The sequence below is a fragment of the Peromyscus eremicus genome, chromosome 7 (genome assembly GCF_949786415.1).
Source record: "Peromyscus eremicus chromosome 7, PerEre_H2_v1, whole genome shotgun sequence".
Lineage (NCBI taxonomy): Eukaryota > Metazoa > Chordata > Mammalia > Rodentia > Cricetidae > Peromyscus > Peromyscus eremicus.
Window position 1 is genome coordinate 103978913 of NC_081422.1, and position 134479 is coordinate 104113391.

General features: G+C 45.7%; 3 protein-coding genes across 3 annotated transcripts; 2 read left to right on the top strand and 1 right to left on the bottom strand.

The window, feature by feature from the left end:
- Positions 1 to 8359: 8359 nt before the first annotated feature.
- Positions 8360 to 87985, top strand: Scap (SREBF chaperone). Its single transcript, XM_059268744.1, has 23 exons — positions 8360 to 8468; positions 43038 to 43263; positions 56253 to 56382; positions 67120 to 67277; positions 67927 to 68147; positions 68341 to 68446; positions 68932 to 69104; positions 69417 to 69543; positions 78665 to 78777; positions 79947 to 80041; positions 80796 to 80894; positions 81051 to 81269; positions 81966 to 82342; positions 82734 to 82922; positions 83004 to 83205; positions 83282 to 83397; positions 83520 to 84033; positions 84109 to 84194; positions 86596 to 86678; positions 86781 to 86947; positions 87088 to 87168; positions 87300 to 87506; positions 87585 to 87985. Exons 2-23 carry the CDS (start codon positions 43142 to 43144, stop codon positions 87828 to 87830), a joined length of 3831 nt encoding a protein of 1276 aa, XP_059124727.1. The 5' UTR covers positions 8360 to 8468; positions 43038 to 43141; the 3' UTR covers positions 87831 to 87985.
- Positions 87986 to 88239: 254 nt separating this feature from the next.
- Positions 88240 to 115416, bottom strand: Ptpn23 (protein tyrosine phosphatase non-receptor type 23). Its single transcript, XM_059268745.1, has 25 exons — positions 115242 to 115416; positions 101079 to 101153; positions 96791 to 96918; positions 96478 to 96554; positions 95873 to 95922; positions 95612 to 95743; positions 95096 to 95176; positions 94891 to 95022; positions 94758 to 94805; positions 94296 to 94352; positions 94128 to 94186; positions 93889 to 93968; positions 93661 to 93775; positions 93500 to 93565; positions 93091 to 93236; positions 92499 to 92816; positions 92267 to 92421; positions 92018 to 92169; positions 91746 to 91925; positions 89872 to 91657; positions 89596 to 89780; positions 89385 to 89489; positions 89164 to 89302; positions 88965 to 89078; positions 88240 to 88884 (listed from the first exon to the last, which is right to left on the bottom strand). The coding sequence occupies exons 1-25, from the start codon at positions 115323 to 115325 to the stop codon at positions 88405 to 88407; spliced, it is 4944 nt and encodes a 1647-aa protein (XP_059124728.1). The 5' UTR covers positions 115326 to 115416; the 3' UTR covers positions 88240 to 88404.
- A 12262-nt stretch (positions 115417 to 127678) lies between these two features.
- On the top strand, positions 127679 to 130158 carry LOC131915688 (neutrophilic granule protein-like). The gene is made up of 3 exons (XM_059269091.1): positions 127679 to 127900; positions 128554 to 128655; positions 130012 to 130158. The coding sequence occupies exons 1-3, from the start codon at positions 127724 to 127726 to the stop codon at positions 130156 to 130158; spliced, it is 426 nt and encodes a 141-aa protein (XP_059125074.1). The 5' UTR covers positions 127679 to 127723.
- The last annotated feature ends 4321 nt before the right edge of the window (positions 130159 to 134479 follow it).

A 134479-nucleotide genomic window follows, 5' to 3' on the forward strand; every position in this document is an offset into this window, starting at 1 on the left:
GCAGGTGTTTGTTGAAGCCATCCCATCCCCCAGAGCTGGAGTTACAGTGGTGAGCAGCCTGGTATGGGTCTTCTGAATGAAACTCAGGTCCTCTGCACGAGCAGTGTGAGCTCTTACTGGTGAGGCATCTTCTACCCCTGATTCCATCTATTTGAAATCTCCAGAAAGAGCAGATCTGTAGAGACAGACTATGGATTAGTAGTTGTTGGGGAGTGGGGATGTGGGAGTGGGAAGTCATTTAACCTCTCTGGACCTCAGTTTCATCATTTAAAAAGTGGGAAGATGGGGCTGGAGAGATGGCTCAGTAAGAGCACTGTCTGCTCTTCCTGAGGACCTGGGTTCAATTCCTAGCACCCACGTGACAGCTCACAACTGTCTGTAACTCTAGTTCCAGGGGATCTGACACCCTCACACAGATATACAGGTAGGCAAAACACTAATGCACATAAAATAAAAATACATTTTAAAAAAGTGGCAAGATAATAGTTCTTATTGCATGGTTTTATTTTTATTAAAAATTTTTATTACATTGTTATTATTTATTTTGTATGTGTATGTTTGTGGGTTTGTATGTGCCACAGCACACATGCGGAGTTCAGATGACCTCCTGTGGGAGTTGGTTCTCCCCTTCTGTGCACCCCAGGAATCTAACTCAGGTCTTCAGGCTTGACAGCAAGTACTCTACCTGCTGAGCTGTCTCAGTGGCCCAGTATTTTTTAAATTTTTCCTATTTTATGTGTATAGATATTTTGCCTGCACATATGTCTATATACCATGTGTGTGCTTGATGCCTGCAGAGGCCAGAAGAGGGCATTGGGTCCCTTGGAACTGGAGTTACTGGATGGTTGTGTGTAGCAAGTCTTTCTCCAACCCACCTGCCAGCTCCCAAATAACCACACAGACTTATTAATTATGAAAGCTTAGCTTAGGCTTGTTTCCAGCTATCTCTTACAGCTTAAATTAGCCCGTATCTTTTAATCTTTCACATGGCTTGGTTACCTTTACTCCTTAAGCTGCTCCCTCTCCATTTGGCTGGTGACAATGACTTTCTTCTTCTCAGAGCTCTCTCTGTCCAGAAGTCCCAACTATACCTCCTGGCTATATATTGGCCATTTAGCTTTTTATTAAACCAGTCACAGTGACACATGTTCACACAGTGTAAAGGAATATTCCACAACAGTTGTGAGTTACCACGTGGGTGCTAGGGAACCTGGGTTTTCTGGAAGAGCAGTGTTCTTAAATACTGAGCCATCTCTCTAGTTCAACCCACCCCACCCCAGTATTGTTATTTATTTTTGCAGTAGTGGGGACTGAACCTAGGGCTTCACACATGCTAGGCAGAACTCTATCAAGGAGCTATATCCCCAGACCGTATTTTTCTGTTTCCTTGAGAAAGGCTCTAGCTAGTCTAGTCTGAATGGCCTTGAACTTACACTGATCCCCCTGCCTCTACTGACTGAGTGCTGGAATTATAGGCTGGAAATTGTCTTGTTGTATCCTTGGTATACAACAGATGGTGAAATCCTGCTAGGAAATACAGACGCTGAATGAACATCAATGCAGCATTGAGAGTTTGAATATTTTTAAGTGACTGTGTAACAGTAATTACAGTGACTGCCACTTACCGGAATCAAGGCATTGTTGCATTCATGTTCTGTTTCAATTTCTTTCAAAAGCCTCAGAGGGTGGTGTTCTTGATAATGTCCTGGGCCTTGGCTTGTTGATTAGTTTCCTTAGGTTAAATAGATTCTCTCAGCCACAGAGCTGTGGCTTCCAACTGAACTGGATTTGAAACCTAGGAGCCTTGTCCTGAAGCAGCCATTTTTGCTCATTTATGTTGCCAATTGCTATCACCTTTTTGTTGTTGTTGTTGTGGCGGCAGCAGCGGTGCGGGGTGTGTGTGGGGGTGTGTGTGGGGGGTGGGGGGGTTAGTGCTTTTCAAGACAGGATTTCTGTGTAGCCCTGGCTGTCCTGGAACTCGCTGTGTAGTCCAGGCTGGCCTTGAAATCACAGATCTGTCAGCCTCTGCCTTCTGAGTGCTGGGATCATAGGTGTGCATCATAGGTGTGCATCCTCATGCCCAGCAAATGTTCTCTTTAGATCTGTGGTTCTCAATCTTCCTAATGCTGTGACCCTTTAATATAGTTCCTCATGTTGTGTTGATCCCTAACCATAAAATTATTTTGTTGCTACTTTATAACTGTAATTTCCTACTGTTATGAATTGTTATGTAAATATCTGATCTGTAGGGTATCTGATATGCCGCCCCCAAAGGGGTTGTGACCCACTGCACTAGAGGTAGGTTTCTAGATAGACTCCTCCTCTGTACATGAAGATTGTTCTAAGGATTGAGATCAAATGTAACACTAGGCACAGGATGGAAATGTAACTACTGGGAATTAGTAAGTGTTTGGTGACTTCCTGTTCCATTTAGTTTGTTTGTTTGGATTTGGTTTTGGTTTTTCAAGACAAGGCTTCTCTCTATAGTCCTCGCTGTCCTGGAACTCACTCTGTGGACTAGGATGACTTTGAACTCAGAAATTCACCTGCCTCTGCCTCCCAAGTGCTGGGATTATAGATGTGCACCACCACTGCTGGGAAAATTTTTTTTTTTTTTTCTTGAGACAGGGTTTCTCTCTGTTGCCCTGGCCATTCTGGAACTTGCTCTATAGACCAGTCTGGCCTTGAACTCAGAGACCCTAGTGCTGGAATTGAATGTATGTGCCACCACCGCCTGGCTTCCATTTAATTTTTAAAAACTTGAATTTGTTTCTCATGGAGACCAACCTGAAGTCAGGTTGAACTTTGCTTGAATTGTTATATGCATAAATTAAAATCAGATTATCTGTAATTTATTGGATATGCATAAGCAATAAAATGGATTGCCAAGAGCCGGGCGGTGCGGTGGTGGCACATGCCTTTAACCCCAGCACTCCGGAGGCAGAGCCAGGTGGATCTCTGTGAGTTTGAGGCCAGTCTGGTCTACAGAGCGAGATCCAGGACAGGCTCCAAAGCTACATAGAGAAACCCTGTCTGGGGGTGTAGGGGTGGGAAGATGGGTTGCCAAGCAAGGTGATCCATGCCTAAAATTCCAGCACAAGAAGACTGCTGCGAGTTCAAGGCCAACCAGGGTTAGATCTTCCTCAATCAACCAACCAATCATTCAACTAATCAACTAGATAAGCAAACAAAACAAATCCGGTTTTTAAAAAAACAACTACTGCAGGGCGGTGGTGGCGCTCACCTTTAATCCCAGCACTCGGGAGGCAGGGCCAGGTGGATCTCTGTGAGTTCGAGGCCAGCCTGGGCTACCAAGTGAGTTTCAGGAAAGGCGCAAAGCTACACAGAGAAACCCTGTCTCAAAAAACAAAACAAAACAAAACAAAACAAAAACAATTACTAATCTACTGTCTGTCCCTGTAGATCTGCTTTCAAATCAATGGACTGGGGCCGGAGGATGCCTCAGCAGCTGAGAGCTTGTGCTGCCTTTGCAGAGGTCTTGAGTTGGGTTCACAACACTCATAGCTGGCTGCTCATAACTGACTGTAACTCCAGCTCCAGGGAATGAGATAGAGAACTTCTTCAGGCCTCAGCAGGCACCTGCATTCATCATACCCTCATACAGACACATACGCATGCAGATAAAAGTAAAATCTGTTTTTTTAAAAAATTTGTTTTTTAAAATTACACCTTTTTTTTTTTTTTTTTTCTTTTTACAGAGGCTGGTCTGGAGCTCACTATGTAGACCAGGCAGACCTCCAACTCATAGAGATCTGCCTGCCTTACCTTGGAAGTGCTGGGATTAAAGGTGTATGACCCTACACCTGGCTAACAAAATCTTTTAAAAATAACAAAAGGGACTAGAGAGGTGGCTTAGTGGAAACAGCAAGTGCTCTTAAAAATATGATTTTTAGGGCTGGAGAGATGGCTCAGAGGTTAAGAGCACTGGCTGCTCTTCCAGAGCTCCTGAGTTCAATTCCCAACAACCACATGATGGCTTACAACCATCTATGAGATATGGTGCCCTCTTCTGGCATGCGGGTATACATGCAGGCAGAACTCTGTATACATACTAAATAAATCTTAAAATATATATATGTATAATTTTTTCGAGACAGGGTTTCTCCGAGTAGTTTTGGTGCCTGTCCTGGATCTTGCTCTGTAGACCAGGCTGGCCTCGAACTCACAGAGATCCACCTGGCTCTGCCTCCTGAGTGCTGGGATTAAAGGCGTGCGCTACACCGCCTGACTATATGTCTAATTTTTAATAAAAACTTTAAAAAAACTGAGCCGGGCGGTGGTGGCGCACACCTTTAATCCCAGCACTTGGGAGGCAGAGCCAGGTGGATCTCTTGTGAGTTAAAAAACAAAACAAAACAAAACTGAGCAGTGGTGGTGCACACCTTTGATCCCAGCACTCAGGAGGCAGAGGCAGGCAGATCTTTTGAGTTTAAGGCTAGCCTGGTCTACAGAGTAAGTTCCAGGACAACCAGGCCTACACAGAGAAATCCTGTTTCAAAAAACCATGAGAGAAGCTGGGCAGTGGTGGCACACACCTTTAATCCCAGCTCTCGGGAGGCAGAGCCAGGTGGATTTCTGTGAGTTTGAGGCCAGCCTGGTCTACAGAGTGAGATCCAGGACAGGTACAAAAAAAAAAAAAAAACAAAAAAAAACGACACAGAGAAACCCCTGTCTCGAAACCCGCCCCCCCAATAAAAAAATATTATGTAAAGGAAATTAAAAAAATGGGGAAGGAATTGTCTGTTTCAGATCAACACATTCAATGAATACGTGTGTGTGTCTGTGTGTGTGTGTGTGTGTGTTGTGAAAATAAAACTTTTACCAGGTGGAGGGGATTAAAAGATTTTAATAATTTTCTTTTCTTTTTTTGAGACAGGGTTTCTCTGTAGCCCTGGCTGTCCTGGAACATGCTCTGTAGACCAGGCTGGCCTTGAACTCACAGAGATCTGCCTGGCTCTGCCTTCTGAGTGCTGGGATTAAAGATGTTTGCCACCACCACCTGGCTAAGATTTTAATTTTCTACATAAAAGTTTTACAGTGTAGGGGAGGGGGAGATTTATGGAATATTGGCCCTTGGAGGGCAAGCTACCTTTGATAAAAACGAAAACAAACGAACAAGCTGTTTCTCACAGTTGAGGCCCTGGCTTAGATTCTCAGACCTGCAAACAAACAAACACAAACAGGTGCTCAGTCATAGATCCTATCAGATGACTTGGGCTCAAGTCCAAGTCCAAGCACTCAAAACAAAACAACACCCAACAAATCAAAGCAGAAAGATTTTACATAAACTAACAGGACAGAGACAGTGGTGAGAGCAGAAGAAAGCGTGGCATAGAAGTGAGGTCCTTCACCCCCAGGGCTTCTGAGAGGGCAGACGTGGTATCTGAAGGGAAAAGCCGTGGAAGGAGTGAACTAAGCATGGGGCAGGCCTGAAGATAAGGCCTCCTACCATGCTTTCTACTCATTTCTGTTGCTTCTAATTTAAAAACAAATAAAATAAAAAGAAAATATTTTTTTCCTTTGGTTTTTAAGACAAGGTAGTCTTTGAACTATATAGCTCTGGAACTCATGATAAACTTGCAACACAAATTGCTAATGGTTTTTGTATAAAAAACCTGGAGCCTGATATTGGGGTAAATGCTGAAAGATCAGAGAAGCAGAGCAGCTAGCCACTAGAGTTCTTACCAAATTCTCAGCCTGAAAGACTTCAGCTGATAGGCCTCTAGCTGAATGAGCTTCCTCAGCCGAAAATCTGTTCCTGTCTCCTCACGCCTTATATACTTTTCTCTGCCCACCATATCACTTCCGGTTTTTTTTTAGTGCTGGGATTAAAGGTGTGTGCCACCACTGCCGGGCTCTGTTTCTCTCCTAGACTGAGTCAATCTCATGTAGTCCAGAACTCACAGAGATCCAGAAGGATCTCTGCCTCCCAAGTGCTAGGACTAAAGGCATGTGCCAGCACTGCCTGGCCTCTATGTTTAACCTAGTGGCTTGTTCTGTCCTCTGACTCAGGCACATTTTATTAGGGTACACAATAAATCACCACATGAACTCACATCAGTTTGGCCTCAAACTCTTCAATGCTAGGATTACAGGCACTTGCCCCCAGTCCTGGTGTTTCAGTTCGCCTCTGTTGCTATGATAAAGCACTAACCCAAGGTAACTGGGGATGGGGGTTGGGGTTGGAGAGATGGCTCAGTGGTTAAAAGCACTTGTCGCTCTTACAGGGGACCTGGGTTCTATTTCCAGCAACTACATGGTGACTCACAACCATCTCTAACTCCAGTTCCAGGGTGAGCTGAAGCCCTCCTTTGGGCCAGGCACACATGTGACGCAAATAAATACCAGTGGGCAAAACGCTCATACACATTAAACAATAAGTCTTTTACAAAATCAACTTGGGGAGCAAAGGATTTCTTTGGCTTACATTTCCATGTCGCAATCCATCACTAAGGGAAGTCAGGGCAAGCACAACAGATAACTTTTTTTTTCTCAGTATTGAAGTTGGAGCTCAAGGCAAGTGCCCTATCACTGAGCTGCATGGTGGGGGAGTGGGGAATGACAGTGTTCCAAGTGTTCGAGATTGGCCTTGAACTTCTGTTCCTCCTGCCTGCACCTCCTCAGGGCTGAGATTATAGATGTGAGCTACCACCCCCAGTTTATTTGGTGCAGGGGATCAAACCCAGGGCTTTGTGCTTGCCAGGCAAGGAGTCTATCAACTCAGCTACATCTCTACTGAAAACCTGCTTTCTAGAACAATGCTAATCTTACTCCAAAGTCTAACCCGATACAAGCTAGAATCCCAAAGGTCACTTGGGGCCATAGACATTGGATTTTGAGACAGGGTCTCACTGTGTAGCCCTGGCTGCCCTGGAACCTACTGTGTGAACCAGGCTGGCCTTGAACTCACAGAGATCCATTTGCTTCCTTCTCTTGAGTGCTGGGCTAAGACCTTTGTTCTTGATACTGTTTTATTGTCACAATTGAACAGGAAGGGAGGCCAGTCTGACACTTGGAAAGAAAAATTCATTTTGGGGGGTTGGGGATTTAGCTCAGTGGTAGAGCGCTTGCCTAACAAGCACAAGGCTCTGGGTTCGGTCCTCAGCTCCAGAAAAAGAGAAAAGAAAAAAAAAAAAAAAGAAAGAAAGAAAAGAAAAGAAAATTCATTTTGGCGTAAAGGGGCTGAGAGACACCCCCCCCCACACACACATACACACACCCCACTTTTGAAGAAGGTCTAGCAGGATCATTGGGGCTGAAGTGGCCAGAAGGCCATCCCTGGTTTCTGCCTTGCATGGTGACTCTAATTGTATTTCTGTGGTGCCCGTGAGTGAAGGAACAGCGTCTGTTTTACCTAGGTAGGCCTTGGCAGGGCAGTGAGTGAGAGTGAAGTGAGTGACAGAAGAATGTTTAGGACAGCAGGTTGGGGTTGGGGGTGGGGGGTTCTGACCTTTGACACTCAGAGAGCCAAGAGCTAGGCATTGGGAGTGTGGTCAAGATCTCTCCACAGGTGGACGTGAGGACAGATGGAAACCTAGCAACCAGGGTTAGGGCTATTGCTGGGTGCCTGAGACCCGCCTCACCTCCTCCTTCTGTGTCATTCACCTCTATTTTCAAGGTCAAATGAGAGAGCACATGCTTAATTCAACACTTGACCAGGTAATCACTCAGCATAACTGTTGCAAGTCGACAGACAGCAAGTCAGCAGGTGGAAGAGACTCATAATCCACCTAGGAATAAACACCACGCATCACAATCACCTTCCACAGAGCCCATACATTGTATTTTTAACAAAAGTGGACACATACTCAGCTTGTTTTTGAGTCACCTTTCATTCTCAGTAAATGCTCATTAAACATCCTGGATGTGGGAGGCTCCTGTACTTAGTTCATTAACTACATGCATTTCCTACTTAACTCAGTTGCTTCTAATGCCGTTTTTTCTTTTTGATGATGCGGTGGCTCAAACCCAGGGCCCCAGGGTCCAAGGCAATTGCTCTACCATTGAGCCACACGTACAGCCCCGCTTCTAATTCTCCGGCATTCTAAAGCATGGAACATGAGCCTCTTGTGCATTTACTTGGTGACTTTCTGGGAATGCGCTGTCAAAATTCTGAAGGGATGCTTGCCACCCTTTTCCATTTTCAGGCCACAGGCAGCTGCAGTTCTTCCTCCCGCGGTTCTGTGGCAGGGGACCGCTAGGGGGCGAACCCGAGCCGCTGGCAAGGCCAGATCACGCATGCGCACGCCGCTGGGAGCACGTGTGGAGGGCGGCGGAGCGGGAGGGGAAAGGTAGGAGTTGAGAGGTGAAGGGGCGGGGAGCTGCGCGGGCGCCGGGCGGCCGGGAGGGAGAGGGCGGGCTGCAAACACCGGACCGCGGGCCAGGAGCCCGCAGGCCGCCCTCCGCCGCTCTGCCGCCGCTGCCCTGGAGCTGCCTCGCTGCCACAGGTACCTCAGCGCGCGTCTCCGCGGCGCGGCAGGGCCCCGGCTCCGGCCTCGCGCCGCTCGTGCCCGGGAGTTCCGGGATGGGGGCGAGCCCGGGCAGGGACGCGCGGGCGTGGGCGCTGTCCAGCAGCCCGAGGGCGGCTCCGGAGACCGCAGGCTGGCTTGGGGGCCGGACGGTCGCACGTCCCCTTCCCGACCGCGCTCCCGCCCAGGCCGAGCTACCGGGGTCGCATTGGGTCTCAGGAGCCTGCCTTGGGGTTGTCTAGGGTTTCCGGAGTGCGGGCTAGACCCTGTGACTCAGTCCTGCGACTCAGTCCTGCCTCTTCCAAGATCCGATAGCGAGGCAACATGTAGATTCTTTGCTGGGCGTGCTCGGTTTCTGGGTTTCTGCATTGCTTAAACCTCAACTTTGCTCTCATGTTGCTAGTGTTTTCTTCCAGGTGGGTTTGTTGCATCAGGGTTGTAATGCGTTAGCGACGGCTGCAGGGAGCCCCGGGTCCACACTGCATCACAGAAAGTTGTGCAGAGGAAGGCATTGAAGAGGGCAGTGAGCCTCTGGCGTGGGGTGGAGGGGTGGAGGGGGGCGGTTCTGGCAGGAATCTTCCCTACTTCTGCTAATAACTTCATCTCTTCTGGTGATGGAGCTGATGCTTAAACTCTCTTGGCGATCTTGCAATAATTTTTGTGAAGACGTAGAAACAGCCTTTAATGTTATCTTTGTGTGCATTTGTAGAGTTCTCTTATGCAGTGTGCTGCCCTCACAGGGTGTTGTGCTGCGGATTCAAGCTTTTTAAAATTTTTTTAATTTTAATTATTTTTTTTCCTGGAGCTGAGGACCGAACCCAGGGCCTTGTCTTGCTAGGCAAGCGCCCTACCTCTGAGGTAATCCCCAACCCCATGAAGCTTTTGTTATAGAGTCAGGATCAAGTGTGTCTCCTTAGTACTGAATGCATTTTAGGTGTATGCCGAGTGATGCTTAATTGAAGATTGTATCTTTTTAAGTCTGTGTTAATGTATTTCAGATCTAAAGTGTTTTATATATATTTGCAATGTTTCTGCTTGGCACATGGTCTTTAAAAACAACCAACAGTATATACAAGTATAAACATTATTTCTATAGTTATTATTTCATTTTTTGGGGATGTGGGACTAGGGCATTGGTTTACCACTGAGCAACAGCTGTGGCTCTTTATTTTGAGTTGGGCTTCATTGCCCAGGCTGACGGAAAAGTTTCGTCGTCCTGCCTCAGTTTCCTGAATATGTGGGATAACAGATTGTGTGCCACTACTCCTACTTATCACTCATTCTGTTGATCATAAATTGAAATGGAAGAGCTATATTTACTTGGAATTCATTTGTTGTTGAATATTCTCTTTTGCTACTGTGGCAAAAGAGTAGCAAAGAAAAAAGAAACAGAGAGAGAGAAAAAGTATGTCTCCAGAAGTTTCCATGTGCTTTAGAGTCACTGGCTTGGGTACCCCCTCCCCAATTTTAGATTACTGTCCTGAGGTGGGTAAAAAACTTTATCCTTAGCCAGGTGGTGGTGGCACACACCTTTTATCCCAGCACTCCGGGGGCAGAGGCAAGTGGATCTCTATGAATTCAAGGTCAGCCTGGTTTACAAAGCAAGTTGTAAGACAGCAGAACTGTTACACGAAGAAACTCTGTCTTGAAAAACCAAACCAAACAATTTTATTCTTGCCAGGTGGTGGTGGTGCATACCTTTAATACCAGCACTTGGGAGGCAGAGGCAGGTGGATCTCTGTGAGTTCCAGGCCAGCCTGGTCTATAGAGAGAGTTCCAGGACAGCCAGGACTGTTAGAGAATCCTTGTCTCGGAACCGCACCCCCCCCAAAAAAAATCACAAACCAAAAGAAAAAAAAACAAAACACTTTATTCTTAGTTTTTAGCTAGAACACAGAGCCATAAAAATTGTGATTTTCCTGTCATGTGTAAGCTGCTTAACTGTCCTGATGGTAAAGGAACCATGCCTGCTGTACATATGTATTTGTTAACGTAGGTAAACTTTAGGGTGTCCATAGTTCAGGATCTCTTCAGATGAATGTGTCTCAGGGAGCGTAGGAGACTCTTAGGTAGGATCATGTGCTGTTTGCTTACTCTGACTACAGGCATCCATTGGTTGGCTGTGACAAGTACTGTGAGTGTGGTTTTTGTTCTCTCTCCCATTGAACCAGTTTCCAGCTTGTACGTGGAGGATCAGGCCTTCAAACCACGGCTTCCAGCCTTTGCCACACGAGCTCCTGCCCCCTGTAACTTAACTACCATCTGGAGTTTGCTAAAGAAACAAGATCAGGTGACTTTTGCCACCTAACACAATAGTCTGGGTACTCTGTATGGAGTTTTTTGAGTGCTTGTGCAGTTGGGCACTGTACTCGGGGCTCCAGTGTTTGCTACTCAAGTCCCATAGTGAACAGATGGGACAGCAGTGTTAACTCTTTTATGGGTGAGTCTCAGGCAGGTTTTCTCACTGGCCACAGTGTGTCACCAGCCAGTTAGGGACTGAGCCTGTGTGCAAACTTGTTTACCTGACAACAGTCTGTGTTTCCTGTCGGTGTGCCCACTGACTTCACAGTCTCCCTGTTGTCCTGTTGGCAGATGGGAGGTGGTAGGAGTGGAGGTAAGCAGCCTGTGTCATGGAGTTGAATCTGAGATGGCAAGTTTCAGTAAGACAGGCCTCTCTCATCTCATCCGTCTTCCCCACTCTACTTGTTACACTTTCCTAATTATCTTTTTATTTTTAATTTGTGGAAAATAACACATAACATAAAATTTACAATTTTAATGATTAAATGTAGTAGTCAGGGATATTAAATGAACTCACAATATTGTATAGCCGGAATTGCTATCAATTTCCAGAACTTTTAAATTATTCTACACAGAAACTGTCTCTATTAAATAATCCCACATTTTCCTATCTTCCAGTCTTGGCAACCTCAGTTCCATTTTCTGTTTCTATGAGCTTGCTTATGATAAATTCTCTCATCTAAGGGGAATTGTATACTTTTTAGATTTTTTTTTAAAATTTTATGTGCATGAGTATTTTAGTTGCGTGTATGTATGTGTACCATATGTATGCCTGGTGCCCACAGAGATCAGAAGAGTGTGTTAGAGCCCCTGGAACTGGAGCTAGGGATGGCTGTGAACAACCATGTGGGTGCTGGAAACCAAACCCTGATCCTCTGCAGGAACAATTGCCTTTAACTGCTGAGCCATCTCTTCAGCCCCGTGTGTTTCTTTTGTGTTGGCTCCTTTCACCTTGTTTTCAAGGTTCATGCATGTGTTGTTTATTATATTTCATTCATTTTTCAGATTGAGTTATAGTATTTTGATTTATATCCACTTTTTTTTTTTTTTTCAAGACAGCATTTCTCCGCATAGCCTGGGCTGTTCTGGAACTCATAGACCAGCCTGGATTTGAATTCAGAGATCCACCTGCCTCTGCTTCCTGAGTGCAGTGATTAAAGACAATGCTATAAACCCACATTTTAAAAGAACTCTATTCATCTTTCAGTGAACATTGGAGCTATTTCTACCTTTTGGTTATTGGGAATGATGATGTTAGAAACATGAGTGTACGGTTAATCATAGTCAAAAGACTGAGAATATATAGTAATACCAGTATACAGATATACCTTTGAAATTTTGTCTTTAGTTCATTGTATATTTTCTGCATGTTCATTTGGATATACAGTTGTCCCTCAGTATCCATGGAGGATTGATTCCAGGATCCTCTTTAGGCACTACAATCTATGATTTTGACAGTTTTTCTATAACATAGCATAAAATTCATATATGACCTGCCTGAATCCTTTCTTATACTTTAAACAATCTGTAGGTTATTTGTCACACTTACCATAAACGATATTTAAGTTCTTTGTACATTTTTAGATTTATTAAGTTTATTTATTTTTATGTATATGGGTGCTTTGCCTGTATGGATGTCTGTGCACCGCATACATGCAGTGCCGAAGGAGACAGAGGGGTTACAGATCCTTTGAATTGGAGTTACAGATGGCTGTGAGTTGCCATGTGAGTGCTGGAAACAAATCCAGATCCTCTGGAAGAGTAGCCCCTGCTTTTTTTTTTTTTTTTTTTTTTTTTGAGACAGGGTTTCTCTGTGTAGTTTTGGTGCCTGTCCTGGAACTCACTCTGTAGCCCAGTCTGGCCTCGAACTCACAGAGATCCTCCTGGCTCTGCCTCCTAAGTGCTGGGATTAAAGGCATGCGCCACCCCCGCCCGGCCTAGTCAGTGCTCTTAACTGCTGAACCATGTCTCCATATTATTTCTGATTACATGTAGGTATGTGGGTATGTTCTCATGAGCGCAGAGGCTTAAGGAGACTAAAAGCTGGAGTTGGAGTTATAGGCGTTTGTAAGTGTCCAGTGTGAGTCCTGGGAACTCAGCTCAGATCCTCTGCAATAGCAGTACACACTCCTAACTATTGAGATCACTTTCCAGCCCTCTTTGTGTGTTTTTGAATTGTGTTGAGTTCTCTTGTTGGGTTATAAAAGTTCTTTATATACTCTAGATGTTAATCCTTTGTTAGATAAATGATTTGTAGATATTTTCTCCCATTTTTCTGCCTGTCCTGTGTTCTTGCAGAGCACCTGAGTTTGGTTCTAGCACTCACATAGTGGCTCATAACTGCCTATAACTCCAGCTCCAGGGGATCCAGTGCCCTCTTCCAGATTCCACAGGTTCATGTGTACTCTCCCTTATATATTTATATATTCACAATTAAAATGAAAAACAATTTTTGTTTTGTTTTGTTTTTCCAGACAGGATTTCTCTGTGTAGTTTTGGTGCCTGTCCTGGATCTTGCTCCGTAGACCAGGCTGGCCTCGAACTCACAGAGATCCTCCTGGCTCTGCCTCCTGAGTGCTGGGATTAAAGGCGTGCACCACCACTGCCTGGCATTGTTTTGTTTTTTGATACAGGCTTTCTCTGTGTATCCCTGGCTGTCCTGGAATTCGTTCTGTAGGCCAGGCTGGTCTTGAATTCAGGGATCTGCCTGTCTCTGCCTCCTGAGATCTGGGATTAAAGACATGTGCCACCATACTCAGCTTAAAAACAAACAAACAAACAAACAAAAAAACCCAAATCTTAAAAAAAATAAATGAAATGAAGGGGCTAGAAGAGGGCTCAGAGAATAAAAGTATTTGCCCCACAAATCTGGTGACCTGAGTTTGACCCCAGAATCCACCTCAAAGTAAAGTGAGATAATTGACTCCACAAAGTTGTTCTCTGACCTCCACATGGGTGCCATTACATGCACATACACACACACACCCCAATGTACATCTTGTACATATACAGTAATAGCACATTAAAAAAAAAGTAAGCTAGGTGTTGGTGCATGGCATGGTTATGTCATGTGGAATAGAGATAATTTTACTTTTGCCTTTTGAATTCAGATGCTTAAGGAGAAGGCTAGATGAGATGAGGGAGAAGAATTTTGCCTAATGGTTTTGTGTAGTTGTTTTTTTTACTCTTTGTTTTTTTGGGGTTCACCACCCAGCTCCCAAATAAGTACACAGAGACTTTTTTCCTTCTTACTCTGTGGCTGGTTGTGTGGCTGGCCCCTGGTGTCCTCTCCTTTTTTTTTTTTTGTCCTTCTCCTTGCTCTACCACTTCCTGTCAGCTAATTGCTAACTCAGCCTCCTGACCCCAGGTTAATTTTATTTAATCAAGCAAATGTAACATGTCTTTGTATCATTAACAAAAGCAGCAGAAACAAATGTAACACACCTTTACACAGTTAAAATGATATTCCATAACAGTTTTGACTAGCACCTTCAATATGATATAAAATAAAAGTGGCAGAAATGGATATCTTTGTTTTGATTTTAGGAAAAGGTTCAAGTAAAGACTGTTCTGTTCACCTGCTGAATATGACGTGTTTTTTGTTTGGTTCGTTTTTTGTTTTGTTTTTTCTTCGAGACAGGGTCTCACTATGTATGTCCTGGAACTCACTGTGTAGACTAGGCTGGCCTTGAACTCACAGATCTGCCTGCTTCTACTTCCTGAGTGCTGGGATTAAAGATGTGAGCCACCAGGCCGGGCAGCTGTGCATTTTTCCTGTGTAGCTTTTATGTGTGTGTTGAAGCTTCCTTCTGTTTAGTTTTTAATCAAGAGAATATTGATTTTTGACACTTTTTTTTATACTAGTTGAGATGATCATTGTGATTTTTATTTGTTTATTCTTTGGTGACTTCATACATGCATACAATGAATTTAGATCGTATCTACCCTCACCCCCTCCAACTTCTCCTAGACTTCCCCCCATATCATCCTCCCAACTTCATGTTCTCCTCCTCCTCTTTATGTAACCATCTAAGTCAGGTTGACTGTGCCTCTGTGCTCATGTGTGGGGCATCCATGGGTCACACCCTTAAAGAAAACCGACTCTTACCGCAGCAGCCGTCACCTGTCAGTAGCTCCCTAGCTAGTGCTGGGGCCTCCTGAGCCCTTTCCTGTCCCTGCTGAGCACTGACCGGCTTGATCTTGTCCAGGTCCTGTGCAGCCCTTTCCTGTCCGTGCTGAGCGCTGACCGGCTTGATCTTGTCCAGGTCCTGTGCAGCCCTTTCCTGTCCGTGCTGAGCGCTGACCGGCTTGATCTTGTCCAGGTCTTGTGCAGCCCTTTCCTGTCCGTGCTGAGCGCTGACCGGCTCGATCTTGTCCAGGTCTTGTGCAGCCCTTTCCTGTCCGTGCTGAGCGCTGACCGGCTCGATCTTGTCCAGGTCCTATGCAGCCTGCTGCAGCTGCGGTGAGGTCATGCGTGCTGTGGTCATGCCACGTCCAACAGACCCGTTTTACCACAGTCTTCCTCAGCCTCTGGCTCTTAAAGTCTTCCCAGTCGTTCTTCCTGATGTTCTCTGAGCGTGGGGTAGGGTGTTGTGGAGGTGCCAGTTTAGGACATTGCACTTCACAGTCACTTATTGTTTGTACTTAGTTAATTTTGTTTGTTTGTTTGGTTTTTGAGACAGGGTTTCCCTGTGTAGCCCTGGCTGTCCTGGAACCTGCTCTGTAGACTAGTCACTGCCCATAATTTTTTTCTTAATCTTATTTTTGTTTTGAGACAGAGTCACAGGATAGTCTTGAACTTGCTGTATAATTGAGGGTGACCTTGAACGTATGATCTTCCTACCTTTACCTCCCAAGCACTGACATCACAGGTGCTTGTTGACACATGTGATTTTATGTGAAGGTGGTGGTTTTTGGATTGAGGGTTTCATACATACTAGGCAGGCACTATTCTGAGTTATATCCCAGCTCTTTTCTGTTAATGTGGTATATTAATTATATTACATTAATTATATTGTTTGTTGAACCAACCTTATATTCTGAGAATAAATCCTAGTTGGGTAATGGAGACAAATATTTTTTGTTTTTGTTTTTCGAGACAGGGTTTCTCTGTGTACCCTTGCCTGTCTTGGAACTCACTGTGTAGACCAGGCTGACCTCAAACTCAGAGAACCACTTGCCTCTGCCTTCCAAGTGCTGGCGCCACTACTGCCTGGCTGAGACAAATTTTTATTTTTATTGTTTATTTGATTTATGTGTAAGTGTGGGCTTGTGTGTGGTATATGCATTGTTCTTTTGCTGTGAGTATGGAGGCCTTAGGTTGATGTCAGTTATCTTTCTTTCTCATTCTTTATCTTCTTACTATTTTTTAAAGATTTATTTATTGGGCTAGAAAGATGGATCAGTGGTTAAGATCACGTGTTCTTGCGGAGGACCCAGGTTCAATTCTCAGCACTCACATGGTGGCTCACAACCATCTATAACTCCAGTTCTAGGGGATCCAATATGGTTTTCTGACCTCTGAGGGCACCAGACATGCTTGTGATGCACAGACATACATTTGAGCAGAACACTCACACACATACAATAATTCTAATTTAAAAAAACTTTAGCTGGGCGGTCGTGGCGCACGCCTTTAATCCCAGCACTTGGGAGGCAGAGCCAGGCGGATCTCTGTGAGTTCGAGGCCAGCCTGGACTACCAAGTGAGTTCCAGGAAAGGCACAAAGCTATACAGAGAAACCCTGTCTCGAAAAACCGAAGGAAAAAAAAAAAACAAAAAAAAAAACCCAAAAAACCTTTAAAAATTTATTTATTATTTTATGTGTTTGTACCTAGGTATATGTATCTCTGCAATCCCATTAGAGTTATTAATATTACTTAAAAACAAATTTGCCAGGTGGTGGCAGTGTGCACCTTTAATTCTAGCACTGGGAGGCAGAGGCAGGTGGGTCTCCAAGTTCAAGGCCAACCTGGTCTACAGAGTTCCAGGACAGCCAGGGCTACTCAGAGAAACCCTGTCTTGAAAAAAAAAAAAAATGAAAACAGACAAACAAAAAACAAATTCAGAGGCTGGAGAGAGAGAGTGGTTAAGAGTGCTTGCTGCTCTGTCATGAGAACCAGAATTTGAAATTCAACTCTACATTGTAGGGGCTTACAAACTTATATAACTGCAGCTCCAAGGATTCAATGCCCTCTTCCAATATCTGTGGGCACCCCACCCACCCACATGCTCACACCTTCACATAGACACCCATGAGATACCGACATACACACAAAGAATAAAAGTAAAAGTAAATCTTTAAAAAGAAATTTACACCGGGCGGTGGTGACACATGCCTTTAATCCCAGCACTCGGGAGGCAGAGCCAGCCTGGTCTACAGGGCAAGATCCTGGACAGGCACCAAAACTACACAGAGAAACCCTGTCTCGAAAAAAAAAAAAAATTACAAGCCAGGTGATGTTTATGTGTTGGGGGAATGGAGACTAGAAAATAACAAATTATAGATGTATTTGCATTTGGGGATATGTCTTCATAGTTAGCCCACCAACACACCACTCTTTACTTCCTAGTGTATAGAAGAAGGGGTGGGAGACACAGCTCAGCAGTTAAGATATGGCCACCGAATGTAATTCCAGCCTTGGAATAGCCCTGTTGGCAAGCTCTCAGTTTGATTAAAGGACCCTGATTCAGTGAATAAGGTGGAAAATTTTGAGGATGATGGGCAACTGTAGGGATTTTGGAGCCTGATTTGGACTTAGTGACTAGGATGGGAAACATGGGGCAGATAGGAAAGAAAGAGTTGTAGGGATGGAGAGTCTCCTCTGATAGAATTTATTGGGAGGGGCCACTGTACTCTGCAGCTGTTGTGTTGAGAACATTGAGGGTTCCCAGACTCTGGCCCCTAGAAAAAGGACCCCAGGTGAGCTGCTTCTTCATGGCTTGCTTCTGTGTTACTCCACTCAGAGACTCATCGTGGGTGGAATGGAACTGTCTACCATACAGCGTTTATAGTAAGGAGTCTTGAAGTGGTAGTGATAGAGCAAAGACTCATCATCTATTAGTTCTGTTTTGGGAATTAGGTCATATAAATTGTCTAGAGTCTTGGTGTCTTCCATCAGAGCACATTACCAGCAGGACATCAGGCAAGAGTGTGTCCTGACTGTCACACTGTCTGGCTAGTGTGACCTGATGGTGCTGGTATGTGGCTAGCAGCAGGAGTGCATGTTCTGGCCTTGCTTCTGCACCTGCTGAGGCTGAGAGCACCTTCCTGGGTCAAGGGCTTTATCTGTTGTAATGAAGCCCCTCCAGCTGGGCTGGGTGATTTTAGTTCAAGGGCAGCCTGGCTTGCAGCACTAGTTCCAGAACAGCCAAGGCTGTTACATTGAGAAACCTTGTCTCGAAAAAAAAACAAAACAAAAAAACCCAAACAAAATAGATTCTTTGGGAGCTGGAGAGATAGTTCAGTGCTTAAGAGTATTTGCTGCTCTTGTAGAGGACCTGGGTTCGGTTCTCAGCATCCACATGAGACAGTTTACAGCTACCTGTGACTCCATTTAAGGGTGCTGGACACCCTGCCTCCTCCTTTGCTCCTTGGGCACCTGAATACGTGTCCTCATACACATGTGCAGATGCACATATACATTTAAGTAAACATTTTAAAAATGAAATTAAAATAGGTTCTTTCCTCATATTAGCAGTGATGAGTCAGTTTAGTCATTTTACTAGTAATTCCTGACTAGGTCACAAAGGAGTAAAAATAGACCCTTTATTTGTTTATTCTTGATTGTGAAGATCATGTAGATGGCTCTGACAGCCAGCCATCCCAGTGAGTACAATTAGGTCTTCCTTGAATGGAGGTGTCGCTGTGCCATCCCAGCGATGACTAAGATGTGTCAAAAGTTGTCCTTGTTAGTGCTTGTGCTTCAGAGTCTCTGAAAGCCACTCATTCATTTTCTGTTTTCAGTACAGTTAGCTTGGTCTGCTGAAAATTCCTCCAGTTGATTTGGCTACTTTTGATGCTGAGAGAAGCTAAGTTTCCTGCCCTGAGCATTACTGCTTTGCAAAACAACAAAGAAGCAACTTTCTTTCCCCATATGATGAATTGTTTTCACTGGTGGATTAGTTTAACTCAGTGGACCGAACTGCAGTGACTTTCCCACCTGGTCCACGTGAGGCACCAGGTGCACCCAGGGAACACAAGGTAACTCAGCCATGACCTCCTCCCTCGAGGGATTGCAGTCAGTGAAGGGTGCTGAGAGGATCCAAATGAACACAGAGCCAGAAATACAGCCCCAGAGGCCAGAAGGAGGCTGCTGCAGCTACAGGAAGGCGTCCTTCGTTGTTTGGGGATTTTTGCCTTTTTTTTTTTTTTTTTTAAGATTTATTTACTTCTATGTGCTTTGGTGTTTTGCTTGCATGTATACCTGTGTGAGGGTGCCACATCCTTTAGTACTGGAGGTACAGACAGTTGGGAACTGCCATGTAGGTGCTGGGAACTGAACCTGGGTTCTCTGGAAGAACAGACATGGCTCTTAACTACTGAGTCATCTCACCAGCCCTGAATTTTAGCTTTTAAAATGCAAAAATTAATTAACAGAGAACAAAACTCAAAAGTGGTAACCGTGTACACAGGAAACTGTCCCTTCTATCCTGCTCTTGTTACAGATCTTCTCCCTAGTGACAGAATGTCCTTGTGTGTCCATTCAGGGTTTTTTTTATGCATATACAGTCAAATACAGAGAACTCTTTCTTTTTTCTTTTTTGGAGACAGATCTCTTTGTGTAGCCCTGGTTGGACTGGAACTCACTATATAGACCAGGCTGGCCTCAAACTCACAGAAATCACCTTCCTCTGCCTCCCAGCTGCTGGAATTAAAGTTGTGTGCCACCATGGCCTGGCTTCCTTCTATCTTTTTTCTTTTTTCTTTTTTTTTTTTTTTTTTTTGGTTTTTTGAGACGGGTTTTTCTGTGTAGCTTTGGAGCCTGTCCTGGATCTCGCTCTGTAGACCAGGCTGGCCTCGAACTCACAAAGATCTGCCGGGCTCTGCCTCCCGAGTGCTGGGATTAAAGTCCTGCACCACCACCGCCTGGCTCCTTCTGTCTTAAAGGTGTGTCCTGGGATCAAACTCTGGTCATCAGGCATGTGCAGCAAGTACCTTTACCTGCTGAGCCATCTTGCTGACCTATCTTGTAATTTTATCCTTAAATTTATATTAAAATTATCTTACGTATGTTACATGTTTTTACCGTTACGTCTGTTATGCATTCAGGGTTTATTTTAGTGTGAAATACAGTTTGAACTTAATTCTTTCCAGTGTGTAACTATTTATGGAATACCTGTTGTTGAATAAGTCATTTTTCTCTCAATTGTTTAAAATTTCTCTTTATTTTTTAATATTTGAAGGCCTTTTAAAAAATTTATTTATTTTTATGTGCGTTGGTATTTTGCCTGCACATATGTTTGTTTGAGGGTGTCAGATGTTGGAGTTACAGACAGTTGTGAGCCACCATGTGGTTGCTGGGAATTGAACTCAGATCCTCTGGAAGAGCAGCCAGTGCTCTTAACCACTGAGCCATCTCTCCAGCCCTCCTTGTTTTCTATATGTGGTATACTTTGCCATATGTACTTGTGGGTCTGTTGATGGAGTTTTTATTTTGTTATGTTTAACTACTTTATAGTATGTTTGGGTATTGGTAAATATAGTTGCACATACATACATGCAGACAAAGCACTCACATAAAATTGAGTGAATCTTTTTTTTTTTCCCTTTGGTTTTTTGAGACAGGGTTTCTCTGTGTAGTTTTAGAGCCTGTCCTGGAACTTGCTCTGTAGACCAGGCTGGCCTCAAACTCACAGAGACCCACCTGTCTCTGCCTCCTGAGTGCTAGGACTAAAGGTGAGCACCACCACCCGACTTGAGTGATTCTTAAAAAATGTTTTAAAAATTTAGTCCTATATTTTTTTGTTTTGTTTTGTTTTGAGACATGGTTTCGCTCTGTAGCCCTGGCTGGCCTGGAACTCACTCTGTAGACCAGGCTGACTTTGAAATGAGAGATCCACCTGCCTCTGCCGCCTGTGGGTATGTGCCACCATTGCCAGGCTAAGTCCTGTATGTTTTTATTAGGACTGTGCTATAGTTTTAGATTAATGTACGAAGAATGACTTCTTCTGAGATTGTTTTTAACTCTGAAGTGCAGGCTGGCTGGAACTCTGTGTAGACTAGGGTGGCCTCCATCCCACTCATCGGTCTGCTGAACTGGGACTAAAAGTGTGCACCACTACACCCAGTATATGATATTCTTGTGATACTAATCCTTACTGAGAACAGGTGATGACTTTTCTCTTTATTCAAATTGTTTGTGTTTCTTAGAGTTTGAAAGAACTTTTACGTATTTCTCAGATCTTTGTTTTGCTTTTTTAGTATTTTGAATTATTTACATCTTCTACTTATTCATGATAGACATGAAGGCATTGATTCCTTTTTAAAATTTGCTGATTTTTCTTATGTGTGCGCACTTACATATGCTACCATTGCTGTATGTAGGTCAGAGGACCATTTATCTCTTTCCATCTGGTGAGTCCTGGATGCCAACTCAGGTCATCTGGCTTGGTGGCAAGCTCCCTTACCTGCTGAACCATCCTGCCATCCCTGGCGTGGATTTCCTACATGACTGTTTTCACTGACTTATGTGATTCTTTTATCAACTGTAAAAGATTTTCAGTTGATTTTATTGAATTTTCTAGAGATATAATAATATCTGCAAAAGTTAATTTCACTTTTCCTTTTCAGTTACATAATTAGGTATGGGTTAATTTTGTTAATTTGATTGGAGTGAGGCAGGTATCTAGATTAATGACACACCTCTGTCTGTGTCTGTGAAGCTTATTTCCAGAGAGGATTAACATGGGACCACCCTGCTTAGGTAGCTCCATCGAATAGAAAGCTCCCATACTGAGTAAAAGGAGGAAAAAGAGAATGCTTGCTACTGCTCTGCTTCCTGGTCACCATGATGAAGCTACATTGTTCCACCATTCCCTCTCTGCCATGCCAGACTAAACCTCTGAAACTCAGCCAGAATAAATAATTACTTTATGTTATTTTTGTCAGTATTTTAGCGCAGCAACAATGTCTAAGTAACGTGGAAAATTGGTCCCAGAGAAATGAGGTTGTTGCTGTGGCTACCACACCTTCTGGTTTGGAAGCCTTGGGAACTGGCATGCAGGAGCTGTAAAGAGTTTGGAGAGCTAGAAGTGGTGGTGCATGCCTTTGGTCCTGCAGGTGGATCTCTGAGTTTGAGGCCAGACTGGTCTACATAGTGAGTTCCAGGACAGCCAGGGCTATGTAGAGAGACTGTCTCAAAAACAAAACAGTTTAGAGCTGTGGGCTAGGGAAGCCTCTACAGAACTTAGGTGATTCAGGTAGGAGTGCAGATGAGGATGCTGATAAAATATGGGTGGTAAGGACTGTGCTGAGAGGCTTTGGGTGGGAACAAGGACTCTGTTGAAGTTAGATGGAAGTCATTCATGCTGCATTCTAGCAGGAAAATTGTCTACATTTGGCCAGGCTTGGTGGAGGTTTATAATCCCACCTCCTAAGGAGGTGGAGGCAGAAGGATGGCAAGATCATTGCCTCTAACTAGGTAACGTACTGAGACCATCTCAGATTTTTTAAAAAGTAAAAAGAGGACTAGGGATTGACTTAGTGGTCTAGTGCTGTAAGCTCAGGTTCCACCCTGAGTAACAGAAGAAAAAATAAATTGTCTGTGTTTTGTCTGGGTCTGAGATTTTGTGTGAGGCTAAGCTAAGGATGATAGATTAGTGGTGGGAGATGTAACTAAACTTGTAGCATGCTTGTCTAGCATGCACAAAGTCCTGTCTACCTTTTGCCTCTGGACTTTTACCTTTTTCTACTCTATATACCTTCCTTTCTTCTTACTCCATGGCTGACTGGATGGCTGAGTGGCTGGGCCCTGGCATCCTCCTCTCCTCCTTTTCTAGATTCTTTCCTTTCTCACTCCTATTTATTCTCTCTACTTGCCAGCCCCGTCTATTTCTCTCTCCTGCCTAGCTCTTTATTAGACCAGTCAAGTGTTTTAGGCAGGCAAAGTAGCACAGCTTTACAGAGTTAAACAAATGCTACGTAAAAGAATGCAACATATCTTTGCATCATTGAACAAATATTCCACAGCATAAACAAGTGTAACACATCTTAAACTAATATTCCACAACAACAAAGCTTAGCTCATGATAAGCTGGTGGCTCAAGCCCACAGGCTGCACCGGGAGATGCGTCTTTGTACCAGGACCTGCATGGGAGACTGTGGGACTGGTAAGCCGTGTTTGGCTCCATTTTTGTGTGTTTGGAACCTTTTTTTTTTTTTTAAGCTTTTTCAGGTCTTATGTGGAAATATGTGCCTGGATGTGCAGTGCCATATGTAGGCAGATTTTCTGTCCTGCCATCCAGCTCCCAAATCATGACACAGAGACTTATTGTTAAGACTTATTGAAAGCTGAGCCAGTAGCTTAGGCTTATTTCAAACTAGCTCTTATAACTTAAATTAACCCCTATCTTTTAATCTATATTCTTTTTTTTTAAAGATTTATTTATTTATTATGTACATAGAAGAGGGTGGCAGATTTCATTACAGATGGTTGTGAGCCACCATGTGGGTGCTGGGAATTGAACTCAGGACCTCTGGAAGAGCAGTCGGTGCTCTTAACCTCTGAGCCATCTCTCCAGCCCTAATTTGTATTCTTTTAAGTGGCTCAGTTTTCTTTACTTTGTAATGCCCATAGTGTATATTCTGTGTCCCTGGTGTCTCTTCTTTGCTCTTTTTCTTGCCAGTGTCCTCTCTGTCATGAAAATTCTGCCTAGCTATTTGCCATTCAGCTTTTTATTAAACCAATCACAGTGACATATCTTTACAGTGTAATCAAATATCTCACAACAGGTAGGTTTGTGGTGACCAGTGTATTGTTAATCAGTATTTGATTGATTAATTTGATTTACCTATTTACTTATGCTTATCCAGAAAGTTTTTAAGGCTTTGTTTTGTTTGAGACATTGTCTTATGTAACCCACCAGACTGGCCTGGAACTATATAGCTGAGACTGACCTTGAACTCCTGATCCTCCTGCTCCAACCTCCCAGGTGCTAGGATTTATAGGTCTTCATCACTCTGTCACACTTTTTTGGGGGAGGGAGTTGTTTGTTTTGCTTTTTTTTTTTTTTTTTGCTGTGGATTAATCCTGTACACTGTGAATATGTATTACTCTCATTGGTTAATAAAAAGCTGACAGGCTGGTAGCTGGGCAGGAAGTTAGGCAAGAAAGCCAAGCTGAGAATGATGGGAAGAAGGAGGGCAGAGTCAGGGAGAGACACCAGCCAGCCACCCAGGAAGCAAGACATGCTAGAGGACATGTAAAGCCACAAGCCACATGGCAATACATAGATTACTAGACATGGGTTAATTTAAATGTAAGAGTTAGCTAGTAACAAGCCTGAGCTATTGGTTGAGCATTTGTAATTAATAAAGTCTCTGAGTGATAATTTGGAAGCAGCTACTGGAACAGGGAGCAGGCAGTCAGGACAAGAAAATTTCCGACTACACTTTTTTGTTTTTGTTTTTTGAGGCAGAGTTTCTTCATGTAGCCTTGGCTGTCCTGGAACTTGCTCTGTAGACCAAGCTGGCTTGGAACTCAGAGAGATCCACCTGCCTCTGCCTCCGAAGCATTGGGATCAAAGACATGCGCCACAACTCCCCTACTTTTTTTTTTTTAAGACAGGTTCCCATATAGCTCAAGGCTGACTTTAAACTCAGCCTGTAACTGAGGCTGGCTTTGAATTTAGGCCTTGAACTTCTGATCTTCTTTCTACCCCCAAAATGCTGGGATTATGGGTGTGTACCACTTAGGACTCTAAGGTTTTATTGTACCAGACTCTAAGGTTTTATTGTACCAAGACCTGTTCTAGGCATTGGTGTACAGTCATGGACAAGGAATTTGTTTATAGTCTTGTCAGGGCACAGACCACTCATAATCACAGTTTTAAATGCTCTGAAAGAGCATAGGCTCTGTGAGAGCAGTAGAGGGAACTACTAGAGAACATATGGTCAGGTGAGCTCTTTCTGTATAATGACCTGAGACCTGATAGATGCAAAAGAGCCAGCCTATAAAGAGACAGAGCTGCTGAGAGAACAGGATGTGCCAGGGCCTTGATGGGAACGAGGCTGGCACCTGGATCGGAAGAGGACAGAATTAGGGAGGGGATAGGAGGTGAGGTTGGGGAGGACCAGGACGGGCTGTGCAGAGCTCTTGCAGACAGGGACAGACATCTGGATTTTGTTTTAAGTGTAGAAGGGATCTGCCAATGGTTAAGATATAATCTAGGCTCTTTGACTACCGAGAGAAGTAGATCAGAAGACAAGAAAGGTAGCAAAGGGAACAGCTCAGCTGAGAATTGTGTGGGCTTGGAGAAGGGAAAGAGAGCTGAGAAAAACTACCAAATTTCTGTCTTGGGGGCTGTGCAGATGTGAAAACGGGATGAGGAGTGAGATTAGAAAGTGTGTTTGTAGTCTGTGAGAAAGAGAGGAGAGTGAAATTCAGATAAGAGATCCAAATGATGCATCACATCTGTTGGTAAACTCATGATTTGTCCAAAGTGAATTAGCTCAGTTACAGTTGTAAACTGAGGAACAGTTTCAGTGACATGGTGATTGGTAACCAGCTGTCTCATGAGTTGTAGCAATATATAGAGAGGGTTTTTTTTTTAGTAGAAATTCATCATTTTTCTTTTTCTTTAATTTTATAATGAATTTAATTTTACATATCAGCCACGGATTCCCCTGTCCTACCCCCAGTCCACCCCCCAATCCCACTCTATGGAAGGAAATTTCTCCAGTACAAGGAATAGTAAATGTAGTGACACTGTCCAGATCAGGGCTCTTAGGAAGCTGAGTAGGTGGAGATCCATATCTGTTTGTCTCTGTCTGTCTCTGTCTCTCTCTCTCTTTTTATTTTATTTTTTTTAATTAATTTATTTTTGAGGCAAGGTTTCTCTATGTAGCCCTGGTTGTCCTAGAACTCACTATGTAGACTAGACTGGCCTCAAATCAAGAGATCCACCTGCTTCTGCCTCTCAAGTGCTGCGATTAAAGGTGTGTGCCATCACTGCCTGGCTCTCTCTCCCTTCTACATTTTTACTTTATTTGATTTGTGTTTGTGCATGACAAGTGTGCATGTGGAAGTCAGAGGACAACTTCCATAGTTGGCCGTCTCCCTCCACCTGGAGTCACCATGCTTACAGCAAGCACTTACACCTGTTGAGCCATGCCTTGCGTCCCAATCACATTTTCCCCTGGTAAGTGTGTTAGTGAGCTTTCTGTCGCTATAACAAAATACCTTAAATAGCTTGTTTTATAAAGACCCAAGTGTTTCTCCGCTCTCCTTTTTCTTCTGGTTCAGCCTCTTTGAGTACTGGGGTTACAGTCAGCAGCCACCCCTACCCCCCATTTTACATGTCCCATTCCACAGCTGAATTGCTTTGGGGCCAGTAGAGAGATAGCATATCATAGTGGAAGCCAATGGAAGAGCACACCTGTTTCCTTTATTACCAGGAAGCAGACGGAAACAGGGAGGCCAGGGTCCCACATGCCTTCCAGAGCCTGCCCCAGTGACTGTTATTTTTGATGCTTAATTTTGCAGCATGTAAATTTTTCTCAGGAATGTGTGCGGTTACATAACTGAAATGCTGTAGGTAGTGAAATAAATGGTATTCAAACTAGTGGAGGGGACTAAGAAGATGGGTCAGTTGGTAAAGTACTTGTGTAAGCAAGTACTAGAGACCTGAGTTTGGTCTCTAGCCCCCGTGTAAAAAGCTGAGCATGTAGTTGTGGTTATAGTCCCACCACTGGGGAAACAGGGTCAGGTGGATCTCTGGGGCTTAACCCCATCTTGGTTCTGTTTTGACCTAGTTTATGGGATGAAACAAGAGCACTAGTGTGTGGAAAGTGCTTATGATTGCATTTGGTACAAGATAATAACCAAATAAACAGTGATGGCCCTAGAACTGCAGCTATTGTTTTTATTTATTTATTTTTATATCCCAACCTCAGTTTCCCCTCCCTCCTCTCCTCCCAGCCCCTCTCCCCCACCTCCTACCTGCCTCCCTCATCCAGTCCTCCTCCTGTTCTATTCAGAAAAGGGCAGGCCTCCCATGCATGGATAGCAATAAAACATGGCATACCAAGCTACAGTAAGACTAAGCACCTCTCCTGTATTAAGCTATTATTATTTTGACTTTACTACTTACTGTTACTATGCTACTTTTGCTACTTTGTATTAAGTTACTTTGGGAGAAAATATGGACACAAAAGCAAAATAAAAATTACTCATAATTCCACTACCCAGGAATAAATTCCATAGTTTGATAAAGTTTTTTTAGTAATATTGTGAACATACATTTATACATTTAAATAATGTTCTCCTCCCTCCCTTCCTTCCTTCCCTCCCACTATTTTTCATCTTATGTCGACGAGGCTGGCCTCCAAATCAGTGTGCAGCTAGAATGACCTTGGCCTCACCTCCTGACATCATCTTCCCGAGTGCTAGGGCTATAGGCATGAGCCATCACGCTCAACAATATTTTCTAAAATATTGAACGGGTGTGCGTGTGCATGTCCAAGCACTTTGTCAGGCCTGGGCAAGTACTTTGCCCTCTGAGCCATCTTGTCAGCTCTTTTATAATAATAAGATTATTTTAAAATATTTTTTTATTATGGAAGATTTCATATTGAGAACTATATAAAAATCCCAAGTATCTGTCGCCCAGTCTTGACAATTACTACAGCTGTGGTCAAGGCTTCTTTTATTCATCTCATATTTTATTCATAAATATTTCTAGAGGTATGGTCACTTTAATATTCTGAGGTTTATGTATTTTTCCCATTAATCTATGGCATATAACTGTTTATTCAGTTTTCAGTTTTTGATTTTTTTCTTTTGAGATAGACTATTGCTGTTGTGCCCTAGCTGGCCTGTAACTTGCGATGTAGATCAGGCTGGCCTCAAACTTGCTGTGATCTTGGCCATTTGTTTTTTTCTGTTAATTTTATTCTTTTTCCATTTCTGTTTCCTTATTTGTTGTTTGAGACAGGGTCTCTCTGTGTAGACCAGGCTTGCCTGGAACTATTTAGACCAGGCTGGCCTCAAGCTCACAGAGATATACCTGCCTCTGCCTTCTGAGTGCTAGGATTAAAGGCTTGTACTGTAAAACCTGATCATAATTATATATAAATTTTTATTCTTTGAGAATTTCATACAGGTATACATATATTATGATCATATTCACCACTACTTATTCAACTCTTTCAATAATCCCCCCATGGCCTCTCTCAACTTTGTATTTTTATTTACTTATTGATTTTTTGTTCTTTCTTTTAGTAACTCACTGAGTTTGACTAGTGCCGCTCATGTGTGTATTGGTTGGGCCATCTGTTGGGCCATCCACTGGAGCATGGTCAAACCCCCAAAGATAACTAACTCTTCCTCCCTTAACAGCCAACAGCTGTCCTCAGTAGATCCTCAGATGGGGTGGGGGCTCATGTGCCCCTCCCTCATCCATGCTGGAATGTTGGCTGGCTTGATCTTACGCAGATCTTGTGCAGTCAGCCATTTCTGTTTTAAGTTCCTAAGTGCAATGGTCCTGTAATGTTCAGAAGACACTCTTTCATCCTAGATCTTCCTGACTTCTGGCTCTTAGAATCTTTCTGCTCCTACTTCCAAGATGTTCCCTGAGCCTTGGGGGGTGTGGGGGTCAGGGTATGTGATGCAGATATCCCATTTATGGCTGAGCACCTTGACCAGTTGTGAGTCTCTGTATTAACCACTATTCACTGTACAAAGAAGCTTCTCTGATGAGGACTGAGAGTTGCACTAACTTGTGGGATAGCAGTACTCACTTGAAGGTAATGTGACACTATCCATTTAGCACAATAACGCTTGTAGGTTCTCCTGTAGGGCAGTTCCCCTGCCACAGGTTCTTAACCAGATTTATAATTTTATAATATCAGGTGTGAATTCCCTCCCTGTGGAGTAGGCCTTAAATCAGCCAGAACATGGTGGATTACCCCCATAATATTCATCCTGTTTGCACCCACAGGCGTATCTTGCTAGGTCACTGTTATTGCAGCTCACAGGGTCACAGCTGTCTGGAACTGTTGATGACCCCCACTCCCCAGCAGCCTACAAAGTACCTTCTGCTACTATAAAAGTTGGCTGCCAGGGAGGAAGCTCCCACGTCAGTACCAGCTTGATTTCTCCATGTCCTGTGACCCAAATATGTGATGGCTTCCACAGGAGGGTTTGACATCAAGTTCTGATGAGCAGCCAAGAGCAATGGCAGTAGCCTGTGTTGTTTTGGGGTCTCTGGCACAAGGGGAATCATTCCATACCTAGGACTGAGCTTTGTAAAATTTTTATTTATTTTTTTTTTTGTTTTTTGAGAAGGAATATAATAATACCTGAGAAAATGGGAAATGCATGCAAGCAATTTTAGAAAATCTTGTGAGAATAGACAGACAGCTGGCAGCCTGGACAGTCACCTAAAGTTTCTCAGCACTGTTGGGGCATCCAAGTTGTCTACAGGCCTAGAATATCTGACAGACCATTTTCAGAAGCAGGAATTTTGAAAGACCATCTTGTTTTGGCAGAGTTCAGTAGTCACTTTTCCTAGTGTCCTGCTCTTCTAGAAAGGACAGCATTCGTACTGTCAGCAGTAGAGGCAAGGGTAGTTCTTTGCCCAGCAGGCCATTTTGCACCAAGAAGAAAACAAACTTCCAAACGGAGTCTTAGAAGCCCAGCATTCGCTCGGGATCAGATGGGTGCTGCCAGGATCAATCATGTCTCACGTCAACAGAATTCTAAGTTATTTAAATGCCATATTCTCTACTTCTATGAAGTGTTTGAAGATTACTTATCCATCTGACCTATGTATCTGTAAATCTGGACAACCTAACATTATTATAGAAATGACAAGCATAGGTAACTATAAATCTGTAAGTCTTATCTACCTAAATAACCTAAGGACTAAGGCTTCACAAAAACAGTCTGTAAACAAATGTACAGTAAAAGGACAATGACCTCAAACTTGTGACAATGCACAAAATATTTTAAACAGAGGTAGAACATACATAAAGTATGACAAATACAATTTTACATTTGTATCAATATACAAGAATCCATGCAGGGTGATGGTGGTGCATGCCTTTAATCTCAGCACTTGGGAGGCAGAGCCAGGTAGATCTCTGTGTCTCTGTGAGTTCAAGGCCAGCCTGGGCTATAGAGTGAGTTCCAGGACAGGCTCCAAAGCTACACAGAGAAACCCTGTCTCAAAAAACCAAAAAAAAAAAAAAAAAAAAAAAAGAATCCATAACAGTACAAATTATCTAAGGCTGATATTTTCCTAAATTAGTTTATTAGTATATACAATAATCTAATATCCTATACCTATCCATTCCCCTTTTTCTTTTCTTAAGGAGAGTACTGAGTCTAATTTTTATTGTTCTGTCTCTAACCCTATAACCATTACCTATAACCCAACGAAAAATGAAACCTTTGGGAGAGGGGGAGCATCATTTTCTTAGAATTGCTTCGTGCTGTTTAGGGAGTGACAGTATCTCTGTGGGGTCCTATAAGAAAGCTCAGATAGTTAGGTCTCAATAGGACTAGCTGCAGCCAGTCTCAGAGTAATGGGTAGAGTTGTCTGAGATTATGCCTAGAAGGTAGTATGATGGACCATCTCATCTTGGAACTGTCCTGTAGTTTTCAGTCTAAAGTTGATCATTGAGTAATGTTCATGGGTACCATGGCATCATTCTGGACTGGGTAGAGTTGTTGTTGTGGGGCCCATCTTCCTTAAGGAGACTTCAGAGATTGCTGTTGGAAAGACTTATTTTTTACTGTAGAAAATTTGTTGAACATTATTAATATCAAAGTGGAAAGTTTGGATTTATTTTGGATAGAGAAAGGATTCTCCAAAAGCAAGGACAAGCATAGAAAGAAATAGAATCTTGACAACAGTGGTCCCTAGATTATTGGTTTTCTTTTGTCTCACACCAGTTGGCTCTTCCGATATGAGACGGAATCCCCTAATTTTTCTTTTAGCAATACGCTTGGGTTTAGAGAAGGAAAGAGCCACATTCCAACTCCAGAGCTAGCTTGATTTATAATTGAATTGGGACCACAACTATTCTAGAGTTAAAGAGATAATGATGTTAGTCAGTGAGATATTACCCTATAGTGTATATTGGTACCAGTAGGTCTTTTTTTCTGCTGTAGACGTCTAGGTATCCAAGGTCTTATGGTTTCCAGAAGATGGGTATTTCTATTATCCTGTAAAGACAAAATTCTGTATTATTAGGAATAAATTCAGCAGTTTCAATATGTAAAACAACTCTCCCTGCATATTGAGAGTCAGTGACTATATTGAGGGGTTCTGTGAAGTCCATCAGTACCATAAGAATGGCATACAGTTCTACCTTTTGTACAGAATTGTAGGGGCTTTGAACCACTTTGCTTAAGTCTCCTGATTTATATCCTGCCTTTCCTGATTTATTTGCATCAGTATAGAATGCGGGGACTCCAGAGATTGGCTTTTGCCGTACAATGTGAGGAAGGACCCATTCAGTTCTGAACTCTATTCTCTTGCTTTTGGCATAACAATTGTTAATCTCTCCCAAAAAGTTAATGCAGACTCTTGGCCAGTATTCATTATCTTTCCATAGAGAGGAAATCTCATTAGTTAAAAGCACTACAGTTTCTGCTGAGTCCATTCCTGTCAATTGAGGAAGTCTTAATTTTCCTTTTAGAATCAAATCAGAGATCCTTTCCACATAAGTTTTTTAATTTCTTACTTAGTTCACATGGTAGAAATATCCATTCCAATATAATATCTTCCCTCTGCATCAAAATTCCTGTGGGGGATTGTCTAGAAGGGAATATGACTAGAATACAGTTAAGTTCTGGATTCACATGATCCACATGTGCTTCTCGTATTTTCTTTTCTACTAGTGCCAATTCCTTCTCAGCTTTATCTGATAACTCTCTTGGACTATTTAAGTCCTTGTCCCCTTTTAGGGTATTGGCCAAATTTACTAGTCCATCTTTAAGTATTCTTTGTTACTTATCATCACGGAGGCTGGCAGCGTCTCCTCGACCCAGCCTTCCTTTTTTTTTTTTTTTTTGGTTTTTTGAGACAGGGTTTCTCTGTGTAGCTTTGCGCCTTTCCTGGAACTCACTTGGTAGTCCAGGCTGGCCTCGAACTCACAGAGATCCGCCTGGCTCTGCCTCCCGAGTGCTGGGACTAAAGGCGTGCGCCACCACCGCCCGGCCATCTTTTAAGTATTCTAATGATGGCCTGTAAGTTGGAAATGCTTCCTAACAGTTTTTGAAAATCATTGAGAGTCTGTAATCAATCTCTCTTGAGTTGTACCTTTTGGGCTCTAATTTTTTGGAGATCTGTCTTATATCCTAAGTAATTAATAGAATTTCCTCTTTGTATCTTTTCAGAAACAATTTGTAGTCCCCAGTGAGGCAAAACTTTTACTTCTTCATGCATACTTTCTAAGGTACCTAACTTTGGATCAGCTAATAAGATATCATCCATATAATGATAAATTATGGATTGTGGAAATTTCTTTTTTAAAAAAATATTTATTTATTTATTTGTTTGTGCATTGGTGTTTGTTTTGCCTGTGGAAGGGTGTTGGGTCCCCTGGAACTGTAGTTACAGACAGTTGTGAGCCGCCATGTGGGTGCTGGGAATTGAACCTGGGTCCTCTGCCAGAGCAGTCAGTGCTCTTAACCGTTTAAGCCATCTCCCTAGTCCCAGATTGTGGAAATTTCACATGAATTATTTCCAATGGTTTTTGCACAAAATATTGGCACAGGATGGGGCTATTTAGCATTCCCTGTGGGAGGACCTTCCATTGATATCTCTTGGCTGGCTGGGAATTATTATAATTAGGTACTGTGAAGGCAAATTTTTCTCTATCCTTTTCTTGTAAAGGTATGATAAAGAATCAGTCTTTTAAGTCAATAACTATAATAGGCCATTCTTTGGATAACAGAGAGGACAAGGGCATCCCATTCTGTAGGGAGCCCATAGGCTGAATTACTTTATTAATGGCTCTTAGATCTGTCAGCATTCTACATTTACCAGATTTCTTTTTAATAACAAATACAGAAGAATTCCAAGGGATGGTAGATTCTTCAATGTGTTGAGCATTTAACTGCTCCTGAACCAGCTGTTCTAAAGCTTGTAGTTTCTCTTGTGTCATAGGCCATTGTCCAACCCAGACAGGTTTATCAGGGCTGTTGGTACTTGTGAGAGTTTAATGGCAGTTGTACTCTGTTTATGTACAGCCTGAATGGTTGATGGCTATTTTTTATAGTATCTTATGATATTATTCTCAGAAACATGAATTGGTCTGTATTCCACTTCTGAGATTGTAGGAATTTTAATCTGAGTATTCCACTGTTGTAACAGATCTCAGCCCCAAAGATTTAATGCTACATTTGCCACATATGGCTTCAGCCTTCCTCTCTGTCCTTCTGCCCTATGCATTCAACCCATATTGAACTTTGTTTCACTTGAGAGAGGGTTCCAATCCCTAGAAATTGGGCATCTACCCCTTGAAGAGGCCAATTTGAATGCCGTGATTTTGGTGTAATTAGAGTCACATTTGCACCTATGTTTACCAGGCCTTCCAGAACAACACTTCATACTCTAAGCTTTGATCTTTGTTCATTTATGGACGTCTGCCAAAATTCGTTTTATGGTTTTTTTTTGGAATTTTTGATTCATCTATCAGAGCTGTTCTATCATCCAGTGCAGTATTGTTCTTTACATTAGATACTGGTTTATTTAATTGTCCTGGAGAGGAATTTCCTCCACAGTGGCTGGAAATGTTTGGACTATGTTCTATTTGGGGGCCTGTGAGAGCCCCCCCAGGTGTTTCCCGCCAGTAAATAACATATATCTATTGTTGATCTGCATTCATTGATCCAGTGTTGGCCTTTGCCACATCTTCTGCATAATCCAGAGGTTTAGGGTCTCCCATTTGGGTTATTTCTATAAGAAGCATTGCTTCTAGGAGCACCCTTTGTACAATTTCTTCTCATCTGACCTGGTGTACCACAGTTAAAACATTTGATACCTTGAGGCCTCCTCCTACCTCTGGAAATTGCCTCTCCTATCCAAGCCTCATTACCATGGTTAAGAGACTCAACGCCATTTATATATTGAATCCATTCCTCCAAAGGTGCTGACCTGACCTTTAAAGGTGTAAGTATTCTTTTGCATTCTGTATTAGCATTAACAAAAGCTAAGGATTGAGTTAATACTTGTGTTAATCCTTGGTCTGATATGGCATTGTTTACAGCCGTGGTCAGCTTTTGTAAAAAAAAAAAAAATCAGTAAACGTTTTTTTTTTGGCCTTTGGAAAACCTTCATATATAGCTCAGTTGGTTTCCCTGGTTCTGGAATTTTTTCCCAAGCATTTAAAGCTGCTGTATGGCATAGGGGTACTGTATGCTCATCAAAGGTAGCTTGTACGTTTGTATCAGTGAAATGACACAAAGAATTTGATCTTGGGAGATCTCGAAACCTCTGATCTTACCTTGTTGTTCAAGGATTTTAGCTTCTTCTCTCAACCAGCTTTTCCATTGTAACTGCTGACTGTATTCTAAGACAGCTGAGATTAATGGATTATAGGCATTTGGTATGATTCTGTTTGTAGAAGACCACGTATTTAACATCTGTTTTACATACGTTGAATGTATAACATAGGTGACCATCGCTTCCTTAATGTTTTTTAAATCTCTCATATGAATAGGTTGCCAGATATAGTGCACGATGCCTCAGTATGTTTATCATCTGCTGGCTTCTCATGGATGGTGACAGGAGAAGCCATTGTATAAGAGCCACCTGGCGATGTTATGACTTGTATGGCCATGCCCTTCTGCTTATTACTTTCTTTGTTGTCTTTACTGAGAGATTCTTCCAGAGCTTGAAATTGATTAACTACCACCTTTTGCAGCGTTTGAACCTCCTCTGTTATAAAGGATTCTAGAGATTTCATGGAATCATACAATTTTTATGTTCACCTGAAACATATGATTCCATAGACTTTATTCTATCGATTAGTGATGACCTTTCTTCTTTATAAATTATCTGAATGGCATTAACGTTGCTCTGAAGAGTTATTGTTTTACCCATTAATATTCATATTTATTATCAATAGAATTAAATCTGATTGTCCACTTATTAATGGACTGAAGTTCTTGTGGTAAATTAGCAGATTCCATAGGAAAAAAATCTGTTTTCTTTTTTTTTTTTTTTAAAGATTTTATTTATTTATCATGTATACAGTGAGTGTTCAGCCTGCAGGCCAGAAGAGGGCACCATATCTCATTGTAGATGGTTGTGAGCCACCATGTGGTTGCTGGGAATTGAACTCAGGACCTCTGTAAGAACAGCCAGTGCTCTTAACCTCTGAGCCATCTCTCCAGCCCTGTTTTCTTAAATCCTCATTAGTACTCTGCAAAGCCTGAAGTTCTTGTGGTAAATTAGTATATTCCATAGAAAGAATCCTTCTATTTAAGTGCTCATTGCCAGTATGAAAAGCCTGAAGTTCTTGTGGCAAATTAGCAGATTCCATACAAAGAATCCTTCTCACTAAGTCCTCATTACCAGTTTGTAAAGCCTGAAATGTCTCATTTTTGCTGTTATTATTAAGCCAATTTTTCACTGATACAATGTGAATCACTATGCTAATTGCCATTATAGTGAACATCATATATGTCCCAGGAAGGTTGTATATGTCCTGTAAAATTTCATTCATAGTGCAAACAAAAAAGTTTTTAAATTCCTGAGATGTGATATTGTCTGCTATTTTTTAGAAATATTCAAAATTTGTAAAGAAAAATTTATTTCTTAATCAGTTTAAGTTGTAAATTTATTGAGTAATTTTACCTTAGATGAAATCCTTGAGAGCTGGTGTCCCTGTTCTTGCGATGTCTTTTGGGTATAGTAGTGATGTTCGGCCAGCAGGCGATGCAGGTGTAGTGCTAAAGCAGGTCCTGAAGTGTGTTCTGAAGACCTTGACCTGTATTGAACTTAACCAGCTACCAAACAAGTTTTAACAAAGAAGTAGCTGCCTTTGGTGGCGGTGCTATGGGGCCAGCTGTGTGCATATGATGCATGTGAAATGGCAGGGGCATGCGGCAGTGAAAGCTGCCGGCGGGGCGGTGGCAGCCATGGGTGGGTGGGTGGGCAGTCACCTACAGTGCGGCTGGTAAGGCTGCATGGTGAAAAAGGGGGCAGACCTGAGGTGCTGCCCAAGGGGGTAGGTCTGCCGTGGAGGTGCACTCACTCACTGTCACACTCACATGCACTAGACATAAGCAGTGGCACCATTCAGGTGCTCTGTGGCATGTATAGGACCTAGCAGGGGAGGATCTGAAAGCAGGGATCTATGGGGGGTGGGGTTGGGGTGGGGGGGAGTGGGGGTTGGTGGCGCAAGCCTTTAATCTCAGCACTTGGGAGGCAGAGCCAGGTGGATCTCTGTGAGTTAGAGGCCAGCCTGGTCTACAGGACAGGCTCCAAAGCTACACAGAGAATACACAGAGAATCAATAAAAAAGAAAAGAAAAGAAAGCAGGGATCTGAGCTACAGCTAGTTCTTGGCAGATCACATGGGCTGCTCACAGCATCTGTGGGCAGGGATCCCTGGAAGCTATCTGTGTGGGTAAAAGGCTGCGGATTGTAGTAACCAACAACAGATCACTGAAAAAAGTAGAGATTCCATAAGTAGATGACTAGCCAATTTTGGGGGTGGTATGGCATATTGCTATGTTGCTCAGGCTGGTCTTGAACTTACAAACTCAAGAAATCTTGCATCCCAAAAACTGCGATTCCAGATCTGTGCTTATGCACCCAACTAACCAATTGCTTTTTTAAAATCAGAGGTGCCAAGTCAATTCAATGAAAGAAGGAAGTCTAACATATGGTACTAAAGCAAATTGCTGTCCATGGTGGTGGGGAGGTCAAAGAGGTAGGGGAGAGAGAAAATGAATGAATGAACCTAGACTTAAACTGTACATTTTATCCAAAATGAACTCAGATGGACCACAGATTTAATGTAAAACAGTACAAATTTTAGGAGAAAATTACATTATAACCAAGTAGTGCCACTTCTAAAAATTAATATACCCAAAAGAATTAAATTCAGTTTTTAAAAAGCATATAAGAACTGGGCAGTGATGACGTACACCTTTAATCCCAGCATTCTGGCAGGTAGGGGCAGGCAGATCTCTGTGTGTTTGAGGCCGGCCTGGTCTACAAAGCAAGTCCCAGAACAGCCAGGGCTGTTACACAGAGAAGCCTGGTCTTGAAAAACCAAAAAAAAAAAAAGGGTACAAGAATGTTTATTAGTAGTACTATTCACATACCTGGGGGTGGTGGGGGCAGACACTATCCAATATTTGTCAAGTGATGAATGAATAAGCAAAATGTGACATAATGCATTTAGTGATTCAACTGTAAAACTGAAATACTGATAACTTAATACCATCCGTGAGCCTTGAAAACACCATGGAAGAAGCCATTCACAAAGAGGCATTGTATGTTTCCATTGTATGAAATGTCCAGAATAACAAATCCGTGGAGACCAGAAGTGGATTGGTGGGTGTCAGGATGGAAGTGTGAACGCAACAGGGAATGATAGTAAATGGGCATATAGTTTTTCTGAGGAGTGATGGAATGTTCTGGACATAGATAGTGGTAATGGTTGGCAGGTAGGCCAACAAAGTTTATTTCTGTGAGCACTTTAAATGGTGAGTGATTTTTTTATGGTGTATGAATTTATTTTATTTTTTTTTTAGGGGGGGGAGGTTCTTGATGTATAGCCCTAGTTGCCTGGAACTTGATGTATGGACCAAGCTAATCTTGAATTTTTAGCAGTCCTCTTGCCTCTTCTCAAGTTCTGGGGTTACAGATCTGAGTCATTGTGCCTGACTTAATATTTTATTTTTTTAAAAAAGTACTCAACAATTTAAAATTAATATGGTTAGGAAATGAGACATTTCTGGCTGGAGAGACACTCAGCAGTTAAGCGCACCCACTGCTCTTGCAGAGGCTCCAGCCTCAGCCCCCAGCACTCACATGGCAGCTCATGAGTGCTTGGAACTTCAGATCCAGGGAATCTGAAGCCTCTGGCCTCACGTGTGCATACCCTCAGACACATATATGCACATGATTAAAAATAAGTCTTTACCTTCCCCTAAAAATAGAAAAAGAAAAAAATAGAAGAAAATGGACCTTTCCTAGAAGTGGGGAGTTAAATGCGTGAAGAATTGGTCAGTGTTGCCTAAGATGTGCTGTACATCTGTAATTGTAGTTTGGAAAATATTTTGGCCATTTCTTCTATTTTTTTGGGCTGGGGCTTGAGACAAGGTCTCAGTCTTGGTCTTGAGCTTGCTGTGTAACCAAGGCTAGTCTTGAAGTCCTGATCCTGCTGCCTCTGCTCCTGTGCCGCCATGTCTGGTTTACTGTCCCTCTTTTGGCAGTCCTGGTGATAGAGCCTACAGCATCATGCGTAGGAGGTGAGTGCTCTACCACAGAGCTACAGTCCTAGTCCTCCTTTGGCCGTGTCTCCCCCCCTCCCCCCCAGAGCTGAGGACCGAACCCAGGGCCTTGTGCTTGCTAGGCAAGCGCTCTACCACTGAGCTAAATCCCCAACCCTGGCAGTTTCTTAGAAATCTCATACTATACATCTGAGCATTCTTTTTTTTTTTTTTTTTAAAGATTTATTTATTTATTATGTCTACAGTGTTCTGTCTGCACATATCCCTGCAAGCCAGAAGAGGGCACCAGATCTCATTACAGATGGTTGTGAGCCACCATGTGGTTGCTGGGAATTGAACTCAGGACCTTTGGAAGAACAAGCAGTGCTCTTAACCTCTGAGCCATCTCTCCAGCCCCCGCATCTGAGCATTCTTATTTCTAGGCATTTATTCCAGAAAATGGTCAAAGGAAATGAGACATTCTAGAAGAGGATAGCAAGTGAACTGCTTACTATGTTAGTAGACTATGTATGAATTTCCCCCAAACTTCTATATTTGCAGTCTCATTTGGAATGAGTTAAGGTCATGGACATCTAAACTATAGTATTCCTGTCTCTCCCCTCTGCTCACACACTTGTTCCTTTCCTTAATGCCTTTTATCTTATGAGCTCTCTGGTGTGACTTGGTCTGGGCTCATGCTCTCCCAGCCTCCTGAGCAGTTCTCTTGTGCTAGCAGTGTTTTTCTTTGCATGTAAAACTCTAATTTGGGCTTCGAATAGCAGCCTCCTTTGTTTTTGTTTGTATATATAGTCTTCCCCAAAGGGCATAATTCTGCAGGGCAGAATTGCTTATGTTTTTTTGCTGCTGTGTTGTTTTGTTTTCAAAACAGGGTTTCTCTGTGTAACCCTGGCCTTTCTGGAGCTTGCTCTGTAGACCAGGCTGGCCCATCTGCCTCCGCCTCCTGAGTGCTGGGACTAAAGGCTTGTGCCATCATGCCCAGCTTTTTTTTTTTTTGTGGTTATATTTTTATGTAATAGGTCTACTTGGGCCTCCAGGGCAAGACTGTCTCTTTAAATACAGGGAGAAGGGCTGTAGATTTTGATCTGAAGCAACCTGTAACTCTGGGGCAATGTAGGAAAAACAGGTTATTGGTTCAGGTTGGGTAAATTTTGCTTTGGAATAGCTTTGCATTAAAATTTCTACTGTGTAGTAGAGATGTGTAGTGTCTCCTCTTCCTAGGATCAGGTAGGTGAACTGTGTCATGAGCTAAAATTTGAACTTGTTTCAGATGCTCTGCAGATGAACAGTTAGTGTAAGTGATATCAGTGAAAGTTGAGAGAGTTGTGTTGGCTACAGAATGGAAGTGAATGCTAGCTTTGGTGTTCACCTCGTGTTATTCTAAATGAAAGAGCTGGACTGCAGAGATGGGTCCCTTTCCTGTGTAGCTGATCTGTATACGAGAGAGGCCAGGAAAGGAGATAAGGATTAGAAATATAATTTTCTGGAGGGTTTGGCCTTGGAAAACATTTAAGGGAAGATTTTTAGGCAGCTAGTTCCGGTAGCCCGTCTCCAGGGAACCTCTTGCTATTGTGTCTCTGGCAGGAGGACTTTATGTTGCTTTGCCTTGGGGGCAGGAGGGAGGGGTAGGGGGATGCTGGAGCAAGAAGTTGCTTCCTTGGGGTCTCTGTATATGCCCTACTGTTGAACAGGTCCTCTTCTGGAGACTTCGTTGACAGTCTTTTGAGGATGAGCACTTGAAAAGTGGAGCTGTTGTGAGCCTTTTGCTCCCTGTATCAGCAGCAGTCACCTGCTGCCTCTGTTCACTACCTAGGAAAGAGACCCAGGGACACCTTTATATCCCCTTAGGCTCCTAGACTGGAAAATTGCATGTGTGCCTTTAGTCTAGAACTTGTAGGAAGGTGGATGGAATGGTGGCCATTCCTTTTGATTTGTCAGTTAGTTAAGATATGACTCCTTTTGCTTCTGATTTCTGGACTTGACACTTGAGGAGGCATCTTTATAGCCTGGGTTGTCATCAGTGAGCTTAATCAAGCCAAGACACATGTCTGAGCAAGTTCCCCATAGCACAGACCAAGGAAACAGCAACATGGAACAGAAGTGAATTTAAACTTGAATCCCACTAGAAAACTATACCAAGAAGAGAATTCTCGATACTTTAGCTTCTGTAAGAACTTCTTATTTTATTGGATTGGTTTAAGATTAATAGTAAATAACATATAACTTAAACTAAGTTAGGACAAGAAAAAGGATTTATTGGAAGGTTATGGGACGGCTTATAGATAGGAAAAAAAAAGTTGATGAGCCAGTCTTCAGAAAGGACTGGAGCCAAAACAGCCTGGGGATCTTGGGAGCCAATCTCTGTGGGGTACATAGGCAGTTCTTCTCCATTCTGTTCAGAAACCAGTGTCCAGGCAGTGAGGCCCAGCTGCTACGGCCTGACTCAAGGCGGTGCACTTTGACTGATAACCGGGACTGTGGACCTAGTAGGAGCCTGTGAGTCCCAATGGGCTGCTGTTACTTTACAAAGGAGATAGGCTGCTGGGCAGGAGCAGTAGGACTGAGCTCCTTCGGCTCCTAAGGAACGACTGTGGGACCAGGAGCAGAGGCTGTGACCGAACACTATTGCCTTGGAGGAAATGGAGTTTGGTGACTGTCATTTCAAGGTCCTAAGCTTTTGGGTGTTTTTTTTGTTGTTGTTGAGGACAGATCATGCTGAGCAGTCTTTATTAGTAATCACTTTGTTCAAGGATGTGTTTGGGGGTTGTGCATTTTTTTGCCAAGGTTTTTCTAAGGATTTCTCTCAGTCTAGCCTGTGCACAGAAGAGGACAGGGAGGATGTTCAAAATACCCACTTGGCAGAGCAGCTGAAGGTGATGCCTGTTATATAGGCATGCTTGCTTATGCCCTCTGGGGAGTGGTCTTTTACAAATGCCCAGTATGGGGCTGAGATGTGTGTAGCTCAGTAGTAGAGCATTTGTGAGGTCCTGGGTTTGACTCTTAGCAGCTGCAAAAACAAAAACAAGAACAAAAATCCTAATATGGAAAAAGGCTGAGCTAGAAAGGAAGGTCTTTGGCTTGTTTGGTTAGACTGATGGGAGGGATTCAGTGTCTAGAGCGATAGGACCTTTCACAGCCCTGTTGTTTATGACCCAGTGGCCTGTGATGCCGGGCATTCAACAGCCAAAAAAAATCCACTTGAAACAGTTGCTCCAAGTTCATTGTCTCATGCCAGTGAAAATTAAAGAGGTGGACTCTTGTGGGAGTTTGAAAGTAGACACAAGCTTTATTAGCAATTATTACAGAAAAATAAAAAGTTGATGAAAATGTGAGAAATTAAAAGCTATAGAAACTCTTGAAAGAGAGAAGGATTTTCAAGAGAGGAAGAAGCCACTGAATTTTGTAGTTTATAAGTTTTATAGGATTATGGCAAAGACTAGATGAAGACCAAGGTAACTGCTGTGAGATTGGTTAGTTCTCTGGGGTACTATGGGTGGAACCAGTGGAGGGGCCACAGGATCTATGCATGTCCGCCTGGCCCAACCAGGGAGATGCACTGTCGTGCACCGTTCTGTGCAGCTCTCTTAGGAGTGGTTGAAGCCCCACCCCACCCATCTCCAGGTTATTAGTTATTGACCTTGACTGTCTACTTACCGTTAGTCACTTGGCCAGTTCTACCACCCTCCAGCCTTGCAGGTGTCCAAGTGCTGTTACTACACTACGCTGTGTTTGCACATTTAGATGATCAGCCTGTAGCTTTACCATGACAGAGTATGACCTCCGTCACAGCCACCATTTGTAGCTACAATCTTTCTTTGTTGCCTCGTGTATAGCTCCTTTTCTATGGGGTGCTCTGAGGTGATCTTCCAGGCAGGAGCTTATTAGAAGCCATCCTTACTTCCAGTTTTCTGTTATGATTAGCTGCGTTAGAAGCAAGACTATGTGGAAGGATAATGGTGTCTTACATATGTTTCTCAATTGCTTCTCAAGGGTGTGGGTGAAGAGCTGGCCAGGAGCCCCATCCCTCCTCTTATCTGACTAGCTTGGTTATCTCAGACCCAACTTCCTCAGTGTTCTAGACCTTGCTATGCTAACCCTTAATCTTCTCTCAAACCCTAGCCTCTGTTCTCACTGCAACATAAATGAGCAACTTGCAGTTTTTACCATGGGCTCTCTCCCCTTAGTAACTACAGAGAGCTAGCACTTGTATCAAGAGAGCAGCTTATAGCCACTTACAAAGGTACCAAGGTTGTGTGTGTGCATTTGCCTATATTGAGACTTTCTTCAGACTCTACATATCCTGAAACCAGTCCCTAGTCACATAACTGCCACCTCCCATTGGCAGTCCTGGTGTGCAGAACCAAGTACTTAATGTTTTATTTTATTTTATTGTATGTGTATTGGTGTTTTGCTTGCATGCGTGTCTGTGTGAGGGTGCTGGATCTCCTGGAACTGGAGTTATAGACAGTTGTGAGCTGCTATATGGGTCCTGGGAATTGAACCCACGTCCTCTGGAAGAGCTGTCAGTGCTCTTAACTGCTAAGCCATCTCTCATACTTAAGCCCCCAAATATGTAATGTTAATTTACTTTTATCCCTTCTGGTTAGGTACCTGCAGATGATGTCCATTGTCATTGGTATCCAGCGTCTTCCGGGCTGATCCATGGTCACTGGTCACTTTCCGGGATGGCAACAAGGTGACTTAGCTGAGGATGACCCTGACTGAAAGGCTTCGTGAGAAGATATCTCAGGCCTTCTACAACCATGGGCTGCTCTGTGCATCCTACCCCATCCCCATCATCCTCTTCACAGGACTCTGCATCTTAGCTTGCTGGTATGTTTCTGATTTGCCCTCTATGTGGTAGAGCTGTGCTGTGTGACAATAAACTTCACCTAACCTAACTGTGATGGAGCCTTGGACACTGTATGTTCTTATGTAGTGGGGACTTAATAAGGATACTCATTGGAGCTGCATACTAGAGAATTCTGGGAGAAATCTATAAAAGTGAATAAGAGAATATTGTTTAAAGAAAAAGGAAACTAGTTCATGTTGGTCTGACAGAGTGATACAGCAGATTTGTTCACAGCACCAGTGATGATTTCCTCCTTCTGAGAAACTTCAAGGTCATTGAAAGGCATAATCTTTTCTTTTTCTTTCCTAGCAGTGGCCATTTCCCTTTAGTGTTAGTTAACAGCAAGAGCCTTCAAGTACTGCGAAGTGAAGTGCATTTAAGCAGCTCACTGGGTACCATCTGCAGGCTGACTTCAAAGACATGCTTCTCTATACGCTTGTCATTTCTCTTGTTTACATGGAGCCTTCCTCCAACCCCTTGGGGCCTGCTGTGTTGGCAGGGTCTGTAGTAAAAGCCATGGATGCTTGTGGGGTTTGCCTGTTTTTCACAGGCCTCATAGAAGCCTGAAGACTGATCATGACTTTGTAGAATGAAAGGGTTTGATATAAAGTGTTGTCTTTCAAACAGCCAACTCATGCAATGAGCACAGGACCCGGTCCCACTGCCTGGATGCCTCCCAAACAGATCAGGCCAATCAACTGTCTCACCCACTCAGAGGGCCTGATCCAGTTGGTGACCCCTCAGCCATTGGTTCATATTTCATGTGTTTCCGTTTGTTTGGCTATTTGTCTCTGTGCTTTATCCGATCTTGGTCTCAACAATTCTCGCTCATATAAACCCTCCTCATTCTCGCTAATTGGACTCCCAGAGATCCACCTGGGGCCTAGTCATGGATCTCTGCATCCAGATCCCTCAGTAGTTGGATGAGGTTTCTAGCACGACAATTAGGGTGTTTGGCCATCCCATCACCAGAGTAGGTCAGTTCGGACTGTCTCTCGACCATTGCCAGCAGTCTGTTGTGGGGGTATCTTTGTGGATTTCTGTGGGCCTCTCTAGCACTTTGTTTCTTCCTATTCTCATGTGGTCTTCATTTACCATGGTCTCCTATTCCTTGTTCTCCCTCTCTGTTGTTGAAACCTGGGGCCTATGCAGGGCCCCTTGGCTCGGCATGAGAGGAGGGGACTGGACCTACCTGGACTGAGTCCACCAGGTTGATCTCAGTCTGTGGGGAAGGCTTTGCCCTGGAGGAGATTGGAATGGGGGGGGCGGGCTGGGGGGAAGGTGAGGGGGGCGGGAGGGGGGAGAACAAGGGAATCTGTGGCTGATATGTAGAACTGAATTGTATTGCAAAATAAAAATTAAAAAAAAAAAAGAATGATAAAAAAAAAAAGTGTTGTCTTAAACCATAAGACACTGTCAGCCATGTAAAGAGCCCATCTTAATATCGTTTTCTCTAGAAAGAATTCTGTTTTCCAGGTTAGGGTGTAGCTCAGCGGTAGAGCTTGGTTTGGCATGCTCAAAGCTCTAAGTTCAACTGCTAGCACCAAAAGAAGAAAAGCTTTCCAGATTCACTGTATACAAGGCTGTGTTAGAACTAGCCTGGCTCAGGACTGAACCTCCTGTTCAGATCTGTGGTAAATGATCCCAGACTCTTCTCTAATTCACAGTGAGAAAGATGAGTTCATTCATTGAGAGTTTCCTGCCTAGTGCCATGTTGGTGATTCAGGAATATAACTAAATTTCTCATTTGTCCTCACAGTACTAGGAAATGGTCCTCTTATACCTACAGTCCACAAAGTGGGTAGGAGTTTGGTGACTTGCCTGGTTCATACCACCGCTAAAGATGAAAACTAGGCCACGAGAACTCTGGTGCTCACTCCTGTGGCCTCTCTTACCTGCCTCTTCATTCTGACTCAGCGTATATTGGTGTCTAAAATCTACTGAACTGTACTACATTTGATGGAATACTTACAGTCACACACTCTACATGGTGAATTAGGAGTGCAGTGAGAACCTAGCTATATTAAAAAAAAAATTCTGTTAACTAGCCTGTCTCTTTCTCTTTAGTGTTTTACTTTCCTAGGCCTGGTTTATAGGATGAGGCAGGGGTTCTTAAGCATGAAGTAGCGTCAGAACCATATGGAAGGCAGGTTCAACACAAAGACTGGTGGGCTTTCTTTCATCAGGCTTTTTTGAAACTAAAAATTTGCTGCCGTGACAAGTTCCTAAGCCTGGGGATCACACACTGGGAAGCATTGAGTTATTTCCATTTGTGCCTGGAACTCACTGAGATCCACCTGCCTCCGCCTCCTGAGTACTGAGATTAAAGGTGTGTCCCCCCCATTTTTTTAAAATAATTAATTTTACTTTATGTACATTGGCATGAGGGTTTCATATCTCCTGGAACTGGAGTTATAGACAGTTGTGAGCTGCCGTGTGGGTGCTGGGAATTGAACCCAGCCAGTGAGTGCTTTTAACTGCTGAGCACTCCAGCACCCCCAAAAAATGTTTTTTGAGGATGAACTACTTCCCACCATAGCAGGTTCTTTTTTTTTTCCCCATAGCAGCTTCCCTGATTATATGGCAGGCTAACTGGATTTCTTTAAAAATTGTTCCCTACATTTTTATTTATTCATTTTGTGTGCTTGTATGGAAATCAAAAGAAAACATTCTGTCCACTCTGTGGGTCTAGTAGATGGAACTCAAGTTCATCTTTTCAGCGGGTGCCTTTACCCACTGAGCCATCTCAGCAGCCTTAACTGAATGTCTTTTGGCATATTAGTTAACGCATTTGGCGTGAATAGCACAGACTACTACTATTAAAAGGCTAACCAGATGACCTTCTAAAAACGCTAGTCTCTCTACTCTGGAAGCACAGATCTGTTTTGAAGTCCTGAGCAATTTCTCACAGAAGAGGAGCTTGAGAATCAAAAGTTGAGTGGACTAATTTTACAGAGTGGCACACTGTCAGGCCTGTAGGAGTGTGGTTTCTTCACCCTTGTAGTTCAGCATGCACTCTTGGGAGTGGTTTTTGTGGTTATTGTTTCCAGGGTGCTTTGTAGGGATTGGAGACAGGCTGCTTTGTCTGAGCCATGCTATAGAGATGTCCATACTTATTTCTTTTCCTCTGACTGGAGCTCATTGAGATCTTAGACCTAGGCATACAAACCTCAGTCTCATGTTCTATTCTGTTCTGGGAAGTTTTTCAGTTGGAACAACTCCCTTTCTGTCAGAGCCTTGAGTTGCCTAGAGAAACAAAGCATGGGTAGCACCAGCTTTTAGTAATTGTGTTAGATATTCGGGTTCCATCTAATTGCTGGTTTTTATTCCTTAGATAAGATTTGTTAAACATAGACCCAAAGGACCTCTGCACTTAATATCCTTACTCAGATCCAGTAGCTACCTGAGCTATAGCAATAGAGCTGTGTTTACCCCACCTCACCACCAAGTCCCCTCCAAAAAGGAACAGAGCCGGACCAGAAGGGTTGGTAACTATTGATGGCCTAGGAATGTACCTTTCTCCATCAGACTGAACAGTTGGGGATTGAGAAGCTGTGTGTACAGGACTCAGACTCCCCTCAGACAGCACCAGGGGTCTGATTTTCTTTTCTAAGCTGGCGCTGAGGCTCTGGGGTCAGTGACTGAGACCTGAGGATACTCCTTCCAGTAGCCTGAGTGCTGAGCCTTGTAAATGGGCTTTGGTAAATTCTCTCCTGCCTGCTTCTAAGTGCAGCAGCTATTTATTCCCCCCTCTGGGAAAATCTGATGAAACCTGTAGCAAATAGGCATTGTAGCAAAGGGTGTGTTTATATTTCTTAGAGCTTAGGCTACTGGGACCCAAGGGGTGGCCCAGCAAGGAAGGAGACTTTGCCCAAGACTTTCCCTGGTAAGGTATGTATGTGGGGGTGCACTATAAGGTTAGGGGAAAGGGTATATGGGAAGGTAGAGACCCTCTCTGGTAAGGTATGTATGTAGGGGCGCACTATGAGGTGAGGGAATAGGGTATAGGAAGGTAGACTTGGTCAGAGAGGAAGTTGCTATCACAGTGAGGTCATACTAAGCCTCCTGAGATGACAAGCCTGCAGGAGTGTGAGAACAGATTGGGTCCCTTTCCCTCTTGCTTTTTTTTTTTTTTTTTTTTTTTTTTCTTTTTTCTGTGTAGCCCTGGCTGTCCTGGAACTCACTCTGTAGACCAGGCTGGCCTTGAACTCCTGCCTCTGTCTCCTGAGTGCTGGCTGGGATTAAAGGCATGTGCCACTCTTACCCAGCCCCTCCTACTTTTCTTTTCGGGAGTGACTGACACCTTCAACTGAGGCTGTGTATCTCAGCTCTAGTGGTCTGTATTTCTCAACTCCCTTTCTCCCTTTCTGCCTACATCTCAGGTTGTTCTGTGATTGTCTTTGGGGTCACACAGTGGGCTGTGTAATAGCTTACTTCTGTCTTTTTACACACATTTATATGTTCTTTTCACAAATTAAAAAAAGTCAGAGTAACTTAAGCCCGTCTATGCTTATAGTTAGGTGGGCCAGACTGGCAGAAATTGAAGTTTGAAAGTACTTCTGACCTCTGCTCTAAAGCCTAGACTCTGGAGAGGCCCAATGGCTAGCTCTGCACCTGTTCCATGACACTGGCTAGTTGAACATTTCAAAACCAGAGCCTCTTCTGGTCTCACATACAACCCTGTAAAAACTCTCAAAACTTGTAGGAAATCAAAGACTACTTTATCTCCTAAGATTTACTCAAGTAGAAGGTAAAACCCTCCAGTCTTTCACTACCCTATTCTCCTGGTTTTGTATTGTTCACCCCTGGGAAGTGGGGAACAAGTGAATGTGTTCTCTGATAGCCAGGCAGGACATATAGGCGGGACAAGCAGAGAGGAGAACTCTGAGAAATGGAAGGCTGAGTCAGTAGACGCCAGCCCGCTGTCCAGGGAGCAGCATGTAAAGCACACAGATAAAGTCACATTTGTATTCCCAGAACTTGAGAGGCAGAGGTAGGCAGATCTCTGTAAGTTCAAGGCCCGCATGCAAGTTCCAGGCCATCCCAGGGCTGTGCAGTGAGACCTTGTCTTAAACAAAAACAAATGGCTGGAGAGATGTGTAGCTGATGTTTTCTCTGGTCCTGCCCAGCCCCATGGACCCCTCAGCTGCTTATAAAATAATCACTCAGAAGCTTATATTGATTAAAACTACTCTTAGCTCAGGCTTACCACTGACTAGCTCTTATATTTAAACTCAGCCCATTTCTGTTAATCTATATGTTGACACATGTTCCGTGACTTTACCTGTGTGCTTTACATACTGCTCCCTGGATGGTGGGCTGGCGTCTACTGACTCAGCCTTCCACTTTTCAGAGTTCTCCTCTCTGCTTCTCCTGCCTATATGCCCTGCCTGGCTACTGGCCAATCAGCTTTTTATTTATCAATCAATCAGAGCAACACATTCACAGCATACAGAACATCCCACAGCACCTCCCCTTTTCTGTCTAATCAAAAAGGAAGGGTTAACTTTAACATAGTACAATTACATATAACAAAACAGTAATCAAGCAAGAATTACAGTTATAATATCTAGTCTATTTGTATTTGGCAAAATTAAAGAAAATATTCCATCCTATATTTGTGAGTCTAAAGTTTTATATCTAATTTATCTTTTTTTTTTTTTTTTTTTTTTTTTTTTTTCCAAGACAGGGTTTCTCTGTGTAGCTTTGCGCCTTTCCTGGAACTCACTTTGGAGACCAGGCTGGCCTCGAACTCACAGAGATCCGCCTGCCTCTGCCTCCCCAGTGCTGGGATTAAAGGCGTGCGCCACCACCGCCCGGCCTAATTTATCTTTTATCATAACCAAGGAAAATAACTGTCTAGTCTTCAACTACATCAAAGACCTCAGAAGGATATAATATTACCTAAGTAAACAGGAAATGCATTGTAAGCAACTTCCAGAATTCTGGAAATGACAGAGACAGCTGCCTGCCTAGACAGTCATCCATCATTGGCCCATAGGCCTAGAGTCTCTCAGTCACTTCTCTCTGTGTCCTGTAGAATGTCTGGCAGTTTCTTCTACAAAGCAGGAACCTGAAAAACCATCTTGCCTTGCAAAGTTCAGTGGTCACCTTCTTATGGGTCCTGCATGTCCAGTTGATACAACATTTTGTCAAGCAGTCCAGGCAAGAACAGTTTCTTGCCCAAATGGCTATTTTTGCCAAGAAGAAGATAAACTCCATATGGAGTGTCTTTGACGCCCATCTTTCTCTTTGAATTGGTGCTACCATAAGCAGACGTGTCTCATTGTCCAGAAAGTCTAAGTTTTTAAAACATTTTAAATGCCATATTCTGTAGGTCTTTGAAGTGTTTGAAAACTGCATATCTATCTGAAATATATCTATGTATACCTAGAAAACTAAACTAACATGACTATAAGTTTAACTGTCATAGATGATTAACTATTAATCTATTTCTTAATGATACATTACAATTTTAAATGAGTTGTATACACATAATACCTTAAAGAAGAGTAGAAATATACATATAGTACAACAAAATTAACTTTAAATTTGTATTAATAAACTAAAATTTATACCAATGTAAAACATTTTAAACAAGTTGTTGCTCTTTAAAAGTAGGTTCAGCCGGGCGGTGGTGGCGCACGCCTTTAATCCCAGCACTCGGGAGGCAGAGCCAGGTGGATCTCTGTGAGTTCGAGGCCAGCCTGGACTACCAAGTGAGTTCCAGGAAAGGCGCAAAACTACACAGGGAAACCCTGTCTCGAAAACCAAAAAAAAAAAAAAAGTAGGTTCAGTAATCTACCCTTTCATCCTATTATATCTGTATTTCTATATCATATTCTCCTTTCTTCTTTTAGAAACAGATTGACTATGACCAATAACAATTTGTAACCAACAAACTAAACAAAGACAAACATCCGTAATCCATTTGTTGGGAATGTAGGCATAGTGTTCTAGGCTACTTCCTGCTGATAAAGGGCGCTGTATTCTTACGGGGATTCTGAGAAAATTAAGAATTATGGTCAAGTCCTGACTGGAATAGTCTGTGAGGCTGCATTGTCTGAGCCCGTTGCCTTGAAACCATTCTGGATGTTGGATCATCTGGGCCATGGTGTCATCAGAGACCTTTCTGGGGGTCATGGCTGGTCAAACCTGATATATCTTAATCTGGAACAAATCCATAGCCTCTTGCTTCCAGTGGAAACAAAAGCAGAGCCTCCTTTCCAAAGTAACATATCCTTAGATCCAAATTTTGAAGTCAAGATACCTTTAAAATATATATATAGGCTTTATTTAGCAGCCTTTACAATCAAATGTCTATCTGCAGTTAAAAATATCAAAGACAGCCGGAGGTGGTGGCGCACGCCTTTAATCCTAGCACTCGGGAGACAGAGGCAGGCGGATCTCTGTGAGTTCGAGGCCAGCCTGGGCTACCAAGTGAGTCCTAGGAAAGGCACAAAGCTACACAGAGAAACCCTGTCTTGAGAAACCAAAAAAAAAAAAATCAAAGACAACATAATCCAGATTCTCTGTGTAATACCATCTTTACTTATTTTTTTAATTTTTTTTTTATTTTTTTTGGTTTTTCGAGACAGGGTTTCTCTGTGTAGCTTTGCGCCTTTTCCTGGAACTCACTTGGTAGCCCAGGCTGGCCTCGAACTCACAGAGATCCGCCTGGCTCTGCCTCCCGAGTGCTGGGATTAAAGGCGTGTGCCACCACCGCCCGGCCTATACTTATTTTTTTAAAACTTTTTTTTTTATATAACTGTCTATTCTCTCTTCCAAGCCTGCATACATTTTTACACACACTGTAAACCATTTAATTCTTGTTCCATCTGAATCTGCCTTATTGTGAATCTGTTGCTTTAAACTGCAGTAGTTAGTACTGAAGCAGAAGCCTTGGCTGATGGCTCCGTCCAACTCAGCTTTTCAACATGGCGGAACTGTTTACCGCCAGCTTTGGAGGAACCATGCTCACTGCCGACTCTGGGAGGCAGTGGGTCTATGCCTCTATCAAAGCAACGTGTAGCTCAAAATTTATTTTATTTTTTTTTAATTTTAATTTTAATTAATTTTTTTACTAGCAAAAACTTTATCCATCACGCAGCATAGCACACAGCTTGGAGACACCTCTGTGTAACATGGCATAGGTCAAGCGTGCATGCCATGAACCACCACAGAGTAGGTCAAGCCTGCATATTGTGGTGTCTTGCTGCCCACATGAGACATGAAGCAGGAACCTGTTTTTGGCTCCATTTAGAATTGCTTATTAAATAAATATTCTCAGGTTTCAGGCGGAAACTTGAGCCGTTGGGTGCCATTTGTAACTGAAGTTTTCCTGGTCCTGCACGGGTCCTGTGGTCCCGCAGCCACTCAGACCCAAGTAAACACACAGAGGCTTATATTAATTAAAACTGCTTGGCCATTAGGTCAGGCTTATTACTGACTAGCTCTTATGTTGCTAGAGTTTTCCTGCCTGGCCCACAGTCAGGACAAATCTCTCTCACCTGCCAGTCCCACAGCCGCTCAGACCCGACCAAGTAAACACAGAGACTTATATATTGGTTACAAACTGTATGGCCGTGGCAGGCTTCTTGCTAACTGTTCTTACAGCTTAAATTAATCCATTTCTATAAATCTATACCTTGCCACATGGCTTGTGGCTTACCGGCATCTTCACATGCTGTTTCTCATCGTGGTGGCTGGCAGTGTCTCTCTGACTCAGCCTTCCACTTCCCAGCTTTATTCTCCTCCTTCTCCCGCCTATACTTCCTGCCTAGCCAATGGCCAATCAGTGTTTTATTTATTGACCAATCAGCAACACATTTGCCATACAGAACATCCCACAGCACTCTTACACTTACATTAACCCATAATTTTTATTTATGTTTAGCCACATGGCTTGGTACCTTTTCTCAGTTCTCCCTTCACATCTTGCTTCTTCATTGTCTGGCTGACGACTCCTGACTCACTCAATCTTCTACTTCAGTAATGGATGTGACATCCAGACAGGAGCCAGGCATGGTAGTACATTCCTGTAATCCCAACATTTACAGGGTAAAGGTAGGAGGATCAAGAGTTTAAGGCAGCCTCAGCTATGTCGTAAGTTCAAGGCCAGCCTAGCCTACATGAGACTTACCTCAAAGTAAATAAAAATCCGCCAAAACATGAAAAACAACAAGAAGCTAAGGTCAGTAAGGAAACAAGCTCAACACTGCTGTAAACAGCTAGAACAGTAAATGTAAACAGAGCACTTCACCCAACAGCCATAGAGTACACTGAACTGAATGCATATACTCCACAGAGCAGACCAGGTGTTAGGCTACAAACAGATGTTAATTTTAAAACTTCCAAAATGTGCCCTCTTTTGATTACAGTGGAATAAAACCAAAATAAGATCAGTAACAGAAAGAAAACAGAATTCACAAATATATAGAAACCAAAACCAGTGCATCAAAGAAATAAGGAGTTAGAAAATGCCTTGAGATGGTGAAAATAAAAGTCACAGCCCACTAAAGTATAGTATACTGTAAGCAGGTCCTTGGGCCGAGGTCCTTCCCTCAGGCACTCCTGACCCCAGTGACCTTATGCTGGTAGGAAAACACCTAGAACTGAGAGGAAGCAGTATTTGGGAAACCTATTCTGAGGACTTACAGGCAGTGACAGAGCATGTGTTTACCATGCATGAGGTAGCAAAGCGTAGCATTCAGGCTGGAGGGACACAGCACTGAAGCGCCCTGACTGCTGGGGTGCCTAAGGTTGCTGGCACCAAGAGAAGCCAACAAGTGACAGACTAATGGGTTAAGGTGCTTCTGGAAGAATGACTCTGGGTCTAGGGTGACCATTAGATTGGTGACTGGGTGGCCTAGCCCTAAGGAGTAAATGGAGAGTACAGGAATGTAACTAACAGGAAGTTGCTTGCGCAGTCTGTAGCATGAAGTGACCTGGCCCTAATTCTCAGCTCTGAATTGCGGCACATAAACCCCCTGGTGTGGCTTGGGGTCTTCCCTACTTCCCAAGTTAAGTTTCTTTCTCCCTTGCTTAATGTGCTCTAAAGCCTATCTGGCCTGTTTCTGCTCCCCACTGGAATGCTGCTATTGACAGCAGAGCTCTTGTCTGTCCTGTGCACCTCTGTGCCTTGCACAATGTCTGGCTGAGTTGATGCTCAAATATTTGTTGGAAGAGTGACTACTGAGAAAACGTACCAGGCAACTGGCTTCCTGTCATTGGTGACCCAACTGCCCGGACTGGACAGTCAGGAAGCATGTCCAGAAAGCAGGCAGAAGCAGACGACACCCAGAGTTCTCTGCCGAGGAAAGCTCGCTCTAGCCAGCCACTTCCCCCAGGCTAGACATGTCTTGAATTGTAGGATAACAGCTATAGGGAAGGGAGATCTCAAAGATGCTCTCCTCCTCCTTCTTTAGTCTTTTGACAGAAGGTTGTGCTATGTAGCCCAAGATGGCTTGGAACTCACTTTGTGGCCTAGGCTTGCCTCAAACCTTTGATCCTCTTCCCAGGTACTGGGATTACAAGCATGTGCTAGCACACTCAGCCCCAAAGATGCTTTCATGTTGTGTTAGTCTCTGGTTCCATTTGAATTATCATTCTGAAGCTCACTACTTGGGTTGGGTTTGGTTGACTTAGCTGGGCGACCGTCATTCAGCCAGATACTTGATCATTCTTTGTCTTACCAATAAATAGAGGGATGGATGATGGCGCATACCTCCTGTGGAGAAGTATTCACATGGCTAATACACTTAAAATGCTTAGAGGGATTCCTGGCACCAGGGCCGGAGAGATGGCTCTACAGTTAGGAGAATGTGCTGCTCTTCCAGAGGATCCAGGTTCGGTTCCCACACACACATGGCAGATAAGCATCACCCATAACTCTAGTTCCAGAAGCTCCAATGCCTTCTTTTGGCTTGTGCAGGCACTGTGTTTGTATGGTGCATAGACATACATGCTGGCAAAACATGCATATACATAAAATAAAAATAAATCTTTTGAAAAAAATAGTTCCAGCCAGGCAGCAGTGGCACACACCTTTAATCCCAGCACTCAGGAGGCAGAGCCAGGCAGATCTCTGTGAGTTTAAGGCCAGCCTGGTCCACAGAGCGAGATCCAGGACAGGCACCAGACTACACAGAAATCCTATCTTGAAAAACCAAAAATAAAAAAAATAGTTCCTAGCACATATTAAAAGTCTTATGTAAGAGGTTCCATCCTCCTCCTCCTCCTCATTATTATTATTATTATTATTATTATTATTATTATTACTATTATTATTAATTTACCTTCTCCCCGGGCTTCTGCTTTTATGACCTAAAATTAAAAGCAGATCATAAAATACATATGTGTAAACCAAAACTCAAGAACCACAAATAACATCAACACCACGTGCGTGCATGCACACACACACACACACACACACACACACACGCACGCACGCACGCACGCACACACACAAAACAAAAAAACAAAAACAAAAACAAAAACAAAACCTAGCCAGCCAGATATGGTGGTATAAATCCCATCATCTAGGAGGCTAAAGGATAGTGAGTTCAGGGCCAGCGTGGGTACATAGGAAGATTTTATCACAAAACAATCAGTGATTGTAATAACCTTGTTTTGGTTTTGGGTTTTTGTTGTTGTTGTTGTTGTTGTTGTTTTGGTTTGGTTTTTTGTTTTTTTGGGGACAAGGTGTCTCCATGTAGTTTTGGTGCCTGTCCTGGATCTCGCTCTGTAGACCAGGCTGGCCTTGAACTCACAGAGATCCGCCTTGCCTCTGCCTCCCGAGTGCTGGGATTAAAGCCGTGCACCACCACCGCCAGGCATTTGTTTTTCTTTTTAAAGCTGTAGTTAACAAGGTTACTTCTAGATTTTTTTATTTATAAAATTTTTATTTTTATGTATATGTCTGCATTAATGTATGCCACTTGTTTGGGTGCCAGACTAAGCCAGAAAGTCCCCTGGAGTTGAAGTTACAGATGATGTGAGCCACCCAAAAGACTGCTGGGAACGGAGCTCAGTTCCTCTGGAAGAGCAGAACTCTTACTGTTGAGTCAGATCTCCAGTCTCCACAGCTCTATTCTCAGTGGTTTCCACTAGAAACAGCCAAGTGTACCTTGACAGTGAAGGAGACTAATGCACTATAATATATTTATTTATCCAGTGGACTAGTACATAGCTATGACGTCAGGAATCTTGTTGTAGTACTAGAGGTTAAACATAAGGCCTTAGACATTCGAGGCAAGCACTCTACCACTGACTTACTCCCCAGGTCTAATATGTATCCATAAAGATGAATGGCTCTGCATGCACCAACATAGATGATATAAAAGATAGATATTGAGCCACTCACGAACGAGTACATACATAGGGTGATTATTATTATTATTATTATTATTATTATTATTATTATTATTTTGTGTGCTTTGGTGTTTTTGCCTGCATGTATGCTTGTGTGAGGGTGTCAGATCCTTTGGAACTGGAGTTTCAGACAGTTGTAAGCTGCCATGTGACATGTAGTTGCTGGGAATTTAACCTGGGTCCCCTGGAAGAGCAGTCAGTGTTCTTAACTGCTGAGCCATCTCTCCAGCCCAGGAGAATTTATTTTATATGATATTTAAAAGTAGGCAAAACTAGGCTGACATGGTGGCTCAGTGGGTAAAGAGTATTTGCTGCTAAACCTGATGACTTGAGTTCAATCTCAGAAATCTTCATGATGGAAGGGACAAAAGAACCTCCTGTTGTTACTAATGTTGGGCTTTGTGGCTAAAATAAGTTTGAAAAATTCTGATCTAGGTGACTTCTGAATTCCGTCTCTGAAACTTAGGTTAGTAAAATGATGTTCTTACACAGTCCTAGCAAAGAGGATGCAGGTGGGATTGCAGCGGCTCCCGGGGTGGACAGCTCAGCGACTGCTTCTCACATGTCCTCACTCTTCCCTCCTCTCCCTTCTCCCCAGCTACCCTCTGCTGAAGCTCCCCTTGCCTGGAACGGGACCTGTGGAATTCTCTACTCCTGTCAAAGATTACTCACCCCCGCCTGTGGACTCTGACCACAAACAAGGAGAGTCCAGTGAGCAGCCAGAGTGGGTAGGTGCTCAGCTTGTCACTGAGGAGAGCCCTAGCAGAGAGCTGATTGGTGGAGGCAGACTCTGCAAGTGGCGGTAAGAGTGGTAATCAGCTTCGGATTAGTGAGTTCCTGGACTCACCTGCTTTACGAAGGCACCACAAGGGTTTAGTTATACAAGTAATGAGTAACCTTTGTTGAAAGAAAACCCTTAATGATGCCAAGTGTGAACGCCCTAGACAGACTAGGATTTTCAGTTGTCCTCTCAGTGCAGCTGAACCTGGGTTCACACCTGGCCTGTTCACACACCGTGTGCAGGGACCAGATGACATGCCAGCTCCTCCTTGATCTTAGATAGTCATGAGAACAGTGGAGCACCCCCAGGGTGTTCTGTCATCAGAACCCCAACACTGCCTGATGATTGCAACGTTCGCCTAATTTCCTCGGGTCAGTTAGGTGTTTTTTATCTTCATAATCCAATCAGGTGGTTTAAAAAGTAAAGGTTTTATTTATTTTTTTAAACAGGAAGGAAGGTTGGGGCCCAAAGTAATTAAGTGCCTCGGTTACTTAATTTATGAGGGTCAGCACGGGATTAGAATTCTTTGTTCTCCTAGTCCTAGCCAACTGGACTGGACTGTTATCACTTGGATGAGCTCTGGGCTGAGCACTGATAGGAATGGGGAAAAAACTTGTCTCCCCAGCCGAAGGGCTCGAACTTGGGACCCCACTGACTGATTTCTCTGCTCACTATTTGAAGCTCATGAGCTTGACCAGCTCATCTCTGGACATCTTACCTACCATGTAAGGACATGGTAGTCTTTATGTGCCTGTCTTTCTTGTGTTGTGCTTTGGCCCCATAGGTTGGTGCTGAGCTTGCTGAGTGTTTGGAGGAAAAGCAAATCTCGGGACAGAGCTCCTCTCCTCCACCTCTTTTTTTTTTTTTTTTTTTTTTTTGGTTTTTCGAGACAGGGTTTCTCTGTGTAGCTTTGCGCCTTTCCTGGAACTCACTTGGTAGCCCAGGCTGTCCTGGAACTCACAGAGATCCGCCTGGCTCTGCCTCCCGAATGCTGGGATTAAAGGCGTGCGCCACCAACGCCCGGCTCTCCTCCACCTCTTGACCGTACAGTGCCATTTTCCCATTTTCTTCCTGGTTAAAGTCAGCTCACTACTTAGGAGTTTGACTCCCCTGTTGCTGAACTAGGATCCCTGGTAAGAGAGGTGTGTTACAGTTACACATTTTGTCCATGAGAAGTTTGCATCTGTGCTCACCAGGACTGTGCCTGTGATGGTCAGAGGACACCTATTCACCAGGGCTCTGCTGTGATGGTCAGAGGACACCTATTCACCAGGGCTCTGCTGTGATGGTCAGAGGGCACATGGTCTGAGACCATCTAGCTCTGGGCTAGAGAGAGAGCTCAGTGGTCAAAGAGCAGGTTTGGTTCCTAGACGCGCATCAGGTGGCTTTACAACCAACTGTAACTCTAGTTCCAGGGGATCTGATGCTTTCTGGACTCTGAGGGAACCTTCACACATGGTGCACATAAACTCATACAGGCGCGCGCGCGCACACACACACACACACACACACACACACACACACACATAGAAGTTTTTTGAAGCCAGGTGGAAGTGGTGCACTCCTTTAATCCCAGTACTCGGGAGGCAGAGGCAGGAGGATCTCTGTAAGTTTGAGGCCAGCCTGGTCTATAGAGAGAGTGCCAGGATACCAGGGCAACACAGAGAAACCCTGTCTTGAAAAACCAAAAAAAAAAAAAAATCTTTTTTTTTGGTTGTTTTTTGTTTTTTTAATTAAAGAAACTATTTTGTGTTCTATGTCCCAAATTGGCCATTGGTTCACAGTGGAATCATCTTGATGCAAATATTTTACCATCATTAACTGCTTAATGTAGTTCTACTGTGTATTGAACTATGATACCCAACCACGTAGTCTTGGTTTATGGATGTTTTTTGACTAGTAGAATTCAGTGGGCCTGTTTATACAGGATAGATGCATTTGTGGGCTTCCCTTAGTAACATTCACTGGCCTTGGGTGGTGACGATGAATAGGTGTACAGAGCAGTTTAAAGTCTAAATAGTCAGATAGTTATTTAGTTCTTTCTGTTACAAGCTCTATCCCTGAGTGATGGAGGAGACTCAGGCTTGGTGCTGTGGCCCAATGTCATGTAACTCAGTGACAAGTTACCACACTCACATCGGCTACATATGATAAAAATAGAAGCCCATAATAGTGTGAGAACCATTTCAGTTACAAAGAACAGAAAACTCACCTCAAAGCAGCGTACGAAAGAAAGAAAGAAAGAAAGACTTCCCTTCGCATAACTCATAGACAGGGGCGGAAATGTCTTCTGTGCTACATGGCCAGGAACAGGAGTCCATCTCTCATGTCTGTTCTCTCTGGACCAGCTCATCTCCATCTTCCTAACAGTGACTGGAGGAGCCCTGAGTTTTGGCAGCAGCAAATCTAGTGGGTGAGAAGTTCATTCCCGGAACCTGGCCCCAGGGCACCTGCTTGGTTGCTGATGTTATCACCTGGCCAAGCAGGACAGATGATGGTTTCTGGAGAAAAAGTTGAGGCCTGCGCACTGGGAGGGATGCAGCAGCCTCCACCCAGCCACACCACAGAACTACGGCCTCTGTCTTCTTTCCCCTGCTCTGTTCTTGCTTTTGGGGTGTCTTAGTTAGGGTTACTATTGCTGTGAAGGATACCATGACCACGGCAACTCTTACAAAGTAGAACATTTAGTTGGGATGATTCAGTTACAGTTTCAGAGGTTCAGTCCATTGTCATCATGATGGGGAGCTTGGTGGCGTGCAGGCGGATGTGCTGGAGCTGAGAATGCTACAACTTGCAGACAACAGTAAGTCAACTGACTGTCACACTGAGGGAAGCTTGAGCAAAAGAGATCTCAAAGCCCACCCCCACAGTGACACTTTCTTCAAGGCCTCCTAATAGTGCCCCTCCCTTTGGGGGCCATTTTCTTTTAAACCACTGCATGGTATAAACCAGGATGCTATGGGGACAGTTCAAAGTGCTAGTCCTTGAAGAGATCGCACCCTGGGTGTAGAGATAAGACAAAGTTATTTTTTTAATTTTCGAGACAGGGTTTCTCCGTGTAACAGCTTTGGCTGTCCTGGAACTCACTCTGTAGACCAGGTTGGCCTTGAACTCACAGAGATCCATGTGCCTCTGCCTCCCAATTGCTGGGATTAAAGGCATGCGCCACCACCACCCAGCAAGACAAAGATTTTTTTTTTTTTTTTTTTTTTTGGTTTTTCGAGACAGGGTTTCTCTGTGTAGCTTTGCGCCTCTCCTGGAACTCACTTGGTAGCCCAGGCTGTCCTCGAACTCACAGAGATCCGCCTGGCTCTGCCTCCCGAGTGCTGGGATTAAAGGCGTGTGCCACCACCGCCCGGCAAGACAAAGATTTTTAAGGTTTGAAGTATATATTTAAATGATATGGTGGAGGTGGGACTCTGGGGGATAGCTCAGTGGTTAAAGGTGTGTATTGTTCTTAAAGAGGACCTGAGGTCTGTTCCAACACCTACACCAGGCAGTGCACAGCCATATCTAACTCCAGTCCCAGGATCAACACCCTCTGGCCTCTGCAGGCACCTTCACACACCTAGAGCACATAAACTCACACAGTCACGTGCACGCGCACACACAGAGACAGAGGCCAAGAGCTTTCAGTGGTCAGTGTGGAGCAGTTGTTGCAATACAGTGAAGGAGTATTGAATTATATACTCACGTTAGTACACTCCAAGTAAATGCTAAATACCTGTAAGTCTGTCCTGAGTCTATTTGATTAACTGACTAAATAAATACATAGGGACAATAGGCAAATTTCTGGGCAGAAAAATTCTGAATAATTTATGCAGACAGTCCTCTCTCAAGAAATTAGCATATAATTCCTTTTTCTTTTTGTTTGTTTTGTTTTTTTGAAACAAGGTTTAATGTTGTCTAGGCTGTGTAGCTGAGGCTGGTCTTGAACTCCTGATTCTTCTGCCTCTCAAGTTCTGGAATACAGGCATGGTCCACAATACTCAACTTTTCTGCTTCTTAAGTGTCTAGAGACTTCCCTCCACAGAGCACAGGCAGAGAGGAGCATGTGCGGTAGAGACCTCGACAGGCAAGTCCTCGAGCAGGTGATGGAGGTGGAAGAGAGCTGCAGGGACCTCTAGGTTCTTCTTCCCGGGTGTACAGCTCTAGTCTACTTGAGTAAAACACCAATCAATTCCAGTTGAGGGGCACCCTACGAGATACCTGACCAGCACTCCACAAAACTTTCAAGGCCACACAAAACAAGACAAGTCTGAAAACAGTCACAAGCTAAGAGAAGCACTTGGTGGCATGGCATGGTCCGTGTTTTCAGAAGTTTCAGTCCAAGTTTAGATGGCTCTATTGCTTTGGGTCTGAGATGAGGCAGAACATCATGGTAGAAGCAGAGTGGTAGAGGATCCTATTCTTCTCATGGGACAGGAAGCAGAGGAAGAGGCAGAGAGGCAGGAGCGTTTGTGTGTGCCTGCCTGCCTGCGTCACCAGAGGAAGGTGTCAGATCTCCCAGAGCTAGAGTTATAGGAGTTGGTGAGCTGAAAGAGCAGCAAGTGCCCGTAACCACTAAGCCTTCTCTCCAGCCCCCACACAGAATCAATCGTCCTTGCCAGGTCCTTGCTCTGAGTTCAGCCCACTCTATATTAGTGTGACCTATGGCTTTGTAGGATTGGCAAGGGCCAATTCCTTCTGGGCAGAGGGCTGTGGTTACAGAGAAAGAAAAACAAAGCAGAAACAGTAGAGACTTGTATTTCCCAGTGCGTGGCCTTGGCCAGATGACTTTTGGGCCTTTGTTCCCATGTTCATGAAACAAGGGTGGTAATTTCCCTGTGTTACACATTGTCAAGGATTAAATGAGAGGATGCAGACTTGGTGCAGTGCCTGGCCCACTGTTAACGTTCAGCAGATGTTTGTGGCTGTCAGACTCGATCAGGTCTGGCTAGCCTGAGCAGAGAGGAGGAAAGGGAAGGTGTGTATGCTTGGACTGCTTGTAAGGCTTGCCCTCAGCTCAGTGGCTTTCTTTGGGAAGCCTGTTGTTTGCACATGTGGATCCTGCTGCTCCTCTGTGCTTGCCGCCATACTCTTGAAGTTACGTTCACTCCGATTCACATAAATACCAATGTTTTACACACCACAGATGAGTGCTCAAGAAAGAGCTCTTGTTGAGTAAGTAAAGAGCAGGACTATTTCAGAGACAATGAATGTGCCTGTTACTTTACTTTGAGCATTGTAAGTGAGAAGGTTGGTGGGCCCAAGTTGTTTCTGGGCTCTTGAGTTCAAGAGTGGAAGTGGAAGCCATTAATGCTCTTAGAGGGACTAACAGGGACTAGATAGTAGAAGCCGTTCATGCCCTTAGAGAATAACATGGACCAGATAGTGGAAGCCATTCCCTTAAGAGGAATAGCATGGGCTAGAGAGTTAGCTAGCTCAGCAATTAAGAGCACTTACCACTGTTAGGGAAGGCTCAGGTTTGGGTTCTAGAACTTAAGTTCCAGGGGATCAGATGCCCTCTTTTGACCTCCAAGGGCATTAGGCTTGTATGTGGCACACACACCTACATGCAGACAAAACATTCAGACACTTAGACACTGTTTGCTTTTTAAAAAGAACGACAGTAAAAATGGTGGGAACGAAATCAATCGTAATGAACTTGTAGGGGCTAGTAGGCTGAGTTGAAATTGCCTGGGATGCCAAATCCAGTTTTCATAATTCTGATGCTTTGCTAGATTTGATTCACATCTGTTATTTTGATTGGCCTTCTCAGGGACCTGATTTGGGCTGGGTGGTTAATTCCCATTTCCCTAAGCAGTAAAGAAGACCTGGAGTCTTGGAGAGCCTATAGGCCCTCATCGGTAGCACACAGCCAGGGGTGGTGGCACTGAAATTTGAGTCTAGGTAGTGCTATTTACTTATGAAGGAAGAACTAAATTTAAAATAGAAAATGAGTTTTAAAGAAGAAACCTGAGGATTCCAGGACTTGAATGCCTACCATAGAGCAGCTTTCTTGGTAATCTGAACTTATTGCTTAGGGCAATGGGATTGCCTTCACCACAGTCCTCACCAGGCCCTTATACAGACCAATCTAGCAGGTTCCCAGAGCCATATAGTCTTCTTCCACGCTGGGCTCCCAAGGCTAATATTGTAGAGTTTGTGGTGGCTGCCTAAGCCTGGACAAAGAGAAGATCTAGGCAGAGACCTCATGCTATGAACAGTGGTGGCCAGAGATGCCACTGGTCCCCAGGACCCCAGCTCTTCTCCCATACTGCTTATGGCTTTTTCTCCCACGTCAAGATTGCATGGCATTATCTGAGCAGGTTGGCTGTAGAGGAGGAAATAAACTTGGGGGTCAGGCAGCTGGGAGTTTAATCTGGATCTGCTCCCTATCAGCTGTGTGACCTTAGACTTGTCCATTAGCTATCCTGACCTTGGTTCTCTTATCTAGGTATTTAGCTCAGGATCTTTCACAACACTGCAGTCCAGCTGTCAGCCCAGGCTTCCAGACCTCAGAATTCAACTCAGAGGAATCTGTTTCCACACTCGCTCACATGGCTGACTGGCTGCAGATTTCTTGCGGGCCTCTTAGTTGCTTTCTGAGTGTTGCCTAAATGCCCTTTCCAGAATGGCTAACATGATGTCTTGTTTCAACAGAAATAAATTAGTAGATGTAGCATTCTCTTAAGGGGGCAGGATTGCACAAGGTCATGAGCCCCAGAAGACGTGGCTTATTGGGGGTCATGTTAGAAGGCTACCTGCCACTGTCTCCATCTAGTCAAGAGTCTTTATTTGTTCAGGGAGATCTAGGTCCCTTGAATACTTTTGCATCTGCTGTCACACATGTAGGGTACTATTCTTTATCTGCTTCCATACCTGTTTCTCACTTGGACATCAGGTAGGGTTATTAAGAGAACTCATCTCCACTGAATGGGCGCGCTATACAATGGATGGGCCACACCTCATCTTCACTAATACTTTACTGTCTGCCTTCTCACCAACATTGCCTCTCCCTGCTCAGAGGATCTCTGGTACAGAGGCCTGTGGTGCTGGAGAATCCCTGACCTCAGAACAGCCCTCAGTGTCTGTAGAAGCAGAATGGAGTCTCAGCTCTGTCTGCTCAGGCTCTGTGAGGTCACTTGCTCAATATACCCTTGGCTGGCTGCCTCCCTCCCTGTTTCTTGTACCATCCAGATGAACTAATGGTTTCCAGGTCTGCTTCTGGAAGTTTCCAAATCAGTCTAGGGATTGTGGACAGCTGCCACTATGAGAGAATATTGATGTCCAGAGAGGGAACTTAAGGTTACATTAGATGATGACTTGATATATTTAATGACTGGGCCAAAATCTTGAAAAAACTAGAAGAATGTGGAGCACCTTCTTGGAAGGTTCAGATAGAAGTTGGTAGACATGAGTCAAGAGCCATCCAGCTGAGGGGACCCAGGTAAACTGAAGAATGAGTCTGTACAGGGGGCCCATCAACTTGGTTTGCTTGCAAAGACCGCCAGCCAATGAAGGAAAGTACAGGAGCTGTGGGTTACCCAGAATTGGTGGAGCGTCAAAGGAGAAAGTTGTCTAGGGCAAATGGGATAACAACATATTCCTAAAGAAATGTGGTGGAAGGCTGGGCATGGTGCCACACCCATGTGACACCAGCACTCAGGAGGCTAAGGCCGGAGAATTACAGATCTGAGGCCAGCCAAAGCTACGTAGTAAGAACCTCTCCTACAAAACAGATACACGTCACCCACATAGAAAACCATGCTACTACCTTCCCGTGAAAAGAATGATGATGTCATAGCAATACACTTGCAAGAAGGAAAGTGGAGAAGCTTGGGAGTGGGGCACTACTAAAACCGATGATGGAACCTGACCCTCTGTCCCAGATTGTAAATTGTAGTTACTAGTCTTTTGTTGAAATACTGGCCCGAGGCCAGGGGGTGGTGGTGGGAGCGGCGCATGCCAACATCCCAGCATTCAGGAGGCAGAGGCAGAGGCAGGCGGATCTCTGAATTTGGGGACAGCCTGGTTTACACAGTGAGTTCCAGGACAGCCAGGGCTATACAGAGAAACCTTGTCTTGAAAAACTGAAAAAAAAAAGAAAAAAAGAAAAAGAAAAAAAAAAGAAAGAAATGAAAAAGAAGGAGAACAGCCCCACATGATTCAGGGTGGGAAGAAGCTGGAAGAGTACTAGAAGGGTGTGAGCTCTTAGCCTGGAAATTGACTGAAGGGTCAGTAGTTCAGATCCTTTGGAGTGAGGGCAGAGGGCAGAGTGGTGTGTTCAGAGTCACAGCTGTCTGACACCAGCAGGATTAAGCCTGGTGCTAGAAGCTTCATGGTGCCCTGAGGTTGCTGTGTCCTTCACAAGTGTGGAGATGATCTTCAAAATGAGCCTCCTTCTAGAGCTCTTGGTCTCTGGGAGGAAACTTCCTTCACTCAGACAAATGTGTGTTGAGTCAGTGAAATGCTTTCAGAGCAGAGCCTGTGGTAGCCAGTTCCAGCCAGGCGCAGAAGTAGTGCTTGGTGGCCGCTTCAAGTGAGCTCTGTGGGTCAGAGTCCACACCAGACTGCATCACAAATGACTTCACAGCCAGCTCAGGAGCACATACCTATAATCCCAACGCTTGGGAAACTGCCTGTGGAGGATTGCTACAAGTTCCAGGCCAGCTAGGACTAAGCCTAAGACCCTGTCTCAACCGAAAATAAGTAAACTGAGCTTCATGAACTTTGCTTCTTAGTTGTTCCTTGGAGCCCAGGAGGTGGCTCGGTGGCCTTCTCTCTGTCCACTGCCTTTGGAGTCCCTGAATAAGGCAAGCTTTGGCTTCAAAACGGCTCCCACAGCCACTCGGGCCTGCCTAGCTCCCTCTAACCTGCCTGTCTTTCTGCCTCTAGATACCATTCAACCTCCAGGGTAGTCTCTCCAAAACCTTGCTCTCATTAGGCATCCCCTCCACCTCAGGGACACTGGAGCTTTTCTCTGTCATCAATTTAAAGTCTAGAAGGTTCAACCAGGTTTCCAGCTTGGCCTTTCACTTGCCCTGACGACCTTCCAGGGTTCCTTTGTCTGTCCAGGCTTTCTTTCTCTCATGTCCCTTAGTCCTCAGATGTGCTCCCTGCCCTTCTGCCACCATCCCATTCACACAGCTGTTCAGTTAGGGCTGACACAGTGATACTTTAGGAGTGGTCCATGGCACTTCTGTCTCGGGAATTGCATGTGTGAGTGCTCTCATCTGCAGATTGGGGCTTGGTCCCAGGGACGTCAGCGTCAGCATGGAAGTGTTCATTGTCATTCTGCCAGGAGTTGATGGAACCACTATCCAGTTTGCTCTGGGAGTTAGACAGGCATACACCAGGTTCTAGGGAGAAAAACGGGAGTTGAGTCTGAGACACTGTATAGCAAGAAATCCAAGGGAGTCTGCTTAAGAGTTATAAGGAATTTATTAGGAGATAAATCAGAAAAGACAACTCACTAAACAGAAACGTCGCAGGGTTCTGGAAGGCTGAAGTCCTGCCCCACGCTGCTCCTGCCGCCTGAGCCAGTCCCACCTCCAAGCCCATGAGGGAGAGAAGAGAGCAGCATATGTGCCTCTCAGGTCTTAAGGGTCGCTCCAAGGCCATGCCCCAGCGGTGGGCACTCTAAGATCATAGTAGAAAGGTATCCACTGCAACACTGTGGTACCCTGTTTGGTTCAAAAACCCCTGAGCAATCCTTGCTTCCTCCAGTACTGTCGTGGGGTCAGAACAGTGATTCTTGCCGTTTAGTGCTAGTATCTCTGTTAAAACCCCATCTCTGCAGCAGGACAGATGTGTGCGTGCTTACACACATTCTTGTGTGAGTGAGGTAGGCATACATCTGGGTGCTGCAGGGTAGGTGGTGCTATTTTCTTTCGCAGTGAGGAACCTCTAACTCAGGGAGGTCAGACGTGCTTCTAACACCATAGAGTTGGAGGGCTGGGATTGAAAACTTGTATTTGTTTGCTGTTTTTGAGACAGTTTGTTCTTAGGTAGTCTGGGTGGCAAGGAACTTGTTATGTAAACCAGGCTGATCCTCAAACCTGGGACAGTCCTCCTGTCTCTGCCTCTCAATGTTAGATTTTTATCAGGCATCACCATATCCAGCTAAAAACTTGGTCTTGATCTGTTTGTTTTGTTTTTCAAGACAAGGTTTCACTGTGTAGCCCTGGCTGTCCTGGAACTCACTCTGTAGACTAGGCTGACCTCGAGCTCACAGAGATCCGCCTGCCTCTGCCTCCCGAGTGCTGGGATTGAAGGCGTGCGTCACCACTGCCCAGCTAGGTCTTGATCTTTTAAGCACACTACAGAGTAGTAACTACAGAGTAGTAGACAGCTCCATGCCTCTGGGAGCTTGTAGTCGGGTGCAGGCACCAGCTGTGCTCTATAAAGGGCTAGACAATGAGTGATTTAGGCTTGGTAGTCTGGTAGTCCAGACCTCTTTGTTGCAGACACACAGCTCTGTTGTAATAGGGTAGGTACAGCTGAGGACCACTGGGGTGTTTGGTGATAGCTTTATTCCAGAAAACAACAGAAAATGAACCTGGGCTGTGCTTTGGCTTGTGGGGGCCACATTTTCCTGATACCTGGTCCATTAGTACGTTTCCTGTTAGCCCTTGCTCAGTGAGCTCTTATTGAGCATGGTCCCATGCTTCCTTTCTATCCTGTCCTGTTTCTTCTACAGTATGTGGGTGCCCCAGTGGCATACATCCAACAGATATTTGTGAAGTCATCAGTGTCTCCCTGGCACAAAAACCTTCTGGCGGTAGATGTGTTCCGTTCACCTCTGTCCCGGGCATTCCAACTGGTGGAGGAAATCCGGAACCACGTGCTGAGAGACAGGTACTCCTCTCAGGGACCCCAGACTCTCGAGTACCAAAGGGAGTTATATTCCTCAGTCTTAACTACTGCAAGCCAGTCAGCTTTGCAGGTCTCAGGGTCTTTGTGGGCTCTTGTGGCTGTATCCTCACAACTCACAGAGTGAGTGTGAATGGGCCTAACCATAGGGAGGAAACTGAGAAACAGCTGACCCATGGCTCCTGCCTTTGGGCTTTGCTAAGATTAGCAAGCTCTACCTGGGGGTACCTTCTGGAACATGTTGGCTTAACAGATTGTCACCATGAGGTTTTAGTTAACTAATGGCTTTGACAAGAATTTTGGTGAACTAAAAAGAACCCTAAAGTTTCTTCCTCTCCTGCTTGTCCACTAAAATTGGCAGAGGTGCTTAGTGGGAGAGTTTGCATGCTCTCACACACTTGCTTTCCTGGAAGGAGATGGGCTTTAGGGCTCTAGTTCATTCTGAGGGCTGGACAGATGCATGGTCTTATTAAGCACCTGGAAGTATTTCCCGTTGCCCTAGGCATCAGGCTCTTCTGGATCCAGCAGGGAAATAAGGCATTAGGAGCCTGATGACAGATGATGCCCCGTAAGTGCGGTAGGTTGGCCCTGTGCCGCAAGAAACTTCAGAGGCTTCCTCCCATCTTCTGCATAGCTCGGGGACCAAGAGCCTGGAGGAAGTTTGCCTTCAGGTAACAGACTTGCTGCCAGGCCTCAAGAAACTCCGGAGCCTACTTCCCGAACATGGCTGCCTGCTACTGTCCCCTGGGAACTTCTGGCAGAACGACTGGGAACGATTCCATGCCGACCCTGACATCATTGGGACCATCCATCAGCATGAGCCCAAAACTCTGCAGACTTCAGCCACACTCAAAGGTGCCCTAAGCCCTCAGGGTCTGGAGTGAGCCTGTGTGTGGTCGTTCTCTCCTTCATTGGGTGCTCTAGTCTGTCAGGGGCCACCCCTTGCTTCTAAGAGTAGCTCTAGGGAAGGGGTCCTGGGTAGCCCTGTCACCAGCCCATCCCCGTGACTCTAATTGCTATGTGAGTGCTTGCTGGTTTCTGCCCACAGACTTGCTGTTCGGTGTTCCTGGGAAGTACAGTGGGGTGAGCCTCTATACAAGGAAGAGGATGGTCTCCTATACCATCACCCTGGTCTTCCAGCGCTACCATGCCAAGTAAGATGCTCAGGTCCCGACTGCTCTGTGGGACTTAGGCTTGAGTGGTTGCTTCTCTGACCAGCATGGCCCCAGGCTGCCTATTGAAATGTTTATGTTCTTTACACCAAAGAACTATATCTGGTCATTTGAATGAGGATGGTCCTCAGGACAGCTCTGGCAATCTCTGTGGCCTGGTGTTTCCTCTGGTTTCTTCCTAAGCCCTGGGTGGGTGCCTCAGCTGACTGCTGAGCTCGGTGCAGCCTGTGTCTTGTTTGAACCACTGCACAGCTCTCCACAATCGGCAAGGGTGCTTGTGGTGCCTCTGACATGCTCTTCTGAGCCTTTGGCACCTGGAGTTGTACGATAAGTCAGGAAGGAGGTTTGCCACCTTTGCCGTCCTGGTGTCCGTGGAGACTAGAGATGTTGAAACACCACGGAGTAGCCACCTTTCACAAAGGGCAGGAGGAGACCTGCTGGCCCCTCTAGGGACTTTTTGTCTACAGGTTTCTGAACAGCCTGCGTGCCCGGCTCATGCTCCTGCACCCCAGCCCCAACTGCAGCCTGCGAGCAGAGAACCTGGTCCATGTGCACTTCAAAGAGGAGATTGGCATCGCAGAGCTCATCCCCCTGGTGACCACCTACATCATCCTGTTTGCCTATATCTACTTCTCCACACGTAGGTCTCCAAATGAGCTTTCCATGACACCCATTTTCCTCCTGTCAGAGATAGCTTGGAGCCAAGATGTAGAATGTATCTGGTGGTCACTAAAACCAGGGCTTCATTCCCCCAGAGATTCTCAGGGGCTTCCGAGGCAAAGACTTTGTGGGTTAGAGCTCCCAAAAGGTATGCTGTGTTCACGAGACCAGAGGTGTCCGCACTAGTCCTTTTCTTCCTCGATTGTCGGCGTAGTCTGCTCCAAGGAGCTCAGTCAGGGAGGGCCCCGGGCTGGGGGAGGTGCTGCCCTGATGCACCCTCTCTGCTCTGCAGGCAAGATCGACATGGTCAAGTCCAAGTGGGGACTCGCCCTGGCAGCTGTGGTCACAGTGCTTAGCTCCCTGCTCATGTCTGTGGGGCTGTGCACTCTCTTCGGCCTGACACCCACACTCAATGGCGGGTAGGTCTCACAGGGCCAGAGTGAGTCATCAGGCCCCTTGCACATCTGGGCCTGATGGTGACCACTGGTGACCATTGGACTAGATGTTTGTTGTTACCCCATGTCTTTGCCTTATTATTTTTGACATTGAAGAGGTATACTTTCTTTTTAAGCATATGTGTATGTATATGGCATATATATGTGTATGTGTGTGTGTGTATATATATATGTATATATATATAAAACGTGTGGTTATATGCATGTATATATACACATATACATTGTGTTTTATGTATAGAATATTTGTATGTATATGGTATCTGTGTATACATAGATGTTGGTGTTTAGATTTTAAATCCATACGCACATTGTTTTTATTTATTTTTTGGTTTTGTTTGTTTTTGAGACAAGGTTTCTCTGTATAACAATTCTGGCTGTCCTGGAGTTCGCTCTGTAGACCAGGCTGGCCTCAAACTCACAGAGATCTGCCTGCTTCTGTCTCCTGAGTGTTGTGATTAAAGGTGTGTGCCACCACTGCCCAGTGCTTTTATTTTTTAGATTTTTTTTTTTTGAGACAGGGTTTCTCTTTGTAGCTCTGGCTATCCTGGAACTCACTCTGTAGACCAGGCTGGCCTTGAACTCACAGAGATCCACCTGCCTCTGCCTACCAAATTTTTAGATTTATTTTTATTGTTTTTAATATGTTGGGGGATAGAAAAATGTGCACATGAGTACAGGTGCCCACAGAGGCCAGAAGAGGGCATCAGAGCCGCGCCCCCCCCCCCCCCCCCCCCCGGAGCTGGAGTTATGGGGGTTGTGAGTTGCCGGATGTAAGTGCTGGGAACTGAACTCAGTAAGCAAGGGCAGGAAGCACTCTTAACTGCTGAACCATTTCCCCAGCCCCTCACACTGCTCGTGTCCAGGAGTGTGAGAGATACAGAAGCATAGGTGTCTTCTTCACTATGGAAGGAGGACTGGCAAGGTGACTCCGGAGGGAAGGCACTTCCCACCAAGCCTGATTACCTGAGCTCAGTCTCTAGAATTCTCATTCTAGAAGGAGAGAATGTGTGTGCATTCATGCATACACACATACATGTGTAAATGAACATGATGAAAGAGTTTCCTTTTAAAGATTTCAATGCCCACAGTAAGTGTCGGTCCGTGTCGTCAGTATACGGGGACGTATTGTTTGCCACCTTCTTCACTGACATTACTTTCCCCTCATTCCTCTGAAAATCTTAGTCCAGAGCCCTTCTCTGCCTTTGTCCTTAGGCTCTGGTCTCTGTGGCTGGCATGCCTGCTTACCAGCCGGCTGACTGGCCTGGCCCTGACCTTGGCTTCTCAGGCCACTTTCTCCCCTATGCTAGATATCAGAGCCAAGGCCTAGGGCACTAGTCAGCAGCTGGCTTGTGGTACAGAAAAGCTACTTTGTGTCTCTCGTGTTCCGCTCCTTGTCCTGGACTGCTTCCTTCTCTGAGCCACTTTCAGAACTTCACTTGGGTGGGTGAGGCTCAGCCAGATGCCCTGTGGGAGCAGAGCGTTCCTCTTCTCCAGACAGCGTCTCAGCAAAGCTTAGGGATGAGACCAGGTCATCCCTCCCATTTAGTTCAGTATCTTGGCCTGGAGTAGCCACTATAGGGTCCTAGAAACGGTCATTCCATCAGCCATTGGATGTGGGGCGTTTACCCAACCACCCCCACAGTTCCCCAGAGTTTTCTTGAGTGCGAGCAGCAGGAAATATTAGATAGAAGGATTTATTGCGGAGAGTATCTCGGAGATAAACAGAAAATAAAGGATAGCCTCGAGAGGGCCTGGAACCTATTCCAACGGCCCCCGACTGTCTCTGCCCCAGGGTTTTTATAGAGACACCAAGGGGTGGAGCAAAAGACCTCCTCCCCCAGCACAGCCAAGTGCAGACCATCTCAGACACCTGCTCTCAGTCCCGTGGTCCTAATCATCCTCTATGCGGACATGCTGGGTAAAGCCACGAGGAACCCGAGAATGGGCTCCCACAGGTCCCCCTTTCTTAATATATAAAAAATAACTATTAATGGCTTACAGCAATCTCCATAGCTGTTACACCTCCCAATATGGGAGTAGAGGATGATAAAGATGGCATTTCTCTTTTGAATTAGGTTCAAGGTGACTACAGCAGTCTTAGCTGCCTCAAGCCCTTTCTAAACCAAAAACTCTTAAGGCGACTACAAACTTAAAGAATCCCTTAGCTTCATCATTACCATTAACTATACCATTGCTATACATAGCCACAATTCTCTCAATCTTATAACTCAAAGCAAACTCTTAACAGAACCATTTGAATTAGCATATATGGTGCTATATATAGTTAACAATTTTCTCCGTCTTACAACTTTAACTCAATCATTTGAATTTTCTTGCTAACAGAACATAGGAAAAACTTCGATGTATTCACATCAAACTTAAATATTCCTTAACTCCACAAAACCAGGGTGCATTAATATCAATAGGGTAAATATAATTTCTGCAAACATAATTCAACCTCATAACTCCTCCTTTTCTTTATAATTTTTTAAACAAAATCTAAAACCTAGTTAGAAGAACCCAAACTCATACAATTCCTACAAATCCATATTGAAAAGCAATCTTCTCAATCTAACCATTAACACTTTGAAAACTTAGCAAAACATCCAAAAGCAGTTTCTTAATAAAACTCTTTACACACTTTAAAAGTAGTCTTTTAGTATACCCTATTTGCATTTCTTACTAACAAAAACATGACATTAATCCACTCAAACAACTTTTGAAATTAGACTAAGGAATATTAACTCTCCCCCTTTTCTTTATAATTTAAGCAAAATCTCAAGCCTGGTTAGAAAACCCAAACTTTTCCATTTAAACAGTTCTATTTGTAACACAAAACCAGTTCTGTAAGTAATTTCATTTTTACATAAACAGTTCCACAAAACAATTCATGAATCACCAATTAATAAAGCATATATGCATACACAAAACTGCATCTTGATTCTAGGTAGAAATAAATTTCTTCATTTAAACAGTTCCATTTTTAACTGAATTCCAGCAAACAGTTCCTAGGCCATTACTGTAAGTAAACTCAAAATTGTCCCATTGCAATGAAATCTCTACTGTTCATTTCATTTCTTAAGTCCCAAAATTCAAATGATAAATTCTGGTACGAGCCTTCCAAATATGAAGAAATCCATAACCAAAATCTTTTTGTAGTTTTATCTCATTTTAAGTTCAAAAAGTTCAAACAAGAAATAAATTCTAGTATCAGGCTTTCACTTCCAAATATGAAGAGACGTTTTTCAACCAAAACTTTTTTGCCGTTAACAATTTTAGTTCAAACAAGCGTCTCTGCAACTTTTTTCCTTAAGCCAGAGACCATTTTAGGTACAATAGTATTCTAAACCGCACCGTTTTTGCTGTTAGCTCAGATTTTTCTGTGTTGCATTGATTTTCCACGGATCTCAGCTGCGGATGCCTTGTGCTGGTTCTCGCGTCCGCCATTCTTAGCTTCTTAGCGGCTTCTGGAGCTTTTGAAAATTGCTCAGACTGACTACTTTGCAGTCTACTAGGACACTTCCTTCCGTGTCTCAGGTTCTTTCAACCACATACATTAAGAATAGACTCACACTTAACATTTAGACTTTACAAACTCACATATAACATTTTTTGCCTTGCAAAGTATTTAGACTCACATTCAACATTTTACAAACTCACATATAATGTATTAACATCTACTTGTTTATACTCCTTAAGGAAACTATAGAACTACTTTAGCAAATATATTTCTTATTACTTCTTATATACTTATCATATTTCTTATTTAAACTTACATTTACAATTAGTATCTTTACTTCTTACAAGCTTAAAGGAACTCTATACATCTACTTATTTATACTCCTTAAGGAAACTATAGAACTACTTTAGCATATTTTTAACTTAACACCTAAAGATTTCTTAACAGATCTAACAAGAGAATTTTTACAAACACATATCTTATTTTCATCTTTTTCTATTTCTTACTCTTAATTATTATTACTATCTCTATTAGATTCTCTTAACTAGACAGGAAGTACGTACATCATTTCTAAATTTTAGAGTTTATAGTCAGCTTTGCTATAAAACACTGGGATTTAGTGAGTGTTGTTGTTATAGAATTGTGATAGTTGTTGCTAGGGGACTGTAACCTTCCCAGGATGACGCCACACTCCAAAGTTGCCAGTTCTCTCAGCCGTTCCAGACCCAGCAGAGATGCACTGTCAGCGGTAGACGGTGTTTAACTAGAGGCTGTCCCTTCACCCAAATCCATAGTAGTTCCCCTAAGTACTTCAATTCAGACAAATGTTTCTATTACAGCAGTACTTTTGGTTTGTTCTACGGAAAGACTTCAGGCTGAGGGTGAAATTACCGTATTTAGCTGCTGTAAGGTCTTTGCCAAATACCGCACAGCTATTAGGTGATATAAAGTATTTTTCTAAAGGAGCTAGTAAAGCCAAAAGCGGCACAGCTCCGAACTGTTCTATTTCCTCACTGTTTGCATTAACCAGTGACAAAACCTCAGAAACACTAATCGAGCCACTTTCATTCTGGTTCCTTTAGAGGAACGTCATTGGAGCTGACCCTTCCTTAGTTCCACGCTCCTTACCAGACGCTCCAGTAACCACCGAGCTTCATTCTCCTCTTGTGAAAAAACACAAACATGTCCTTGACCCCATATTAACACAGGATCGGGACCCTTCCATAATCCCGAGCAGGGATCTTTCCATTTCACATTACCCTCAGCTAAAGGACCAGGAAGATTGGAGTGAGCTCTAATATGGCCCACAAAGCATGGCAGCTTTCTTTTGTGGAATAGCGTCTTGGATTTGTTGAAACATTTTGACTTGGTTGTTGTTAGTTCCAATATTTTCACCAAAACTGTTACTATTCAAAGGAATCAAGAACATAGATGTTCTTTCATGAAACATATCCTTCATTAGCTTACTCAGAAAAAGCATTTTCAGGATTTAGTATTTTCACTTCATTAGCTTTAACTCCTGATATTATTAGCAGCTGTAATATTTAGCATTGATTTTTTATAAGGAACTTTCAGGTGAAGCAACTCTTTTGTAAGACAGCTTTTCTGAAGTTTGTTTCCCATCTATAAAGCAGTCATTTCTTTTTTTGAATGCCTGTTTCTTATCCCTTTAATTAGATTTGCAAAGGAATCACTCATTACAGGCTGTTTGTTCAAGACGTAAAGAATTTTTAATTTCACATAAGTTTCCTTCATATCTAAGATAACGTTCAGTGTATAAACTGCTTTCCCTTGTTTTCTTAAGGATTTTAAAGTGGCTTGTTTGCTCTTATAGGTAGCTTTTTGTCATCCAACTACCGTAAAAACTTTGCACAGCTATTAGGGTAAATAAGGCATTTTACCAATGGAGCCCCAAACCGTGAAGCGCCTAGTTCCATATCTTTTCAATTTTTCCAGTGGAACTGACACTTAAACCATTTTCCTCCTTATTCTTTTAAAAGCTGTATTTTAAATTTACCATGAACGTATTTTAGAGCTGACAAACGTGTTTCAGGGCAATGTCGCCATCTTTAGTGGAAAAACTACCTTTCCCAGAATGCATTTCCCTTATATCAGTCTATAATAATATCAGTCCCTTATATCAGTCCTTTATATCATTTTCCATCAGTCATTTCCCATAGTTCTTTTCGGGTCTGAGAGTCAGCTGGTTCTCTTTTACCAGACTTGCTTACAAATTCTTGCCCGGGAGGTTTGAACAAAGTTTTTTGCTTTTGCAATGGGAGATTTGAACAAGCATTTTACATTTTCAGCTATGGCATGTTTGGAGGTTTCTGGTCTCTCCTCAGCTGGCTTTAACAGGTGTCTCTCCTTCATTTGACACTGGCCCCCAAATCAGAACCGCACCTGCCTCGTTAGCGCGCATTGAGGCTGGCATTTCTGATAGCAACTTTCCTTGGGGCTTGTGTTTGTCTTAGCTAGTCAGTGAAAAACAAGATCACGTACAACAGCTTTTCCATAGCTCCTTCAGAGAGATTTTCTCTCACTGATTTTATTCTCATTTTGCTTGTCCCCGTCCCCATCCCCCCCCCCCCCCCCCCCCCCCCCCTGCAGATGCAGAGCTTCAGGTATCTGTCTGCGGCTCTGTACCTCTGCTAGCTGCTTTTGGAGATAGGGGCTTTTTTCTCTCCCCAAATCTGCCTCAAATTCTAGCAGCTTTTTCAGGTCATATTTTTCTGGGGAAGATTATGTCCCTTCTCTGTTTCTTCAGAGTCTTTCTCCCAGACAGTTCCCAGTTTGGTCTCAATTTATCCCCTCTACCCCAGAAACAGTTTCCGACACTACAGTGGCGGCTTTCCCTGCTACTGAAGGTAGGGCTTTTTGTCTGTTTGTTTTCGGGGTCTGTGTGGTTTGCGTACAGACTGAAAATCTAACAAGGGAGGTTTTTGCCATTTCTAAACTCCCATTAGGACAGGTGTTTTGCCTCATCAGGCCTTCACCTGGCCCAGTCCCCCAGTGGGTTGCATTTGCTGGTCTGGGTGCTCAAGGACAGAGCTTATGCCAGAGGCAATCACCCCTTAGGGGTACACTCCCCCTCATCTCACGGGAGTCAGTTGAAACAAAGCTTTTCTCAAAGAGGTGCTTTCTCTGACAGAAAAGAAAGCTTTACTCCTGGATAGTTCTGTTCTGCCCTGGCTGGGCTCTTTCCCCAGACAGCGTTCTGACTCAGCAGCACAACTGCTTCAGACACAGTTCAGCTTTACTGTTTTCCCAGAAAGGTCCTTACTCTGATAGGAAAGCTTTTCTCAGATTTCTTTTTGCAGCTGTGGACCTATCAACCCGGGACTTGTAGGAAAGCGGGCAACTGTGCTGTTCCCACTGGCTTTAGCTTTGGTTGTTCATTAGCAATCTTCCCCTGGATCCTGCACCTTCCTGCCTCAGCTCTGTGCTCCAGAAAGTTTACAACTGCCGGAACCCTAGTATCCCCGAAATGCACCCCAACTCAGACGCTGGCCAGTCGCCTCTGGGTTTTTGGTCAGAAGCGAGGATACAATGCTTCAGGGGATCTTTGCGTTAAGAAGATTAGGAGCACCTTTTCATAGCTCAAACAAAACCCTTGATGCCTCAGCTCGGCTGTAACTGAAAAGCTTGGCTTTTTTGCCTTTCCCAGTAAAGTTTCCTGCCCTTTTGGGCTCTCTGTAGCTCTTTACCCACACTCTCCCAAGCGTTTCCCCCAGGGGACTTTGACCCACTGTCTTTTACTGGCTTGAAGAGACAGAGTTTAGAAGAGAAATTTTTAGGAACTTGTCCTGTATTGCAGGGAGAATTTTTTTTTTATTATTATGTATACAGCATGTATGACTGCAGGCCAGAAGAGGGCACCAGATCTCATTACAGATGGTTATGAGCCATCATGTGGTTGCTGGGAATTGAACTCAGGATCTCTGGAAGAGCAGTCAGTGCTCTTAACCACTAAGCCATCTCCTAAAGCTTGAAAGAGAACTTAGAGAGGTTTTGCTGTCTTAAGAGGTTTGTTGTTTTCCCTTAGAGCTAATCACAGGTGGTCCCCATACTAATATCTTCAGATGATTCTAATTTTTGTCCTTCTGAGAAAGTTAAAGGCTTTAGTTTTTAAGTTTGAGAGCTTTTAGTTTAAGATTAAGACTTTTTAGAGAGATTTTTCACCCCAAATTTTCTAAGAAAAGCTTTTAGTTTTTTTTCCCCAGGAGAAAAGACCAACTTTTCCCAAAACTTCCCAACTTTAAACTTTGGCTTTTTACACCCCCATTTTTGCCTCAGGGAGAAATCACTTTCTCCTGCCGCTTGGACTTAGCATTTCAGCTGTCCCCAGGTCAAAAGCTTCCATAGGAAACTTTTTCTTCCCCATAAGCTCAAAGAAGAGCTTTTTTACTACCTGTAAAGCCCAAAGAAAGATTTTTTCCCCCAGTTTGCGTTCATAGCCCCCAAAGTCAGAAAATCGTAGAGTTTTTCTGTCTAGTTGCCTTACTTATTTTTTCCTACACAATCTTACATTTCTAAGTTTTTCCTACACTATATTACTATGCTATACCTTATACTTATTTTTCACAGATAGAAATTGAGAAAGGGATAGAAGATAGAAAATTTTGACAGAAGAGAATTTCGCTGCAGCTTCGGACATCCTTCCAGTCCGCTTTCCTTTTCTCTCGAGGATAAAACCCCTGCCTCTCAATATATATAAAAAATATATATTTTCTATAACACCAGCATGCCTTATCCACTGGCAGGGCTGAACTCAGCACTTTCGCCAAAAACTCTGTAATAAAACTATTATTTTCCTTATTCAATAGTCCCTATTACTTTGTCTTTAGTCCCTGTTCATTTGTCTTTAGTCCCCCCTTTTTTTTAGTCCCCCTTTTTTTCTTTAGTCCCCCTTTTTTTCTTTTTTCTTTAGTCCCTGTTCATGGCGCCATTCTGTGGGGCGTTTACCCACCACCCCCCACAGTTCCCCAGAGTTTTCTTGAGTGCGAGCAGCAGGAAATATTAGATAGAAGGATTTATTGCGGAGAGTATCTCGGAGATAAATAGATAGAAAATAAAGGATAGCCTCAAGAGGGCCTGGAACCTATTCCAACGGGCCCCAACTGTCTCTGCCCCAGGGTTTTTATAGAGACACCAAGGGGTGGAGCAAAAGACCTCCTCCCCCAGTACAGCCAAGTGCAGACCATCTCAGACACCTGCACTCAGGCCCGTGGTCTAATCATCCTCTATGCGGACCTGCTGGGTAAAGCCACGAGGAACCCGAGAACGGGCTCCCACAATTGGAGCCCAGTGTAGGAGGGGTTAAGAAAGCTGTGTCTGGCAGTGGGGCAGGGACGTTCCCAGGGGGCCTCTTCCAGCCCGTCTCCACTGGGTAGAGGAGACAGGGATGGTAACGGGCTCCTTGGCAAAGCCTTGGAACCTGCCTCAGAGCTAAAAGCTGTGTTGACAAGAGGCCCTGCTGCATGTGGAGGTACATTAGGGGGCCTCTGCCCTGTGCTGCAGGGGCCACTTGGCGGCCTCTGCTACAGGCTGGAAGTCCCACAGCCTTTCAGTGCTCAAGCCTGGTAAGAGCCAACCCTTTCCTGTCTCCCGTTCTGTCCCCAGTGAGATTTTCCCATACCTGGTGGTGGTTATTGGGCTAGAGAATGTGCTGGTACTCACCAAGTCAGTGGTGTCGACCCCAGTGGACCTGGAGGTGAAGCTTCGGATCGCACAAGGTAACACTGGGGTGGTGGGCTGCTCTCTCTGTCTACGCCCAGGGAGAGAAGGAGCTCTCCAAGCCTGACGTTCAAGGCTGTGGTTTTGGCTCTGTAAAGTGCTTGCTGCACAGGTGTGAGGCCCTGAGTCAACCCCTAGACCCATGTGAAAAGCCAGGGCAAAGTGGTACACAATTATAATCCCAGCACTGGAGAGACAGAGACAGTGGATCCTCAGAGCTCGCTGGCCAGCCAGCTAACCTTTTCAGTGAATCTTGGGCCAGTGAGACTCTGTCTCAGAATACAAAGTAGATGGTTCCTGCAGAACAATACCTGGTGTGACCTCTGACCTCTACACATGCTTGCATACATATGTATCACACAACCCTAACAAAAGAAACCTGCCCTGCTTTGGCCTTCAGCCTAGTATGTAACTGGCCAGCCTGTCAGTGTTCCTTATGTGTCCCAAGGAACCATCTAGTCCTTACAGTGTGCCTGGTCCTGGCCATGTGTCAGTAAGAAAGCCATCCAGCCAGTAGCAGCCTCCCCACCCATCTCCTGACAGAGTCTCACTGTGCAGCCTTGGCTGCCCTGGAACTTGCTCTGTAGACCAGGCTGGCCTCAAACTCATAGAGATCCTCCTGCCCCTACCTCTTGAATGCTGGGATTAAAGGTGTTTGCCACCATGCCCTGCTAAGAGGAGGTCAGTCTTAAGGCACTTTATCCTAGGCCCATGCTGTGAGGGACACAGAACTGGCCGTGCGTTCATTCCCCCACCTCTGATGGACTTGTGTGCCTTGTCCCGTCCTGTGCTGGGTGTGGGCTTGTGAAGAGATGAGGCAGAGTCTCTCGTAAGCTCATACACACTGCACATGCAGAGACTTGTTCCTAAGACAGCTAGAGTAGTATGACCCTGGGGACAGCGTCCTCCATTGCTCTGGCCTGTGCGCTGGATGGTGGCACTGGGCTTTCTTCCTGGGTTTTCTCACCTCATCACCCTGGTTTTCCTTGGTTGTGATGGCCAGAGCATTCTGCTGCACCCCACCTTTCCTCTGTAGCAACTATGTGATGGTAGTGACTCCTAGACTCTGGATGCCTCTTCATGCTTGTGTCGTGAGGACTGCAAGGTCAGGTGCAGACTTTAAAGCAGGTAGGTCCTCACTGACCCATGCTCTGCTTTTGCACTGCAGGCTTAAGCAGTGAGAGCTGGTCCATCATGAAGAACATGGCAACTGAATTGGGCATCATCCTTATTGGCTACTTCACCCTTGTGCCTGCCATCCAGGTAAGGCCCCAAGGCTTTACCTCTTGGCAGCCAACTGTGTGTGTGTCTGTCTGTCTGTCTGTCTGTCTGTGTCTGTGCCTGTGTCCTCACTTAGGCTTTTTTTTTTTTTTTGTTTTTGGTTTTTTGAGACAGGATTTCTTCGTGTAGTTTTGTGCCTGTCCTGGATCTCGCTCTGTAGACCAGGCTGGCCTGGAACTCACAGAGATCCACCTGCCTCTGCCTCCTGAGTGCTGGGATCAAAGGCGTGTGCCACCACCGCCCAGCCTCACTCAGGCTTTTAATAGAATCCAAGTTGCTATGCCATGGGTCTCAAACAAGGGCAGGGCAAGAAAACCTAACTCTGAGCAAGTTCTGCTCCTTAGCTAGGCCTAGGGTGCAAATCACTTCTTTGCCGTGTTAGGGTAGAATTCACCTCTGACTTCAGTGGTAACTGGCCAGGAAGGCCCATGAACAGGCCAAGGCCTGTGGAGAAGGGCTTTTAGGGAGCATGCTAGTGGGCTTAAAGTTTTCTGGGTTGGGTCAGGCCCTTGTGCCTTTCTCAAGGGACTCGAATTTTCTAGAACAGCACCCTCTCAGTCCACTGTGGAGAAAGGCAGCAGCTCCGTGCTGCCCCCTAGTGAGCTGCTAGCCCTCCTAGTCTCCAGACGGTTGCTGAAGAATATTTTCCTTTGTCTTTGCTGTGCTCTGCTAATCCTGAGGGATCTGCTCTCTGCAGCCATGTAGCCACAGTGGCTCTCGTGTGTTGTCATTCCAGGAGTTCTGCCTCTTTGCTGTTGTGGGCCTGGTGTCTGACTTCTTCCTCCAGATGCTGTTCTTCACCACTGTCCTGTCAATCGACATTCGGCGCATGGAGGTAAGAGCGGCTGAGTGGGTGGGGCCTACCCACTCTCTTACTTGGTGGCTGCTCTCGTGAGACAGCTTCTGAGTGAGAGTGTGGCCCCAGGCAGAGGCAGCACTCTCGCAGGCAGCCTCTGAACAGCTTGGGGCCTGATCACTGTGCCCTCGACAGCTAGCGGACCTGAACAAGCGTCTGCCCCCTGAATCCTGCCTGCCCTCAGCCAAGCCTGTGGGGAGGCCAGCACGCTATGAGAGACAGTTAGCTGTGCGGCCGTCCACACCACACACCATCACACTGCAACCATCTTCCTTCCGAAACCTGCGGCTCCCCAAAAGACTGCGAGTCATCTACTTCCTGGCCCGTACTCGCCTGGCACAGCGTCTCATCATGGTACCCGTCACCCCTGCGCTGCCTTGCAGAGGACAGCATTCAGATCCCAGGGTGGCCTTCAAAGCCTTGCTTCCAGAGCTGTTTGATATACCTTTCCTCCCTGGCCAGTAATGCCTGACCTGTCTGTTGAGGAAGTAGCTCCAGGATAGGGAGGAACTGCCTCTGCCGAGGGACCCGGGGCGGGGATTCTGGGGATTCTCTAGGATGAAGCCACTTTGCGTGGTCAATGTTTTCCTGGATTGTGGTTATTAATCAGCCCCCATGTAGCATGCAAGCGCCAGAGAATAGTGGAATGTGCTGGTTGCCGGGAGGGGGGTTAACACTGAGGCCCTCTGGAAGGTTTTCAGTCGGTCAGGCAGCTGGTCCCTCTGGCCATGCTGACCTAGGAATGGCGTCCGCTTTCTGGGCCCAGCTCAGGAGAGGAGGGGAAGTTCTGACAAGCTAAAGCGGTTCCAGTGATTTCGAGCCTTGAAAACCTAATCCTTAGCCATGGAAAGGGAGCCAGGCCTCTATGGCAGTTGTCAGCCGATGGTAGAGAGAGGACTGGGGGGTGGGGTGGTAAAAAGAAAGCACGGATTGGGGGCCACGTCCTGCCTGCACATCTAGGTCCTTCCAGTGTGAGAGCCAAGATTGCTTGGGGCCTGGGGCTGCCCGATGCCTACAAGACCCTGCTGAGCACTTGACATCCCACTGCAGGCTGGTACCGTTGTTTGGATTGGCATCCTGGTATACACAGACCCAGCAGGGCTGCGCACCTACCTCGCTGCCCAGGTGACAGAACAGAGCCCACTGGGTGAGGGGTCCCTGGGCCCCATGCCTGTGCCTAGTGGAGTGCTCCCTGCCAGCCACCCGGACCCTGCCTTCTCCATCTTCCCACCTGATGCTCCTAAACTACCAGAGAACCAGACACTGCCAGGTGAGCTGCCTGAGCATGCTGTTCCAGCAGAGGGTGTCCATGACAGCCGAGCCCCAGAGGTAACTTGGGGGCCTGAGGATGAGGAGCTGTGGAGGAAATTGTCCTTCCGCCACTGGCCCACACTCTTCAACTACTACAACATCACGCTGGCCAAAAGGTAAGTGGAGCTCTGTCAACTGTCAGCCTCTCCCTCGGTATCAGCTCACCATCCCCAGAGCATCTCCTCCACTAGGTGAGAGAAAACTAGTCTGAATGCTGCATCGGATTTGAAATAGTTGGGAACAATTCACGGGACAGTGATACAGGAGCTGGTGGCGCTCCCAGCAGACACCTGGGAGGGTGACTCTGAGTCCTTGTTCTCAGGGTAAAAGATTGCTTGCCCTTCTTCCTTGGCAGAATGAAACCCACTGATGGTTGTTAGGGTGCTAGTGTTGGAAAATAGCAAGATTGGGGTGCCAGAGCTGGTTTTGGGAGGGGGCTACAGGCCGTGAGAAGACCACTTTGGGAGGGCATCCCTGCTGAGGCCGGCCATCACTGCCTGCTCACAGGTACATCAGCCTGCTGCCTGTCATACCTGTCACACTGCGCCTGAATCCACGGGAGGCGCTGGAGGGGCGGCACCCTCAGGATGGTCGCAGTGCCTGGGCCCCACCTGAACACTTGCCTGCAGACCTCTGGGAGGCCGGACCCAAGGGGCCAGGTGGAACCCAAGCCCATGGCGACGTTACCCTGTACAAGTAAGGCCCCAGCCAGGCAAGAGGGTCAGGGTGGAGCCAGTGTTGGGCGCAGCCTGCTCACACTGGTGCTGTCCCGCGCAGGGTGGCCGCGCTTGGCCTGGCCGCGGGCATCGTCCTCGTGCTGCTGTTGCTCTGCCTCTACCGGGTGCTCTGCCCGCGGAACTACGGGCAGCCCGGTGGTGGTCCCGGCAGGCGGCGGCGCGGAGAGCTGCCGTGCGATGACTACGGCTACGCACCGCCCGAGACGGAGATCGTGCCGCTGGTGCTGCGCGGGCACCTTATGGTGAGTGCCTGGGGTTCCGCGGACGGCAGACCTCACGCACGGCCTTGGCCTGTGCCAACACAGCCCCCTCCCGCAGGACATCGAGTGTCTGGCTAGCGATGGGATGCTGCTAGTGAGCTGCTGCCTGGCAGGCCAAGTCTGCGTGTGGGACGCACAGACCGGGGACTGCCTCATGCGCATCCCGCGCCCAGGGTAAGCGCGGGTTGGCCCTGCCCCTTGCTTGCCCAGGGTAAGCGCGGGTTGGCCCTGCCCCTTGCTTGCTCTCCGGGCTCCGCTGCTCTCCGCTCATTCTTGCGGCCCCTCAACCTGGGCAGGCCACGCCGGGACAGCTGCGGAGGCGGAACTTTTGAAGCTCAGGAGAACTGGGAAAAGCTGTCGGATGGCGGCAAAACTAGCCCCGAGGAGCCTGGGGATAGCCCTCCGCTGCGACACCGCCCCCGAGGGCCTCCACCGCCTTCCCTCTTCGGGGACCAGCCAGACCTCACCTGCTTAATCGACACCAACTTCTCGGTGCAGCTGCCCCCAGAGCCCGCTCAGCCCGAGCCTCGGCACCGGGCGGGCTGTGGCCGCTCTAGGGACTCTGGCTATGACTTCAGCCGCCTGGTGCAGCGTGTGTACCAGGAGGAGGGCCTGGCTGCTGTGCGCATGCCGGCCCTGCGCCCACCCTCTCCGGGATCCCCGCTGCCCCAGGCTTCTCAGGAAGAGGGGGCTGCACCCGAGAAGAGCTCCCCTCCTCTAGCCTGGGCCCCCAGCACAGCGGGCTCTATCTGGAGCCTGGAGCTGCAAGGCAACCTCATCGTGGTTGGGCGGAGCAGCGGCCGGCTGGAGGTGAGCCGAGGGCTACTCACATCTAGCTGGGGGGTTTCCGCGAGGAGGGGGTACTCACAGCCTCTGTGCTTGCAGGTGTGGGACGCCATTGAAGGGGTGCTCTGCTGCAGCAACGAGGAGGTCTCCTCAGGCATCACAGCCCTTGTCTTCCTGGACAGAAGGTGAGAGTCCCCGGCTGCTGCCTCAGCCCCACCTGTCAGCGTCAGACCATTCTGTCCTTCATTTGCTGTGGGATTTGACCTGTTTCCACTCAGTCTCTAGCACCTGTCAGTCGGGGGTGATTCAGGTGGTGACCACTTAAAAAAGTGAAGTGGGCATGGAGAGATGGCTCAGAGGTTAAGAGCACCATCTGCTCCTCCAGAGGTCCTGAGTTCAATTCCCAGCAACTACATGGTGGCTCACGACCACCTATAATGAGATCTGGTGCCCTCTTCTGGCATGTAGGCAAAACAAAATAAATCTTAAAAAGTGAAGTGTTTGCGACAGGGCCAGGCAGAAGGTAAGCTCCCAGAGAGTACACTGGGTTTTCTTTCTGCCCTTCTAAGCCTCTTACTGGATTGTGACTGCCAACACCTCTGGATATTTCACTCTTACTTTCACTGTTTGCACAATGTTTTTTTGTATTTGAAACACGGCCTCATTTGGGTATTTTGTTTTGAAAAAGGTATTTTGCCTACATATATGTGTCTATGCACTACATGTGTGTCTGGTGCCAGGTTTTGGAACTGTACTTAGACTGTTGTGAGCTGCCATGTGGGTATTGGGAATACCCAATACTCAAACCCAGGTTCTCTGGAAGAGCAGCCAGTGTTCTTAACCTCAGAGGCATCTTTCCAAAGCTCTCATTTGGGCACACTTAAGCTGCGCGGAAACTCACTATACAGCCCAGACTGACCTTAAAGCAGTCCTCATGCCTCAGCCTTTCAAGGGTTAGAATTACATGCATGTACCTCACCGGGCCTCAGAGCATCTTTGTCAAAAGTCCGCATTTGCTTCATGTTGTCTGTTCTCTCTCCTTTCTGTGCTGCTGGCCTTCACACCATCTTGGACTTCTGCATATAAACTCTGGGTTGGAGCAGGGGTGTCCTAGTTCTGGAGCACTGACCCTCAACCGAGTTTACAAGCTCAGTTACCTGCCTGCCCCATGATAGCTCTTTCAAGGGTTCCTGGTTATTAGTGATTTCACCATCCAAGCTGGAGTGGGAGCTTGTGTGTGTGGCGGCAGTTGGGGGGTTGAGGGTGGTGCCAGGGGGACTCTGGCCTTCTCCATTTTGACTACTGTTATCTCTTCCTGCCATCACTGGGACTCGCACAGACATTTACTTCATGTTATTTGCAGTCTGGCTGACTTTACTAGGTCCCTCATGCTTGTCGAAAGTCCTTCTTCTCTGCTTGTTCTCTTCAACTTTTGGAAGAGCTCACATGTCTCTGACCTTCGAAGTTCTTGGTGACCATGCTCTCTCCTCACTCTCCCTTCCTGTACATCATGGATTCCAGATGAGCCTTTTTTGATGATCGTGGGCACAAGTTGTAATATTCACTGCCTTTTGCTAGAACAAGATTTCAGAGCCCCTCCTGATCTGTGATTGTACGAGCGATTGGCAAAAATACCTGCAGCCTGTGCCTAAGAATTCTTGAGAGCACAAAAAATCTTTTTGTGGTTAAAGGAAACAAGTAGACTATACTTAGGTCAGAGTTGACTTATGTCATGGATATTGCAGCCCCCAATACGGGCTCCATGGCACATGTTCACCCGGGGTCCTTTCCCCTTCCTCAGAATTGACCCAGTGCTCCTGACCTTAAACTCCAGGCTACAGGAGGTCAGAAGAAGGCATCAGATTCCCTGGAACTGGAGTTCCAGATGGTCATGAGCTGGTGCTGGGAACTGAACCTGGGTCCTCTGTAAGAGCAGATGTTCTTAAGTGCTGAGTCCTCTCTCCAGCCTGTTTTTGTATTGATTTGCAGATGTGTATGAAACTTAAGAGGGACCACATTACACATATTAACTCGTTTAACCTATATGACTTTGAGGTGGGGACTGTTACAATCTCCATTTTAAAAAAGATAAGGCTTAAAGAGGCTGAGTAGTAACGGCCACCCTCCAGCTCTAAACACTTTTTGTTGTTTTTGTTTTTAATAAATCTTTTTTTTTAATATTATTTATTTTATGTGCATTGGTGTGAGGGTGTCAGATGCCCTGGAACTGGAGTTACAGACAGTTGTGAGCTGCCATGTGGGTGCTGGGAATTGAACCTGGGTCCTCTGGAAGAGCAGCCAGTGCTCTTAACCGCTGAGCCATTTCTCCAGCCCTGTTTTTGTTTTTCAAGACAGGGTTTCTCTGTGTAGCTTTGGTGCCTGTCCTGGAACTCGTTCTGTAGACCAGGCTGGCCTCGAACTCTGTAACAGAGATCTGCTTGGCTGTGCCTACTGAGTGCTGGGATTAAAGGTGTGTGCCACCACCACCCAGCCTAACATCGTTTTTGTTTTTTGTTTTTTTTTTTTTTTTTAATGGCACTTTGTGTATTCCTTATGGCCATAGTCTTTCCTGTCTTTCTCTTCTAGGATTGTAGCTGCTCGGCTTAATGGTTCCCTTGATTTCTTTTCCTTGGAGACGCACACTTCCCTCAGCCCCCTGCAGTTCAGAGGTCAGTGGGCCTGGGAGCAGCAGGCGGTATATATGGTGGGGGGGTGTTTGCAAGGTAAGATGCCTTTTCAGAATCCGCTCACTGAGCCCGTTCTCCTCTTAGGGACCCCGGGGCGAGGCACTTCTCCTTCCTCATCTGTGTACAGCAGTAGCAACACAGTGGCCTGTCACCTGACCCACACAGTACCCTGTGCACACCAAAAACCCATCACAGCCCTGAGAGCTGCTGCCGGGCGCCTGGTGACAGGGAGCCAAGACCATACTCTAAGAGTATGTATTGTTTATCTCTGGGTACTGGGGAGCAGGAGTTAAGCTGGAGGAGTCCTAGAGAAATGATGGAAGGCATTTCCTAGCTAAAACACGTAACTTGGAAGGTCCCAGAAACTAGAGCCTACTCATCCCTGTCCTAGGTCTTCCGACTGGAGGATTCGTGTTGCCTTTTTACCCTGCAGGGCCACTCGGGGGCAATCACAACTGTGTACATTGATCAGGTGAGGGACCTGTTGTGGGGGTAAGATGCACCAACTCAGTCGGGCCCTTGGAAGCAGTAATGGGATGGGGACACCCTTGTTGACAAAGGCACTCAACTCACAATCCAGTTCCCTTGGGTTTCTTTCCCCAGACCATGGTACTGGCCAGTGGAGGACAAGATGGAGCCATCTGCCTGTGGGATGTACTAACAGGTAGCCGGGTCAGCCATACATTTGCTCACCGTGGAGATGTCACCTCCCTCACCTGTACCACCTCCTGTGTCATTAGTAGTGGCTTGGATGACCTTATCAATATCTGGGACCGCAGCACAGGCATCAAGCTGTACTCCATTCAGCAGGTAAGCAGGTAGAGTATAGGCTTGTTGGTGTTTGGGGGATGAACGCACACTGAAGACCTCCTCTGGCCTTGCCTCCAGGACCTGGGCTGTGGTGCAAGCTTAGGTGTCATCTCAGATAACCTTCTGGTGACCGGCGGCCAGGGCTGTGTCTCCTTTTGGGACCTAAACTACGGGGACCTGTTACAGACAGTCTACTTGGGCAAGAACAGTGAGGCCCAGCCTGCCCGGCAGATTCTGGTGCTGGACAACGCTGCCATTGTCTGCAACTTTGGCAGTGAGCTCAGCCTAGTGTATGTGCCCTCTGTGCTGGAGAAACTGGACTGAGGGCAGGCCGACTACACAACTCCCTTGCCCCCACCCAAAGTGGGGCACTGGGGGCAGCAACTCTTTGGACCTAGAATGGAGGCAAGAGCTAGGCATCTTCTTTGCAGCTGACTGAACTGTTGTCTCCTGACTGTAATATTAAACTTTTTTAAAAACCACACTTACCAGGGGCCTGAGCTGCTTGTTTCAATCTACTCTACTCCTAGACCCTTCTCACAGAGGTTCAAGAAATGTGATGGCTGGGCAGTGGTGGCGCACACCTTTTAATCCCAGCCTCGGCAGGCAGATTTCTGCAAGTTCAAGGACAGCTAAGACTACACAGAGAAACCCTGTCTCAAAGAAAAGAAAATGTGGTAAGGGAGAGAAGTGTCTGTCAGAGTCTTGAGGCAGCAGTGGGTGAACTCAGACATTGGCCACAGAGTAGGTTTATTATTTCAGTAGCCCAGAGCTGAAAGATGTCAGGTTCCACAAAGGAGCAGAGCCTGACCTGAGGCCTGCAGGGCACCTCCATCTGGCAGAGTGAAGGCAGCAGGGATGGGAGACGTAGTGTAAGGACCAGGGAAGCAAAGCCCGTTCAGGTCTTGTTAAGTGTCCAGAGTGGATCCAGGAGGCTTAGGGGGTCATCCGTAGGCTGGGCAGCCCTCAGACCCTGTCCATTGTGGGCCTGTAGAAAGTTCTGCTTGCTCATCCGTTGCTTTCCCCGCAAAGAGCTGTCCAGTGAAAATGCCTCTGGAGTCAGAGAGGCCAACAGCTCCAGGGATGAGGAGGGGGGCCCTAAGCTGGGGGCTTCAGGCACTGGTGGCTCCTCCTCTGGCTGTGGGGCTTCAGGCAGAGGCGAAGAGAGAGGGGGAGGAGAGGAGGATGGGACAGGGGTAGGTTCTGGAAGGCTGGCTGGTGGAAGACCTGGGGTTTCTACAAGGCCCGGGAGGCTGGCAGCTGGGGAATCCAAGCCACCTAGGGGCCGGATGCTGAGCTTGGCAATGGTAGCCTGGATGGAACTGATGGATACATCTCCACCGAGGACCAGATCCTGGGAGTCCTGAGGCAGGTGATTCTGAGAAGGTAGAGCTAGTAAGAAGACAGTTTCACCAGGTTGTGACTGTCCCAGCAGAGCCCTCAAGGAACTACCCTTACCTTCTGACTGATGCTCATGCTGGCCACGGGCTTGCCTGGAGGGGGCACACCATGGCGCTGTAGAACCTGCTCCACATGTCTCACCAGTGCCTCATGGCAGAACCTGAGGTGCAGCTAGAAAGACACATTTGGTCTAGTCAGCTGCGTAGGGGCCGTCCTCAATGGGCAAGACCCAGCTCAACCCAATCCACCCACTCACTTTTTCCTGCAGCATGTGTTTTCTCTGCTGCCTCATCCGCCTCACCAGCTGAGGCAGCTCAGGAATCCCGTTCCCAGCCTCTACCTCCTGCACCGCTGCATACAGCAGTGCGAAGGCTCCTGTGCGGCCCACTCCAGAGCTGTGGCAAGAAGGAAAGCATAAGGCCAGGCTAAGAGCCCATGGGGTAGCAACCCTCCTTCAGGTGGGTGCCAGCTCCCTACCTGCAGTGTACAACAATAGGTGTGTGCAGAGGTCGCTGGTGCAAATAATGTGCATGTACCTCCTGGATGAAGCGCAGCAGGTTGCCAGGACTGTCTGGCAGGCCTCTGCAGGGAAAGGACAGGTATGAACCAGGCCTGATGTGAGAGGCCTTCACCCCCAAGCACCCAAGGAGTTTACCCCAACTCCCACCATCCAGAACAGTGAACGCACAACTCAGGCCAAGTAGGGAAGTGGAGGTGCACAAGAGAGCGCTTGAGGCTCTGATCACGGAACTGCAGGCTCAGCACCCGCTCCACATGGGTTTCGGTAGTGCGAACACTGCTCAGTGCCACGCTCAGGGCTCCGTGCACCATGGGCTGGCCCCTCTCAGTGGGGAAGTAGCGTGCCACCTTTTGCTGAAGAACAGACAAGATAGTTAAGGCTAGCTTTCCCGGACTCCCTGCCTCCCCACTCCATAATCTCCTGAATACCCATCTAGGCTCTTACCTTTTCCATTTCTGCCTCAGACACCAACATGACAATGACTGATACTTTCTGTTCATGCACCATGAGCCAGAAATCAGCAGCTGTGCCAGGCAGTGGGGCCTGGGTGGCCACTAAGGGTGGACAGTATGGTGAGAGCCCCTCCACACAACTAGCATTGATGTAGTCATCTTTGCCTGAGCGCAACACTACACGGTTACTGTCATAGGGCATAACGTCCTGGTGCCGGTTCTTCAGCGAGTAGCAGCGGGCAATAGCAATGGATCGACCTCGGGCATCATGTTCCTGTGCCTCTTGCAACTCTCTCCAGATTGCATCCAGTGCTCCTACATCCCCCAGCTGTCCCCGAAAGGTCTCCAGCTCCTGCTGCAACTGCCGCAGCCTCTCAGGATGTTCATAGGGGTCCTGCTCAATCAGCCGCAGGGCCTGTGGCCGACGGCCTTCAGCTGCATCTACCTTGGTAGGCTGCAGCAGGGGCTGTCCACCCCCAGGAGGCTGAGTACCTCCATGCTGGCTCTCAGGGCTAGAAGACAGCAGGTCTGCAGCTGCAGCACCTCGGCGCAAGCACGGTGGTGGCTCTGCTGTTGGAGGCCTTGAAGGTACTGGACCAGGCCCTGGCGATGGGGCAGGTGAAGGCACCAAGTGGGGACTAGGGGTGGGCTGACTGGCTGGTGGGGGGCCTCGAATAGAAACAGGAGTTGCCGGAGGACCCAGGGGCCTAGGGGAAGGGGCAGGGCCATATGCCAGGGTGGGGTGAGGATGAGGAGGCCCAGGGCTAGGGAAAGGCAGAGCTCCCGAGTGTGGGGGAAGAGGGTCTTGAGATGGGCCTGGATAGAGCTGGCTGTGCACGGTGGGTGAGGGCTGCCCCAAGACACCAGGCTGAGGGGTAAAAGGGTAGGGAAGTGGAGGAAGGATCCTTGGGGCCTGAGATGGGAAGAGATGTGGATGCTGGAATGGAAGGGGTTGTTGTGGGGGTTGTGGCCCAAATGTTGTTTGTGGGGGTGGGGGTTGGGGTTGGGGCTGAGGCTGAGCTTGGGGCCCAATCCTGGGGGCTGAAAAGCCTGTGGGGATCCCAGGAGGGAAGTGGTGCTGTGGTGGAGGGCCTGTGAGGTGCTGCTTGGTCCCCATAGAAAAAGTATAGGGTGTGGGCAGAGGCTGTGGTTGGGGAACAGGCTGGGACACAGGCTGAGGCACTGGAAAGCAGGGCTGGGGAAGAGCTGGGGTAGGGTTTGGCCGTGGTGCTGTATGGCTAGAGATAGGGGCCTGGACACTATCTACGGTGGTGGTAGCTGGCCGAACTGCCATGGCTAACTCAGGTCCTGAGAACTGGGGAGGTGGAGCAGAGGGAAGACCTACAACTGGCGGAGGTGGCCCTACCCCCACATAGGGACTGCTTACAACTCCATGCTGGGGAGAGGATCTGGGTACAAGGCCCAACTCCGATGTGTAGGCGGGGGCTGGGTAGAGGACTGTCCCAGATGCCACGGGCACTGCAGCCCTAGGCTGCATCAGTTGAGTGGGGCCTGAATAGGTTCCAGGGGGTAAGGGTCCTGAGAGATAGTGGGCTGCTGGGCCTGTGGAGCTAGGGTAGGGGCCAGGAGCAAAGTGGAGTGGGGCAGTAGTTCCTAGGAATGGGTCAGGCAGCCGGGAGCCAACCACCATATCAGGGGGCAAGCTGCGCAGCTCCTCAGGTGTGTCTGCAGTCTCTACTGCCTCACCCTCCTCACGGCGGGCGAGCAATGGTTTGGGGGCTGTGGGCCGAGGTGGTGGTGCCTTCTTCTTCAGCTCCCTAAGGGACAGGCAGGGAAGTAAGACCAGCTTCCATAAACCAGGCTGGCCTGGGCTGGGTCCACAATGAAACTAATGCGCACACCCACCTGTCCAGGAGCTGCTGGCGGGCAGCCTCTTGGGCACGACAGATGGACTGCGCCCGTTCCAGCAGGGTGGCTACCTTGCTTTCCAGGTCTGCATAAAAGTCCTTGCCTTCCTGGGACTTCTTCATCAGGTCCTCATAGGCTTCATAGGAAGCCACCAGGGTCTGTAGTGTGGAATTCCACCTTGGTGGGCAAAAGGAAAAGCCAGGATGAGGCTAATTGTAGGGACAGAGCTCCAGATGGGGCTTGGGGTAAGAACAACGGCAGACACTGACTTTTGGTCCAGCTCACTAAGCACCCGCCGCACAGCTGCATACTGCACATTGGCCTCAGTCAGTGCCCGGAGGACATTGTCCTGGGCAGCCAGGTTCTGCTCCAGGTACACCTTCAGCTGATCATACTTCTTCAGCTGTTCCTCAAACAGTTTCTGTGGGAAGACGGGGGACAAAAAAAAAAAAAAAAAAAAAAAACACTAAGGAAGAAGCCCAGAAACAGAGCCCTCTCTCGAAGCTCATCCAACCCACCTTCATCTCTGAGTGGTCAGTGGTGACCAGGGAGGCAGTGATGTCATCCTTCTGGATCAGCTCTCGGAGCTGCTGCTCCAGGGACACACGCTGGTCCCGCATCTCCTGCACCTTGGCTAGGATGCGCTTCAGGTTTTGCAGCACAGCTTTGTCCTCTGAGGGCAGCAGCAATCAGTGAGGCCGAAGAAAACCCAGCTCCAAGCCTCTCCTGCTAGCAATGGGCGGGGCTTACCTGGGGTAAGGGCTGGCGTGGGTAGGGCAGCCCGCACCTGGTCCAGTGGTCCACTGAGCAGGCGCAAGTTACCAATGTGTAGATTCATAGCGCGGTGCAGCTCGCTGTTGGTGAAGGAAGCCTTTTCATGAACTTCCATGTACTTGGCCCACTCTCGCCTCACCTCTACGAGCTCAGCCTTGGCCGCGGAGGGGCCAGGGGCAGCCCCAGCCTGACCCAGGGTCTCCTGCAGTTTCTGCTCCTGCAGCTCATCTTCCTCCAGCAGATCCCTGATGTCCTTGAGGGAGGCCTCCACATCCGTGAACACACCTGATAGCACTGAAGGGTATGGGGGGTAGCCACTGAGGTAGGCAAACCAGGCACCACTCAGCCCTCTGCCCACAAGACACAGAAATGCCCACTTGGATCAGAGCTTGTTTCCCAGCACTTGCTAAACTCCACAAATACAAGAAGCCCAAGGTTCACTGATCTACAGAAGCATGTGGATGGTGCATGCCTGGGCCAGGGCTTCCCCAGCATCCTCAGTGGAGGAGGCCACGGCAGATGACTTGCATGCTACCCACTGTACCTGTCTGCTTCGTGCTTTGCTCACCCTGCATAGACTGGACAAGGTTCTTGACGGTGTCAGGCCGGACACTGAGTGCCGCACACTTCTCCATGAGCTGGGGTGGAATATGGTTGTAGGCATCTAGGTTGTCTACTGTCTCAGGGTCAAGCTGCATTGAGTCCATGAACTGACTAGGGAAGGGAGAGGGAAGACAGTAGGATCAGATGACAATTGGCTCTGACCCAATTCCTTCCACATGAAGCCTGCTAGCTGACCCCTCCAGTGGAACTAGACTGAAACATGGACTGGCAGGCTATACCAGACAATGATAGCGACGATGAGGCAGGACACCCTCCACAGCACATCAACACTCCAAAATCTCAATCTAGACTCTGGGCAGGGAGGCAAGAAATCTGGTGTGTGCCCTACCTCCCACCGCTTGTCCCACACTTACTCTAGGACCTCATTCTTGTCTTCAATCTTAGCCAGCATTTCCCGAAGTAGCTTGGCCTTCTCCTCGCTAAGGAATAAACAGACCAGTTGCTGGAGACCTATATACTTGAAGGACCTCAAGGACCTCTGTATCAAGCAAAGGAGCTGGTCCCTCCTACATACCTGTACAGTGATGAGGCCTCATGGGCAGCCATAGGTACCAATTTGGCAAAGATATCGGGACCTGTAACAGCTGGGTCTGTGGGGTTCACTGGCAAGGGCTTCACCAAGGGGGCTCCTAAGAGCAGGGAGTATCACAGAGATCAGGTCCATATGAAGACTCAAGGCAGATCCTCCCTATTCCATCTTCCTTTGCCACCCTACTCCTCAGCTTCCCCTCAGCTATCAGACCTTTCACAGGCTGAAGGGTATCCAGTGCTGGCACAGCCTCGTGGTAGATAAAGTCATTGTCCTTCTTGGCAGAATTATATCTGGGAATGGCAGGGGGAGAGAAATCACAGATTACCAAGGATCCACACACTAGACTCCCACGTAGGCCACTGCTCCCTGGCACTGTTAGCGTCCTCCCAAGGGTGCAGAAGAACAAGATATTTAAGAAAAACCTGACAACCCTAGTCCCACATACTTACTTTCCCCCAATGACATCCATAGCAAATCGAAGTGCATCCTGCACAGTGTCAGGCTGGCCCTGGAGAGACGAAGAGATAACCAAGGCCAGTGTTGAGATCAGTCAGCTCAGCTAGCCTTGCCATCTGCCTTCATGGCTCTGAAAGGCAGTCACACTCATTCAGCTTTACCTTGGCCAACTTGATAGCTTCATTAAGCTTGTCCAGGGCACTCTGGAAGTAGGCCACCTGTGGAGGGCAAAGCCTGATCTGTCCCATCCTCTTGGACCCTAATGTTCCATCTCCCCACTTTGTCCTACTTGATGATTGGATCACTGGTCATATGACCAGCAGCTCAGGCAGCAGATGCCAGCCAAGCCAATAGCCCCAAACAGCTCCACCCTGTAGCTTATACCTCCAAAGAGTCATCCTCCCTATAGGGAGCCCATCCTGTCTCCTCAGACCCCTAGGAATGAGGGCTACAAGGTGGGAAAGATGGAAAGCCTACGGAAAGGTCATGATGGCCTGGCACATGGTGAGGAAGATGAGGGGTCAAGGGGGAGCAAAGAGGACCACCTCCAGGATGATGTAAAGACAGAACCTTAAAATCCTGGAACATGTCCTGAGGGTCCCCCTTACCCACAGTCCACTCACCCGTTCCCCAAATTTCTGTTGCTCCTCAGCCTGCTTCCCCATGTGCAGCTAGGAAAGAAGAGGAGGCATCATGACTTGCTGCCTGAGCTACAGCCACCCAGCCCAGGCCACAACCAGTAACTGCTTGCCTTACATGAGCCACAGCTGCAAAGTAGTAGATCTTCATCTGGACCAACTTCTTCCAGTCTTTCTGGATACGGCCCAGCAGGGAAGCGGTTTCAGGGTTTTCCAAGGCCCGGCATGCCTCCTTGTAGTAATCTACCACCTAGGAATTGGGATCAGTTCAGTCATCAAGGATCAGGAGCAAAGCAAAAACTCATCCTCAGCCCTGTTCCTACCTGTGCACTGATGCGGGCCACTAGAAAGCTCTTCCGGTTGTCCAACATGGACTTCTCCAACAAGCACTCCTGAGCCTGGCCCTGGAGCAACAAGTGCAGGTCAATGCCCTGTTCACCTGAAGGTCCTTCTCTTCTTGGGAGCCAAGGGATGGACCAAAATAGTCCCTCTTGGCTGCTCTCTCTTCTAGTCTCCTCAGCTCCCAGAATTACCACCCTGTGCCTGATCTACCTGGAACTCAAAAGACCCAATGCCAAGGCCTCCTTCCTGCCTCTCCCTTACTACCTGCAACATGACTGGCCCAGAATCTAGATGAACTGCCTCCTCCCTTAGCCATTTCTTCTCCAATTCAACCTAAAGTTAGGGGTGGTGGCTAACTTCATGACTAACCCCAAAAAGACTGAGGCAGGAGGATTGGCCATGATTCTGAAGCAAGCCTGGGCTACACAGTGAGTTTCAGACCAGCCTGAGCTACAAAATGTGACCTCATCTCAAAACAGAAAAACAATTTGGCTCACCAGCATGAGGTTGACATTGAGAGTGAGGATCTGGCGACTCATGTCTACACTGAAGGCCTGTGGGAAGTGCTCACGCAAGTAGGCAAAGGCACCCGCTGCGCACTGGAAGTGGGTGCAGGAGACTTTCATGCCCTAGGAGGGAAGAGGTGAAAGATGGCCACTTCCGTAAGGCAGGAATCATTCAACTTCTGGGAGCTGAGAACACTTGGTGTCCTCCACAGCACACCCACATGCCCACACTGCCCCCTCCCCAGTCCTTACCTCCTCAGACACCCGCTTGTCCATAGCCCCCAGCATGGAGTGCAGTGCACCTAGAGGGGCAGAGGACATTGTTAGGAGAGCCTGGAGATGCTGCCCAGGCTGCCCCCACCTGTGCTGAAACTGAAGCCGAGGGGCACCTGTTGTCATCCCGTCAGAAAAACAAGTCGAGAACTGGGCCACATCCTTTCTCCTGTTATCACCTGGCCAGGGGGTAGAAGAGGGAGGAGCCCCTATGCTTTCCCCTCAGCCAACAGCCACACTGACTTGAGGGGCAATCTAAGGCCAGCCTTATCCTCTCAATCTGAAGCCTTAACAGGGGAGTGAGTGATACTGTCCAGGCAAAGAAAGGCCATGACTCCCTGCTGGAGTGCACAGGGACAAATCTGTGGTAGTCAGACTGGCAGACTAGCTCTTCTAAACAGTGACTTCCCAGGGGCCCAGAAAACAGCAGAAGTGCCAGTGTAGCCATGGTAGAGGCAGAGGAGGGGTCAGAACGCAGGTATCTTCCTTTCAGCCATAGACTTTTTGGCCATCTGACCTGATGAGCTGAGACCCAGGGCTGGCAGGGCTTGGCATAGGGCCCATGGAAGGATCAAGCAGCTTACCAAGGTTGTAGAGAATACAGGCCTGCTCGTACTTGATGTCTTCATGGGCCACAGACTTTCCTGAGAAGATCTCAGTCCTGCAGACATGCATCTCAGTCATCTAGAGGGAAGGACCTGGCCTAGGCCCAAGGGTCAGGGAAGGGGACCAACCACTCCAGTATGAGACAGAGGTCTATGGGAGACCACACTAACACTCCCCATCCTGTGCAAGGAGAAAGGAGAGGGGAAGGGATCATGCCTACCACCCAAGTATCCCAGCTGTCCAAGCACCTTCTAAGTTCTCAACTTCCCAGCCCAGCCTACCAGCTCTCACCAGGTGACAGCTACAGCGGCCTCCTGGCCTGAGCCCATGGGCACCCGACTCTGCAGGTAGTGTAGCTGGCCAAGATACTTTCGAAGGACACTGCAGCCCTCAAAGTCCCGTGCAACACGAATAGCATTCTGGGAATTAGGATGGAAGGAACAGGCTCACCATCATTAGAGATTTCAAAAAAAGCTCTATCTACACCTACAGTTGTTAGACATACCATACGGCCAGCCAAGGCTGGTAGACGGAGTCTGTCCACATTTCTAGAAGATACTCTACAATATGCTTTAAAATTTTGACTATATTCGACGTTAAAAAATATTTTATGCATGTATGTGCATCACATGTGTGCCTGGTGTCTGTGGAGGTCAGAAGAAGGAACTGGATCCCCGTGAACTGCCATGCAGGTGCTGGGAACTGAACCTGAGTCCTCTAGAAGAGCAGCCAGTGCTCTTAACTGCTGAGCCATCTCTCCAGCTCCTATGTTTAACCTTTTCCCTTCTACCTATGTTTAACTTTTAACCCACAGTTCTATATCTAAAACTGAACAGTAAGAGACATCCAGGAAATCCAGACATGATGATGCACAGCTGTAATCCCAGAGCCCAGGAGGATCAATCATTCGAGGTCATTCTTAACTATACAGCAAGTTTGAAGTCAGCCTGAGTTACATGAGACCTTGCCTCAGAAAAATGATTCATGGAGGGCAGATATCCAAGAGGGGGGAAAAAATCCTTGACTGCATTCGAGGGCATTTCTCACAGCATTATCAGATTAAAAAACTGGATGCCACTAGACTTGCCATTAAAGAGGACTATTTACATGAACTATGTCAAGGCTACTTACACAAGAAAATATTCCTCAGACAAACTAAAGACAGGTTGTTATGGATATACTATGACTTCTATGACATACAGACAAAAAAAATAATCTAACAGATAAATCTATGGCCTCATTTCTGTACAAGCATAGGCTATGCAAATAAATATACGGACCAAAAAGGGAAAAAAAATCCAGATGACTATACCTCAAAATGCTGACAATGATTATCTACGAAGTGATTTCTCTCTGTATGTATAGTGTGTGCAGGTGCACATACCAGAGGTTGACATCAACTATCTATAACTCGCCACCTTATCTTTTGAAAACAGAGAAACCCAGAGCTCTCCAACTGGCTACCTATCTCCACTCCCCTGACCTTTCACCCCCCTGCCAAGCACTAGGGTTACAAATGCGCATGACCACACCTGGTATTTTATATGGATTTGGGGGATCTAAACCCAAGTTCTCATGCTTGCATGCCTGGCACTTAACCAAATGAGCTATCTTCCCAGCCCCAGTTTATTGTACACACACACACACACACACACACACACACACACACACACACACAGATACATACATGCATATTTATGTAGAGAGAAGGGGGGCAGATACGTGTCTGATATAGACATAAATTTTCCTTTGCTCATATATTCTGGATATTAACTATTTTCAATTTTTATAGTAACAAACCTTTCTATTTGGGAGGAAAAAGAAACAGAACAAAGGAATCCTTTGTTCACATTTTGAAAAGCAGACTATATAACTATCAAGAAGCAGGTGCCCAGTGAGGAATTGGGCTTAAAACACCATAAACTTTCCCTTGTCCCACCCCGAAGAAGGGACAAGAGACCCTCACTAGGATGCTAATAGCTGATTCAGAGCTCGTAGCAAGGGTGCTCTCAGCATGTACACACTCCTCCGTGTGCCTGACATGCCTCATCCTTTACCCGACACTGATTAGGATGACTATTAGTAATTAAAAAAATAAAATAAGCCAGGCATGGTAGTACATGACTGTATTCCTAACACCTGGAAGGCAGAGGCAGGAAGATCAGGATCAAGTCTTATTTCACTACAGAATAAGTTAAAGGCCAGCTTGGTCTACATAAGACCCTGCTGGGGGTGGGGGGCAACACTTCCCAAAAAACAGTCAGCAAGGATGTTTGCATACTTGTAAACCAAGGAGGCTGGAGGAGGATCACAAGTTCCAGGCCAGCCAAAGAGCAAACACTGGGAGAATGGAGAAATTAGGATGCTTGTGTACTGCTAGTGGAGATGTAAAATGGTGAGCCACTGTGCAAAATTACAGTGTGGTGATTCTTCAAAAATCCCATCTATTACATATTCAGTAATTCCACTTCTGAGCATACACCCAAAAGAACCAAAAGCAGGCTGTTGTAGTGATAATTCCTACCCACGTTAACAGCAGTTTTGTTTTGGCTTTTGTTTGTCTTTTGAGACAGGGTTTCTCTGTGTAACAGCTCCAGCTGTCCTGGAACTCGATTTGTAGAACAGATTGGCCTTGAACTCACAGAGTTCCACCTGCATCTGGGATTAAAAGTGTGTGCCACCATCACCTGGGACTTTTTTTTTTTTAAAATGTGGGCTCGAAGCTGAGCAGTGGTGGCACACGCCTTTAATCCCAGCACTCGGGAGGCAGAGCCAGGCGGATCTCTGTGAGTTCGAGGACAGCCTAGTCTACAGAGGGAGATATAGGACAGGCACCAAAACTACACAGAGAAACCCTGTCTTGAAAAAAAAAAAAAAAAAAAAAAGGGCTCGAGAAAGAGTGTCACTATAGCCTAGGCTCACACTCAGCCATCCTGCCACTGCCTCCTAAAGCTGGGCTTACTAGTGTGCAACACCATGCTTGACTTCAAGAAAGTGTTTCACAGTTTCTCTTTGGTATTGACAATTGCCAACATCATGACTATTTATTAAGAAAATAAGGGCCGCTGAGGATGGTGGCACACACCTTTAACCCCAGCACTCAGGGGGCAGAAGCCAGCCTGGTCTACATAGCCATCTCCAGGACAGCCAGAACTACATAGAGACCCATCTCAAAAAACAAAAATAAAACCAAACAACAACAGAAAGAGTTACTTAATAAACACAGCACTGAACTGTAGGGATAGCGCAGTGGGTACAAGCACTTGCTGTGAACCCCGTCCATCTGAGTTCAGTCCCTGGAACCCATGGCAGAAGGGGAGAGCAGACTTTTGCAAGTTTCTGTGATTGCCACACAAATGTGCAAACATGGCCCCACTCTTGTGTGTGCAAACACACAAAAAAATTTAAACAAGGTATCATGAGATTTCATTCACTAAGCAAAGCAACAATGAACATTCCAGGTGGGATAAGACAGAGCAGGATGGCATCAGATTTAGTTATATTACTCAGAACTGCAAACAACTTAAACTTTTAAATTACTTATTCTGGAATTTTCTATTTAGTATTCTGGAATACAAGTGACTGAAAGTAAGTGAAATTTCAGAAGGCGAAACAACAGATAATGAAGAAGCTGCCATATCTGAGATCTTATGGGCCTGACAAAAGACAATGTAGAAAAACAACAACAACAACAAAATCCAACAGACTGAAAATATGCTGAATTCTTATACATGAATGTTTCAAAATGGTTGAAAATATGGGGAAAGGGGAAATTAAAACTGTTTTAAGTTTTAAAAAAAACACCTTAGAGCTGGTGTGATGGCACATGCCTTTAATCCAGCACTTGGGAGGCAGAGGCAGGTGGATCTCTGAGTTTGAGGCCAGCCTGGTTTACAGAGTGAAATCCAGGACAGCGAGAGCTACACAGAGAGACTTTGTCTCAAACAAATAAACAAACCACCAACAACAAAAAACCAAAGGAGTCTGTGGATATTCAGCTGGTAGAATCCTTGCCTGGCATGAATAAAGCCCTGGTGTGATCCAGGATCACATAAACTGGAGATGGTTACTGTAACCTCAGCCCTGAAGATGAGGAGGGAGGATCAAAACTTCAAGATCATCCTCAGCTACATGAAGTTGTAGGCCTCTGTGGGTTCATGAAACCATGTCTCAGAAATAGCTAGATGGCACAACAAGTAAGAACACTTGATATCAAGCCTGAAGACATGAGTTCAATCCCCATTACAGCAAAATAACTAAGACTTAAACATAAAGGGACAATGCCTATAGTCCCAGAACTTTCAGGACCGAAGGCCAGCCTGAGCTACACTGAGACCCGTGGGGAAAGAAAAAGTAAGTAAAATAAAATCCTTTTTCACCTATCAGACTGTCAGAGTTAACACAAAAACTTTTCTACCAGCATTTTGATGCTTCTGTAGACTAAATAAATAATTAAATAAAGTGAAAATTAGTAAATTAAAATATTGACCACAGTAGATGGTAGAGGGGTGTGTGTGTGTGTTTTAAATACTTCTTTAGCAAACCAATTCCATTTGTACCAACATAAAAATACTCCTACCTGTCTGAGTAACTCCAACTTCTTCAGTTCCTCATTGTAGGCTTCTGGGTTCTCTCCGTAATTCTTCAGGACAAACTAGAGGAAGAGGAAAAAAAAAAAAAAGAAGTGGTAAGGAAGATCTGCAGATGTGCCCCGAGTCTGAGGCAGTCGCCAAAGCTCAGCCTCAGCTATCAACAGCACACAGGAGCTGACCAGGACGGCCTCCTCCTCCTCTGAGCCCATGAAAATGAAGACTAAATACCCTGTGCAAACACCTCAACAGGTCCCTCACATGCTATAGCCTTCTTAATAGACACTAGGATTCTACCAGCTTAAGGAGCAACGGGTCTTAACTAGCTGAAATAGAGCCCTATGAAGATCTCAAAGGGTCACTAACTTAAACCTCCTTCAAGAATCCTTTGTTCTAAAATCACAGGTATAACCCTAAACTCAAAGTACACATAGGCAAGAGGCTCCAAACAAGCACAGGTGCAAACCCCACTCCCACCCACCTACATGGCAGGGAAGGGCACCAATGACTCTCAGGAAAGGCCTGGGGGGGGTGATGAGAAATGAGCCAGCGTGGAGTGGGATATTCAAATAAAAACAACAGGGCTGGGGAGATGATTCAGCAGTTCAGAGAATAGGCTGCCTTTCCAGAGGATGTGGGTTCAGTTCCCAACACCCACAAGACAGCTAACAAGCATTTGTAACTTCAGTATCAGGGAATCCAGGGCCCTCTTTGGGTCTCCCTTCACAACGTGGTGCATAGACACACATGAAGGCAAATACTCGTACATGTAAATAAAAACATTAATAAATCCTCAAAAAATACCTAAAAACAACAGGGATGGAGTTGGCTCAGCTGGTACAGTGCTTCCCTAGGACGCAGGGCTTGCTGCTCTTGCTGAAGACCTAGGTTTAGCCTCCTGCTAGCAACTACATGGTGGCCCACAGCTATTACTCCAATTTCAGAGGATCCAATGTCTTCTCACCTACACGTGGTGCACATATGCACATCCAGACAAAACATTCATAAACATGAAATAAAAATAAACCCTGCTGGGCCATGGTGGCACACGCCTTTAATCCCAGCACTTGGGAGGCAGAGGCAGGCGGATCTCTGTGAGTTCGAGGCCCGCCTAGGCTACAGAGTGAGTTCCAGGAAAGGTACAAAGCTACACAGAGAAACCCTGTCTCGAAAAACCAAAAACCAAAACAAAAAACCCAAATAAACAAGCCTTAAGCCAGGCAGTGGTGGTGCACACCTTTAATCTCAGCACTCAGTAGGCAGAGGCAGGTGGATCTCTGTGAGAGGCCAGCCTGGTCTACAAAGAGAGTTCCAGGACAGCTAGTGCTACACAGAGGAATCCTGTCTCGAAAAAACCAAACCAACCAAACAATAAATAAATCTCAAAAAGTAAAACAACTAAAAATAGGATCGGCAAGTTGGTTGAGTTGGTGACATCAGGTTCTTGCCATAAAAGCCAGTGACGGAGTTCAATCCTCAGGACACAAATAAAGATGGCGGGGAGAACGGACACTACAGTTGTCATCTGACCTCCAGGGCATGTGTACCCCACAGCACACCCTCACACTCCACATACCTAATTTTAAAAAATAAATAAATGTGGGTAACGAAGATTTGGATGACTTTCAATTTTTTTCAGTATTTGAAATTTGGGAAACAAATGACTCAAAGAGTTGCTGAGGAACTAAGGTATCTGAAAAGATCTACTCTCTCAGTAGACTCCTGAAAAGAGAAAAGCTATGAAAGAAATCTACCAAACAAATATTCAACTCCGCGAACATAAAGCCAGTATTTAGAGGGTTCCCAACCAATCTGAAGCTGATTTACTGATTCCCAGGTAACTTCACTCTGATCTATTCAACCCCCACCTAATCTACAAATAGAAAATGTGTCCTAAGTCAACTCCTGTGCAGTGAGAAGGGTCAGGGCTTGCCCTTGGGTTAGAAGAAGGAGGAAGTGCAGCCTCAGAGGCTCTGTGGGACACAGCTGAAGGAATCAGACACCATAGTCCTAGAAACAAGAATACTGTTCCTCCAAGAATGAGAAGCAGCAGACACTCGCCAAGTTCCTATGACAGGCTAGCAAGGTCCTCAGCACCTCAGTCTTACCAGCTCCTTACCACAAGGCAAGAGATGGATCTAGTCTCCTCATCATTGATGAGAGGATGAAGGACTGAGGCAAAGAGGTCAGGACATTTGCCAAGATCACAGCATTAGTGTCGTAGCTTTCATTTCTGTGGCTGTGATAAAAACTGACCGAAAGCACTTGGGAGGAAAGGGTTTCCTTGGCTCCCACTCTCACATCACTGTCTGTCACCGAGGGGAAGTCAGGGCAAGAATTCAAGGCAGGAATGTGGAGGCAGAACTGAAGCAAAGATTATGGAGGAACACCGCTTACTGGCTAGATGCCCCTCACTAGCTCAGCCCAGGTCCACCCGCCCAGGGATGGCATTGCCTAGAGTAGCTGGACCCTCCTACATCAATTATCAACCAGGAAAATGCCCCACAGATGTGCTCTCAGGCCAATTCCTCAAATGAGAACTCCTTTCCCCCAGTGGTCAAGTTGACAGAACTAACCAGCAGTTAGTGACTGATGCAGCAACAACCAGAATCCAAACATTTGGCCCCACTGAAAAAGAGGACAGAAGGCAGGCAAGTCTTAATGGGACTCACATGGTGGAAGGAGAAACCCAACTCCTGTGGGTTGCCCTCTGACCTCCACATGCACTGTGGTGCAAGCATCCACACACATGTAAACACATATACACACTAAATAAGACTTAATAACATTTTTAAATTTTATTTATTTGAGTTTTTTAAATTTTATTTTATTTGTATTGGCATCAGAGCCCCTGGAATTGGAGTTATAGACAGTTGCAAGCTGCCATGTGGGTGCTAGAAATTGAACCTGGGTCCTTGGAAGAGCAGCCAGGGCTCTTAACTGCTGAGCCATCTCTCCAGCCCCCTTATTTGGTTTTTCAAGACAGGGTTTCTCTGTGTAGCTTTGGAGCCTGTCCTGGATCTTGCTCTGTAGACCAGGCTGGCCTCGAACTCACAGAGATCCACGTGCCTCTGCCTCCCAAGTGTTGGGATTAAAAGCATGCACCACCACTGCCCAGCCAACATTTTTTTTTTCAATAAGAGTAAAGAAACTTGCTGAAATTCTCAAGTATATGGAACAGTAACCTATCTATCTAACCACAGTCTATGGCACTGGTCTGACCTAATGTAACTTGGGAAAACAAGCCTGTAGCAGACCCAAGAGTAAGAAAACTGAGACAATGGTGTAGCTACACCAACCAATACTGAGAGAACTTCAAAAAGTGTCAGGCTTCCCTTGAACTCTGTGCTTGAGATGGAAGCTGTTTACTGTGATTAAATTACACTCCCAATGAAGGTTTGGGAGAGAGAAAAACAAAACAAAACCACAACACTGGATCCTTTTGTCAGATAAGAAGCAGGTCTGGGGCTGGAGAAATGGCTCAGCAGTTTAGAGTACTTGTTGATCTTTCAGAGAACCTGCATTTTATTCCCAGCATCTACATGGTGGCTCATAACCAATTCTAGTTCTAGAGGACAGGAAGCCCTCTTCTGGCCTTTGCAGGCTAGGCATGCACATGGTGTGCATATACATATGCATATGGAATAAAATAAGTAAATAAAAAAGAAACAGATCTCAAGTGAAAATATGTTGAGAGATCAAATCTACTGAAGAAGGAAAAGAAAAGAAGGCATTGTAGGAAACAAATTCTTCTCCTTTTTTTTTTTTTTTTTTTTAAATCATAGAAGAGTTTTTCCATTTCCAGCCTGGTGTGGTGGATAATACCTATAATCTCAGCACTTGGGAGGCAAAAGCAGGAGGATCAGGAGTTCAAGGTCATCCTCAAATCTGAGGCCACCAGCTATATGAGACCCTGAAACACACACACACACACGGGTAATGGGAGGGAAGAAGAGTGTAGTGGCTGGTTTTGTGTGTCAACTTGACACAAACTGGAGTCATCAGAGAGCAAGGAGCCTCAGTTCAGAGAATGACTCAACTTACTTTTTGGTCATAATGTTTTACTGTAGTGCTAGAAATCTTAACTAAGACAGAGTGCTGTGGGATGTTCTGTATGTTAAATGTGTTGCTCTGATTGGTTAATAAATAAAATAAAACACTGATTGGCCAGTAGCCAGGCAGGAAGTATAGGAGGGACAAGGAGAGAGGAGAATTCTGGGAAGTGGAAGGCTGAGGCAGAGGGACACTGCCAGCCGCCACGATGAGAAACAGATGTTAAGATACCGGTAAGCCACGAGCCACATGGCAACTTATAGATTAAATAGAAATGGGTTAATTTAAGATATAAGAACAGCTAACAATAACTAATATTGTAAGCAATATAAGTATCCTTGTGTTTATTTGGTTGGGTCTGAGCGGCTGCGGGACTGGCGGTGGGTGAGAGAGATTTGTCCTGACCATGGGCCAGGCAGAAAAACAACAGAGGTTAGGAGAGAAATAAAAAGAAACAATTTTCGTTTCAAGGCTACTTCACATCCAGAAAGTCCTAGGAGTGCACCTGAGTTTCTGTGGATTTAACAAAATTTGGATAAACTGGGTTGTGTCCAGGATGGCATGGTCCATAGACTTGTTGTGGATCTGGGCTTAGTTTTCTGTTGTTTTCACCTGTAAAAGGGGTTAATGTTATCTGCTATACTGCTTCACAGAGCTGTCATAAAGACTTGAGCTAGGTCCTAAACAGAAAGAGTATGCTCAGCTGAAAATATCCTTTATGGTATGGCAGACCTGTACTGTACTAAGATTCATAATCATGAACTCTTCTCATGTGTTAATCTTTTCAAAATGATAAGATTCCACATCACAGCTGGTTGTAGTACAGCCTTTCATCCTAGCACTACTGATGTGGAGGCAGGTGGGTCTGAGTTTGAGGCCAATCTGGCCTACATAAGTTCAGAGATACCCTTTCTCAAAAATAATCTAAACCACAAATGAGAGATGTGTGATTAGTATCTGATCATTCACAGTCCTGAAGGTCACTCAACTCTGAGGGGACAGGGGAAGAGGTCAGCTTCTACTGACAACACTTGTTCTGTGCTGTTACTCTTCTAGTAACAAATGACACCAAACTGTGCCACTAATGATCACTAGAAACAAGAATTCTGAATCATGCCACTACCTGCAGATTAGAGAAATGGAAAATCAGCAACCAACAATGGGGCAGTAGGACCCTGTCTTAGTTAGGGTTTTATTGCTATGAAGAGACACCATGACCATGGCAACTCTTATAAAAGAAAACATTTAACTGGGCTGACTTACAGTTCAGAGGTTTACCCTATTATCATCATAGTGAAAAGCATGGCAGCATGTGGGCAGACATGATGCTGGAGAAGAGCTGAGAGTTCTCCATCTGGATCCGCAGGCAGCAGGAAGAGACAGTGAGCCAGTAACCCTGGCTTGAGCTTCTGAAAACTCAAAGCCCACACCCTAGTGACACACTTCCTCCAACAAGGCCACACCTACTTCAACAAGGCCACATCTAATAGTGCCACTCCCTATGGGCCTATGGGGACCATTTTATATTCAAACCACACACCCCAAGCCAGATTTCCTGACTCCTGATCTTAGGAACAGTCCCTCTACCTCAGTCTCTTCTACTAGCATGTTCTCATTCTGCATTACTCTTAATTTGATATAATGCCTTCAAATTTCACTGCACTAATTAAAGCAATACACAAATAAGGCATTAAAAGGTTATCACATGGATTTTTTTTTTTTTTTTCCTGAGACAGGGTTTCTTTGTATAGCCTTGGCTGTCCTGGAACTCGCTCTGTAGACCAGGCTGGCCTCGAACTCACAGAACTCAGAGATCCACCTACCTCAGCCTCCTGAGTGTTGGGATTAAAGGCGTGGGCCACCACCACCTAGCTCAAATGGAACTTTTTAAAAGCCAGTGTCTCACTGTTGTCTAGGCTGGATGTGGACTCCTAGGTCTAGGAGATCCTCCCACTTCAGCATAGATATGGCTGGGACTGTAGGTGTGCACCAAAACCACATCATGGATATTTGGTTCATCACATACACTGTTCTTTTACTTTTTTCTTTCTTTCTTTTTTTTTTTTTTTAAACTCCCCTTCCATTTCCAGAGTTGAATCAAATCTAGGTCACTCCTTGGGCTTTACTACAAAAATGCACATAAAATTAAGTCTACATACACTATTGTTACTTTATATAATGTATGTTCAGTTGCTGAATTTCAAATGAAACAACACTTTATTCAGACGAAGGAGTGGTGCCAAGGAAAGCTTTCAGCCCCTTGGTCCATGTCAGCAAGCCTGATAATTATAGGCCAAAGGTACAGGGCATGAGGACAGACTTTTTAAGTCCTCTCCTAGTCTGACCACCCACAATACTCAAAGCCTCCCTCCATGTTGCTTCTCAATGGCCCTTTGGTCTGAATAGCATCAGGGAGAAGATTCAAGTTACAACTCCCAGAGGGTGCTAGAACTAAACTGGTTATTCAGCCAACACTGACAAGCACTCCTTGCACACAATAATTTATTAATTCTCAAACTGGGAGTGCTGGCTTACTCCTATAGAATCCTAGCATGAGGCAAGTGGTGACAAGATCAGGTGTCAAAGCCATCTCTTGGCTATAGAGCAAATTTAAAGCCTACCTATACTACAAGACCCTGTCTCAAAAAAACAGGAGTGTTGGGAGGGGAGGTAGGTAGGTAAAGTTCAGTTAGTAAAGTGCTTGTCACACAAGCAAGCATGAAGGCTTACGTTCAATTCCTAGCACCCACATAAACAACTGTACACAGTGCCACAAGTCTGTAATCGCAGTGCTGAAGAGGTGATAGAGATCCCTGGGGTTTGCTGGTCAGCTGACCTAATCCACAAACCCCAGGTACCAGTGAAAGACCTATCTCAAAAACTAAGGTAGACAGCTAGCCTAAGGAACTATACATGAGGTTGGCCTCTGGCCATCACATGCACACATGTGCACCTGCAAACACACAAACATGGACATGACAAAGAATTTTACTTTCTGAGAAAAGAATCTGGTTTACATCAAGTGGTGGTGGCAGTTCACACCTTTAATCCCAGCACTCAGGAGGCAGAGTGGCCAGCCCGGTCCATAGTGTTGAGTTCCAGAATAGTCAAGGCTATACAAAGAAACCCTGTCTTGGAAAAAACAGCACCCCCACCAAATCTGGTCTAAACCCTGAGCGAAATGTATACAGACTTCTGGTGTTTGAAATTAGATCAGGAATGACCATGGACCATTCAGTTCATCTGTGCTGGGGGTCATCCTGCATAACACAAGAAGACAGACAGGTTCAGGCAGACCAACTGAGTCTTTCCATCTGCAACAAGAGACAAAAACAGATCAATACCACAGATAACTGATTTCACGTCCTCCACTGGTGGGCATCCAGAGAATGGTTTTTTGTTTTTTTTTTTTTTGGGGGGGGGCTTCTGTTCCTCACATTTACCTGTTCTGTGGGAAATCTAGAAGAGAGAAAAATTCCACAAAGCTGAAAAACCAGATGTGAACAAGATGAGCAGTGGGAAGAAGCAATGAGCATGTGCTTTCCAAGGTCAAGTCAACTGGCAGGACCAAAGACCTGTCTGAATCAGGAAGCCAGGCAGATGAAGGGATTCTAAAAAAGCATGGCTTAACTGGGGTTAAGGAGCAGGAGAAGAGAACTCAATAATGACCTAAGCAAGGCAATAATCGGAGTAAAGTTACAGGGGCAGGCTGCAGTGAGCTGGTGACAGGCCTCAAGAGCAGTTTTCCAGAGGACTCTGACAGGAAAAGGAGCAGAGTGAAAGGAGAAACCAACGACAGGCACAGCGGCTACCTACCCAGCACTGGCAGTGGATGAGTAACTACATGAATCATTAGAAGGTAAGTGCTCTATTTTCAAAACCTTCCTAATGCTGTGATAATTTAATACAGCTCCTCATGTTGTGGTGACCCCAACCATATGTAATAGGCACTCAATGAAAGAACAAGGAGGGATACAGCATGCAGCCTAAGTGAGCCTGACTTCTGCTCCAGTGTAGCTGGTTAAGGATTGGTGTTTGGAAAGAAATGACTTTCAATATTAACTAACACACGTGGCCAAATCATTCACTAGTAAACAGCCCAAGAGTCAGGGCTGGAGAGATGGCTCAGTGGTTAAGAGCACTGGCTGCTCTTCCAGAGGACCCAGGTTCAATTCCCAGCAACCACATGACAGCTCACCACTGTCTATAACTCCAATTCCAGGGGATCCAACACCCTCACACAAATGTACATGCAGGCAAAACACCAATGCACATGAAATAAGTACATAAATCTTAAAAGAAAAAAAAAAAGAGTCATCTTTAATTCATTTTCAGTGAGTCAGCCCTCTGGGCCCCCAAAAGAGTAATATGGTACACAGGGGTTGGTGATGTAGCGCACTGATAAAGTATTTGCCTCATCTGAACCCCTGGGTTCAACCCCTAGTACTGAAAAGTGGGTGTGGGGTGGGGGTGCACAGCTCAAGGTCAGTGCTTGTCCACTGAATTCTCACGTGAGCCCAAGTGTGCCAACCTAGTTTGGCACTGCAGTTCAAAACAAGCTTACAATTCTCTTAGCTCCCATTTCACATAAAATACTGTTAAAAGAAAAGCTAAATTTAAATTTAATGGAGTTTATTTGAGCAAAAGGATAGACACAATGATTTGTGAACAGGGCATTCCTCCAAACAGCTGCTTCAGAGAACTGCAATCTACACCATGATGCGACATTTGAAAAGACACTGAAGCACAGAAAACAACTTAGTTACAGTGTAATCAACCAGCCAACAGTTATACCTTAACTACTTAAATGTCTGCAGTTTAGTTAATTGGCTACAGGGCTTCCTGCCAACAATCAAAGCTAATGTCACTTGTACATGCTAATGTCACAGTGTTCACTGGGGCTGGGGATGGCAGAGTACACAAGGCCCAGGGTTCAACCTCACCAAACACCAAAAGCCTGTACTGGTGGGGTTTTTTGGGTCCAATGCAAGTGTCTAACACAAATCTCCTTGCGTTGGTGCTCTCAGTACCCTATAGCTATTTCTACTCTTATACTAAATTGCTCAAACTTTGAAATTTCCTCTACTAGACTATGGACTCCTTGTGTTAGTGGTGGTGGTGGTGGTGGTGGGCTGTACTATAGGGATGTAGGTCAGTGACAAAGCACTCGCCTAGCATGTACAAGGCCCTGGGTTCAATCCCCAGCACCACTAAAAATAAATGAATGAATGAATGAATGAATGAAAATGAATGAATAAGGCTTTGGAAGACTGTCTTAATTAATTAAGACCTATATTGCCAGGTCTCAGCATAGTTTCACAGGCTGATGAAAACAGAACCAATTTTTACTCCATCTCCCTCTGAGATTAAATTCAACCCGTTACCACAAAGTCAACAGTAGAATTTCTGCAATTTAGGGCATGGATAGAGAATGACAATCAGACCAGAGGCAAAAAGTAGGATGGGGACACTATAGTTAGGGAAGGGAGAGTCCGAGGCTCTAGATCAGTGGTTCTCACCCTTCCTAATGCTGTGACCCTTTACTACAGCTCCTCATGTTGTAATGACCCCCAACCATAAATTATTTTCGTTGCTACTTCATAACTATAATTTTGCTAGTTATGAATCATAATGTATATTAATGAGAGCAGCTGGTAGCAAAATCCATGGGAGTATACAGCAGTGACAATTAAGAGTTCAGAAGGTCAACCTATCAGAACTAAGGGTTCTGTTAGAGGAAACCATTATGCAAGGCGTTATGGAATTATTGTCTTTTGAATGAATTGGCTGTTTCTTGTAAACTTCTTGTGCAATAACAGCTATGATTCCCCCCATTTACCATGCATTTCCATGTTATGTATACATGTGAGCTCATGACTGCACCCCAATCTTGGGCACAACTTGCCCTATACATTTGGGGTATTTTGATAACTTTCCCCAGCTGTGTTTATTTTTCATTAACATACATTTCATCTAAGATACCTTTTTATCTAAGTACAAGTGCAGATAGATAAACATTAGCTCATCTCACTCACAGACAGAGAAAATAACCACTAGCAATTAAATCCTTAACTCATAAGCCGGGCAGTGGTGGCGCATGCCTTTAATCCCAGCACTCAGGAGGCAGAAGCAGGCATATCTCTGTGAGTTCGAGGCCAGCCTGGGCTACAGAGTGAGTTCCAGGGAAGGCTCCAAAGCTACATGGAGAAACTGGTCTCAACAAAACAAAATAAATCCTCAACTCCTTACCATCATCCCGACTTATTTACTCAAGACCTTTTACAATTCCCTAATTGATCTCAGCCTTTAGTTGACTCTATAGGAGAACTCCCCTTTGGGTTGTAATTGGAAGCTGACAATTATTGCTTTATGATCGGATCCTTATCACCTTCCTCTGCGACCCTGAAAACTTCAAATCTCGCATTGCATTGCCAAAGAATTACTGCTTGTGTATATATAAGGCTCCCCCACCGCACTTGGAGGGAATTGATTTAAAAGAACAGAGATGAGAACAAGATGGAAAGAACTAGGTAGAATAATGAGAGAGCAGCAGAAGGAACAGAGAGGAGCTAAGTATGAAAACGGAAAAGAAACTGTGTAGACAGGATTGACTGAGAAGAATAAAGTGAATGGACTAAAGAACTCAGTGTGCTTAGATTCACTGAATATCCCTCAGATTAGAATCCCCAGATGGTTGTTAGACTCTTCCATGGACCCTGGGAGAAAACAATAAAGGCTGGACCTTTACTGTTTTCGGTAGTAAATATCTGTGTTTTCTGATGCTCTTAGGTGACCCCTGTGAAAGGATTATTCAATCCCCAAAAGGATCATGACCCACAGGCTGAGATGGTCTAGTGACTTCTGCAGAATCTCCTCTGACGTCTAGGTAAATGTGTTTTTTTGTTTTTGTTTTGATACAGAATCTTACTACATAGCTCTGTCTTGGAACTCACTCTGTAGATCAGGTTGCTCCTGAACTCACAGAGATCCACCTGCCTCTACTTCCCAAGTGCTGAGACTAAAGATGTGTATGGCCATGGCCAGTAGGAATTGTATTTCTAGAGCAACACCTCTCACTGAAGGCAAGGTGCTCCCAGGGTTTTGGGTACATGAATGACCACAACAAGAAAGGCTACATTCAAACAAAAATCTCCTAGGCCTTAGTGTGGTGGCACTTGCCTGTAATCCTAGCACTAGGAAGGCAGAGGCAAAAGAATCAGGAATTCAAACCTAGCCTCTGCTATATAGCAAGTTTGAGGCCACAACTGCCTGTAATACTGTAAGACCCTGTCTTAACCAATGCCCCCTATCTACCCTTCCCCCCCCAAAAAAATCTAGTTTTGGAACTGAGGTTATGTTTTGAGACAGTGTTTACTATGTAGCCCAGGTAGGTCTTGAATTCAGTCTTCCTGCCTCAGTCTTCCAAATTCTAAGATTACAGATATGTAACCACCATATTTGACTAGGCTGAGATTTTCTTTTTCATTATTATTAATGTATATGTGGGTGTGAGTATGTGCATGTAAATGCAGGTGCCCTCAGAGGCCAGAAGAGGGAGTCTGATCCCGTGGAACTATAGGCAGTTTTGAGCTGGCCCACCAATATGGGTCCTGGGAATCAAACTCCAGACTTCTGCAAGAGCATGATGTTCTATTTTCTACTGGCCATCTGTCTGACCCCTGGGCTGAAATTTTTCCATTTAGGGTCAACATAATCTAAATCTAATTGAAATTCCCTCTAGACTGTCTTTCAGTCATTTGAGAAACATTTTCCTATGTAGTGGGTATTAAGCTAAAGGAACACAGAGATGCCCTTCTGGTATCCCAGCTGAATATGGGGTTAAAACATAGCACATATAGAAGCAGAGTATTGTGGCGAACGCCTTTAATCCCAGCACTTGAGAGGCAAAGGCAGGTGGATCTCGTGAGTTCAAAGCTAGCCTGGTCTACATAATGAGTTCCAGAATGGCCAGAGATACATAGTGAGACCCTGTCTCAAAACAAACAAACAAACAAAAAAACAGCACATTAGGGCCAGAGAGATGGCTTAGGCAGGGTCAGGGGGCAAAGGCACTTGCTGCCAAGTCTGGCTACCTGAGTTAAATTCCCTGGATCTGATAGTGGAAGGAGAGCACTAACTCCTGCAAGTTGTCCTCTGACCTCCACACAAATGCACTGCCATGCCTGAACCCATACATCTACACACACCCAGATAAATATTAAAAATAGCACATAGCAGTGGTGGTGCACACCTTTAATCTCAGCACTTGGGAGACAGAGGCAGGCACATCTCTATGAGTTCAAGGCCAGCCTGGTCTACAGAGTGAGTTCTAGGACAGCCAGAGCTGTTACACAAAGAAACCTTGTCTTGAGGGAGGAAAAAAAGTACATATAACTATTGTCAAAGAAAGGATGAAGGGAAAGAAATTCAGAAAAGGGAAAGGCTAATCCAGATAAAAGGATTAAGGAAAGCTTTGTGGAAGACAGAGCTTCAACTGGACCTTGAAAGCTGGATAGAACCCATTCACAGAGATTAAAGAACAGCCCTATAACTTAAGGGGCAAAAATGAGAGCTCTTTTAGGTAGAACAGAGGTTCTCAACACGTGGGTCACAACCCCTTTGGGGTTTGCATATCAGATATCCTGAATATCATTTACATTACAAGTCATTTGAGCAGAAGGAATTCCACAATCAAAGGCACATTAAGGAGAAACAGCCTGTTAAGGAAACAGGAAATAATAATTATGAACAGAATGTGGAATACCTGTATCAGGAACACACAGATCATACATATATAACAGGACGGTGACAAATGCTCAAAGAATTAGGCTATGTCAGGGGACTCCTCAAGGGAAACTGAAAATACTGCCTTGACTCTGTATTCAAGGGGTCAGCATACTGAGTCTCTATCTTTCTCCCTCGGCTTTGACACATTTTAGAAAAATTCACCTCGTATTTGCATGAAAAAGAAGATGGGTAGAAATTAACCAAATTCTGTAAATTTAGATCAATTGGTTTAATACGCTGGTCTTACAGATGAAAAAGGGGTCTGGGCTTGGGGGTGGTGTACCTCTGTAGAGCACTTGCAGGCTCTGGATTTGATAATACCCACCCCTCCCAGACACCCAACTGAACTCATCCCATCCCATCCCCACACATACAAGCAGTTAGTGCAAGTGAAGATGTGAGAGAAACTACTTCCAAGCCCGTTTTCTTTCCCCTACTTCTTTCTCCAAGAACCACGGAGTGGTGAAAGATTATAGACTAACAGCTGCGGTGCTACACCCAAGGCTCCTCACCTGTAACAGCTTCCCACCTGCCCATTTCTTCTATGGCCCTCAGTGCTCTTTGGGGACCCTTCCTAACGCAGTGGCTATCTTGGAGGGTACCCAATTCCCCATCACCACACCTGATCCTGCCCCAGAAACTCCTTGCCTCAGTGAACTCCAAACGACTACTATCCACCCAGCACAATGACTAACAGGATGCCTCCAAGAGCTATAGCGTGACTCAAGCCTTCTTATCAACAAAAAAACCTGTGTCTTTTGGTCCAAAGACTCTTTGGAACAGAAATTTTGTAAGGAGACCACACAGAATTGGAAGGTCTGACAGACCGACTACACACACACACACACACACACACACACACACTCACTCACTCACTCTCTAGGGGCCCGGCATTCCTACAGGCCACTGGGGTTCCTGTCTTAAAACACACATTCTTTCCTAGTCCAGCCGTCAACTGGGAGCCCACCAACGCTCGGGCCTAGCGTGGACTCTGCACACCCTGGACCGCCATACTGCCCATGGGGGCTTCCTGGCCTTGAAGGGACAGGGCAGAGCTGGGTCCGGAACGTCGCAGCGAGGAAACACGGAGCCTCGGTAGAAATGCAGGTGGTCTAGGACAGAAGTCGGAAAGCAGATTCCCACCAGGATGCAGTGCCAGTCGGGGAGAAGGATGATGTGCGGGCACGGGAAGAGAGGGCCATCCTAAGGAAAAACGCCTGGCCCGACTTGCGACCGAGCCCCGGGAGGGACAGGCGCGCAGGGGGCGTCACGCGCGGGCAGACGACGGAGAACCGCGGCAGAGGTGGGCTCACCTTCTTCACCGCGGACTGGAAGTGGAAGTCACCGGCCTCCTTCAGGTCCAGCCAGATCATGGGCATCCGGGGCACGGCCTCCATGGCGGAGAGCGCCTAGCGGCCACTGGGCCGCTCCCCTCCCAGCTCCAGCTGCTGCCTCAGCCGCGCGCGCAACCCCGCCCCTCCACGCCGGAAGTTGCTCGTCACGCGGCGCTGACGCACTCCCCCACAGCCTGCTGGGAGATGAAGTCCTCAGCCGTGTAGTCTTTTACACAGGCGCAGTCATCTTCGCACATGCTCAGTCTTCTCCGCGCTGAGAGTCTTGGGTGGGGGAAAGAGCCAATCCGCGGTGAAGTGGCTTCTGGGAATAGTGGTCTTCTCCACTAAACTCGAAGCTTCCCTGGGATTTTCTGTCTTTCGTAAACGCTGTTCTCCCTCTTGGGAGGACCTTTCAAAAATTCACCCGTGAATTTGTAATCCCAAATCATCTTGAGATCGGTGAAGGACGGGGGACAGGTGCTGCAGTAGAGATAATATGGCGAGTGGGATGCTGGGGAGGGGGACAGGAATTCAGCCTTGAGTGAAGAGTGCAAACTGCATAGCGGGATGGAACCTGGTCTAAAACAGCGTAGGGATTCCTTTTGTCAGCGATGGGGAGGCAGGGACGTAGCTCCACAACACCTCCCTCAGCTGCCTCAGGAGCTCCCGTGGATTTTTAGTAGGGTAGGTGATGAGGTGAACATGTAACAGCCAAGTTAGTGCCTAAGGACGCTGCGACTCTGGAAGGAACTATACAACATTGAACATTTGTCTCTGGAGACACAAATAAAACAGGAATTTTAAAAGCGTGTGTGTGTTGCTAAGTTTTAGATATAAAAGTAGTGGAGTATTCCTGGTGGCCCATTTTTAATCCCAACACCCTGGAGGCTGAGGGAGGAGGCTAGGTCATTTTTGAGAACGGGCTACTTATCAATACGTTATCTCAAACAGTATATTTTAAAAATAAGGAAACAGAGCAACTAGTGAATGGCCTTTTGTAGTCTTCTAGGAGATCTATGATAGTGGCTTTGGGTGAAAGGAGGTTTGTTTTTAGTGCTGTTTTTGTTTTTTAGATTTTTATTACTTTTTTTGTTTTTTTCCGAGACAGGGTTTCTCTGTGTAGTTTTGGTGCCTGTCCTGGATCTCTCACTCCATAGACCAGGCTGGCTTCGAACTCAGGGGTTTTTAAAAAAAAAAAAAGTGGGCAGGTAACTCACTTTGAGCAACATCTGAGAAATATTTTGAAAGCAAAAGTATCCAAAATTGGGCGAGTGGGTGTTAGGGAATGAGATCAAAGTTGATTTCCAAGTTTCTGCTTGGTGTAGATGGATGGCTGCCAGGCTGTCTGTTAACTGATATGGGGAAATTGGGAGGAGCAGTTTAAAAGGAAAAGCAAAGATTCAGGTCTAGTCTGTGTGAAAGTAGAGACAGATATATTTAGAGACAATGTAGAGATCAAGAATATGGAACCTGGATTCATAAGACAGGTTTCCCCAACCCAGGCCGGGCCCAGATCCTCTTAGCACAGAAATACCAAAACCTTTCCATACTCAGTAAAGGGCTTACCTTCATGCCAAGAGTACATTAGGGACTAGACAGCTGGTTCGGTGGTTAAGAACACTGGCTGTTCTTCCAGAGGACCTGGATTTGATTTTCAGCATCCATGTGGCAGCTCACAATAGTCTGTAACTCCAGTTCCAGATCTGATGCCTTCTTCAGGCCTCTGTGTGTCCTGCACACATGTGCACAGACATACATGCAGGCAAAGAACCCATACACATACAATAATAATGAAATAAAATTTAAAGAGCACGTTAGGGTGGGGAGATGATTCAATGTGTAAGGTGCTTACCCCACAAACATGAGAACTGGAGTTTAATCCTGGGAGTCCAGCTAAAGATAGAAAGATTGAGAACTGACTCCATAGTCGTTCTCTTGACTTCAACATGTGCACCATGTCCTGTGTGCACCCCCCATACATTATGGACATACATAATAAAAATGACTTTTTGCAAGTAGAAAGCCAATTGCTGCAGGTATTCATTCTCTTTCTCTTCTTCGTGGATACTATGAGGTAGACTGCTCCTTTGCCATCATGGTCCTCCCTACTAGGACCATGTTAAAAACCTTTGAAACCAGCAGGCAAAATAAATCTTCCTTTAAACTTTTTCAGGTATTTTATCCCAGCAGTTAGAAGGGCCAAGAACAGAGGGAGTTATTGCTTAATGGGAAGAGTTTCGTTATGAATTATGGAAATGTTCTGGAGATGGATGATGGTGATGGTGGTGACTGTGCTTAATACTGATGAGCTGTATACTTCAAATGGTTAAAACTGTAACATTTACATTAGATATGCTTTGCTACAAAAATAAGAAAAGTGCAAGATCTTGCACTAAGCCAGGAGTGGGTAACATACACTTAGAATCCCAGCATGTGAGCAGTGAAAGGATCACTGAAGTTCAAGCCAGGGCAGCTTGAGCTACATGAGAAGTTGCCTTCAAACAAGTAATATTGCACATACTTTTTCTGCAAAACTTAGGAACAGCAGTTGAGTCCAGGCTGAGAGGAAGCCTAGTGAACACATTGCTGCTGAGCAAAGAGAGGCAGCAACCTAGATCCCAAAAATGAGGCCCAAAAGGGATCAGTATGAGTTGGAACAGGCAGGGGGCAGGGGGGTGGCAGAAAGTCTTAATCCTTGTCAGATGGACCATCTAATGAAGGGGCATTCCGGCTGGGTTGCACTGCAGGAAAGGCTCTAAGATTCAGAAGAACAAGGTAGCTGGGTCTGCATCTTGAGCATCCTAGCCCTGCTGTCTGCCCTTCCCTGAGCCTCACTATTCAGCAGTGCCAGGGCTTGAACCCAGGGTGTTGTATGTGCTTGTAACCAGTCTTTCTCTGTCCCACCTGCCAGCTCCCAAATAACCACACAGAGACTTCTTTTAATTAGGAAAGCTTGGCCTTAGCTTAGGCTTGTTTCTAACTAGCTCTTATAATTTCTAAATTTTTTTTTTGGCTCATGGTTTTTACCTCTCCTCCTACATGTCCTGCTTCCTCTGAGTCCAGCTGGAGACTCTGCCTTTCTTCCTCTCCAAGTCCTCTCTGTCCCCAGAGGTCCTGCCTAGTTATTGGCCACTCAGATCTTTATCAAACCAATCACAGTGATACATCTTCACACAGTGCAAAGGAATATTCTGTAATATGTGCTAGGCCAGCACTCTTATCACTGGACTCCCTCTCTAGCCCTCTCACCTCTGTAGAATGGCTACCTCCAGCCCCACATGGCACTTCTCAGGTTAAACTACTACAAACACAGGTGTGAATTCTAGGGCATATTGATTTTCTACGATTGCTATCACAGAGTACCACAGACTGAACGAGTCAAGCAGCAGGAAATTAGGGCTGGGGATGAGGTGCAATGTAGCATACTTTCCTAGCAAGCGTGAAGCCATGAGTTCAAGCCTCAGCTCTAGACAAGGGGGTGAGGTTGGAGGGTCAATACTTTGTCACATGTCTGTAAAAGCCCAAGGCCAAGGTGATGGTAGGGATGGTTTCTTCTTTGTCTTCCTTGACTTCTCAATGGCCATCTTTTCCCTCCATCTTCAAATAATCACTTTGTTTGTTTATTTTGAGACAGAGTTTCTCTGTGTAGCTCTGGCTGTCCTGTAACTCGATTTGTAGACCAGGCTGGCCTCGAACTCACAGAGATCCACTTGCCTCTGCCTCCTGAGTGCTGGGATTAAAGGCATGTGCTACCAGGGCCTGGACAAATGATTACTTTTACCTCCAAATATAGTCACATCCTTGGCAAGGATTTGGGGGAATGGCAAACAATTCACCTACGACGGTTACAGTGATTGGTATGAAAGTATTAGAGAGCAAGAGATCTTTCATAGATATCAAATTCTGAGGCCAGGGGGTAGGATGGGCTGGGGAATGTGAAGCAGCAGAAGGGATGCCATCCCTGCAGAGGATGTCCTGTCCCTTCCTCCCCTCCCACATAACCATTTCCCCAGCAAGGCAGGAAGTTAGAGGGGCATAAGCCTCAGTGAGTGGTACTAAAGGAAGAGTCGGCCCCATCACAAGGGGGCAGCAAACACCACTGTTGAGCCTGATCAGTTTGCCTTCCTATGACCCTGAGTCCAGTAAGCTGCATGGCCCCTCAAACACACACAGACACCCTTCCTCGTGTTACCAACGTGGAAACTTGAGTCTGGCCTTGTGGGGTTTACCACCCAAACTTCCCTAGCAAGTAAATGTAAGAGCCTGGGCTGGAGGTGGGTCTTGGGACTTGCAATTCACTTATTTAGCCAATTTTACTTGACCCCCTCAGGGTCCCACAAATTGTTCTAGGTGCAATTGAACAAAACAGATGAACATCTCTGCCCTCAAGAAAGACAGCATTCTGGGCAGTGGTGGCACATGCCATTAATCCCAGTACTCGGGAGGCAGGAACAGGCAGATCTCTGTGAGTTCAAGGCCAGCCTGGGCTACAAATCAAGTTCCAGGACAGCCAGAGCTACACAGAAAAACTCTGTCTCAAAATAAACCGGAGGGAAAAAATAGAAAATGGGCTGAAGGTGAGGTAGTGGCACAAGGCGGTGACTCAGTATTTGGAAGGCTGTGGTAGGTGGTTTGTGAGTTTGAGGCCAGCTTGGGATACTTAGGAAAACTGTCTAAAAGAAGCAAGAGAGGAAGGAGAGAAAGAAGATGAAAAAAGTAGAAAAGGCAAAGGAAGAGGTGGAAGAAAAGCAAGGGAGACACACACACACAGAGACACACACACATAGAGAAAGAATAAAAACGCATATACAGCATGGATAGAAACTTACATGGACAGTCAAAACCATGTGGAAAGATGCCCATCTCAACAGTAACCAGGGAAATGCAAACCAAATTAATGACTGGTGACTATGAGCCAGTTCATAACACATACAGTCCTTGACAGGTATGAGTTACTTTCATAGTACAGATAAACTAAACTTTTTTTTGTTTCTTTGTTGTTTTGAGACTGAGTTTCTCTGTGTAACAGCCTTGGCTGTCCTGGACTCACTCAATAGACCAGGCTGGCCTTGAACTTACAGAGAAGTTAAATTAAGTCCTCCAACAAGAAAATAATAAGAGTTGGTGGGGCTGTGGAAGGACAAGATTGTGTGTCAGATGGAGCTGTAAATAAGTGCCACCTCTTTAGAAAACTTCATTATCTAGTAAAATTGGCACTTTTTTTCCCCTTCTGAGACAAGGTTTCTCTGCATAGCTCTGTCTCTCCTGGAACTTGTGCTTGTAGACCAGGCTGGCCTTGAACTCTGCCTCCCAAGTGCTGAGACTAAAGAAATGCACCACCACTGCCCGACTCAAACTGGCACACTTGACTCCCTGGTCCAGAACAGTTGTCTGTGGCTCTGGAAAGGGTCAGGAACCATCCCACGTTTGGAAACTCCAAGCTTTCTCCTTGCTGATTCCATTGGCTCAAAATCCTGAGTCATTTCTTTACAGGTTGGGGAAACAGAGGCACAGAACTGGAAAGAGGCTTCTGAAAACACTGAGAGTAGGACCACAGAAGAGAGATGCAGGTGTGTGGGGGGGTGGAGGGTCGGAGGGGGGAGGCTCTCCTGGTCTTAGACTTGGCAAAGGGGAGGCTGGAGCAGGAGCATCCATCTTGCACTGCTCCCCTCCCAACCCCCATCCAGGCTCATGACACTTAGGAGAAAGACTTCTTCCTTACACCTAAAAAGAGGGGGGCTTGCCTGAGCAGGTGGAAAGGAGGGCCTGCTCCCTGCTCCTCTTCCTTCCAGACAGTTCTGGGCCTTTGACAAACTAAAGAATGTGGGCACTTTCCCCTGGAAAAGACTGCAACATAGATTTTCAAGGACCTTTGAGACTTAGCCAGGGCAATCACAACAGGGTCCTGGTGCCTGGGGTCACTTGGCCAGCAGATGGCGCGGAGGCCACGGTATTGCTGTAACTGCAGGCTCAAATCCTGTACAAAAACCCGAGCAGATTCCAAAACAAGCCTAGTTGGGTTCCTTTTTATTTTTAGCTTATATTTTGAATTACATTTTCTGTGTGTAGGGGGTTGGGTGGGGCTCACGTGTGTCACAGCCTGGGTGAGGAGGTCAGAGCACAGCTAGGGGAAGTGCTTCTCTTCCACCATATGGGTCCCAGAGACAAAAAGAACTCAGAGCAGCAGCCTTGACAAGCAAGTGCCTCTTTTGTTTTTCCGTTTTGAAACTCTGATCCTCCTGCCTGCCTCCGCCTCCCAAGAGCTGGGACTACAGGAACTGCTTTGCTTAGCTTAGCAGTGGGATTCCTAAAACATCATTATTTACTTAAGGGAGGGCACGCATGCCATGTCCTGTGTGTGCAGGTCAGAGGACAACTTGAAGGACTCAGTTCTCTCTTTTGACCGTGTGGGTCCTGGGGATCAAACTCGGGTTGTCAGATTTGGCATGAAGTGTCCTTACCCACTTAATCATCCCACCAACCTAACATCCTCCCCCCAACTCAGCCCCGCCCCAGGCCCCAGCCAGGACAGTTTTATTTGGTGTAAGGGGTGCTTTTGTACTAGTCTCTGCATGGAAAGAAAACAATGGGGTTTATCCCTCTCCTGCCTAGAACACAGTCACAAATTTAAATCACTAACAGAGAGGACCTCCAGGTTCCAGAACCATAAAGTCTGTACTCACCTCTACGAACACACTCCTCTGCCTGGTGCCAGACAACAAACAATAACTCAAACACTGCAGAACCTCAAGACATCCTGGACTTTGCAGGGAGTGCCTACAGCTTGGATAGTACCCCGTGGGAGCGCCAAATCTACTGGGTCTGGGCTAGGGTCAGCCTGGGGACCTCTAAAATTTAACCAAGGTTTATGCCTGTTGATAGTGGCACAACTTATGCCCATACACTGGTTTAGAACATCAGGTGTGTATGGTGGAAGGAGAGAATTAACTCCCACTAGTAGTTCTGTGATCCCCATAGACATGCTGTGTCAATTGTGCACCTAACACATAGTACACACACACACACACACACACACCACATACAGAAAGTAAAATGTGAGGAGAGGAAAAAAGAAACATCAGGTGTATGTATTCATGGGAGCACTATGGCCACAGTCGCTTTCTCCACCCCACTCACCTTGCTTAGACCACTTGGCTAATGGTTCCGGAATCAGCAATGGGAAAGGAAGACCTGAGAAGGCAAAGAGCTTTCTCAAGGGCCCACAGGAGCTGAGATGGGTCTTTCTTCACAATTCACCAGCCCTTATGAATTCTTTTGGCTGGGTCTGTCATTGTGTGCTATGTGGAACAGATGGACATATAGAATTTTGGAGTGGGACCACCCCACTGAATCAGAAAACTGATCTTTTGAAGTTCATAGGTGGCTGACTTTTTACCCAGGTGGATGACTTTTTTCTGGAGGTGGGGGTTGCACTTCCTGCAAGTGCCCATAACCGCTGAGGCTCTCTTCAGCCCTATAGGCCTTATTTTCTTTGTCAATTTTGAGGACCATAAGCATGTCTCAAACTTGTGGACAGCCATGTCTTAGGAATCTGCAGACACCAAGGAGTCTGAAGCCTTGACTTTTTCTGTCAGTGCTGGAGATTGGAACCCAGCATCCACACATGCTGGGCAAATGCTCTACCATTGAGCTGCATCCCTGCCCCCCTAAAGCTTTAATTTTACTGAATTATTTACCCCCTGATGGCAATATTATAATTTTAATTAATTTTTTAGAAGATGTATTTTATGTGTATGCCTGAGTATACCTTTGAAATATATGCCTGAGTATACCTTATGAGTATGCCTTTGGAAGATGGAGAGGACGTCAAATGTGTTGTGAGCTGCCATGTGGGTGCTGGGCATGAACCTGGGTCCTCTGCAAGGGCAGCAAATGCTCTTAACCACTGAGCCATCTCGCCAGCCCCTTTTTAAAAATTTTTATACAATATATTCTGCTCATATTTTCCTTGCTCCCAAATCCTTCCAAGCCCTCCACACCTCCCTACCCATTCAACTTAATGTCCTCTCTCTCTGTCTCTCTCTCTCTGTCTCTCTGTCTCTGTCTCTGTCTCTCTGTCTCTCTGTCTCTCTCTCTCAAACAAAACCAAAACCAGGGTCCCTTGTTCGCCCCATAGCTGTGGATGTCATTGAACTACTGATCTTCTTGCCTCCATCTTGCAAGGACTGGGATTACAGGTGTCTGCCGCCACTCCAAGTCTGAAATAAAAACATGTTAGTGTTAAAACAATTGTGGACAATTCATAAAGCTGTATTTTAAAATGTGCAAGTTGAGTGTGCTACTTAGGAGACAGAAGCAGGAAAATCACCTGAGCCCAGAAATTAAAGCCCTGCTTGGGCCACACAGCAAGACTCCATATCTTAATATATATATGAAAAAAGAAAAAAATTAAAAAGAAGGAAGGAAGGAGGGAGGGCAGGCAATTGTTTACAGACACAGACTAAGCCTGCTTCCCTTTTCTTCTTCTTCTTCTTTTCTTCTCCTTCTTCTTCTTCTTCTTCTTCTTCTTCTTCTTCTTCTTCTTCTTCTTCTTCTTCTTCCTCTTCTTCTTCGTCCTCCTCCTTCTCCTCCTCCTCTTCTTCCTCCTTCTCCTCCTCCTCCTCTTCCTTCTCCTCCTCCTTCTCTTCTTGCTCTTCCTTTTCCTCCTCCTAGTCCTCCTTCTCCTCCTTCTTCTTGAGACAGGGCTTTTCCTGTGTAACAGCCATATCTGTCCTGGAACTCTCTTTGTAGATCAGGCTGGCCTTAGAGACCAGGCCTGCCTCTCCCTCCCAAGTGCTGGGATAAAAGGTATGTGCCGCCACTGCCTGGCTGCTTCCCTTTCTTAGTGTCTTTTTAAACTATTATTTTGTTTTATATGTGAGTGTTTTACCTACATGTATGTCTGTATCACATGTGTTCCTGGTGCATGAGAGGTCAGAAGAGGGTGCTGGTTTTCCTGGAACTGGAGTTACAGGGAATCCAAGCCTTCTACCTACAAGAGCAGCCAGGGTTTTTAACCATTGAACCATTTCTCCAGCCTCAACCTGTTCACTTTTCTAAATTCTAACTGAAAAGCATAACTTTCCTCTTTCCATCTCCTTTTTGGATACCAAGCAAATCTTAAGCCTGTTTGCCCTGACCCCCTGGATTTCTCAGTGCTTTCTGAAGGCTCTCTCCCACAACACACACGTTTTCTACAGCTGCTTACAGACACTAACTCAAAAGATATGCTTTCCTTGCCTCGGCCTCCCTTCTCCTGACAGTTGCTGGGATTTACAACTTGCCTGCCTTGTTCTTTTTCTCTCAAACTTCAGCTGTGAGAAATTGATTGACTAATTAATTAATTAAAGAAAAATAGAAAAGAAACTTTATAAGGATTTGGATAAGCATTGCACTAAGTAAGATCTACAGTTGGGTAGTGGTGGCACACGCCTTTAATCTCAGCACTCAGGAGGCAGAGGAGCCCAGATCTGAGTGAGTTCAAGGCCAGTCTGGTCTACAGAGGGAATTCCAGGACAGCCAGGGATACAGAGGGAAACTCTGTGTGGTGGTTTGAAAGAAAATAGCCCCCAAAGGGAGTGGCACTAATGGGAGGGGTGGCCTTGTAGGAGGAAGTGTGTCACTGTAGGGGAGGGCTTTGAGGTTTCCTATGTTCAAGCTACACATAGTGACACAGACCACTTTCTGATGCCTCTGCAAGATGTAGAACTCTCAGCTACAACTCCAGCACCATGTTTGCCTACACACTACCATGTCCTACCATGATGATAATGAACTAAAACTTTGAAACTGTAAGCTACCTCAGTTAAATGATTCACAATGTCTCTTCACATAAATAGAAACCCTAAGACACGTTGTCTCAAAAAACCAAAAAACAAAAGGAAAAAAAAAGAAAAAAATTCTGCAAACAGATACTAAGTGCAAAAAAAGACACTAAAATTATTAACCAATAGGAAAATCAAAATCAAAATCACAATGAAATAACCTCCCATTGCCAATGCTCCACTCACGAAGCTGAGGCAAAAAGTTCTTGGATTAGAGGTCAAAATAACCTTCTGAAACACAGGTAGGGATGCAAGGTGGTTGTTATACTTTTTGGAACAAATACATGGTTGCCATTCCCTGGAACAGGCAGTACAGAACCATCTGTAGGTAAGGTTACAGGTGGGAACCAATCCTTGAGAAACAGGTTTAATCATAAACAGCAAAGAATCAAGTTGGTCTTTACTGTACGATGGCTTGTAAGCCTAGCATGGAAGCAGGCTGGTTCATCTCCTGCTTTCTGATCTCTTTTAGGAGAACAATAGCTCCTTAGCCATGGGCTGGTTGAAAAACTGAGGGCCATTCCACTAGCAAGGGAGTCTCCAGAAGAAAGGCAAGGCCTATTTAGGTCCACTTTCAAGCTGCTTCCTGGAACTGCCTGTACCCCCAAACTGGAATGTGTGTCCATTTGGGCTGTGAGCTGCTAGAGGCAAAACACAGGGAAACTGATGTCAAAGCTGTGAGGGACTGGAGGGCCATGAATTATCAGGTCTTCATTTTTCAAATTTTATACTTGGTCTTAGCAAAGACCAAGAATGGCTGACAAGATGACTCAGTGGGGAAGGAACTTGTTGTACAGACCAGTATCTGACTTTTATCCTGGGAGCCACATGGTAGAAAAAGAGAACCAATTCCACAAAGTTGTTCTCTGACTTCCACACTCCTGCCATGGCTATGTGTGCCTGGACATATACTGAACAAGAGCATTGAATAAGTAAATATGTTTTATTTTGTTTTACTGATTTATTTATTGACACAGGGTCTCAGTGTAGTCCTAGCCTTCCTGGATCTCACGATGTAGACCAGGCTGGCCTTGAACTCACAGATACCCTCTGTAAGTGCCTCGAGGTGCAAATGACCAGGCCCCACACCCAGACTGCTCTGACAGCCAGGCCCAGTCCCTTGAAGCACAAGTGGCCCTGACTTCCAGTCCCTTGGAATATAGTCAGCAAGCTCAGCCCTACAATAAGAAAAAAAAAAAGCCCAAGATTGGGCCACTGTGGGTGTTTACCCACCAACTCCACAGTCCCCAGAGTTTTCTTGAGTGCGAGCAACAAGAAATATTAGATAGAAGGATTTAGATTGTGGAGATAAACAGATAGAAAATAAAGGATAGCCTCGAGAGGGCCTGGAACCTATACCAAAGGGCCCTGACTGTCTCTGCCCCAGGGTATTTATAGAGACCCCAAGGGGTGGAGCAAAAGACCTCCCCCTGTAAGACAGCCAAGTGCAGACCATCTCAGACACCTGCACTCAGGCCCGTGGCCCTAATCATCCTCTATGCGGACCTGCTGGGTAAAGCCACGAGGAACCTGAAAATGGGCTCCCACAGGCCACAGAATCCCACCAATCCCAGGCCACCCTGGAAAGCTCTGAGCCTCCCAAGAAGCTCTATATAAAGCTTGCCTCCTCCTCAGATTATGGCGAGAAATCCAAGGGAGTCTGCTTAAGGAGTATAGGGAGTTTATTATGATATAAATTGAGGAGAACAACTCAGGGGCCACGTCCTAGGGGTTGGTACCTCAAGGTCATAGGTGGAAAAAGGACCCACGACATCAGGTCTTTGCTGCCTCTTCCTTCCCTTCCCCAAACAGAGGCGGCCATCTTCTTGTCTCTTCCCCAATCTCTTGTGTGACTCGGCTCCCTACTGCCAGAACACCTTTCCCCTCAGAGCTGTAACACTAATACCCTCCTCCTGCATCTGCCTCCCACATGCTGGGATTAAAGCTGTGCACTACCACACCATACCTTCATTTTATTCTTAAAGACACGGTCTACTGTGTAGTCCTGGCTGGCCTGAAACTCACTTTGGAGATCAGACTGGCCTTGAATTTACAGAGATCTACCTGGCTCTGTCTCCCAAGTACTGGGATTAGAGGAGTGTTGCCACATGCCCAGTCCATAAACAATTTTAAAGACCAAGAAGTGATGATGTTCAGAGTGTGACAGGGATGTATTTTTAAAATGGGTGACACTGGGGTCTCCCCTGAGTGTAACCTCAAAACGATCGTCTCCTTGTGAAGCTGGATGAAGAACTCCATGTGGAGTCATGGGTTCTGGGCAGCTGTTATTGGGATCAAAGAGGAGAGCCAGGCAGAGAGAGAAGAGCTGTGAATGGGGCAGGTCTGGAGGGTCCAGCAGGGGCACTGAGGCCCAGAGTGAACAGGCATGCCCAGCTGACAGCAAGGCTCTTGCTTCTAGCTTAGGACTCACTTCCAGGTCCTGGTCTGTTGCCCAAACCTCCTTGCCTCTCTTGGCCAACAGTGTTTCATAACATTGGCCAATAGTGATCTCCAGCCAAGGACGGAAGGGCCCCTTTCTGGAGCCATCAGCCACTTATGTCCCCAGCTGTCCTTGAGCAAGGCAGCCTAAGTACCACCTAAATAAGAGGAGTCAGGAGTGGCAATGTGTCAGAGACAATGGCAAGGCTGTGGAAGGCATCTGTATTGGTGGTGGCCTTGGCTCTGGTAGCCTGTGAAGCCCAGGGTCCACCAACATATGAGGATATTGTTGAGCAGGCCGTAGAGGCATTTAACAATGGGTGTCCAGGGAAGCCCCTCTTCCGCCTGATAGATGTCACCATGCCATCTGACCAGGTGAGTGTCTGCCACCCCAGCCTGGGAAACAGGCAGTGTAGAAGGTTTCTGTTACCTGGGCACTGGGGATGTAGCTCAGTTGGTAGAGTGTTTGCCCTGGGGGCATGAAACCCTGGACTTGAACTCCAGCACTCGGCAGGTAGAGGCAGGAGGATCAGAAGTTCAGAGATAGTCTCAGCTATATAATGAGTTCTAGGCCAACCAATTCATCTCCTCACAGGAAGGACAAGTCTGTACCGTCAGCCTGTCTCCTGGCATGAGACCTGAAGGGAAGGGATTTTTATTCCTACTTTATACAGGACGGTACTGAAGGGCAATTGAAGAGTGTCATACAGCTATCTGTGGTAAACACCATTACCCCTCCCCCTTTTAGACAGAATGTCATGTAGCCCAGGCTGCCTGGGATTGCTGTGTAGACCAGGCTGCCCTTGAATTCACACAGATCTGCCTCCTGAGTGCTGGGATTCAGGCTTATGCCACCACACCCACTGACTGTACCCTTTAGGTCTGTTATGGCCATTTAATAAGCCCCACACTTTGGTGGACAGTGTAGACCTGGACTGGGCTGACATAGGCAGCATCACCAACCCTCTGTGCTTTGCTCCCAAATCTGTACGAGAGAGATGGTTGTGAGTTCTCTGTTGCTTTTTTAGAATCCCACTAGCAATTTTCCACTCAAGTTCAGTATTAGCGAGACAGACTGCATCTCCGTCCCGGAAAGACAGCCTCAAAACTGCAACTTCCTGGAAAATGGGGTGAGTCTCCTTCTCCCAGCTCCCAGACTGCCTTGCAGAGGAACAGAAGTTCTCTCCTCTCCTGGCTCCGTCCACATCACTTGGCCACTTCACCACCAGCAGTTTTAATATTGAAGCCTGTGGTGGTATTTTACTTGTACTGAAATGTGATTTTAATTGTATGTAAATAAATAAAGTTGCCTGGGGGTCAGAGTTATAGAGCCATAGCAAGTGCGTGGCGGTGGTGGCGCACGCCTTTAAGGACCTGGAGGGCGGTACATACAGGCAATGACAAGGCACGTGTTTAGTTTACAACCAATGAGAAGGCAGAACATCTAGACTATTTAAAGACATACACATAGGAAGTAGGTCTCTTTTTCGGAGAGCTCTCTTGGCTGAAGCAGGATAGCTGAAGCAGGAAGGGTAAGGCTCTTAGTTCTGACCTCTTGGCTTTCTTCTCTGAATCGGCTCTGTGTTTCTTATTTAATAAGACTGTTGGTTACATCTACATTTGGCGCCCAACGTGGGGCTCGAACCCATGACCCTGAGCTTAAGAGTCTCATGCTCTACCGACTGAGCTAGCCAGGCAGGAAAACTCTAGCTACAGAAGCCTTTTTCAAAAATCACATTTTTGGGGTCCTGAGATGGCTTAGTGCATAAAGAAACCCTGGAACTGACATGGTAAAGACAGCTGACTCCCACAGGTTGTCCTCTGACCTCTACAGGCATGCACTCTCACACACCCCAAATAATTGTTAGAAAAAAACAAGGCCAGACTTTCTCTAATACCTTTTCTTACTTTAAGTTATTGCAATTACTTTCTAAAACAGCAATATGTAGCTCCGTGGTAGAGTCTTGCTTAGCATGTTCAAGGCCCTGGGTTTGATTCCCAGTGCCACACAAAGTGGGTGTGGGAGGAGGCACTGCCTGCTAAACCTACTAAATATAAAAAGAGCAGAATGGCCAAGTGTGTCTATAATCCACTAGAGAGGTTGCTTTTTTAAAACTGAACCAGAAAGTAACGTACTTCAAACGTTCTTTTACATTCACACTGAAAGCAATGGTTACATTTACTGACTCACAACCTCATTTCCCAGGGACAGGCTCAGCTGTTGATGTGTCTTCACCCAGGACCTTCAACAAACATGGTTTTCTCTGGGCATGATAATTTACAGGTGCCTTCTCCTCTAATAATGTATATGGAGGTCCTGTTGTTTACATTCATGGGTGTGCATCTGTCCTTCCCATCCACTGTCTCTTTGCTGGCTCTGGCTTGCATCTCTGGTTTGAGGACAGTGCCTGCCTCTCTCCAGAAATGTGACAAGATGCCTCTCGCTCCTGTCCCCCGCCCCCCCCCCCCGCCCCTGCCCCTTACAGGAGGATCGAAACTGCAGAGGTCAATTCATCAGAAGGCGGCTCTCAACCTCCTTGACCTTGAGCTGTGACAGAGATTGCAGTAGAGAGGTGAGCAGCTTGCTGCCCCGCATCTCCTCCAGGTTTCTCACTGCAGAGGTCCAATCCTGAGGTCTCCCATCCCCCTTGCTGGGCTCTCTCTTGGGCTCTGGGAGACACTGACTGTATGTGCTGCACACACAGGGTCTTCATCTGCAAACAGAACAAGCCCTTTGCAGCAAGTGTCTGGAAAGGTGTGGCATGTGCTGTGTCTGTATTGCTTAGACCTTCCCACTGTTTAGAGAGGAGGGCCTGGAAGAGTTCTAGAGGGGACTCTGGTGCCCTGCAACACCAATTCTCTGGTGACCAGTGGGAGCCCACCTGCTCCTCATCCAGATCTGTCCAGGCCCTCTGGGTTCTGGTGGATGGAGGTTAGGCTTCCATGTCCCATCATGCCCTTGTAGCTGATGCCTCTGTCGCCTCACTCTCTCCTTGAGGGGAAGACCACACGCAGGTTAGGTACCATCTAGTGTGCTGGTGGTGACTGTCTGGTATCTCTCCTAGCACCCTTAACACGTTCCCATCCCCACTTCATGTCTTCTCTTTTTTAATGTGTCAATAACTCAGAGACCAGTTAGTGCTGCCTGGTAGAATGTTGATGATCTTGCAGACTTTTTTTTTTTTTTTGGAGACAGGGTTTCTCTGTGTAACAGTCCTGGTTGTCCTGGAACTTGCTTTGTAGACAAGGCTGGCCTGGAACTCAACTCAGAGATTCACCTGCCTCTGCCTCCCAAGTGCTGGGATTAAAGGCGTGCACCACCACTGCCTGGCTGATCTTGTAGACTTGACCTTGTACAGGTAATCATAGCTGCAGTGAGTTCATGGGTGAAGTGGCCATGTCATGTAAAGACAGAATTTCACATCATTCAGTCCCATCCTGCAGCTTTTACACTCATTCCACTGTTCTTCAGTGATGTTCCCTGTCTTAGTTAGGGTTTCTATTGCTGTGAAGAGACACCATGACCATGGCAACTCTTATATAAGAGGAAACATTTAACTGGAGCTGGCTTACAGTTTCAGAGGTTTAGTCCATTATAGTCAAGACAGCATGCAGGCAAACATGGTGCTGGAGAGATAGCTGAGAGTTTTACATCTTGATCCACAGGCAACAGGAAGTGACCTGTCTCACTGGGTGTGGTTTGGGCATATATGAGACCTTAAAGCCCACCACCACAGTAGCACACTTCATCCAACAAGGCCACAGCTCCTAACAGTGTCACTCCTATGGGCCAAGCATTCACATACATGAGTCTATGGAGGCCATACCTGTCAAACCGCCACACTCTACTCCTTGGCTCCTGTAGGTCGTAGCCATAATATAAAATGCATCCAGTCCAACTTTGAAAATCCCCCTAGTCTATCACAGTCTCAACAATGTTTAAAAGTCTAACGTTCAAAGTCTCTTCTGAGATTCATGCAATCTCTTAATTGTAATCCCCTATGATATTAAAATCAAAATAAACAGATCACAGCTGGGTGGTGGTGGTACACACCTTTAATTCCAGTACTCAGGAGGCAGAGGCCAGCCTGGTTTATAGAGCTAGTTCCAGGACAGCCAAGGCTACACAAAGAAACCCTGTCTCAAAAAAACAAACCAAATCGAAACACCCAGATCACATACTTCCCACATATAATGGTACAGTATATACATTACCATCCCAAAATGGAGGATAGTGAGGAAATATTGGACCAAAGCAATACCGAAAACCAGCTGGACAAACTCCAAACTCTGCATCTCCATGCCTGCAGTTAAACTCCTCTTCAGATCTCTAACTCCTTTCACCTTTGTTGACTGCAACACATTTCTTTCTCTTGGGCTGGCTCCACTCCCTGTTAGCAGCTTTCCTTGGCAGGTATCCCATGGCTCTGGCATCTCCAACATCTTGGGGTCTCCAAGGCAATCCAGGATTCACCTTCACAGCTTCACAAAATGACCTCTCTAGGCCTCCATGCAGGGATACCCCTGCCACACATCTGGCCTCAGCAGCTTTCCTTAGTCACAGAGGGAGATTCCACAGCCCCTTTCTTCTAATTTTGACTCTAAAGGCAGAACCACGTGGCTGAAGCTGCCAAGTTCTGCTGTTTTCTGGGCTGGAACATGACCCCCTTGTTCAATTACAGCTTCACTACTTTTCTGTTTCCCATGGTTTCCTTTACTACCTAAGCTAAGCTGTCCTGGAACTGGATCTGTAGACCGGGCTGGCCTCAAAGTGAGAGATCTGCCAGCCTCTGCCTTCTGAGTGCTGGGAATAAAGGCATGTGCACCATGCCTGGACCTAAGCTGTTCTTTTAATTCCTTTTCACAAGCTGGAAGCTTAACTGTGTGGGATCTTGCCCTGAGGTCTCCACTCCCTTTATTCCATTTAACATCAGGCTTTCTTTTAATCTGTTTATTTCTTTGAACACAGGATTTAGCTCCACTATACTTCCTAGTGCCCTTTCTCTTAAAATTGTACATTTAGTACTTTTCCTTGCTCAGTTTGCTCCTTTTCATTATAGATCTTCATAAGAGTGAATGATAATAACCATACAACAGAGTCAATACTAGGCTGTTTTGAATTTCCTCTGCCAATGGAATTAATCCAAAACTCTTCATGTTAGTCTCAGGCAGACTTTTCAGACAAGGGCAAAAAGCAGCCACATTCTTCACCAAATATCACAAGAACAGTCTGTAGGCCATACATTAAAATTCTTCTCCTAAAACCTTTTAGCTGGGCTCCCAAAGTTCAAATCACCCTTAGCACCACTGTCTTCCATGCTCCTACTAGTATGGCCCATTAAGCAGCACTTAAAGCATTCCATTGCTTTCCTAACTCAAAATATCAAAGTCTGATTTCCTCCAAATAAAAACATGGCCCAGCCTATCACAGCAATACCATAGACCCTGGTACCAACTTCTGTCTTATTTAAGGTTTCTATTGCTGTGAAGATACACCATGACCATGGCAACTCTTATAAAGGAAAATATTTAATTAGGGCTGACTTGCTTACAGTTTCAGAGGTATAGTTCATTATCATCATGGCAGGAAGCTTTGAAGTCTCATATATGCTCAAGCCATGCCCAGTGACAGTTCACTTCCTGTTGCCTGCAGATCAAGATGTAGAACTCTCAGCTCCCTCACCAGCACTTATGTCTACCTGCGTGCTGCCTCGCCCATCTCCACAGTGACACACTTCCTCCAACAAGCCCACACCTACTCCAACAAGGCCACACCTCCTAATAGTGCCACTCTCTATGGGCCAAGCATTCACTAAGACTTGGGTGGGGTGTGTGATATAGATTATCCATTTAGGGCTGAGCACTCAATAGACACTTATTCTCAGCACTTTGACCAACTATAAATATCTATATTAACTGCTGACCATTGCAGAGAAGACCCTTTGGCCAAGGTTGATAGCAGCACTGATCTATGAGTAAAAGCAAAAATATTTAGAAGGCAGTTTGACAAAACATCTTTTAGGAAAACAACAGTAGAAAGTTCCTCAGCAGGGCCTGTGAACTACTGAGCCATAGGCTTTTGACCAGGTTTATAGTACCAGGCCCAAATTCCTGTGGATCATGCCTCAAACCCAATCCAAAAGCATCTGGTTAGACCCATTATGCTACTAATGCACTAGAGGGCAGATCTTGCCTGGTGGGTCAGTACTGCAGCATGCAGGGTTGGATGCAAGGATGCTATTGATGGGTTTTTCTCCCTCAGTGTTCTGCACAGCACCTTCCGGCACTAGGGGAGGAAGTTTTAAGGTCAGATCCAACTTTATTTCTCTATGTCCTGCAACCAAAGTGTACTGTGTCTACAGCAATGGGGGCCTCTGGGGCCTCCCTGATGAGTAACTTGTACAGAGTTGGTACTCAGATTTTCATTTAATAACCCATGTCTTTTATGGAGATCATTATCCATCCATTCAAGACCATCTGTGTTCAAATTACTTCTATTTTTTAAAAAAAATTCTAACTTTAGATTGGCTTACAAAGCAGTGAGTTTCCAAAGGGGTTTTTCATACATTTTTCATATTGGTTAACCCATCCCTACCATCTCCTTGCCTCTTGCCTCTTAACACATACCCAATGCCTGTTTAAACTGTCTGTCTCATTTCCTTCCCACAGCACATCTTTATATCACGTGCTCTACTATCCTCTTTTCATTTTTTTGAAGTATTCATTTGGTTTTGATGACAAATGAGCCTCAAGAAAACTGGTTTCTGTCAAACTCTAATTTAATTGCTCAGCTATCTCCTCAGCCCAATGTTCTGTTATGTGTGTGTGTTGGTGATAGTGTATGCTACATGTGTGTGATGCCCTTGGAGGCCAGAAGAGGGTGCTGGGTCCTCTGGAGCTGGAGTTAAAGGCAGTTTTGAGCTGCCTAATGTGGTTGCTTGGAACCAAACTGCT

Coding starts and splice junctions, on each gene's coding strand:
- Scap (XM_059268744.1), top strand. CDS start 43,142: ATGACCCTGACTGAAAGGCTTCGTGAGAAGATATCTCAGGCCTTCTAC. Junction 43,264..56,252: donor CTCTGCATCTTAGCTTGCTG/GTATGTTTCTGA, acceptor CCTTCTCCCCAG/CTACCCTCTGCTGAAGCTCC. Junction 81,270..81,965: donor TGGCACAGCGTCTCATCATG/GTACCCGTCACC, acceptor ATCCCACTGCAG/GCTGGTACCGTTGTTTGGAT.
- Ptpn23 (XM_059268745.1), bottom strand. CDS start 115,325: ATGGAGGCCGTGCCCCGGATGCCCATGATCTGGCTGGACCTGAAGGAG. Junction 94,187..94,295: donor AAGCTATCAAGTTGGCCAAG/GTAAAGCTGAAT, acceptor TCGTCTCTCCAG/GGCCAGCCTGACACTGTGCA. Junction 92,817..93,090: donor CCTTGTCCAGTCTATGCAGG/GTGAGCAAAGCA, acceptor CATACCCTTCAG/TGCTATCAGGTGTGTTCACG.
- LOC131915688 (XM_059269091.1), top strand. CDS start 127,724: ATGGCAAGGCTGTGGAAGGCATCTGTATTGGTGGTGGCCTTGGCTCTG. Junction 127,901..128,553: donor TCACCATGCCATCTGACCAG/GTGAGTGTCTGC, acceptor TTGCTTTTTTAG/AATCCCACTAGCAATTTTCC. Junction 128,656..130,011: donor GCAACTTCCTGGAAAATGGG/GTGAGTCTCCTT, acceptor TGCCCCTTACAG/GAGGATCGAAACTGCAGAGG.